The sequence below is a fragment of the Heteronotia binoei genome, chromosome 1, assembly GCF_032191835.1.
Source record: "Heteronotia binoei isolate CCM8104 ecotype False Entrance Well chromosome 1, APGP_CSIRO_Hbin_v1, whole genome shotgun sequence".
In the NCBI taxonomy this organism is placed as follows: Eukaryota; Metazoa; Chordata; class Lepidosauria; order Squamata; family Gekkonidae; genus Heteronotia; species Heteronotia binoei.
The window spans coordinates 268681525-268824770 of NC_083223.1; the positions used below are offsets into that span (position 1 = coordinate 268681525).

General features: G+C 49.4%; 1 protein-coding gene across 1 annotated transcript; it reads left to right on the forward strand.

Moving 5' to 3' along the window:
- Positions 1–5241: 5241 nt before the first annotated feature.
- On the forward strand, positions 5242–101703 carry DENND4B (DENN domain containing 4B). Its single transcript, XM_060255759.1, has 27 exons — positions 5242–5558; positions 11626–11878; positions 15481–15550; positions 17073–17242; positions 21034–21275; positions 30349–30415; positions 31632–31690; positions 31844–31988; positions 33409–33584; positions 37392–37492; positions 40062–40277; positions 42758–42903; positions 43505–43644; positions 46243–46366; positions 47390–47596; positions 50037–50165; positions 53143–53296; positions 53794–53973; positions 55219–55646; positions 56643–56747; positions 83246–83421; positions 88025–88214; positions 88850–89095; positions 92419–92524; positions 94463–94628; positions 98008–98072; positions 100329–101703. The coding sequence occupies exons 1-27, from the start codon at positions 5260–5262 to the stop codon at positions 100472–100474; spliced, it is 4506 nt and encodes a 1501-aa protein (XP_060111742.1). The 5' UTR covers positions 5242–5259; the 3' UTR covers positions 100475–101703.
- The last annotated feature ends 41543 nt before the right edge of the window (positions 101704–143246 follow it).

Consider the following 143246-nt stretch of genomic DNA (forward strand, 5'->3'; position numbering starts at 1 on the left):
AGAAGAAGGGAGGAGGAGAAAGAAGAGGAGGAGGAGAGAGGAGGAAGAAGAAGATCGTAGATTTATACCCCATCATTCACTCTGAGTCTCAGAGTGGCTCACAATTTCCTTAATCTTCCTCCCCCACAACAGACACCCTGTGAGACAGGTGGGGCTACCCTTTGAGGTAGGTGAGGAAGGGAAGGTGATTGTTTGTTGCTCCAAGACTCCTTCAGGTAGTGAAGGGTGACGTATAAAACCAACTCTCCTCCTCCTCCTATCTCTTCTCTTGCCATGGCTCAAGTCCACTGTGGATCTCTCACACAGTGGAGAATTCTGTCCACACATCTCTAACCTATCTGAAATCAGAACTCCCCAACGCTTCAACTGCTGAAACGCTGGATTTTCAGGGCAAAAGAAGGAAGAAGAAGACTGTAGATTTATACCCCGCCCTTCTCTCTGAATCAAAGTCTCAGAGGAACTTAAAATCTCCTTTATCTTCTTCCCACAACAGACACCCTGTGAGGTGGGTGGGGCTGAGAGAGCTCTCGCAGAAGCTGCCCTTTCAAGGACAGAGTCTCAGAATGGCCTACAATCTCCTTTCACTTCCTCCCCCACAACAGACACCCTGTGAGGTGGGTGGGGCTGGAGAGGGCTCTCACAGCAGCTGCCCTTTCAAGGACAGAGTCTCAGAGCGGCTCACAATCTCCTTTACCTTCCTCCCCCACAACAGACACCCTGTGAGGTGGGTGGGGCTGGAGAGGGCTCTCACAGCAGCTGCCCTTTCAAGGACAGAGTCTCAGAGTGGCTCACAATCTCCTTTCCCTTCCTCCCCCACAACAGACACCCTGTGAGGTGGATGGTGCTGGAGAGGGCTCTCACAGCAGCTGCCCTTTCAAGGACAACTCTGCCAGAGCTATGGCTGACCCAAGACCATTCCAGCAGCTGCAAGCAGAGGAGTGGGAAATCAAACCCGGTTCTTCCAGATAAAGAGTCTGTGCACTTAATCACCACACCGAACTGGCTCTCTGAGAATCTAACAAACTTAAGCCTTTCCTTCTGAGGAAGGGTTGAAGTTTGTTAGGCACTGGGATGCTTTTTGGAACAAGCTTTTTTGAACAAGAGACGATCTCCGCTTGTCCCCAGGAGGAACGAGACTCCGGTGCTTAAAATAAAGAAAGTGTCAGAGCAGTTTTTCAACAAGATCTTGGGGGGGGAGCCAACAGGAGATGAAATATCTCTGGTTCAGAATGGCTCACCTCTCCTAGATGAAGGGGAAACTGTTATTGTGCTAGAGGGAAATGGATCGGGACTGGCCACTTAGAGGGTGACAAGCAATTTTGACCGCCTGACAAGGTCTAGAGGCCACGGGAGGAAAATTGCGGCCCTCGTGTGTCGTAATTCGGAAGCATCTGGTGCTTGGCGTCTTTGGCTAAACTTAACTTGACCTCCTGGAAGTGTGTGACTTTTCGCTTGCTGTTTGCATGCGAATGCTAGAAGGGTCTGAGATAAAATGAGGGAGCTGGAATACTTTGTGTCGGATAGGGTTGCCAATCCCCAGGTGGGGGCAGGGGATTCCTCAGTTTGGAGACTCTCCCCCTGTTTCAGGGTCATCACAAAGCGGAGGGAGGGGAGGGAAACGTCTGCTGGGCACTCTGTTATTCCCTGTGGAGACAGATTCCTATAGGGTATAATGGAGAATTGATCCGCGGGTATCTGGGGCTCTGAGGGGGCCATTTTTTGAGGTAGTTGCACCACATTTGCAGCATAGCATCCGGTGCCTCTCCTCAAAACACCCTTGAAGTTTCAAAAAGATTGGACCAGGGGTCCAATTCTGTGAGCCCCCAAAGAAGGTGCCCCTATCCTTCATTATTTCCAATGGAGGGAAGGAATTGAAAAGGTGTGCTGTCCCTTGAAATGTGATGGCCAGAACTCCCTTTGGAGTTATATTATGCTTGTCACAGCCTGGCTCCACCCCCAGTGTCTCCTGGCTCCACCCCCAAAGTCTCTTGGCTCCACCCCCCGAAGTCCCCAGGTATTTCTTGAATTGGACTTGGCAACCCTAGTGACGGAGAAGAACATGGACATTGTAGGGAAATTTCTGGAACTCGGATGAGGCTATAGTGATTCCTGGATATAAATTATAGCAGAAGGATAGGGAGGGGTCAGAGATGGAGGTATGTCAGAGAAGTTCTACGGTCCAGTAAAACTGAGAATATAAGGTTAGAGTATGATTTAAAAACAGCAAAAGAATTCAGGAAAGCGGCTAGATGAGATAACGTTGCCATAATTAGGTGATTTTAACGTTGATTGGGTCAATGTGTGTTCATGTTAGGAGGCAGAGGTACTCTCAGCGACTGTTACAGAACCTACCGCGGGGTGGGCAGGGAGGCAATACTAGATTTGGTCCTAAATAGGGCTTTTTTTGTAGCAGGGACTCCTTCGCATGTTGGACTGCACACCCCTGATGTAGCCAATCCTCCAAGAGCTTGCAGAGCTCTTTGTACAGGGCCTACTGTAAGCTCCAGGAGGATTGGCTGCATCAGGGGGGCGTGGCTTAATATGCAAAGGAGCTCCTGCTAGAATTCCATCCCTGGGCCACCCCCCCCCCCCGATGTAGCCAATCCTCCGAGAGCTTGCAGGGCTCTTCGTACAGGGCCTACTGTAAGCTCCAGGAGGTTTGGCTACATCAGGGAGGCGTGGCCTAATATGCAAAGGAGCTCCTGCTAGAATTCCATCCCTGGGCCACACACCCCCGATGTAGCCAATCCTCCAAGAGCTTACAGGGCTCTTCGTACAGGGCCTACTGAGGGGTGACATGGTAGAGGTTTACAAAATTATGCCTGGGGCATGAGGAAAAAAGGGGTGCTCCCTGAGTTTAAGCAAGACTATAATAGAAAAATCGTCAGGGTAAGACTATACTATCAAAACATATATATGTAATAGGGAAAACTCTTTTGGCCTCTACTTCTGAGTAGACTCTGCTCCTGAATAATCTAAGATGAACAATATAAATGTGCACAAAAGGCACTTTAATATGTCAAAGCTTCCACCTTAAGCAGACTGCGATACGAAACGCAAAAGTGCACGCAGGCACTTAGACACAGCCTCTATTCGCAAACAGTCTGCATCAAAATGAATTCAAAGAGTCTGCAGAAAAAATAAGTCAAAGGGCACGCAGGCCCTTTTAGAAGGTTAAGAGTCTGCTATTGACTCATAAACCAAAATCGTGAGAAAACAGGCTGCGATGAATTCTTTCATCCAGATTGCACACAGAAACTTAAAGAAACAAATCATCCCACTTCACAGTCTTGCACGTTCAGTCCACTGTTTTATTCCAGCGAGGTGTAGGACAAAGAATAAATTCACCCATATAAGAACATAAGAGAAGCCATGTTAGATCAGGCCAATGGCCCATCCAGTCCAACACTCTGTGTCACACAGTGGCCATAAGAACATAAGAGAAGCCATGTTGGATCAGGCCAATGGCCCATCCAGTCCAACACTCTGTGTCACACAGTGGCCATAAGAACTTATGAGAAGCCATGTTGGATCAGGCCAATGGCCTATCCAGTCCAACACTCTGTGTCACACAGCGGCCATAAGAACATAAGAGAAGACATGTTGGATCAGGCCAATGGCCTATCCAGTCCAACACTCTGTGTCACACAGCGGCCATAAGAACATAAGAGAAGCCATGTTGGATCAGGCCAGTGGCCCATCCAGTCCAATGCTCTGTGTCACACAGCGGCCATAAGAACATAAGAGAAGACATGTTGGATCAGGCCAATGGCCTATCCAGTCCAACACTCTGTGTCACACAGCGGCCATAAGAACATAAGAGAAGCCATGTTGGATCAGGCCAATGGCCCATCCAGTCCAACACTCTGTGTCACACAGTGGCCATAAGAACATAAGAGAAGCCATGTTGGATCAGGCCAGTGGCCCATCCAGTCCAACGCTCTGTGTCACACAGTGGCCATAAGAATATAAGAGAAGCCATGTTGGATCAGGCCAATGGCCCCTCCAGTCCAATGCTCTGTGTCACACAGTGGCCATAAGAACATAAGAGAAGCCATGTTGGATCAGGCCAGTGGCCCATCCAGTCCAACATTCTGTGTCACACAGCAGCCAAATATACACACACACACACACACTGTGGCTAATAGCCACTGATGGACCTCTGCTCCATATTTTTATCTAACCCCCTCTTGAAGGTGGCTATGCTTGTGGCCGCTGCCACCTCCAGTCCACGTTAGCCGGTGTCAAACGTTTTGTTGCCTTTTTCAAGACCGATGGCTTTTCAGTGGAACTGTGGCAAAAAGGCGCAGCATTCAATCAATTTTTGGCCACTGTGTGATACAGTGTTGGATTGGATGGGCCATTGGCCTGATCCAACATGGCTTCTCTTATGTTCTTGAATGCAATAAAAGTTACACACTTTTAATAAAGGTTGCATATTATTACTCCTTACCCCAAAAATCCTGTGACTTCCTCACAAGGCTCTAGCTTGTAAAGACGGAGTGGGACAGAGAAGGCAGAGAAAGAAGGGCTTTTCTCCCTTTCTTGCAATACAAGAACTTGTGGGCACTCCATGAAATTGCTGAGCAGGAGGCTTAGAACAGGTGAAAAGGAAGTAACACTCTGTCTGGGGCAGTGATGCTCTGTCTTCTTGGTGCTTGGGAGGGCAACAGCGGGAGGGCTTCTGGAGTTCCGGCCCCGCTGGTGGACCTCCTGATGGCACCTGGGTTTTGGCCACCTGGGTGTGACAGAGTGTTGGACGGGATGGGTCATTGGCCTGATATCCAACATGGCTTCTCTCATGTTCTTATGATGGAACCTGGAACCTTTTGCATGCCAAGCAGAGGCTCTTCCACTGAGCCCCACAGATCCTGCTGGGCCAGCATTGGCTCTCCAGGATCTCAGGTAGAGGCCTTTCCCATCACCTACTGCCTGGTCCTTTTGAGTAGAGATGCTGGGGATTGAACCTGGGACCTCCTGCATGCCAAGCAGATGCTCTGCCACAGCCCCTACTCAGACTGGCAGCTGCTCTCCAGGGTCTCAGGCTGAGGTCTTTCCCCCGTCTCCATGACGACATGCTGTCCTCACCACCGTGAACATTCCATGTGGATTTCCCGCGCCTGTCATTGGCTGAGGACCCTGAAGTTGCGATAGGAGGAAGGAGCGCCGTCTCCATAGTGCCTGCCTGGTGCATCCATGTCCCTTGTGACCCCCTCGTTTCCTCCCTTCCTTTTCCCCCAGATGCCGTGAACTGCTGCCATGACGGAGGAGCGGGTGCCGCAGCTGGTGGACTATTTTGTGGTGGCCGGCTTGGCGGATACCTCCAAGCCGCTCGAAGATGAAAACCAGCCGCCCCGGCCGTCCCGACCCAGCGAACCCATCAGTGATGTGGCGGTCATCATCCGCTCTCAGGGCGAGGAGGTGCCCCATGGCTTCACGTGCATCGAGCGCACGACGTCGGGGAACCCCGTGGAGCTCAACGCCGGCCTGCTCAACAACCCCCAGATGTACATCTGCTACAAACGGGGGCGGGACAAGCCACCCATTGTCGAGTTGGGGTAAGTGGCCGAGCGGAGGGGGCGGCGTTCGTTCTGGTAGGCGCTTTCCAAACCGCCTGCTGGTACTGGGGAGTCAGTTTCGTGTAGTGGTTAAGAGCGGGGGACTCTGATCTGGAGAAACAGGGTTTGATTCCCCACTCTTCCCCAGGCAGCTGCTGGTGTGGCCTTGGGTCAGTCACAAGTTCTCTGAGAACTCCTCTCTAGAGTAGTTCTTTTAGAGCTCTCTCAGCCCCACCTGCCTCACAAGGCGTCTGTTGTGGGGAGAGGAAGGGAAAAGGTGATTGCAAGCCGCTCTGAGACTCCAAGTGAAGGGTGGGGCATAAATCCAATTCACTGAATTCACCGCCGCAGGAGGTGGTGGCGGCTACAAGCATAGCCAGCTTTAAGAGAGGATTGGATAAAAATATGGAGCAGAGGTCCATCAGTGGCTATTAGCCACAGTATATATATATGTGTGTGTGTGTGTGTGTGTGTGTGTGTGTGTGTATACACACACACATATATTGGCCACTGTGTGACACAGAGTGTTGGACTGGATGGGCCATTGACCTGATCCAACATGGCTTCTCTTATGTTCTTATTCAACTCGGCTTCTTCTTCCTTCTCCCTTCTTCTTTCTTCTTCTTTCTCCTCCTCTTCCTCTTTGTTTCTTCTTCTTCCTTCTTCTCTTCCTCCTCCTCTTCCAAGGGTCCCCACCTTTCTGAACCTTCAGGCACCTCTGGAATCTGGAAATCAGGTGGTGAGCGCAGCCCCAAAATGACTTCCTCGGGAGATGCAGCCAAACAGAATACCTCCTTTCTTGTTTTGCAAAAGAGAGAGAGTGAAAGATTGGGGAATAAAAAGAAGGAAGATCGGAAGTAGTGGTGAAACCAAAAGCCCAGTTCCCTTACCAGTGTTCCCTCTAAGCTAAGTTTGTGTGAACTAGCTCACAGTTTTTGAGCCTACAGCTCACACATTTTTGTCTTATCTCAGGAAAAATGGGCCCAGAGCAGACTTAAGTTATGCAGGAGCTCACAACTTGAATGCCAGTAGCTCACAAAGTAGAATTTTTCCTCATAAGACTGCAGCTTAGAGGGAGTACTGCTGTTGATCCATCTATTTTGTCGAAAAGATGCATTGCGAATCATTTTGTGCAGTGGGTGTTTTCCGAACCTGAGCCAAACTGTTGATCCATCCATCCCAGAGCATTGTCTACTCTGATAGATAATCCAAAATGCAGGAGATAGTTGGGGAGGGATGGTGGCTCAGTAGTAGAGCATCTGCTTGGAAAGCAGAAGGTCCCAGGTTCAGTCCCCGGCATCTCCAACTAAAAAGGGTCCAGGCAAATAGGCATGAAAAACCTCAGCTTGAGACCCTGGAGAGTCGCTGCCAGTCTGAATAGACAATACTTTGATGGACCAAGGGGCTGATTCAGTATAAGGCAGCTTCATATGTGCATATGTTCAGGAGAACATAGTACTATCAAATCCACAACTCTATATAATGAAATACACTATACCAATATCAATGATGAATTGTGAACGATTTCATTAAAGATAATCATAGCAATCCAGCGTAAGTACTTTAGAAAAGTCTCATAGAAATATGAAAGCCTCATAGAAATACAAAGAAGTCCGTTTTCTTAAACCAGAATGTCGAAGAAGGTGAGGAAGAATTCCAGGATTATAGTTGAAAAAGTCTTTCAGTTTGCCTGATCCTTCTCCTTAAGTCAAGAACTCCTACAAAGAGAAAAAGAAGAGATTGGATTTATATCCCGCCCTTTGCTAACCAAAAGAGTCTCAGAGTGGCCTACAAATCTCCTTTCCCTCCCCCTCCCCACAACAGACACCCTGTGAGCAGTGTTCCCTCTAAGCTGAGTTAGTGTGTGCTAGCTCACAGATTTTTGGCCTCTAGCTCACACATTTTTATCTTCGCTCAGGAAAAATAGCCCCAGAGCAAACTAATTGATGCAGTAGCTCACAACTTTAATGCCAGTAGCTCACAAAGTAGAATTTTTGCTCACAAGACCCCATGTCTTTGAAGGAATACTGCCTGTGGCGTAGGTGGGGCTGAGAGAGCTCTCCCAGAACTGCTCTTGAACAGAACAGCCTTGAGAGAACTTGTGGCTGACCCAAGGTCACATCAACAGGTGTATGCAGAGGAGTGGAGAATCAAACCCGGTTCTCCCAGATAAGAGTCCGTGCACTTTACCACTACACTAAAACTGGCACTACAAATGTAGTGTCCCGTTTTTGGAAGGCTTGAGAGACTTAAAGCCCCATCTAACAAGCTCATTGCTCGCTTCCTTCACTTGGAACTTCATCAGAGCCAGGACCTAACAAGAAAAATCTGTTCATGTAGCAATACTTCTCAACAGTACTAGCTGAGTTGCAGCTAGTGCAGAATACGGCGGCCAGGCTGCTACTGGGACTACCTTGGTGGGAACATGTGCGGCCTGGGCTGAAGAATCTGCACTGGCTTCCAATTATATTCTGAGTTCGCTACAAGGTGCTGGTCATTACCTTTAAAGCCCTATATGGCCGAGGACCTGCCTACCTTAGGGACCGCCTCTCCCCACATGTTCCCCAGAGAGCACTAAGATCTAGCTCCCAAAGCCTTTTAAGGATCCCTGGACCAAAGGAGGCCAAATTGAAAGTAACGAGGGAGCAGGCCTTCTCCATAATGGCCCCCCACTGGTGGAATCAACTACCGGAGGAAGTGCGAGCCCTGCGGGACATTAATCAGTTCCGCAGGGCTTGCAAAAGCACCCTCTTTCTGCAAGCTTATAAGGAACCCTGAAAACGACATCCAGCCATCGGAACACACCTATCGAATATAGCACCTTAATTTACTGTAGTTTTAAAATTTTTATGTAACTGTTTTTAAATGTATTTATTAATTGTATTTTAAAATTGTTTTATGTAAAATCATGGTGCATACCATGTCCTGTTAGCCGCCCTGAGCCTGCTTCGGCGGAGAGGGCGGGATACAAATAAAATTTATTATTAATATTATTATTATTATTACATTCAGGACAGACGGCATTCATTCATTGCGGTCAATTTTGGTGAAGCTGGCAAAGTCCATTTCAATGTATTTGAAGAAGTGTACATGCATACCAAAGCTTATGTCCAGAATTCAACTTCGTTGGTCTTAAAGTCGTTCCATTGTTTTCCGTTCTTGATTTTTAAGTCGTTTCCTTTGTGAGCTTCCAAGTGTTATCGGTGCATTGCGTGCCATGAAGCTGCTTCCGGCTTACGGTGATCCTATGAATTGAAAGATTTGAGCCCCAGCAGGACCTTATAGACCTAGAATGATTAAAGGGATGGCACACTTTCCTTATGAAGAAAGGTTGAAACGCTTGGGGCTCTTTAGCTTGGAGAAACGTCGACTGAGGAATGACGAGATAGAGGTTTACAAAATTATGCATGGGATAGAGACGGTAGAGAAAAAACTACTTTTCTCCCTTTCTCACAATATGAGAACTCATGGGCATTTGATGAAATTGCTGAGCAGTCGGGTTAGAACGGATAAAAGGAAGTCCTTCTTCACCCAAAGGGTGATTAACACATGGAATTCACTGCCACAGGAGGTGGTGGCGGCTGCAAGCATAGGCAGCTTCAAGAGGGGATTGGATAAGTATATGGAGCAGAGGTCCATCAGTGGCTGTTAGCCACAGCATATTGTTGGAGCTCCCTGTCTGGGGCTAATGATGCTCTGTATTCTTGATGCTTGTGGGGGGGGGGGGGGGCAGCGGGAGGGCTTCTAGCCCCACTGGTGGACCTCCTGATGGCACTTGGTTTTTATGGCCACTGTGTGACACAGAGTGTTGGACTGCATGGGCCATTGGCCTGATCCAATGTGGCTTCTCTTACATTCTTATGTACAAGTCTTTTTCGGGTGCAAGTCCCTTTATCAGATACTCTGCTCTGGTAAGACCTCACCTGGAATATTGTGTTCAGTTTTGGGCACCGCATTTTAAGAAGGATACAGATAAGCTGGAATGGGTCCAGAGGAAGGCAATAAAGATGGTGAGGGGTCTGAAGATCAAGTCCTATGAAGAAAGGCTGAAGAAGCTGAGCCTGTTTAGCCTGGAGACGAGGTGGCTGTGAGGTGATGCGATCACCATCAAGTACTTGAAGGGCGGTCATCTAGAGGATGATGCGGAATTGTTTTCTGTGGCCCCGGAAGGCAGGACCAGAACCAACGGGTTGAAATTAAATCAAAAGAGTTTCCGGCTCAACATTAGGAAGAACTTCCTGACCGTTCGAGCGGTTCCTCAGTGGAACAGGCTTCCTCGGGAGGTGGTGGGCTCTCCTTCCTTGGAGGTTTCTCAACAGAGGCTAGATGGCCATCTGACAGCAATGCTGATCCCGTGGTTTTAGGGGGAAGTATTCGTGAATTCAAGAGCCCCGTGGCGCAGAGTGGTAAAGCTGCAGTACTGCAGTCTGTTCTCTTTGCTCACAACCTGAGTTCGATCCCGGGTTCAGGTAGCCGTCTCGAGGTTGACTCAGCCTTCCAAGATTGGTAAAATGAGTCCCCAGTTTGCTGGGGGGAAAGTGTAGCTGACTGAGGAAGGCGATGGCAAACCACCCCGTTAAAAAGTCTGCCATGAAAACATGGTGATGCGACGTCACCCCAGAGCCAGAAACGACTGGTGCTTGCCCAGGGGATTACCTTTACTCGTTAAAAAAAATCTGAATTGTGCAGGGGGTTGGGCTAGATAATCCCGGGGGGTGCCTTTCAACTCCATGATTCTATGATCCAGAACCTTTGACTCTGGATAGCTTACACCCCCCCAAAAAATCTTGTTGCTGTCTAAGGCCCCACTGAACCGAAATCTTAAAAGAGTTTGACTGGAGACAAACATGGCTACCTGTAAATTTATGACCTCTGTGGCATCCTTCCGTTAACAGCCTGGCTCAGGTCTTGCCGACTGAGAACTTCCAATGCAGCGAATGAAAAAATTGTGATTTATTTTTTTTTTTAAAAAAAAAAAACCCAACCAAATGCAAATGAGGAAGTGATGCAAAATGAAAGTTAAAATGACTGCAGGCTGAAAGCAGCGGGGCAGAAATAACATCCGCAGCAGAGAGCAGACCTGAAACGGAGAGGTTTTCGTTTGCTTTTGGGAAATCTCTAGGCAAGGATCTGTCATCGCTCAAAGGGTCCTACTTGTGGGCAATACTCCCTCTAAGCCAGGAGTGGCCAAACTGTGGCTCAGGAGCCATGTGTGTCTCTTTCGCACATATTGTGCTGCTCTCAAATCCCCCACAGCTCTGTTGGCTGACTTGGAGAAGGCATTTCTCTCTTTAAATCACTTCTCCAAGCCAAGCCAGCTGGCAGCTTGGAGAATGCATTTAAAGTTCAAGTTGCTTTCTTTCCATCTCTCCCTCCCTCCCTCCTCATCTATTTTTTCCTTCCTTCCTTCCTTCCTTCCTTCCTTCCTTCCTTCCTTCCTTCCTTCCTTCCTTCCTTCCTTCCTTCCTTCCTTCCTTCCTTCCTTCCTTCCTTCCTTCCTTCGTCTTGCGGCTCTCAGTCATCTGACGTTCCTGTCTTGTGTCTCTCAAACATCTGACATGCATTCCAGGCGACTCTTATATTAAGCAAGGTTGGCCATCCCTGCTCTAAGCTGTGGAGCCTTGTGAGCAAAAACTCTTCTTTATGAGCTCCTGATAATGTTGTGAGCTACTGCATAAGTTAGTTTGCTCTGGGGCCATTTTTCCTGAGCTAAAATGGGTGAGCTGGATGCTAAAGACAGTGAGCTAGCCCACGCTAACGCAGCTTAGACAGAGCACTACCTGTGGGTTTCCTTACTGCAAATAGCCCAAATCTGAAGACAATGAGTATAAATGAAGAGAGTATAAATAAAGTGAGTAAAGTATCTCAACTTGCACTTATTTTTATTTTAAAAACCAAGTTTCTAGTCCCTGAGACCATGAGGCTGTGCTTTGCTCTGTGCGACTGTATTCTCAACCCCTCTTGTACGGAACCCGAAACTTTTAGTTCCCCAATCGAGAAAGGGGATTCCCACCCCCTTCCCTGCAGCCCCCGTTCTGATGTCTTTCCTCCGGTTACCGTTCTTCAGGGTCCACTATGATGGGAAGGACCGCCCCAAGACGGGCCACAAAATCATCGACACGACTCCCTACAGCCGCTCGGCCAACCTGACCTCTGGAGGCCCCGGCCACCAGCGCACCTTCCTGACCTACAGGCGAGCCAGCGAGGGCCAAGGCTACAGCACGCTGGGCGTCACCGACATCTGTCTCATCATGCCAAGCAAAGGGGAGAGCACGCCCCACACGTTCTGCCGTGTGGACCGGAACCTCAACGCCGGCATGGTGGGTCCCGGAAGAGAGGGAGGGGGCTAGGGAGAGCACCATCCGGGCAGCTTTGGCCTGTGTGTTTCTGTCTCATCGTGTGTGTTAAATGTTGTCAGGTGGCTTCCGACACATGGAGACCCTATGAATGAATGACCTCCGCAACGTCCTCTCGTTCACAGCTTTGCTCGGGTCTTGTAAACTGCGGGGCCAGTTTGGTGTTGTGGTTAAGAGCAGCAGTCTTTAATCGGGGACGGCTGGGTTTGATTCCCCACTCCTCCACGTGAAGCCAGCTGTGTGACCTTGGGTTAGAAGAAGAAGAATTGCAGATTTATACCCCGCCCTTCTCTCTGAATCAGAGACTCAGAGCGGCTTACAATCTCCTATATCCTCCCCCCACAACAGATACCCTGTGAGGTGGGTGGGGCTGAGAGGGCTCTCACAGCAGCTGCCCTTTCAAGGACAACTCTTGCGGGAGCTATGGCTGACCCAAGGCCATTCCAGCAGGTGCAAGTGGAGGAGTGGGGCATCAATCCCAGTTCTCCCAGATAAGAGTCTGTACATTTAACCACTACACCAAACTGGCTCTCTCTCTCTCTCTCTCTCTCTAGAATGTTCTCTCAGAGCTCTCTCAGCCCCACCTGCCTCACAGGGTGTCTGTTGTCAGGAGAGGAAGGAAAGGAGATTGTAAGCCACTCTGAGTGAAAGGTGGGGTATAAATCTAATCTCTTCTTCCCTGAAAAAGAAGACTGCAGATTTATACCCCGCCCTTCTCTCTGAATCAGAGACTCAGAGTGGCTTACAATCTCCTATATTCTCCCCCCACAACAGACACCCTGTGAGGTGGGTGGGGCTGAGAGAGCTCTCACAGCAGCTGCTCTTTCAAGGACAACAAGGACAAGGATTGATTAAGTCAATCCATCTCATGTTGGGCCTTTTTCTTGTCTTTTACCAGTGGTTCTTGTCTTCTCATAATGTGACCAGACTACTATAGCAGGGGTGGCCAGACTGTGGCTCGAGAGTCACACGTGGCTCTTTCACACATATTTGGCATTCCAAACCTCCCACCCACCACCCCATCAGCCAGGTTGGAGAAGGCATTTGTCTCTTTAAATCACTTCTCCAGGCCAAGCCAACCGACAGCTTGGAAAATGCATTTGAAGTTAAAGTTGCTTTCTTTCCACCTCTCCCATCCCCCATTCCTCCCTCCCTCCCTCCCTCCCTCCAGACATCTGACATTCATGTCTCACGGCCCTCAGACATCTGACGTTTGTTCCGTGTGGCTCTTACATTAAGCAAGTTGGGCCACCCCTGTACTATAGCCTTTGTTTAGGTATTTTAGCTTCCAGGGAGTGTTCAGACTTGATTTGCTCTAGAACCCACTGATTTGTCTTCCTGGCGGCCCATGGTAGCCATAAAACTCTCCTCCAACCCTCCGTTTCAAATGAATCCACTTTCTGCCTGGTGGTTTTCTTCATTCTCCAACTTTTCAGTGGGTTGAAATGAAATCAAAAGAGTTCCCAGCTAAGTGTTAGGAATAACTAGGGGTGGAATTCTAGCAGGAGCTCCTTTGCATATTAGGCCACACACCCCTGATGTAGCCAATCCCCCAAGGACTTTCAAAAAAGAGCCTTGTAAGCTCTTGGAGGACTGGCTACATCAGGCGTGTGTGGCCTAATATTCAAAGGAATTCCTGCTACAAAAAAAAAAAGCCTTGGAAATAAGGTACAAAAGAAGCCCGGATTCCCCTCTGTGGTTCTGCTTAAAGTTGGTGCCCCCAGTGGAAGGCACAGTTTGCTGTAGTGGTTAAGTGTGCGGACTCTTATCTGGGAGAACCGGGTTTGATTCCCCACTCCTCCACTTGCACCTAGCGGAAGCTGCTTTGCATATTAGGCCACACACCCCTGATGTAGCCTATCCTTCAAGAGCTTACAAAAAAAGAGCCTTGTGGAATTCTAGCAGGAGCTCCTTTGCATATTAGACCCCCCCCCCCGATGTAGCCAATCCTCCGAAGAGCTTACAAAAAAGAGCCTTGTAAGCTCTTGGAGGACTGGCTACATCAGGGGTGTGTGGCCTAATATGCAAAGGAACTCCTGCTAGAATTCCACGCCTGGGAATAACTTTCTGACAGGTAGGCCGGAAATAGGTGGCCATCTCAGGGCACCATCAAGCCACCCCGGAAGAAAACTGGCCAGAAAAGGAGAAGCCGGGAGCCTCCAGATAGCGCACGGCCGGCCTCTGGAACACGAACGGGCTGTGTGCGCCCTGGAGGAGCTTCCAGAGCACTCATGCGCCTGTCAGCTGCTCCCCAGACACTTCCTGGCCATCTAGACTGCCGGGGAAGCGCCTTGAAGACACCTCAGAATGTAGGTACCACTTTGACAGTGGGGCCTTTCTGAGGTGGCTTGGATCCGGCCCCGGATTGGCTGTACGCGGGACAGGGATGGCAGGCAGATGGGCACGTGTGTGTGCGCTTTTTTTGATCTGCCTGTCTCCCATCCCCAGGGCGACTCAAACCTCCTGTCTGTTATCAGCGTTAGAGCGGTTCCTCAGTGGAACAGGCTTCCTCGGGAGGTGGTGGGCTCTCCTTCTTTGGAGGTTTTGAAACAGAGGCTAGATGGCCATCTGACAGCAGTGTGGATCCTGTGAATTGGGCAGATCATGAGGAGGAGGGCAGAAAGGGTGTGTGTGGAGGAGGTATTTGTGACGTTCCTGCGTCATGCAGGGGGTTGGACTAGATGATCTGAAGGTCCTTTCCAACCAGTGCTTTTTTTTGTAGCGGGAACTCCTTTGCATATTAGGCCACACACCCCTTCTGTAGCCAGTCCTTCTGGAGCTTACAGTAGGCCCTGTATGAAGAGCCCTGCAAGCTCTTGGAGGATTGGCTACATCAGGGGTGTGTGGCCCAGGGATGGAATTCTAGCAGGAGCTCCTTTGCATATTAGGCCATGCCTCCCTGATGTAGCCAGTCCTCCTGGAGCTTACAGTAGGCCCTGTACAAAGAGCCCTGTCAGCTCTTGGAGGATTGGTTACATCAAGGGTGTGTGGCCCAGGATTGGAATTCTAGCAGGAGCTCCTTTGCATATTAGGCCACGCCTCCCTGATGTAGCCAATCCTCCTGGAGCTTACAGTAGGCCCTGTACGAAGAGCCCTGTAAGCTCTTGGAGGATTGGCTACATCAGGGGTGTGTGGCCCAGGGATGGAATTCTAGCAGGAGCTCCTTTGCATATTAGGCCATGCCTCCCTGATGTAGCCAGTCCTCCTGGAGCTTACAGTAGGCCCTGTACAAAGAGCCCTGTCAGCTCTTGGAGGATTGGTTACATCAAGGGTGTGTGGCCCAGGATTGGAATTCTAGCAGGAGCTCCTTTGCATATTAGGCCACGCCTCCCTGATGTAGCCAATCCTCCTGGAGCTTACAGTAGGCCCTGTACGAAGAGCCCTGTAAGCTCTTGGAGGATTGGCTACATAAGGGGTGGTGGTTGTAACTTAATATGCAAAGGACTTCCTGCTACAAAAAAAGCCCTAATTACACTTTCTGGCTCTCTATGGCTGCCATCCCCAATCCCCATCTCCTGATTTCTTGGTTGGTGTCTCACCTTACTGTGCTCTTTTCTTCCCCACAGTGGGGCCCGGCTCTCTTTCTTTGCTACAAGAAGGCTCTGGCCAAAGGGAACACCCTGGTGTATGAAGCAGGTAAGTGGCAGCGCACGTAGGATGAGCGGACGGTTCATGGAGATCTTGACTACTACAGTGGGCGCTGTTGTTTCTTAGGGCTGCGATAATTGCTTGAATCGCTTGTGGAGACCAGAAATCATTTAGGCAGATTGAAAGGTGTCGCTGGTTTGTCCACCAGTGTATTTTTAGCGGTTTTGAAAATATTTCTAAATATTCAAATCCAGGACATACGAACATAAGAGAAGCCATGTTGGATCAGGCCAATGGCCCATTCTGTCCAACACGCTGTCACACAGTGGCCAAAAAAACCAGGTGCCGTCAGGAGGTCCACCAGTGGGGCCAGGACACTAGAAGTCCTCTGTTTTGCGCCCCCCCCCCCAGCACCAAGAATACAGAGCATCACTGCCCCAGACAGAGAGTTCTACCTATACCCTGTGGCTAACAGCCACTGATGGGCCTCTGCTCCAGTTGTTTATCCAATCCCCTCTTGAAACTGTCTCTGCTTGCAGCTGCCACCACCTCCTGTGGCAGTGAGTCCCATGTGTTGATCACCCTTTGGGTGAAGAAGTACGTCCTTTTATCCGTTCAAACCTGAGTGCTCAGCAATTCTATGGAGTCCCCACGCGTTCTTGTACTGTGAGAAAGGGAGAAAAAGACTTCTTCCTCTGCCTTCTCCATCCCAGGCATACTTTATTTATTTATTACTTTAGGTTTCTATCCCGCCCTCTCTGCAAGTGGACTCAGGGCGGCTAACAACCAGTTCAAACATCTACAAATACAGTTGAAAAACAATAAAAATACAGCTAAAAACATTTTGTGATGCTTATACACCTCGATCATGTCACCCCTCAGTTGACGTTTCTCCAAACTAAAGAGCCCCAAGAGCGTTAACCTTTCTTTGTAGGGAAAGTGTTTCAACTCTTTAATCATTCTAGTTCCCCTTTTCTACAATTTCCCCAGTGCTTTAATAGCATCTTATAGTAGCACCTTAGTGGAAGGGGAAAGCATCCTTTGTTGGGGAGAAGCGCACCATGAGCAGAGAGAGGCTTGTGAGATCCGATCCGAGGATTCATGAGAATGAAACGGAAGACGGGAAAAGCCATCCTGGGCCCCATAAAAGTGGGGTTTCCAGTGTGGTACCTGTGGGCTCATGGTGCCTGCCTACACCTTTCCTGGCATCTGCCAAGTGTTTCTAGAAAGTGGGCATAGCCGCGGGGCTTCTGCCTTGGTGGGATCCTGATTACCCATAGAGGTTGGATTGGCTGTGCAGATTTTTTTTTAAAAAAAATTAGAACAGCTGCCCTCACAGCACAAGAACCTTCACTGTTTGACTGAAGCGAAACTGCGGCGGCCATTTTGTGGCAGGCTTCGCCTTCTGCGGCAGCCATTTTGTGGCTGTGCCCACCATGCTGTGTAAGAATTCCAAACCTGCCCACAGGCTCAAAAAGGTTGGGAACCCCGACTGTAGAAGAAGGGTGGGACAAAAGTTATAGATAGATATGGAGCCCATCTTGAAGCTGTTTTTCTCCTCCCTCACCAGGTCTCCTCAGCCGCTATCCTGAAGAGGACGTAGAGAGCTTTCCCCTGCCTGAATCCGTGCCTGTCTTTTGCTTGCCCATGGGGGCCACCATCGAGAGCTGGCCAGCCGACACCAAGTACCAGCTTCCTGTCTTCTCCACCTTTGTGCTGACCGGGGCCTCGGGGGACAAGGTAGCGCAAAACGGCGGGTGGCGACTCTGGTGTGAAGAGGCTATGTAGGGCAGTGGTTAGATTGCTGGACAAGGTTCTGGGGAAACCCTATTCGAAAGCCTGCTCTGTCATGGAGGCTTGTTGAGTGACCTTGGGCTAGTCACGGACTCTCAGCCTAATTTCCCTCACAAGGTTTTTGTGAAGATAAAACAGAGAAGAGGAGAATGGTGTAAGATACTTTGGTTCCCAGTCGGTGGGGGGGGGGGGGGGGAAATGAGGAGGAGGAGGAAGGAAAAAAAAGAGGAGATGATGATGATGATATTGAATTTATATCTCGCCCTCTACTCTGAGTCTCAGAACAGCTCACAATCTCCTTTATCTTTCTCCACCACAACAGACACCCTGTGAGGTGGGTGGGGCTGAGAGAGCTCTCCAAGAAGCTGCCCTTTCAAGGACTGCTCTGCGAGAGCTATGGCTGACCCAGGGCCATTCCATTGGCTGCAAGTGAAGAAGTGGGGAATCAAACCCAGTTCTCCCAGATAAGAGTCTGCATACTTAACCACTACACCCAAAGTGGGATATAAAATAAATGATGGAGGAGGAGGAAGAAAAGTTGGATTTACACCCTGCCCTTCGCTCAGAGTCTCAGAGCGGCTTACGATCTCCTTTCCCTTCCCCTCCTCTGTGAGGGAGGTGGGACTGAGAGAGCTCTGAGAGAACTGCTCTTGAGAGAACAGCTGTGAGAGGACTGTGGCTGGCCCAAGGTCACCCAGCTGGCTGCATGCGGAAGAGGAGTGGGGAATCGAACCCGGTCCTCCAGATTAGAGAATAAAATGACTGTCTCAGCTAGAATGGCAAGCTGGCAATGAAGTAAACAAAACACGCTTGGGTGCCAGCAGCGTTGCACCTTGTAGTGGAATGAAGGGCATGGGTGTGGTCCCGTCCTGGCAGGATGTTTATCTGGCAATCGGGGTGGGGATGGCAGACAGACAGGCAACCAGACATTCATAATAACAAAGTGCTTCATTATTGTAATACTTGGAAGCCAGCAGCTTTGTGGCAGAGCATCTGTTTGGCATGTAGAAGGCCCCAGGCTCCGTTCCGGAATCTCCAGCTAAAAGGACCAAACAGCAGATCGTGAGAAAGACCTCTGAGAGCCCGTTTGATGTAGTGGTTTAAGAGCAGCAGACTCTAATCTGGAGAACCGGGTTTGATTCCCCACTCCTTCTCCTCCACATGCCGTCGCTGGTGTGACCTTGAGTCAGTCCCAGTTCTCTCAGAGCTGTTCTGTGAAGAGCAGTTTTCTCGGAGCTCTCTCAGCCCTACCTGCCTCACAAGGTATCTGTTGTGGGGAGGGGAAGGGAAAGGAGATTGGAAGAAGAAGAAAATGATGATGATAATGATGATGATTTTGGATTTATATCCCGCCCTATACTCTGAATCTAACAATTTCCTTTACCTCACCCCCCAACAGACACCCTGTGAGGTAGGTGGGGCTGAGAGAGCCCTTAGAGCAGCTGCCCTTTTAAGTACAGCTCCTACAAGAGCTATGGCTGACTCAAAGTCACATTGGTAGCTGCCAAGTGAAGGAGTGGGGAATCAAACCCAGTTCTCCCAGATAAGAGTCTGTGTACTTAACCACTACACCAAACTGGCTCTCGAGACTCTTTCAGGTAGTGAAGGGAAGGGTATAAATCCAGTTCCCCCCCTCCCTTCTTCCTGAGCTCCCAGAGAGCTGTTGCCAGTCAGAGCAGAAAAAGAAGAAGAGATTGGATTTATACCCCGCCCTTCACTACCTATAAAGTAGTTTCAGAGCATTTTACAATCTGCTTTCCCTTCCCGTTTTCACAACAGACGCCCTGTGAGGTAGGTGGGTCTGAGAGAGCTCTGACAGAAACTGCTCTTGAGCGGAACAGCTTTGAGGGAACTTGTGGCTGACCCAAGGTCATTCCAGCAGGTGCAGGTGAAGGAGTGGGGAATCAAACCTGGTTCTCCCAGATAAGAGTCCACGCACTTAACCACTTCACACAAACTGGTGTAGACAATACTGTCTTTGGCAGACCGATTGTCTGATTCAGTACATGGCTGCTTCATGCGTTCTAGAGCCTTCTCTATAAAGTTAAGGCTATCATATAATGTCAGCTGGCAAGTGAGAGTTGAGGCTGAGTCGACTTGCTTATGGTCACCTATTTAGAATGTGTATACATTTATTTGTTATATTTCTATCTTACCTAGATAGAAGGAAGAGGGGAGGTTTCAGTTGTGGACGTTCTGAATTTTACCTCAGTCCCCTAAGCCCCTTTGTTTATTTTCTGAGAGATTTCTCTGCCTCTTCTGTAGAGGCCCACTCCAGACAGCTTACAACTGAAATAAGAAACCATCTGCATAAAAACAAGCCATTAAAACAAGCTGTGGGAGATAAATGACATAAAATTACCCAAAAAATGTACCTCAGACCAGAAGGAGATTTGTCAAAACTTGAAAGATAAACCCCTAATTAAAAGGGCGGGTAAAAAAGAGGCGTTCTGGCTTGGAACCTCAAGAGACGGGTGTTACAAAGAGGGTGCCACCAGACACATCTAAGTCATATGATGCTGCCTTATACTGAATCAGACCCTGGGTCCATCAGTCAGTATTGTCTACTCAGACTGGCAGCAGCTCTCCAGGGTCTCAAGCTGAGGTTTTTCACGCCCACTTGCCTGGACCCTTTTTAGTTGGAGATGCCGGGGATTGAACCTGGGACATCCTGCTTACCAAACAGATGCTCTACCACTGAGCCACCGTCCCTCCCCATTTTTACCATATCGACACCTTGAAATGTGGGGAGAGGATCTACTTAGCGTCTGTTTTCTTAGTTATCTTAGTTCTGTTTTCCTAGTTATCTTTTTTTGGCCACTGTGTGACACAGAGTGTTGGACTGAATGGGCCATTGGCCTGATCCAACATGGCTTCTCTTATGTTCTGATTTCCCAAGGTTCTCTGCCTTGGTCCCCTGGAGGCACTATGGGAGAGGCTCAGTGGTAGAGCATCTGCTTAGCATGCAGAAGGTCCCAGGTTCAGTCCCTGGCATTTCCAGTTAAAAAGCTCAGGCAGTAGGTGATGGGAAAGACCTCTACATAACACCCTGGAAAGCAGCTGCCAGTCTGAGCAGACAATCCTGTCTTTGATGGACCAAGATTCAGAATAAGGCAGCATCATGTGTACCATAGGCAAGTGTCAAGTTCTGTGCAATTCTCATTAACTCAGCCTCTTGGATGTAATTCAGATAAGGCTTTATTTAAATGAGCATCATGTTCACAGTCAAGTCGTTCTTTGTTAGTACTGACCTAACAGGGTCGAGCAATACATTTGTACCTTACTCCAGCCGTTAAATCACATACGCAACTAGATGCGAACAGAGCATGGAAAGAAAATTTTAAAAGTATTCTTAGACAGTTAACACCTCCCCCCCAGTACCAAAAGTTACTGTCTCTGGCCATGCAGATAACAGATGACCTTCACAGCTGCACTGAGGAATGTATCTTAGGTCACAGAGAGGCCTTTCTGTAGCCAGGGTAGAGAGAGTATTTATGATATCGTTTCAAAGACATATTACACAGACTTTGTGCAGCAAGCATGGCTACACAGAAGTATTTGATTGAACTGATCTCAGACCTACACAGGAACATTAGCTCTGGGGGATGCATACAACATCGGTAAGAACCGGTTCTTGGCAGCAAGTATGTATGTGCCAAGCCTGGTGTTATCTGCCAACCCCTACCTGCTTGTCCATAGATGTCCAATGCACTGACCCCCTACCTTCTCATCTCCAGGTGTACGGCGCTGCTATCCAGTTCTACGAGTCCTTCCCCCGGGAGCTCCTCTCCGAACGGCAGTGCCTGTGGCTGAACCTCCTCACTGTGGTCGACCGACGCCCCATCACCAGCAAGTCGGTGCAGACCCGCAAGAGCATCTGCGTCTTGTCGCACTGGCCCTTCTTCGACGTCTTCCGCAAGTTCCTCACTTTCCTCTACCGGTACAGCATCTCGGGCCCCCACGTCCTCCCGCTTGAGGCGTAAGTTGCTGGGTTGTGAGAAGGGGACTCACCTGTCGTTTCCTGAGCCTCCCTTTCACTGAATCTACCTACAGCTGATGGCCACAGCAATAAACAGCTTTAAGAGGGGATTAGATACTTTCATGGAGGAGAAGTCACAGTGACTGAGGAGAAACCTACACGTTCAGAGGCACTAACTAATGAATCCCAGAGCCAGGAGGCAACATCAGGGGAAGGCCTCAACCTCTGTACTCTGTTGCTGGCCCTTCGGTGGAACTGGTTAGCCATTGTGTGAGACAGGATGCTGGACTGGATGGACCCTCACTGGTCTGATCCAGCAGGGGTCTTCTGATGTTCTTATGAGGGGAAGGCCTCGGCCTCTGTGCCCTGTTGTTGGCCTTCCAGAGGAGCTGGTTGAGGCCACTGTGTGAGGCAGGATGCTGGACTAGATGGCCCCTCACTGGTCTGATCCAGCAGGGCTCTTCTGATGTTCTTATGAAGGGAAGGCCTCGGCCTCTCTTCCCTGTTGTTGGCCCTCCACAGAAACTGGTTGAGGCCACTGTGTGGGACAGGGTGCTGGACTAGATGGACCCTCACTGGTCTGATCCAGCAGGGCTCTTCTGATGTTCTTATGAAAGGAAGGCCTCAGCCTCTCTGCCCTGTTGTTGGCCCTCCGGAGGAACTGGTTGAGGCCACTGTGTGAGACAGGATGCTGTACTGGATGGACCCTCACTGGTCTGATCCAGCAGGGGTCTTCTGATGTTCTTATGAGGGAAAGGCCTCGGCCTCTGTGCCCTGTTGTTGGCCCTCCAGAGGAGCTGGTTGAGGCCACTGTGTGAGGCAGGATGCTGGACTAGATGGACCCTCACTGGTCTGATCCAGCAGGGCACTTCTGATGTTCTTATGAGGGGAAGGCCTCGGCCTCTGTGCCCTGTTGTTGGCCCTCCAGAGGAGCTGGTTGAGGCCACTGTGTGAGGCAGGATGCTGGACTAGATGGACCCTCACTGGTCTGATCCAGCAGGGCTCTTCTGATGTTCTTATGAGAAGAAGGCCTCAGCCTCTCTGCCCTGTTGTTGGCCCTCCGGAGGAACTGGTTGACGGCACTGTGTGAGACAGGAGGCTGGACTAGACAGACCCTCACTGGTCTGACCAGCAGAGCTCTTCTGATGTTCTTCTGAGGAGAAGGCCTTGGCCTCTCTGCCCTATTGTTGGCCCTCCAGAGGAACTGGTTGAGGCCACTGAGTGAGGCAGGATGCTGGACTAGTTGGACCCTCACTGGTCTGATCCAGCAGGGCTCTTTTGATATTCTTATGAGGAGAAGGCCTCAGCTTCTCTGCCCTGTTGCTGCTCGTCCTGGAACGTAAGAACATAAGAGAAGCCATGTTGGATCAGGCCAGTTGCCCATCCAGTCCAACACTCTGTGTCACACAGTGGCCAATATACATGAGTGTGTATATACATACACACACACACACACACACATATATATATATACGCACACAACCACACACACACACACACACTGTGGCTAATAGCCAATGATGGACCTCTGCTCCATATTTTTATCCAATCCCCTCTTAAAGCTGGCTATGCTTGTAGCTGCCACCACCTCCTGTGGCAGTGAATTCCATGTGTTAATCACCGTTTGGGTGAAGAAGTACTTCCTTTATCCGTTTTAACCTGACTGCTTAGCAATTTCATTGAATGCCCACGAGTTCTTGTATTGTGAGAAAGGGAGAAAAGTACTTCTTTCTCTACTTTCTCCATCCCATGCATTATCTTGTAAACCTCTATCATGTCACCCCTCAGTCGACGTTTCTCCAAGCTAAAGAACCCTAAGCGTTTCAACCTTTCTTCATAGGGAAGGTGTTCCAGCCCTTTAATCATTCTAGTTGCCCTTTTTTGAACTTTCTTCAATGCTATAATATCCTTTTTGAGGTGCGGCGACCAGAACTGCACACAGTACTCCAAATGAGACCGCACCATCGATTTATACAGGGGCATTATGATACTGGCTGATTTGTTTTCAATTCCTTTCGTAATAATTCCCAGCATGGCATTGGCCTTTTTTATTGCGATTGCACATTGTCTTGACATTTTCAGTGAGTTATCTACCACGACCCCAAGATCTCTCTCTTGGTCAGTCTCAGCCAGTTCACACCCCATCAACTTGTATTTGTAGCTGGGATTCTTGGCCCCAATGTGCATCACTTTGCACTTGGCCACATTGAACCGCATCTGCCACGTTGATGCCCACTCACCCAGCCTCAACAGATTCCTTTGGAGTGCCTCACAATCCTCTCTGGTTCTCACCACCCTAAACAATTTAGTGTCATCTGCAAACTTGGCCACTTCACTGCTTACTCCCAACTCCAGATCATTGGAGAACTGGTTGGCCACTGTGTGAGACAGGATTCTGGACTGGATGGACCCTCACTGGTCTGATCCAGCAGGGCTCTTCTGATGTTCTTGTGAGGAGAAGGCCTTGATCTCTCTGCCCTGTTATTGGCCTTCCAGAGGAACTGGCTGGCCAATGAGTGAGGTGGGGTTCTGGAATAGAGGGACCACTGTTCTGATCCAGCAGGGCTCTTTTGTTGTTCTTATTGGGGGAAGGCCTCAGCCTCTCTGCCCTGTTGTTGGCCCTCCAGAGGAACTGGTTGAGGCCACTGTGTGAGACAGGAGGCTGGACTAGATGAACCACTGATCAGATCTAGCAAGGCTTTTCTGACATTCTTATGAGGGCCCGTGGCGGAGAGTGGTAAAGCAGCAGTATTGCAGTACTGCGGTCTGAACTCTCTGCTCAAGACCTGAGTTCAATTCCGGCAGAAGCTGGATTCAGATAGCCAGCCCAAGGTTGACTCAGCCTTCCATCCTTCTGAGGTTGGTAAAATGAGTATCCAGCTTGCTGGGGGGAAAGTGTAAACGACTGGGGAAGGCAACGGCAAACCACCTCGTAAAAAGGCTGCCATAAAAACGTTGTGAAAGCAGCGTCACTCCAGAGTCGGAAACAACTGGTGCTTGCCCAGGGGACCTTCCCTTTCCTATGAGGGGAAGGCCTCAGCCTCTCTGCCCTGTTGTTGGCCCTCCAGAGGAACTGGTTGAGGTCATTGTGTGAGGCAGGATGCTGGACTAGATGGACCCTCACTGGTCTGATCCAGCAGGGCTCTTCTGACATTCTTATGAGGGGAAGGCCTCAGCCTCTCTGCCCTGTTGTTGGCCCTCCAGAGGAACTGGTTGAGGCCACTGTGTGAGGCAGGATGCTGGACTAGATGGACTCTCACTGGTCTGATCCAGCAGGGCTCTTCTGAAGCTCTTATGAAGGGAAGGCCTCAGCCTCTCTGCCCTATTGTTGGCCCTCCAGAGGAACTGGTTGAGGCCACTGTGTGAGACAGGATGCTGGGCTAGATGGACCCTCACTGGTCTGATCCAGCAGGGCTCTTCTGATGTTCTTATGAAGGGAAGGCCTCGGCCTCTCTGCCCTGTTGTTGGCCCTCCAGAGGAACTGGTTGAGGTCATTGTGTGAGGCAGGATGCTGGACTAGATGGACCCTCACTGGTCTGATCCATCAGGGCTCTTCTGACATTCTTATGAGGGGAAGGCCTCAGCCTCTCTGCCCTATTGTTGGCCCTCCAGAGAAACTGGTTGAGGCCACTGTGTGAGGCAGGAGGCTGGATTATATGGATCCTCACTGGGCTGATAACAGCAGAGCTCTTCTGATGTTCTTATGAAGGGAAGGCCTCGGCCTCTCTGCCCTGTTGTTGGCCCTCCAGAGGAACTGGTTGAGGCCACTGTGTGAGGCAGGATGCTTGACTAGATGGACCCTCATTAGTCTGATCCAGCAGCGCTCTTCTGATGTTCTTATGTTCTTACACTTTCAGTAGAACAAGGTGGGAAGATGGTGGGAGAGTGACAAGAACCAGACTCTAAATGGAGGACTATATTTCTATGCTCCACCCTAATTTCCCAGGCTGCCCCGGCCTGGATGGCCCAGGTTAGCTCGCTCTTGTCAGATCTTGGAAGCTAAGCAGCATCGGCTCTGTTCAGTGCTTGGAGGAGACCACCAAGGAAGTCCAGGGTCACTGTGCAGAGGCAGGCGACTGCAAACTGCCTCTGTTCATCTCTTGCCTTGAGAACCCTATGGGATCGCCATAAGTCAGCTACGACGTGACAGTACATTCCACCATCACCACCACTAGCCCAGCCTAGCCCAATTTCATCAGATCTTGGAAGCTGAGGAGGGCTGGTACTTGGATGGGAGACCACCAAAGCTGTGGTGCTGGAGAAGAATCTTGAGAGTCCCTTGGGCTGCAAGAAGATCATATGAACATATGAAGCTGCCTTATACTCAATCAGACCTTCGATCCGTCAAAGTCAGTATTGTCTACTCAGACTGGCAGTCGCTCTCCAAGGTCTCAAGCTGAAGATGCCTATTTGTCTGGACCCTTTTTAGTTGGAGATGTCGGGGATTTAACCTGGGACCTTCTGCTTACCAAGCACATGCTCTACCACTGAGCCATCGCCGTTCTAGCCTTGCTAGATCTGACCAGTGGTCCATCTAGTCCAGCCTCCTGTCTCACACAGTGATCAACCAGTTCCTCTGCAGGGCCAACAGTAGGGCAGAGAGGCTGAGACCTTCCCGATCAAATCAGTCAGTCCTATGGGAAATCAGCCCAGACTGTTCCCTGGAAGGTCAGATGCTGAAGCTCAAATCTTTTGGCCACCCAATGAGAAGGGAGTACTCACTGGAGAAGTTCCTGATGCTGGGAAAGGCAGAAGGCAAAAGAAGAAGGGGACGACAAAAGATGAGATGGCTGGACAGTGTTACTGAGGAAATTAACATGAATTTGAGCAGACTTCGGAGGATGGTGGAAGACAGGAGGGCGTGGCGTGACTTTGTCCATGGGGTCGCAAAGAGTCAGACTCGACTGAACAACAACAGCAGCAAACAAAGAGGAAGGCTATGGCAAACCACCTCTGCTAAGCCAGTTTGGTGTAGTGAGCCTGCTTCGGCGGGGAGGGTGGGATACAAATCAAATCAAGTAAATAAATAGTGGAGAGCCAGTTTGGTGAAGTGGTTAAGTGTGCGGACTCTTATCTGGGAGAACCGGGTTTGATTCTCCACTCCTCCACTTGCAGCTGCTGGAATGGCCTTGGGTCAGCCATCGCTCTGGCAGAGGTTGTCCTTGAAAGGGCAGCTGCTGTGAGAATCCTCTCAGACCCGCCTACCTAACAGGGTGTCTGTTGTGGGGGAAGGAGATAAAGGAGATTGTAAGCTGCTCTGAGACTCTGTCCTTGAAAGGGCAGCTTCTGGGAGAATTCTCTCAGCCCCACCCACCTCACAGGGTGTCTGTTGTGGGGGAGGAAAGTATAGGAGATTATAAGAGGAGGAAAGTACAGGGACGGTGGCTCAGTGGTAGGGCATCTGCTTGGGAAGCAGAAGGTCCCAGGTTCAATCCCTGGCATCTCCAAAAAAGGGTCCAGGCAAATAGATGTGAAAAACCTCAGCTTGAGACCCTAGAGAGCCACTGCCAGTCTGAGAAGACAATACTGACTTTGATGGACCAAAGGTCTGATTCAACAACAACAACAACAACAAATTTTTATTTGTATCCCGCCCTCCCCGCCGGAGCAGGCTCAGGGCGGCTAACAACATGGCTCAGAGCCAAATTATACAGGTGAATAAAACTACATCAAACATCAAACATTTAATTAAAATCTGGTTAGGCTTTAAAATTAAGTTAATTTTTTAAAAGTGCTAGTGCTACATTTACTTTTTCTGATGGCGGTTTCCTTCGTAATTTCCATTTCGATCAGGGAAAGCCAGTCTGAAGAGGAAGGTCTTGCAGGCCCTGCGGAACTGTTCTAGGTCCCGCAGGGCCCGCATTTCCTCTGGAAGTTGGTTCCATAGGCTCGGGGCTACAGAGGAGAAGGCCCGGTTACGGGTGCTTTGCAGCTTCACCTCTCTCGGTCCGGGGACAGTCAGCAGGTTTTTCCCGGCTGACCTCAGTGCTCTCTGGGGTTCATATGAGGAGAGACGGTCCCTAAGGTAGACAGGTCCTCGACCATATAGGGCTTTAAAGGTAATGACCAGCACTTTGTAACGAACCCGGTATGTAACTGGCAGCCAGTGCAGTTCGCGCAGCCCAGGCTGTATGTGCTCCCATTTAGGGAGTCCCAGCAACAGTCTAGCCGCTGCGTTCTGCACCAGTTGCAGCTTCCGGGTTCGGCACAGAGGCAGCCCCATGTAGAGGGCATTACAGTAATCCAGTCTCGAGGTGACCGTTGCATGAAGCACCATTGCCAGATCTTGGCGCTCTAGGAAGGGAGCCAACTGCTTTGCCCGCCTTAGATGGAAAAAGGCTGACTTGGCAGTGGCTGCAATCTGGGCCTCCATTGATAATGCAGGCTCCAGTAAAACTCCCAGGCTCTTAACTCGGTGCGCCGCTTTCAACGGCGCCCCGTCGAAGACCGGGAGAAGTATTTCCCCTCCCCGAGCGCCCCGACCCAGACAAAGGACTTCTGTCTTCGCTGGATTCAGTTTCAGCCCGCTCTTCCTCAACCAGGTTGCCAAATCCTGCAGGGCCCGGTCTAAATTCTCTGGGACGCAGTCAGGCCGGCCGTCCATTCAGTATAAGGCAGCTTCATATGTTCATGTGTAAGCCGCTCTGAATCTCTGATTCAGAGAGAAGGGTGGGGTATAAATCTGCAGTTCTTCTTCTTCTACTCTCAAGCCTTGAAAAACCCCGTGAGTTTGAACTTCATGGGGTCATCGAGTCAATTGCAACTCAGTAGCGTGAACATATGAACATATGAAGCTACCTTATACTGAATCAGACCCTGGGTCCATCAAAGTCAGTCTTGTCTACTCAGGCTGGCAGCGGCTCTCCTGGGTCTCAAGCTGAGGTTTTTCACGCCTATTTGCCTGAACCCTTTTTAGTTGGAGATGCCGGGGATTGAACCTGGGACCTTCTGCTTACCAGGCAAATGCTCTACCAGTGAGCCACCGTCCCTCCCTCTATCACTGAGCCGCCATCCCTCCATCCGTGCGTCACCTTTTACCTTTAAAACAAACAAACACACCTCCAAGCCGAAAGAAAGCAGGTCAAGAAGAGAGGTTTAGACCCAACCCTTTCTCCTGAACACGCTACTTTTCAATTGGAAGGGTTTTAAAAAAGCACACAAAGAAGCATTTGTAAATTGTATGCTCTGACCTGCAGCTTTCTTTGGTGGGTTCCAGGCTGCCACCATTGAATTCTATGGCTCCACATGCCAGCCAGCTCATAGTCTGGGAAAGCCCAGGGATCCTCCTTCAATTCAGGATACAGGGCTTTTTTTGTAGCAGGAACTCCTTAGCTTATTAGGCCACACACTCCTGATGTAGCCAATCCTTCAAGAGCTTACAGTAGGCCCTGTAAGAAGAGCCCTGTAAGCTCTCAGAAGATTGGCTACGTCAGAGGTGTGTGGCCTAATATGCAAAGAAGCTCCTGGTACAAAAAAAGTCCTGGATTAGACAAAGCCATGGTGGAAGGAATAAGCTATCAAGAGCTGGGCTTTTGAGATATCTGTATTGACTTTGGTTCTGGGCTCCGCGCAAAGTGCCATTCTTGATCTCTGGGTCCAAATATTTTCCGAGTGTGTTCTATCTTGGAAGAAGAGTTGGTTTGCGGGGGAATCATCTGCTCCCCATTTCCCCCGTATGAATCCCTCTGAAGCTGAAACCTTGCTAATGAGGCCTTGAAAATACCATCTTAAAAAGTGAAGGTCAGGGGGGTTTGCATGTGGTGCAGGGCCTTTTTGGTGGTAGCCTCAATGTTGGATTTACCCTCCTCTGGGAAGCTTGCAAAGCGGCTTTTCTTCCCTTCTTCTGACGAAAGTTGAAGGCCTTCCACCCTCTAAAGTGGGGCCTCCCATCATGTCTTTCTGCCGCCGTTTGATCCAAGAGCATTTGGGGCGGGGGAAAGTTTCTTTTTACATGTGGAGCAAAGTTCCCTTGAAGGAGGAGGAGGAAGAAGAAAATACTGGATTTATATCCCGCCCTCCACTCCAAATCTCAGACTCTCAGAGTGGCTCACAATCTCCTTTATCTTCCTCCCCCACAACAGAAACCCTGTGAGGTGGGTGGGGCTGAGAGAGACAGCAGCTGCCCTTTCAAGGACAACCTCTGCCAGAGCTATGGCTGACCCGAGGCCATTCCAGCAGCTGCAAGTGGAGGAGTGGGGAATCAAACCCGGTTCTCCCAGATAAGAGAGCTACGGCTGACCCAAGGCCATTCCAGCAGGTGCAAGTGGAGGAGTGAGGAATCAAACCCCGTTCTCCGAGATAAGAGTCCGCACACTTAACCACTACACCAAACTGAAGAATGGTTTAGCATGATCCTACCCCATTGAAGTTTCATGGTTTTTAAAGGTACAGGATACACTGTTAGGGCGATTATGTATATTGAAAAGCAATGTGTTGAGTGTGTGTGTTTTTAAAATCCATAATAAATAGTCGTAATTATGTGTCGCTGACTGTTCAGCCAACTGCATCAGGGATCTGATCTGCTGTTTTGTAGTAATAGGACGGCTCACTGACTTCTTGCACATCAAAGCGTTTATCATGGCCTTTTTTGTAGCAGGAACTCCTTTGCATATTAGGCCGCACACCCCTGATGTAGCCAATCCTCCAAGAGCTTACAGTAGACCCTGTAACAAGAGTTTTGTAAGCTCCAGGAGGATTGGCTACATCGGGGTGTGTGGCCTAATATGCAAAGGAGTTCCTGCTACAAAAAAAAGCCCTGATGGTTATTATAAGGGCAAGATTGTAGGGGGGAGGGGTGGAATTCTAGCAGGAGCTCCTTTGCATATTAGGCCACACACCCTTGATGTAGCCAGTCCTCCAAGAGCTTACAGGGCTCTTTTTTGTAAGCTCGGAGGATTGGCTACATCAGAGGTGTGTGGCCTAATATGCAAAGAAACTCCTGCTAGAATTCCACCCCTGGTAGGGGGACTGGGTAAGTTAGTTTTTTTTTTTGTTAGGATTTTTTGTTGTTGTTCTTTGCTGCTTTGCCTTGACTTGTTTCTTCCCGGTGATTTTTACGTCGTTTGCTTTTTAGACACATCTCTCACTTCATGCATAATGTCCCCTTCCCATCTCCGCAGAGGCCCCGGATTCTGGTTCAGGTAAGGACAAAGGAGCGTCCACCGCTGTTGGCTGCTTCTTACAGGCTGCAATGGGGCTGTGTGCTTTCCTGGCGGCTACTTGTGCAGCCAACAGAAAATGTTCTTTTTCGATCTTTCTACACGCAAAACGCTTGCCCTGTAGCCTGCCGATGAACTGGAGCACAGGATATACTCATCAGGCATGTGTTGGAATGGATACTGGCCAATAGATGCCTGTGGCCAGAAACGCCTTTTGAATGGGGCCTGTGTTTTTGAACTGAGCACAGGCTGGGTAGCCTGTGATATAAACTCCACCTGTTTCAGGTGAGCCAAAAGCCTCACTGATGGACCTGGCTGATGACCCCTGGGTTTTGGCCACTCTGTGACACAGAGTGTTGGACTGGATGGGCCATTGGCCTGATCCAGCATCATGTCTCCAGCCCCTTCTTGCTTGTTGTGAATAGGAACAAGGCCCTTGGGAGGTCCTTTCTGTGTTACTCTTTCCTTGTGCCTGACAGTGAAAAGCTATGGGTGCCTAACAGGAGAAAGCCTCAGCCAAAGCCTCTCTTGCCAGGAAGGGCGTGAGACGCTAAAGAGGCCTTTGCTGATATCTCAGTTTGGGGAAATGTGGTGGAGAGGCATTGATAGCATTTCAGGGGTGGCCAAACTTGATTAACGTAAGAGCCACATAGAATAAATATCAGATGTTTCAGAGCCTCAAGACATGAACGTCAGATGTTTGAGAGCAGAAAGACAGGAAGGGAGGGAGGGGAAGAAAGAGAGGGGAAGGGAGAGAGGGAGGGAGAAAGGAAGAAAAAGGGAGGAAGGGGGAGGAAAGAAGGAAGGAAAAGATATGATTGGGAGGGAGAGACGGAAAGAAAGCAACTTTAAATACATTATCCAAGCAGTCAGCTGCCTTGGCTTGGAGAAGCGTCTAAAGAGACTTCTCCAAGCCATCTGATGGGGGGGGGAGGCTTCAAGAGCCACACAATATGCGTGAAAGAGCTTCACGTGGCTCCCGAGCTACAGTTTGGTGATTCTTGGCATCACAGTCTGCTACGGGCCAGATAGGAACCAATGAGGGCTGGATTTGCACCAGCATGGGCCTTGTACGTCCCCCAGCTTTGCCTCTCAGCTTGCACACTGAGCCATTTGCCGGCTCTGCTCCTCTCACGGAGGCTTTTGCTGGGTCTCTGAGCCACAAAGGCTGATTTGTGTTCTTTCTCTATCCTGCCAGATGTCTCCTTATGACAACTTGCTCTTATGCCAGCCTGTTTCTTCACCGCTGCCACTGAGGTACGAAAAACAATGGTGGTGGTGGGGGGGGGCGATGCATGAGGTGGGGGTTCTGACCCAGGGGTGTCAACAAAGGGATGCAGCCCTCCGGTAGCGTCCTGCTAGAATGGGGATGAAGAATCAAACTGTTCTCTGTCTGCCCTACCCCTGCAGCGGTGCCAGCTTCCTGACCCTTCTGCAGACGCTGGGCCCCGAAAACGCCGTCGCCCTCCTCGTGGCGGTCCTCACGGAGCAGAAGTTACTCATCCATTCTCTGCGGCCGGATGTCTTGACCAGCGTAGGTGAAGCCCTGGTCTCGGTGAGTTCTTTGCATTTACGAGGGGCTCTGCTCCTACTTGCTCTGCTTGCTAATCCCTCGGCTCGGGGGTGGCCAAGCTTGCTTAACGTAACAGCCACATAAAATAAACATCCGATGTTGGAGAGCTGCAAGACACGAACGTCAGATGTTTGAGAGCGGCAAGACACGAATGTCAGATGTTTGAGAGCGGCAAGACAGAAACGTCAGATGTTTGGGAGCTGCAAGACACGAACGTCAGATGTTTGAGAGCGGCAAGACACGAATGTCAGATGTTTGAGAGCGGGAAGACAGAAACGTCAGATGCTTGGGAGCTGCAAGACACGAACGTCAGATGTTTGAGAGCGGCAAGACACGAATGTCAGATGTTTGAGAGCGGCAAGACAGAAACGTCAGATGTTTGGGAGCTGCAAGACACGAACGTCAGATGTTTGAGAGCGGCAAGACACGAATGTCAGATGTTTGAGAGCGGCAAGACAGAAACGTCAGATGCTTGGGAGCTGCAAGACACGAACGTCAGATGTTTGAGAGCGGCAAGACACGAATGTCAGATGTTTGAGAGCGGCAAGACAGAAACGTCAGATGTTTGGGAGCTGCAAGACACGAACGTCAGATGTTTGAGAGCGGCAAGACACGAACGTCAGATGTTTGAGAGCGGCAAGACAGAAACGTCAGATGTTTGGGAGCTGCAAGACACGAACGTCAGATGTTTGAGAGCGGCAAGACACGAATGTCAGATGTTTGAGAGCGGCAAGACACGAATGTCAGATGTTTGAGAGCGGCAAGACACGAATGTCAGATGTTTGAGAGCGGCGAGACACGAATGTCAGATGTTTGAGAGCGGGAAGACAGAAACGTCAGATGTTTGGGAGCTGCAAGACACGAACGTCAGATGTTTGAGAGCGGCAAGACACGAATGTCAGATGTTTGAGAGCGGCAAGACAGAAACGTCAGATGTTTGGGAGCTGCAAGACACGAACGTCAGATGTTTGAGAGCGGCAAGACACGAATGTCAGATGTTTGAGAGCGGGAAGACAGAAACGTCAGATGTTTGGGAGCTGCAAGACACGAACGTCAGATGTTTGAGAGCGGCAAGACACGAACGTCAGATGTTTGAGGGAGGGGAGGAAGGAAATCTGCAATTCTCCTTATCCTTCAAGAGTGCTGTTCTGTGCAGGAAGTGTGGTTGCGTTGTACAAAATGCTTTTGCAAACTTGCTTGCAATGGTAAGGGTCTGCGGTCTCCACTACTGCTGATGGGTTATTATAAGTAGGATCCTATTAGGTAATTTCGTACCGCTTAATGTGCCATGCGAAAATTATGCAGTGCTTCGTTTCTTCCTGGCGTTCTGTATCCCGGTGTCGGATCTTCCTTCCCTGGCTGAACGCCAGCCCTGAATCCCCTTCTCTGTATGTCCTTGCAGATGATTTTCCCCCTGCGCTGGCAGTGCCCGTATATCCCCCTGTGCCCACTCACCCTGGCCGACGTACTGTGCGCCCCGGTGCCCTTCATCGTGGGCCTCCACTCCAGCTACTTTGACCTCTACGACCCGCCTCATGACGTCATCTGCGTCGACCTGGACACCAACACCATCTTCCAGTGAGTCTCCCCTGCAGGCGGGGGCTGGGGGTTCGCCTCCTGTTCCCCTCTTCCCGTTCAGGGACCCCATTCCTTGCTCACTCCTTGCCATGTTGTTGTTGTTGGCGGTGGGGGTCCTTGTATTGCAGACTTAAGAGCCAGTGTTTGTCTGTGTAGGTCAGGGGTGTCAAACATGCTGACCGGGGGCCAAATCAGGCCCCCAGAGGGCTCCTATCAGGCCCCCAAGTAACTGGCTGCCATCTGCTTCCTTCTCCCTCTCTCTTGCTTCCTTCTGCATCACAGCTTGCTTTGCAAGGCTTGCTCAATTGCATAGGAGCTACAGAGCGAAACCTCTATTTTCTCCATTGGCGGATGCTCCTCCCTTGGGGAGGAAGGGGGGGGGGAGGCAGAGTTTCCTTTGCCAGACTCTCTCAATTGCCCCGCTGCTGAGCTACTGAACCAAGCCTTTTTGCCTTCTATTGGCTGAGGCTCAGCAAGCTCGTGAGGTGGTGAAGCAGAGAGGTCCGCACAGACTACTGGTATGAAACGAGGTTTACTTTGGTACCAAAGCAGGGTCCAGTTAAGCAGCGTTGCTCCAAAATACTGAACCAACCCCCCAGATCCTCAGATTGTCTTTTTAAGCACCAAGCAAGCTTAGCTGACAGGCTCACAACTTTTATCTGATTCAACGTTCTCCACCCTCCTGAACTTCTAGTGCTTTTCCACTCCTCCTGTCTCCTTCCTTTATCAGCTCCAGCAAGAAGCTTCTCCGAGGCCCCTTTGTTATCTAATACACATCCAGAGGCCTCAATGAAGTCACTGTCTCTAATCTAATTTACAACCTCGAATTCACACCCACTTGGGGCTGCCTGTGCTTCGAACGAACGTTGCATCAGGCATCCTCTTTTGGAAGGCAGAGGCATGTTTTTATTCATAATAATAATAATAATAAAATTTTATTTATACCCTGCCCTTCCCGCCGGGGCAGGCTCAGGGCGGCTTACAGGGTGTGGCAAAAGCCATGTTGAACAATAAAACAATTATACATTTCTATACCATTTAAAATTTACCATTAAGTTTTACATAATATAAAAAGTCTAAAATCAATCTAAAATAATCTCATCTCATTGCTATCTCAGTTATATTGATGTTAGTGATGGCATGGTGTTTATTTCAGGTTCCATCTTGGAAGGCTAGCCGGAAGAGGGCGGTTTTGCACGCCCTACGGAATTGGCTAATGTCCCGTAGGGCCTGCAAAATTCATTATTATAGGGGTATTTATTCATTATTCAGGGGTCCCCCTTCAGTGGATTAGAAGATGAAGATATTGGATTTATATCCCGCCCTCCACTCCGAAGAGTCTCAGAGTGGCTCACAATCTCCTTTCCCTTCCTCCCCCACAACAGACACCCTGTGAGGTAGATGAAGATATCGGATTTATATCCCGCCCTCCACTGCGAAGAGTCTCAGAGCGACTCACAATCTCCTTTACCTTCCTCCTCCACAACAGACACCCTGTGAGGTAGATGAAGATATTGGATTTATATCCCACCCTCCACTCCTAAGTCTCAGAGCGACTCACAATCTCCTTTACCTTCCTCCTCCACAACAGACACCCTGTGAGGTAGATGAAGATATTGGATTTATATCCCGCCCTCCACTCCAAAGAGTCTCAGAGTGGCTCACAATCTCCTTTCCCTTCCTCCCCCACAACAGACACCCTGTGAGGTGGGTGGGTCTGAGAGGGCTCTCACAGCAGCTGCCCTTTCGAGGACAACCTCTGCCAGAGCTATGGCTGGCCCAAGGCCATTCCAGCAGCTGCAAGTGGAGGGGTGGGGAATCAAACCCAGTTCTCCCAGATAAGAGTCTGCACACTTAACCACTACACCAAACTGGCTCTCCAAACGGATTAGACGGAGCGTGTGTGTTTGTGTCCTTTATAAAGTTTATATCTTCCTGACCTGGCATTACATTTTATGACACACATTGCCCGGCGTGACAAGGCCAAGATCCGGCCCTCGTAGCCAATGAGTTCGCCACTCCTGCAGTGTTTTTGCTTGTTGGCCTGTGCGTGCTCAATTCCTCCTGCTCGAATCTACTTTTAAATGGCAGGCATTCTCAAACTGAAGCGGCGGGCCAGCCGCCACACTTCTGCCTTTCCCGACAGCCTGACTTTGATGTTGTTGGAAGGTCACTGCTGTAAAACTCGATCCCTCTGAAATCTCTACAGGGCAGGGCGCTTTCACAGTTCACAGAATGTCTCAGATGGCCCAGAAGAGCAGTGGCCAAACTTGCTTAACGTAAGAGCCACACAGAATAAACGTCAGATGTCTGAGATCCGCAAGACGTGAGTGTCAGATGTTTGAGAGCAGGAAGGAAGACAGGCAGAAGAAGAAGAATTGCAGATTTATACCCTGCTCTTCTCTCTGAATCAGAGATTCAGAGCGACTTAACAATCTCCTCCCTCCCCCACAACAGACACCCTGTGAGGTGGGTGGGGCTGAGAGGGCTCTCCCAGAAGCTGCCCTTTCAAGGACAGAGTCTCAGAGTGGCTGACAATCTCCCATATTGTCTCCCCCCGCAACAGACACCCTGTGAGGTGGGTGGGGCTGAGAGGGCTCTCCCAGAAGCTGCCCTTTCAAGGACCACCTCTGCCAGAGCTATGGCTGACCCAAGGCCATGCCAGCAGGTGGAAGCGGAGGAGTGGGGAATCAAACCCGGTTCTCCCAGATAAGAGTCCACTTACAATCTCCTTTATCTTCCTCCCCCACAACAGACACCCTGTGAGGTGGGTGGGGCTGGAGAGGGCTCTCACAGCAGCTGCCCTTTCAAGGACAACCTCTGCCAGAGCTATGGCTGACCCAAGGCCATTCCAGCAGGTGCAAGTGGAGGAGCGGGGAATCAAACCCTGTTCTCCCAGATAAGAGTCCACGCACTTCACCACTACACCAAACTGGTAGGCAAATAGATGGGGTAGGAGGGGAGGGAGCAGTGGAAAGAAAGCAACTTTAAATACATTCTCCAAGCTGCTGGCTGGCTTGACTTGGAGAACCGATTTAGAGAGACGAATGCCTTCTCCAAACTGGCCAACAAGATGGCGGGGGCTTGGAGAGCCACACGATATGTGTGTGAAAGAGCCACATGTGGCTGCTGAGCCACAGTTTGGCCACCCCTGGCCCAGAGTCTCTCTCCTCTCTCTCTCTCTCTCGCACACACACTCTCTCTCTTGCTGGCTCTCCTTCTCTCACTCTCTTGTGCACGCTCCCGCGCTCTCTGTCTCTTTTGTGCGCTCTTCCTCTCTTTCGCTTGCAACCCCTCTAGCACAATAGTTCTAGTACTTTTCCACTCCTCCTGTCTCCTTCCTTTATCAGCTCCAGCAAGAAGCTTCTCCGAGGCCCCTTTGTTATCTAATACACATCCAGAGGCCTCAATGAAGTCACTATCTCTAATCTAATTTACAACCTCGAATTCACACCCACTTGGGGCCGCCTGTGCTTCGAACGAACGTTGCATCCGGCACCCTCTTTTTGAAGGCAAAAGCATGTTTTCATTCATTATTGTCTCTTTAGACGCTTCTCCAAGCCAAGGCAGCTGACTGCTTGGATAATGTATTTAAAGTTGCTGTCTTTCCGCCTCTCCCTCCCAATCATATCTTTGGAAGGGGGGTTAAATAGAACGGACTGCCCACCCCCCCCCGCCGCGAGGCCCCACTGTAGCTTCTGGGACTGCCTTTGCCAATGGGAGAGGGGGCAGGTTGGGGAGGGGGGTATCGGGCGGGGGTGTTCACAGGAGGCACTAACCGTACGGGCAGCTTTCCTCTGCGCACAGGAGTGAAGAACGGAAGCTGCTGTCTCCGCGGTCCCTGCCCCGGAAACCCTGCAAGGTGCTGTTGGCATCACTGCAGTCCCAGTTCCAGCAGCTGGATGAAAGTGAGTGACAGGGGGGGAGAATTTGGAGCAGGGCGGGGACGGGCAGGACTGGGTTTTAGACACGGCTTTTTTTCGTAGCAGGAGCTCCTTTGCATATTATTTTATTTGTTTCTTTTTACTGATTTCTAGTCCGTCCTTTCCCAGTTTCGGGCTCAGGGCGGATTGCAGCATAATAAAACAGTTGAAATCACATTATAAGACAATTAAATTTAAACGGTTAAAACCATTAAAATGAAATGAAATCAGGCAGCATCAGTGTACCGATATGTAAGAACGTAAGAGAAGCCCTGTTGGATCAGGCCAGTGGCCATCCAATCCAACACTCTGTGTCACACAGTGGCCATAAGAACATAAGAGAAGCCCTGTTGGATCAGGCCAGTGGCCATCCAATCCAACACTCTGTGTCACACAGTGGCCATAAGAACATAAGAGAAGCCATGTTGGATCAGGCCAGTGGCCCATCCAGTCCAACACTCTGTGTCACACAGTGGCCATAAGAACATAAGAGAAGCCATGTTGGATCAGGCCAGTGGCCATCCAGTCCAACACTCTGTGTCACACGGTGGCCATAAGAACATAAGAGAAGCCGTGTTGGATCAGGCCAACGGCCCCTCCAGTCCAACACTCTGGCCCTTTTCACACTTACCAGTGGAAGCCGGAAGGGAGTCGGTATTGTGCCGCCTTGCAGTAATCCGAGACAGGGATGGGAGTTTTCAGACACATGTTTTTTTTCCCGGTAGGGTTCCGTGATTGAAGCAAGCCATTTCACACTGTTCCGCTTTTATCTCGCTTCCACCAGCACCAGCCGTTTTCGCCTGCCGACGCGCGATCTCCGGCTTATTTTTTTTTTTTGAACGTCCGGCAAAGATCGCTATAGCGTCATATCACAACAGCACCACCATAGAGATGAGAGATTGAGATAAGTTACCAAGTTTCAGCGGTGGGTATGGTGATGCTGTTGTGATATGTCACTATAGTGCTATAGCGATTTAAGCCGACGTTAAAAAAAAAAAAAAGCCGGAGATTGCGCGCCGGCGGGTGAAAAAGGGCGAGAAAACTGCTCCCGGGTTAGATACTGGACATTTCACACAGCGCCCCATAGCGATTTCAACCCGGAAGGAGGGGTTGAGAAGTGGAAGAAGCTGCTCTTTGTTAGTAACGACTCAGGCATGCCTCACTACGGGGACAGCCGCGGGACTGTGTGAAAAGGTGAGAGTATTCCGGTAGCAGCCAGTTACTGAATCGGGTCTGTCTGAAATGCCAACAGAAACCCGTTACTGTTCAGTAACTGACCAGCTGCCATACTGGAATACTTAGGCTGTGTGAAAAAGATCTCTGTCTCACACAGTGGCCATAAGAACATAAGAGAAGCCGTGTTGGATCAGGCCAACGGCCCCTCCAGTCCAACACTCTGTGTCACACAGTGGCCATAAGAACATAAGAGAAGCCATGTTGGATCAGGCCAGTGTCAAGTCTGCTGTATTGTTGAGTAACCTGTTTTCTAACTCTGGTTCAGAAGCAAGGGATTCTGGGCAGTTCATACTGAACACCGAATGCTGCTAGCTACCTCTCCTCACCCCCCCCCCTCCTCATAGCTATGCCTTTGTTATGTAGCCTGCTTTGAAATGCTGATATGTGAACAAGATTGTGGAGCCTTCTCAGGCCGGGTGTCTGTGGGAGTGTGAAACGCCAAGGCCTTGGCTTGGGAATGAGGGAGTAACATCCTAGCGTGAAAATATACTGCATAGAGTGCCCCGCCCGTAGGAATCCTTTGATCTATACCTTAAATGCTTGGTTAATGTCTATGTACCCCAGTCCTTCAATCTCTATCATGGTCTTCAGTTCTGCTTTCAATAAACTAGCAACTTTGTTTCAACCAAAGACTCGTTATTGAATCCAGCCGACTTGACAGCCAGTGGCCATCCAGTCCAACACTCTGTGTCACACAGTGGCCATAAGAACATAAGAGAAGCCATGTTGGAACAGGCCAATGGCCCCTCCAGTCCAACACTCTGTGTTGCACAGTGGCCAAAAGACCCAAGTGCCAGCAAGAGATCCATCAATGGGGCCAGGGCACTAGAAGCCCTCCCACTGTTGCCCCCCCTCCAAGCACCAAGAATACAGAGCATCACTGCCCCAGACAGAGAGTTCCATCTATACCTTGTGGCTATAGCCACTGATGGACCTCTGCTGGACTAGATGGACCCTCACTGGTCTGATCCAGGAAGGCTTTTCTGATGTTCTTATGAGGGGAAGGCTTTAGCCTCTCTGCCCTGTTGTTGGCCCTCCAGAGGAACTGTTTGAGGCCACTGTGTGAGACAGGATGCTGGACTAGATGAACCTCATTGGCCTGATCCAGCAGGACTTTTATGAGGGGAGGGCCTCGTCCTCCCTGCCCTGTTGTTGGCCCTCCGAAGGAACTGGCTGGCTGCTGTGTGAAACAGGATGCTGGATTAGATGGACCACTGGCATTGCCTGGCAACTCTGGTCACATGGGCTACAATAATCGGCTTTTGGAGATCTCTCTGTCTAAACGCCATCCCCTTCCCTCTCTCTGTCTCTCTTCAAGTGTACAATCGGCCAGTAGAGGAAGCGTCTCTGGAATTTCTGCTGACTGACTACGATGTCATCTACGGGCGGCGCAAGCAGCTGGAGCTGGACATCCAGGCTGCCTTCCTTCGGTTCATGGCCTGCCTCCTGAAGGGTTACCGCTCCTATCTCCGGCCCATCACCCAGGCACCCTCCGAGAAGACCCGTGACTCCAGCAACCTCTTCTACCTCCAGGGTATGGCAAGCTGTTTTTTGAGCTGCAGAGATGGTGTCAGCTTCTGGAGAGCATCACTTCTTATTTTTCTTTTCTTTTCTTTTCTTTTCTTTTCTTTTCTTTTCTTCTCCTTCTCTTTTTCTTCTCTTCTCTACCTCTTCTCTTCTTCTTTTCCTCTGCTTCTGCCTCTTCTCTTCTCCTCCTTTTCTTCTCTGCTTCTTCTCCTTTTCCTTCTTCTCTTCTTCTTTTCCTCTTCTTCTTCTCTTCTCCGCCTCTTCTCTTCTACTTTTCCTCTGCCTCATCTTTTCCTCTTCTTCTCTGCTTCTTCTCCTTTTCCTTCTTCTCTTCTTCTTTTCCTCTTCTTCTTCTCTTCTCCGCCTCTTCTCTTCTTCTTTTCCTCTGCCTCATCTTTTCCTCTTCTTCTCCTTTTCCTTCTTCTCTTCTTCTTTTCCTCTTCTTCTCTGCTTCTTCTTCTTACAAATGGGAGGATGCCCTTGTCCACCTCTGTGTATTGGAGGAGGGAAGGGCTTGAATTTCCCTGTTTTGTAATGACAATAGCAGTGCAAAGCCAGAGGGCTGTGACCATGTCTGAGTGACGGAGCCTTTGCTTGGCATGCAGAAGGTCCCAGGTTCAAACCCCGGCTTCTCCAGTGGAAAAGATTAGGTAGTATGTGATGTGGAAGACCTCTACCTGAGACCCTGGAGAACCTGTAGGGTTATCAAGGCAGATCACGAACAGAGGTGGTTTGTTGTTGCCTGTCTCCGTGTTGTGACCTTGGACTTCCTCCGTGGTCCCCCATCCAAGTACTAACCAGGACCCACCCTGCTTATTTTCTGAGATCTAATGAGATCAGGTTAACATGGGCTATCTAGGCTGTTTCTGATTTGTTACAACATCTACAGTTGCTGTCTACAGAGCATAACATAAGAAGCCATGTTGGACTAGGAGGTCCACCAGTGGGGCCAGAACTCCAGGAGGGGGAGGAGTCTCAGTCATTAGAAGGGAGAGAGGCTTGGTTCAGTAGCTCTGCTGTGTGATTGAGAGAACCTGGCAAAGCAAGCTCTGCCTCCCCAAGGGAGGAGCCTCAGCCAATGGAGAAAATAGAGGTCTTACTCTGTAGCTCCTGTGCAGTTGAGCAAGCCTGGCAAAGCAAGCTATTATGCAGAAGGAAGCAAGAGAGAGGAAAGCAGATGACAGCCAGTTGCTCGGGGGCCTGATAGGAGCCTCCCAGGGGCTTGATTGCCCCCCTCAAGCACCAAGAATTCAAAGCATCACTACCCCAGATATAGTGTTCCTTGTGGCTAATAGCCACTCATGGACCTCCGCTCTTGAGAGCATAAGAGGTGCCATGTTGGACCAGGCCACTGATCCGTGCAGTCCAATACTCTGTGTCGCGCAGCAGCCGAAACCCAGGGCCCTCCCACTGTGCCATCCCCCCACCCCCCCAAGCATCAAGAATACAGAGAATCATGTGCCCAAGACAGAGTATTCCATCTAGACCTTGTGGTTAATAGCCACTGATGAACCTCTGCTCCAGATGTTTATTCAGTCCCCTCCTGAAGCCGTCTACGCATGTAGCTGCCCCCACCTCCTGTGGCAGTGAATTCCACGTGTTAATGACTCTTTGGGTGAAAAAGGACTTCCTTTTTCTTGTTCTAAGCCTCCTGTTCAGTAATTTCGTGGAGTGCCCACTAATTCTTGTATTGTGAGAAAATTACCTCTTTCTGTGAATTGTGAGAAATTCTGTGTATTGTGAGAAAATTACCGGATCTGATATAAATGAGACTTTGTTGGGCCAGGCCGTGTGTGTACCTGTTTAAGATTAGTTAGTAGCAGAGATATAAACTTTATAAAGGACACAGATAAACACAATTAATTTTTTTAAAAAAAAACCTTAGAACATTATTTAAAATATTAGCAGTTGTTGGTCTCAAAGGTGCTTTCTTTGTATCTCTCCCATGGGATCCAGGGAACTGGGCAAAGGAAGCTCTGCCTCTTTCCTTTCTTCCCCAGGGGACCAGGAGGGGGAGGAGTCTCAGTCATTAGAAGGGAGAGAGGCTTGGCTCAGTAGCTCTGCTGTGCGATTGAGAGAACCTGGCAAAGCAAGCTCTGCCTCCCCAAGGGAGGAGCCTCAGCCAATGGAGAAAATAGAGGTCTTACTCTGTAGCTCCTGTGCAGTTGAGCAAGCCCGGCAAAGCAAGCTGTTATGCAGAAGGAAGCAAGAGAGAGGAAAGCAGATGACAGCCAGTTACTCAGGGCCTGATAGGAGCCTCCCAGGGGCTTGATTCGGCTCCCAGGCCACATGTTTGACACCCCTGCTCTGGTGGGAGTCTTTCACATCACCTCCAACCTGGTCCCCTTTTTAAATGGCCAGGAGTGGCCACACCTCCAGATGGAATTCCACATTGTCAGGGAAGGGGCTTCTAAGTCAGAGAGCTCTCAAGTCTAGAATTCCTTGATCTAAGACCCCTTGAATGGCTCCTCCCTGTGTCCCGTACAGGCTTCCTGAAATCGAGAGACCGGGCCTACCACAAATTCTACGGACAGCTCTTGCGCACCCAGCTTTTCACGCAGTTCATTGAGGAATGCTCATTTGTCAGCGACCGACACACCTTTCTGGAGTTTTTCGACTCATGCGTTGAGAAGGTAACTGGAGAGTTGAACTAGAGTGGAATGTAACTCAAACTAGGTTCAAGGTTTTGGTTTTGGCTTTTAAAGCCCTAGAACATTACCTCAGCACCCCTGATTCTTCCCTTCCCATCCTCTGGGCCTCATGAGAAGGTAATTTCCACATTTTCAGCTCCGGCCCTGAGGAGGATAAGGGCTGTGTAGGCAGAGAGATCAGTTAGCAACGCCTGCAGGATAGAACCATTCTATTCGCATTCACATTAATCTGGGGGGTTGGGGTGCCTTGCCTCACACCTACCTCACAGGGGTGTTGCAAGGATAAAATGGAGGAGAGGAGAAGTTCACAAGCCGCTTTTGGTCCTCGATGGGGAGAAAGGCGGGATATAAATAAGAAAATACCCAGAATCCTCAGCTGCTGATTCAGTCCCCCTCCCCCCCCCCCAGAACCAATCTTTGCCAGGGAATTTGCATTTACTTCTTCCAGCCAGGCTAAATATCTGGTAGGCAACGCCATTTTGCCCCACCTACCTCACTCAGGGTGTCTGTTGTGGGGAGGGGAAGGGAAAGCGGTCCTTCCCCCTCAGCCTTTGTCTGGCATCTTCGTATTCTCTCCCCTCAGGTGCAGGTGGATCTCGAGAAGCCGGAAGAATCTCCCCTGATGGAACTGGATGACTCCCACGGCAGCGAGCACACCGTGTTCATCATGCCCCCGGAGGAGCCGACGGCACCCGACGGGTCTGAGCTGCCCCCACGGTACAAGTGAGTTGTGCTGCTGTCGCGCTCAAGCTGTTACCTCTCGGCGGCTCTCTTCTCCCCAGGCCAGGGGCTTTCCAACGGCAGTTTTTGAGTTCCTGTAAAAAAGCGCTGAATCTCCACTAGAGAATCTGTAACAGGAGGCGGGCTCTGCCTTCCATCGGCCAGGCCAGCCCAATCTTGTCGTATGACACATGGTTTGAAAATTATATAAAACAGGGCCTTTTTTTGCAGGAAAAGCCCAGCAGGGAATCATTTGCATGTTAGGCCACACCCTCTGACGTTACCATTGGTTCACACAGGGGCTTTTTTGCAGAAAGAGGCCAGCAGGAACTCATTTGCATGTTAGGCCACACCCCCTGATGTCACCATTGGTTCACACAGGGGGGGGTTGCAGAAAGAGCCCAGCAAGAAGTCATTTGCATGTTAGGCCACACCCCCTGATGTCACCATTGGTTCACACAGGGGGTTTTTTTTGCAGAAAGAGCCCAGCGGGAACTCATTTGCATGTTAGGCCACACCCCCTGATGTCACCATTGGTTCAAACAGGGGGTTTTTTGCAGAAAGAGCCCAGCAAGAACTCATTTGCATGTTAGGCCACACCCCCTGATGTCACCATTGGTTCACACAGGGGTTTTTTTGCAGAAAGAGCCCAGCAAGAACTCATTTGCATGTTAGGCCACACCCCCTGATGTCACCATTGGTTCACACAGGGGGGTTTTTTTTGCAGAAAGAGCCCAGCGGGAACTCATTTGCATGTTAGGCCACACCCCCTGATGTCACCATTGGTTCACACAGGAGCTTTTTTTACAGAAAAAGCCCAGCAGGAGCTCGTTTGCATATTAGACCACACCCCCTGACGTCACCATTGGTTCACACAGGGGCTTTTTTACAGAAAAAGCCCAGCAGGAACTCATTTGCCTATTAGACCACACCTCCTGACGTTACCATTGGTTCACACAGGCTTTTTTACAGAGAAAGCCCAGCAGGAAATCATTTGCATATTAGGCCACACCCTCTGACATCACCATTGGTTCACACAGGGGCTTTTTTTCCCCAGAAAGAGCCCAGCAGGAGGAACTCATTTGCATGTTAGGCCACACCCCTGATGTCACCATTGGTTCACACAGGGGCTTTTTTTGTCGAAAGAGCCCAGCAGAAGTTATTTGCATATTAAGCCGCACCCCCCTGGCACCAAGCCAGCCGGAACTGCGTTCCTGGGCATTCCTGCTCAAAAAAAGCCCTGTATGACAGTATCCTACATGCCATAAGCATTGATGCGATGATTAGGTGTTAGCATGGAATTAAGTCGGGTGCTGTAATTCCAGTACATTGTAAAGCCAACCGAGTTGCCATTTGGAGGGAAAGCAAGGGAGAACTGTTTCATATAAATGCAGTGAACACACACGAAACTGCTTCATACCGAAGCAGACCCTCAGTCCATTAAAGTCAGTATTGTCTCCTCTGACTGGTAGCAGCTCTCCTATGGGTCCCACAGCTTTGTCAGCTGCCCACCAAGGTTCCTGTGCAATGGGAATACAGAATTACGGGTGGGATAGAGAAGGCAGAGAAAGAAGTACTTTTCTCCCTTTCCCACAATACAAGCACTCTTGGAAACTCCGCGAAATTAATGAGCAGTCGGGCTTAGAACAGATCAAAGGAAGGAAGTCCTCCTTCACCCAAAGAGGAATTAACACATGGAATTCACTGCTGCAGGACACGATATTAGCTATGAGCATAGCTTCAAGAGGGGAGTAGATAAACATATGGAGTGGCTGTTAGCCACAAGGTATAGAGCAGGGGTGGCCAAACTTGCTTAACGTAAGAGCCCCCTAGAATAAGTGTCAGATGCTTGAGAGCCGGGAGGGAGGGAGGGGAGGTGGAAAGAAAGCAACGTTAAGTGCATTCTCTAAGCCACTGGCTGGCTGCACTTGGAAAAGTGATTGAAAGAGAGAAACGCCTTCTCCAAGCTGACTGATGGGGGCTTCGAGAGTCACACAATATGTGTGAAAGAGCCACATGTGGCTCCTGAGCCACAGTTTGACTACCCCTGGTATAGAAGGAACGCACTGTCTGGAGCAGTGATGCTCTGTATTCTTGGTGCTTGGAAGGGCAAGAGTGGGAGGGCTTCTGGAATTGTGGCCTCTGTTGGCCCCTGAGTTTTGGCCACTGGGACACCTGGATTTTGGTCGCTCCTGATGGCCCCTGGGTTTTGGCCCCTGTGTGACACAGAGCGTTCGACTGGATGGGCCACTGGCCTGATCCAACATGGCTTCTCTTATGTTCTTATGGCCACTGTGTGACACAGAGTGTTGGACTGGATGGGCCATTGGCCTGATCCAACATGGCTTCTCTTATGTTCTTATGGCCAGTGTGTGACCCAGAGTGTTGAACTGGAAGGGCCACTGGCCTGATCCAACATGGCTTCTCTTATGTTCTTATGGCCAGTGTGTGACACAGAGTGTTGAACTGGATGGGCCATTGGCCTGATCCAACATGGCTTCTCTTATGTTCTTATGGCCACTGTGTGACACAGAGCGTTGGACTGGATGGGCCGTTGGCCTGATCCAACATGGCTTCTCTGATGCTCCTCTTCTCCCCCAGGTACGACGGTTTCCCCGTGCTGCAGGCCAAGCTCTTTGAGCGCCCCCAGGACCAGCTGATGCCCTCGCTCTGCCAGGCTCGGAGCAGCGCCCCCAGCAGCCCGGCACCACGCAGGACCAAACAGGTAAAAGAAGAAGATGATGATGATGATATTGGATTTATATCCCACCCTATGCTCTGAATCTCAGAGTCTCAGAGTGGACACAATCTCCTTTATCTTCCCCGCCCCTTCCCCACAACAGACACCCTGTGAGGTGGGTGGAGCTGAGAGGGCTCTCACAGCAGCTGCCCTTTCAAGGACAACCTCTGCCAGAGCTATGGCTGACAATAAGATCATCCATAAGAACATAAGGGAAGCCAGAAGGTAGGACCAGAACCAATGGGTTGAAATTAAATCAAAAGAGGTTCCGGCTCAACCTTAGGAAGAACTTCCTGACCGTTAGAGCGGTTCCTCAGTGGAACAGGCTTCCTCGGAAGGTGGTAGGCTCTCCTTCCTTGGAGGTTTTTAAACAAGAGGTTAGATGGCCATTTGACAGCAATGAGGATCCTGTGAATTTAGGGGGAGGTGTTTGTGAGTTTCCTGCATTGTGCAGGGGGTGGGACCAGATGACCCTGGAGGTCCTTTCCAACTTTATGATTCTATGAAAAAATACCCGCCTCCCCCCCCCCCAAAAAAAAAAGAATTAGTACAGATGATACATCCTAAGAACATAAGAGAAGCCATGTTGGATCAGGCCAATGGCCCATCCAGTCCAACACTCTGTGTCACACAGTGGCCCAAAAAATTATACACACACACACACACATACACACACTGTGGCTAATAGCCACTGATGGACCTCTGCTCCATATTTTCATCTAACCCCCTCTTGAAGCTGTCTATGCTTGTAGCCGCCACCACCTCCTGTGGCAGTAAATTCCACATGTTAATCACCCTTTGGGTGAAGAAGTACTTCCTTTTATCCGTTTTAACCTGTCTGCTCAGCAATTTCATCAGATGCCCTCGAGTTCTTGTATTGTGAGAAAGGGAGAAAAGTACTTCTTTCTCTACTTTCTCCATCCCATGCATAATCTTGTAGACCTCTATCATGTTACCCTGTTGACGTTTCTCCAAGCTAAAGAGGCCTATTGATCTCTTCCTCTCCAGGAAATGAAGGTAGCCCAGCGTGTGGCGCAGAAGTACTCGTCGGTGCCGGACATGTGGGCCAAATGCCTTCTGGGGCACTGCTACGGCCTGTGGTTCATTGCTCTGCCAACCTATGTGCGTGCAGCAGCCTCCAAGGTGCGGGCCCTGCAGACGGCGTACGAGGTGCTCAAGCAGATGGAGACCAAGAAGGTGGTGCTGCCGGACGAGGTAACGGGCTCGCGATGCAACATGATTTCTCCACGCCGCCTTTACTCCTCCCCATCCGCGTCGGTGTGGCGCAGCAAACGGAGCGGCAGGCTGTGGCTCTCGGGTTTGAATCCCCATTTCTGTGGAAGTTTGCTGGTTGACCTTGCGCTTGTTGCAAACTCTCCGTCTGGCCTACCTCACAGGGTCGTTTGTGAGAAAACGGAGGAGGGGAGAACCATGTTCCAGGCTGCTTTTTGGTCCCGACTGTGAGGAGAAAAGTGAGATATAAATGAAGGAACGTATGCAAAAAGTAAAAGCAAACGCTTCTTTCCTCTATAGCAGGGAGGGCTGCTGTTCTTCCTAAAGAGAGAGCCAGTTTGGTGTAGTGGTTAAGCGTGCGGACTCTTATCTGGGAGAACCGGGTTTGATTCCCCACTCCTCCACTTGCACCTGCTGGAATGGCCTTGGGTCAGCCGTAGCTCTTGCAGGAGTTGTCCTTGAAAGGGCAGTTTCTGTTAGAGCTCTCTCAGCCCCACCTACCTCACAGAAGAAGAAGAAGAAATTGGACTTATATCCTACCATCCACTCCAAATTTCAGAGTTTCAGAGTGGCTCACAATCTCCTTTAACTTCCTCCCCTACAACAGACACCCTGTGAAGTGAGTGGGGCTGAGAGGGCTCTCACAGCAGCTGCCCTTTCAAGGACAACCTCTGCCAGAGCTAATGGCTAACCCAAGGCCATTCCAGCAAGTGCAAGTGGAGGAGTGGGGGACTCAAACCTAGTTCTCCCAAATAATAATAATAATAATAAAAAATTTATTTTTATATCCCGCCCTCCCCCGCCAAAGGCAGGCTCAGGGCGGGACACGTATGTGCCTACTTAAGATTAGGTAGGTTTACAACGGACACAGACAAACACAAAGATTCTTTTTTTAAAAAAAAAACACACTTTAAAACATGCTTAAAAAATTGCTCCGTAGCTCCTGTGTGATTGTGCAAAGCGAGCTGTGATGGAGAAGGAAGCAGACGACAGCCAGTTGCTTGGAGAGCCAGTTTGGTGCAGTGGTTAAGTGTGTGGACTCTTATCTGGGAGAACCGGGTTTGATTCCCCACTCCTCCACTTGCACCTGCTAGCATGGCCTTGGGCCAGCCATAGCTCTGGCAGAGGTTGTCCTTGAAAGGGCAGCTGCTGTGAGAGCCCTCTCCAGCCCCACCCACCTCACAGGGTGTCTGTTGTGGGGGAGGAAGGTAAAGGAGATTGTGAGCCGCTCTGAGACTCTTCGGAGTGGAGGGCGGGATATAAATCCAATATCTTCATCTACCTCACAGGGTGTCTGTTGTGGGGGAGGAAGGGAAAGGAGATTGTGAGCCGCTCTGAGACTCTTCGGAGCGGAGGGCGGGATATAAATCCAATATCTTCATCTACCTCACAGGGTGTCTGTTGTGGGGGAGGAAGGGAAAGGAGATTGTGAGCCGCTCTGAGACTCTTCGGAGCGGAGGGCGGGATATAAATCCAATATCTTCATCTACCTCACAGGGTGTCTGTTGTGGGGGAGGAAGGTAAAGGAGATTGTGAGCAGGTCTGAGACTCTTCAGAGTGGAGGGCGGGATATAAATCCAATATCTTCATCTACCTCACAGGGTGTCTGTTGTGGGGGAGGAAGGGAAAGGAGATTGTGAGCCGCTCTGAGACTCTTCGGAGCGGAGGGCGGGATATAAATCCAATATCTTCATCTACCTCACAGGGTGTCTGTTGTGGGGGAGGAAGGGAAAGGAGATTGTGAGCCGCTCTGAGACTCTTCGGAGCGGAGGGCGGGATATAAATCCAATATCTTCATCTACCTCACAGGGTGTCTGTTGTGGGGGAGGAAGGGAAAGGAGATTGTGAGCAGGTCTGAGACTCTTCAGAGTGGAGGGCGGGATATAAATCCAATATCTTCATCTACCTCACAGGGTGTCTGTTGTGGGGGAGGAAGGTAAAGGAGATTGTGAGCAGGTCTGAGACTCTTCAGAGTGGAGGGCGGGATATAAATCCAATATCTTCATCTACCTCACAGGGTGTCTGTTGTGGGGGAGGAAGGTAAAGGAGATTGTGAGCAGGTCTGAGACTCTTCAGAGTGGAGGGCGGGATATAAATCCAATATCTTCATCTACCTCACAGGGTGTCTGTTGTGGGGGAGGAAGGTAAAGGAGATTGTGAGCAGGTCTGAGACTCTTCAGAGTGGAGGGCGGGATATAAATCCAATATCTTCATCTACCTCACAGGGTGTCTGTTATGGGGGAGGAAGGGAAAGGAGATTGTGAGCCGCTCTGAGACTCTTCGGAGTGGAGGGCGGGATATAAATCCAATGATAGGAGCCCTCTAGGGGCCTCATTCAGCCCCTGGGTCACATGTTTGACACCCCTGGACTAGACTTTCACCGACCCCTTCATCCCCCCTTCCCCTCCTTCCTCTCCTCCAGGTTTGCTACCGGATCCTGATGCAGCTGTGCGGGCAGTACGGAGAGCCTGTCCTCTCAGTGCGGGTCCTGCTGGAGATGAAACGAGCCGGCATTGTGCCCAACACCATCACCTACGGTTACTACAACAAGGTACATCAGCGCTCAATGTTTGCTCGGAAAGGAGCGAGCCGGATTCCTGCAGAACGCCCTTGCTGCATCCTTGTCCCCGTTGCAAGTATCTTCCTTGATATAGAGGGCTCCTGAATCGGAGAATGGTGTCCTCTGCCACAGGAAGGCGCTGCTGCTAGTGGAACGGATTGGCGATATCTAACCGAATCTCTTCAGCTTTCTCTTCTTTCCTGCAATGGCATAGCAGGAAATGGTAGTGGTTACGTGCGCAGACTCTTACCTAGGAGAACCGGCTTTGATTCCCCACTCCTCCACTTGCAGCTGCTGGAATGGCCTTGGGTCAGCCATAGCTCTGGCAGAGCTGTCCTTAATTAAAAATTATTATTATTATTATTAAAAGGGCAGCTACTGTGAGAGCTCTCTCAACTCCAACTACCTCACAACAAGGTAAATCAGTGCTTGGCATTCACTTGGAAAGGATTGGCTGCAAGTGGGGGAGGACTGGGGAATCCAACCCCTGCCGTTTCCCCATCCCGGTCTCAAAAGCCTCTCTGGACAAAAGGAGCTCTTGAATCAGAGGAAGGTGCCCTCCACCACAGGAAGGTGCTGATGCTGGTGGAACGGATCAGCAGGATCTGACCAGATCTCTTCAGGGTTCTCACCCCTGCCAGGGTTCTCACCGTGGGTCCATTGGGTCCATTGCTGAGTTCATTGGCTCAAGGGCAAGCTAAAACTGTACTGGATAGCTAAGAGCCTGCAGCCCCATGTGGCTCTCGTCTGCCAGGGAGAGCTTGCAGCTTTTTGGCAAAGAAAATCCTTCCCTGTTTTCTCCCCCTTTCTTAAATATGACGGAATTCTAGCAGGAGCTCTTTTGCATATGAGGCCACACCCTCCTGATGCAGCCAGTCCTTTAAGAGCTCACAAGGCTCTTTTTTGTAAGCTCTTGGAGGATTGGCTACATCAGGGGTGTGTGGTCTAATATGCAAAGGAGCTCCTGCTAGAATTCCACCCCTGCAGCCAATCCTCCAAGAGCTTTCAGGGCTCTTAGCACAGGGCCTCCTGTAAGCTCCAGGAAGATTGGCTACATCAGGGGTGTGTGGCCTAATATGCAAAGGAGCTCCTGCTAGAATTCCACCCCTGTAGCCAATCCTCCAAGAGTTTACAGGGCTCTTAGCACAGGGCCTACTGTAAGCTCCAGGAGGATTGGCTATATCAGGAGTGTGTGGCCTAATAGGCAAAGGAGTTCCTGCTACACAAAAAGCCTTGGGCCACACGCCCCTGATGTAGCCAATCCTCCAAGAGTTTACAGGGCTCTTAGCACAGGGCCTACTGTAAGTTCCAGGAGGATTGGCTACACCAGGGGGTGTGGCCTAATATGCAAAGGAATTCCTTCTAGAATTCCACCCCTGTAGCCAATCCTACAGGAGCTTACAGGGCTCTTAGCACAGGGCCTACTGTAAGCTCTAGAAGGATTGGCTACACCAGGGGGTGTGGCCTAATATGCAAAGGCATTCCTTCTAGAATTCCGCCCCTGCAGCCAATCCTCCAAGAGCTTACAGGGCTCTTAGCACAGGGCCTACTGTAAGCTCCAGGAGGATTGGCTACACCAGGGGTGTGTGGCCTATTATGCAGAGGAGGTCCTGCTAGAAAAAGAGCCCATACCCGCCCCCCCAGCCATAATGGTTATTGGCCCTCCTCCCTGGTTCTGGTGTTGTTTGTTTATTGATTTTAATTGGATTATTTTATAATTGTCAATGTTGTTCAAAAGTTTTAGTCTTTGCTGCCTTGTGGGACCTGATCGTGCGAAAAGGCGGCTTTAAAATATTTTCAGTAAGCCAGTCTGGCTAGCCCAGACTAGCCTGATCTCATGAGATCTTGGAAGCTCAGCAGGGTGGACTCTGGCAAGTACTTAGATGGGAGACCTCCTTGGAATACCAGCAGTCGGGAGGTGGGGGGCAGGCTCTATTCAGCCAGCTCCATAAATATCCTCCAGGCCCCCAGTAGGGGTCAGTCACCAGAGGTCCCCCTGACTTCCACATTCACACATAAAATACAAAACTACCAAATTAAAAATATTTTTTTAAAAAAATTGTGACAGGGTATGAGCCCTCGTGAGTCACTGAACGAGAGCCATTTTGGTGTAGTGGTTAAGTGTGCGGACTCTTATCTGGGAGAACCGGGTTTGATTCCCCACTCCTCCACTTGCACCTGCTGGAATGGCCTTGGGTCAGCCATAGCTCTGGCAGAGGTTGTCCTTGAAAGGGCAGCTGCTGTGAGAGCCCTCTCAGCCCCACCCACCTCACAGGGTGTCTGTTGTGGGGGGAGAAGATATGGGAGATTGTAAGCTGCTCTGAGTCTCTGATTCAGACAGAAGGGCGGGATATAAATCTGCAATTCTTCTTCTTCTTCTGGACGAGTGAGCAGTGACTCATGAAGGGGGTTGCTACTGGACTCCTGCTCTTTTTTGCCCCTACAGACTAACACAGCTTTGCATCTTGAATAAAATAAGTAAATAATAATAAATAATTTTGCGTGGGCATGCTCAGAGCTTGTGCTTTATCTGTACGCTCCAAAACAAAAGCTAGAGATCCGGCCGTGATGATCTGTCATTAAAAAATGAACTTGCCCCCTCAAACCCAAAGGAAATCTCCTCAGCACTTATTGTCATTCCCCACTCCTCCACTTGCAGCTGCTGGAACGGCCTTGGGCCAGCCATGGCTCTCGCAGAGTTTCCTTGAAAGGGCAGTTTCTGGGAGAGCTTTCTCAGCCCGTTATTATTATTCCACAACACAACATGGCACAACAATCTGCTTTTTTACTCCTCGCACACAAACAGATACACGTTTCGCTTGGGAGGTCTCCCAATTGTATAAACTGAGCCTAATAGATAACAGTATTTAATTTTTTTGGTAATAACGTTGTTGTGTGTGTGTATAAAAGTTGTATTCTCACCATTTTATTTCTCTCTACTGCCATCTCCCCCCCCCCCAAATTTCAGGCCATTTTGGAGAGCAAGTGGCCCTCGAGTACTCAGGGGGGCCGTCTCCGCTGGGCCAAATTACGCAACGTCGTGCTGGGGGCGGCCCAGTTCCGGCAGCCATTGCGCCTACGCCAGCAAGATGTGGAAGTGCAGAGCATCAGTGCCCAGTCGGGTATGTGGGAAGGGCTTGGACAGGGCCTACTGCTAATGTGTTAGAAGAACTGCGTTAGAATTCACACATCCAGACTGGGTGAATTGTTCTGGTGTGATGAAGCAGCAACTAGGAAATGGGTCAGTGATGTTCAAGGCTTTTTTGTAAAAACTTCTAAGAAGTGTGACCCACATTATGAAGGACCCCTTCAGCTCATGTTGGAAGGATGCCACTGAGAGGTCACTGGTTGTTGACAAAATGGCGGAATGAGGCTACTGTGGTGGCTGACAAAATGGGGGAATGAGGTCACTGTGGTGGCTGACAGAATGGCAGGTTACTGTGGTGGCTGACAAAATGGTGGAATGAGGTCTCTGGTGGTTGACAAAATGGCAGAATGAGGACACCGTGGTTCTTGACAAAATGGCAGCAGGTTACCACGTTGGCTGACAGTCCACAATAACATGGCCCCTCAGAGTTGGGGAGGGGCTAAAATGGTGTGTTTATGTTTATGTTGGCAGAGGGTGGCAGAAGCGCAAAGGCACCAGCCCCCCGGTCCAGATCCAGCCTGCAGCGGCAAACAACATGGTCTGGGTGCAGCTTACGTGAGAGTTTGCCATCGACGTCTCTGGTGAAGAGTGGCAGCCTGAGCTTCCCTCAACATGAGGAGGCCTCAATAGTGGAAGCTGGCATGGCCCATGGTGAGTTTTGGGAGGTGGGTGTAGAAGAGCCTCTTTTGAAGGACCCGTAGATAGCAGCTGGAACTTTCATTTTGGGAGAAGATAGCATAAGAAGATCTGTGCTGGATCAGACCAGTAAGGGTTCATCTAGTCCAGCATCCTGCCTCACACAGTGGCCCCAACCAGTTCCTCTGGAGGGCCAACAACAGGGCTGAGAGGCTGAGGCCTTCCCCTCATAAGAACATCAGAAAAGCCCTGCTGGATCAGACCAGTGAGGGTCCATCTAGTCCAGCCTCCTGCCTCACACAGTGGCCCCAACCACTTCCTCTGGAGGGCCAACAACAGGGCTGAGAGGCTGAGGCCTTCCCCTCATAAGAGCTTAAGAAGAGCCCTGCTGGATCAGACCAGTGAGGGTTCATCTAGTCCAGCATCCTGCCTCACACAGTGGCCCCAACCAATTCCTCTGGAGGGCCAACAACAGGACAGAGAGGCTGAGGCCTTCCCCTCATAAGGACATCAGAAGGGCCCTGCTGGATCAGACCAGTGAGGGTCCATCTAGTCCAGCCTCCTGCCTCACACAGTGGCCTCAGGCAGTTCCTCTGGAGGGCCAACAACAGGGCAGAGAGGCTGAGGCCTTTTCCTCAGAATAACATCATAAGAGCCCTGCTGGATCAGACCAGTGAGGGTCCATCTAGTCCAGCCTCCTGCCTCACACAGTGGCCTCAGGCAGTTCCTCTGGAGGGCCAACAACAGGGCAGAGAGGCTGAGGCCTTTTCCTCAGAATAACATCATAAAAGCCCTGCTGGATCAGACCAGTGAGGGTCCATCTAGTCCAGCCTCCTGCCTCACACAGTGGCCTCAGGCAGTTCCTCTGGAGGGCCAACAACAGGGCAGAGAGGCTGAGGCCTTTTCCTCAGAATAACATCATAAGAGCCCTGCTGGATCAGACCAGTGGTCCATCTAGTCCAGCTTCCTGTCTTACTCAGTGGCCAACCAGTTCCTCTGCAGGACCAAAAAAAGGCATAGAAGCAGAGGCCTTCATAAGAATATAAGAAGAGCCCTCCTGGATCAGACCAGTAGTCCATCTAGTCCATCATTCTATCTCACACAGTGGCCAGCCAGTTCCTCTGGGCAGCTAACAACAGGCATAGAGGCTGAGGCCTTCGCTTGATGTTGCCTCCTGGCTCTGGGATTCAGAGACTTAGTGCCTCAGAAAGTGGAAGTTCCCCTGTGCCCTCAATATCTGCTGTCCTCTCTACCTCACAGCAACCAAGGCACTGAGCGGCCTGGATCCTAGCAGTGACACGCTCCCAGCTGTGCCCTCCTGGTTACGGGGCCTGAGGGACGGGCCTGGAAGCTCTGAGGATGGGAGCCTGTCGGACGTCAGCAGCTTCCTGACAGACGAGAGCGACCGCTTGACCCTGAGTAGCGTGGATACCCAGTCGGAAGCCGCCAAGTCGGGGCTGAGCCAGGCGTCTGAGAACCATGGGGGTGGCACGCCCCGCAGGAGTCTGGCTGCCAAACTGCAGCAGCTGCTCTCCCCCATGAAGCGGCCCTCCCTCAGGCACACCACCAGCGTGGAGCGCTCCCACACACGCCGTGGGTCAGAGCCGCGTGAGCCCCCACCTCGCCGCAGCCCCCTGGAGAGTCATTTGTTGCTTCCCCGTGAACGGCCAGGCTCCACGGCCTCTGAGGTAGGCATGTGGTAAGCGTGGGGGCGCTGTGAAGATCTTTCCCCCCCCCCCAATTTAACAATGTATCGAGTTTTCGCAAAATGTGCAATTTAAGCCAAAGCAGTACGGTACGTGGCGATAAAATCGTAAGAACGATCCACTGATAAAGAAGATATCATTCGAAGTTACAAAGCGATGTTTTAAATCTTAGATAATCAACATCCGTTATTTAAGGCATAACTGTCCCAATCTTTGTTTCTGAAATTTGATCCTAAGACAGAGGAAATCAAAAATTGTTGAGGCTACTAGAGATTGAGGGTATTTCTTGATTGTATCAGGAAGATTGTTGTATTTTGATAAAATGTTCCATTATGGGAAAACCAAATTGCCTCAAAATTAGATGAGGATGTTTGAGAGGTAAGATAAATTGTTGTCAGTGAGTTTGGCCATAATGTAAAGGGTCCCACAACTTTTTTGTGCCATAGCGATTAATATGGGGTTGTTTTCTCTTTCTAGTGGCCCCGTGGCGCAGAGTGGTAAAACAGCAGTACTGCAGTACTGCGATCTGAACTCTCTGCTCACGACCTGAGTTCGATTCCGGCGGAAGCTGGATTCAGGTAGCCGGCCCAAGGTTGACTCAGCCTTCCATCCTTCCGAGGTTGGTAAAATGAGTACCCAGCTTGCTGGGGGGAAAGTGTAAAAGACTGGGGAAGGCAATGGCAAACCACCCCATAAAAAGTCTGCCATGAAAACGTTGTGAAAGCAACATCACCCCAGAGTCGGAAACGACTGGTGCTTGCACAGGGGACCTTTCCTTTTTCCTTTCTCTTTCTAGCTACAAATCTATAGTTGATTGTGCTGCAAATAGAATTGAAATGCCCCTAAATGAGGGGCAAGAATCAGTTTTCCAAGCACTGAGAAAAAGAAGGTCTGGATTTGGTAGCATTTCTGTGAGGATCTTTTGTCCCATTCCCAGTGGGGGACAGCTCACTTCTCGTGGTATTTCTTCCCTGACAGAGCTCCGTATCCTTGGGCAGTGAATACGATCTCTCGGACACTTCTGTGTGCAGTTTCAACCTCCGCAAATCCAGTGACCGGCTTTCAGAATCCCCAGCTGTTGAGGTACGTCCTGTTTTGCCTTCCTGTTTTGCCTCTCTTCCCTTTAGAGCTGTTGTTTGTGCAGCCAGGAAAGCAGCAACATAGAAAAAAGAAAGTCTCCGTCCCGAACAATGTACAGTCTAAACCAGGGGTCCCCAAATCTCTTTGAGCTTGTGAATGCCTTTGGAATTTTGATACAGGGTAGTGGGCACAGCCACAAAATGGCCGCCACAGGAAATGGAACCACAAACACACAGGAAACCCAAGTGCTGGGGAGAAGAGGGGTGATTTTCAAAATACCAATGAGTAAGAGAAGTGAGAGAATAAAATCAGCACTATGGTATCAGCTGCCACCAAAACAACATTATTTTAATAAGAACATAAAAGAAGCCATTCTGGATCAGGCCAATGGCCCATCCAGTCCAACACTCTGTGTCACACAGTGGCCAAAACCCAGGTGCCATCAGGAGGTCCATCAGTAGGGCCAGGAAACTAGAAGCCCTCCCACTGTGCCCCCCCCCCCAGCACCAAGAATTCAGAGCATCACTACCCCAGGCAGAGTATTCCACCTATACTTCGTGGCTAAGAGAAAATAAGAATGTAAGAGAAGCCATGTTGGATTAGGCCAATGGCCCATCCAGTCCACCACTCTGGCTCACACAGTGGCCCAAAAAAACCCAGGTGCCATCAGGAGGTCCACCAGTGGGCCGGAACTCCAGAAATCCTCCCACTGTTGCCCCCCAAGTGCCAAGAAGACAGAGCATCACTACCCCAGACAGAGTCTTCCATCTATACCTTGTAGCTAATAGCCAATGATGGACTTCTGCTCTGTATGTTTATCCAATCCCCTCTTGAAGCCATCTATACCTTGTAGCCGGCACCACTTCCTGCGGCATTGAATTCCATGTTAATTCCTCTTTGGGTGAAGGAGGACTTTGCTTGATCTGTTTCAAGACTACTGCTCATCTATTTCATGAAGTGTCCACAAGTTCTTGTATTGTGAGAAAAGGGAAAAAAGTCCTCCTTTCTCTTCCTTCTCTATCCCGGGCATAATTCTGTAAACCTCGATCATGTCTACCCACCCTTCACTACCCGAAGGAGTAGTTTGACATACTCAAATGGGCGATATTGGCTGTTTGTCTTATTGCATATACCAACCCATCCTCCACTGTATTTTAATGTCTTCCTTTTTTTTCTAATGGTAAACTATAACGGATGTTATAATCTCTTGAGAAACCATTCCCTCTTTTTAAACTAACAAAGCCGGAATGTTACCTAGATTTATGGCACTTCGTACCTACAACAGCAGTCTGCTTTTTATCACCCTCCAGTGTTGTTTCAGCCCTGCTTTGTCCTAACGCTAACAAACACAGGTCCCTATTTGTGATTCTTTTAATCTGCTAAAAACATTCCCATGATTCTACACTGCCCGCTTACATTAAGAATTGCTGCTTCCATTCCCATTTTGTCTGATGAAGTCTGCTTAAGAGCATCCGAAAGCTTACATTCTGAATAAAACTTAGTTGGTCTTAGAGGTGCACTTGTCTACTGCTTTGTTCTACCCAAAGGAGTCTCAGAGCAGCTTACAATCTACTTTCCCTGTGAGGTAGATGGGGCTGAGAGAGCTCTGACAGAAACTGCTCCGTCCAGAACAGCCTCTGAACAGCAGCTGCATCTGGAGGAGGTGTGGGGAATCAAACCCAGCTCTCCCAGATAAGAGTCCATGCACTTAACACGCTATCAAACTGTCTCTCTGCAAGCTTCCATGAGGCCCGAGGTCACCCATGGCGGAGTGGGGATTCAAACCTGGATCTCCCAGGATTGTACTCTGACATTGCCCACTGTGCCAGGCTGCTTCATGTGGAATACTTTACTGTTTTATTCCACAGACGCGGGCAGTTTGTAATAAATAATTATCTGAATCCTGCTTCTCCTCCATACCGACAGCCGCTCTCCTCACAAGCCAATCCTGTCAGGGCAAGTTTGGGGTTTTTTAAAAAAAATTATTTACGTTATTTACAGAGCTCTTTCTCACTAAGACTCAAGTCAGATTACATATCATAAAACAAAGCAATCAAATTTTAGGAGAGGTTGAACGAGATAAAAATCAGGCCTCTTGGCCCTTTCTTAAAATGCAAATGGAAGCCTCAGTTTGCCTCAGGGCTGTGCAGGAAAGGGAGGGGGTGGTTTAACCCTTCAGCCTCCGCTCAGTTTTGCTGTTTATGAGAACGTAAGAACATGAGAGAAGATAAGAGAAGCCATCTTGGATCAGGCCAGTGGCCCATCCAGTCCAACACTCTGTCTCACGCAGTGGCCATAAGAACATAAGAGAAGCCATCTTGGATCAGGCCAGTGGCCCATCCAGTCCAACACTCTGTCTCACACAGTGGCCATAAGAACATAAGAGAAGCCATGTTGGGTCAGGCCAGTGGCCCATCCAGTCCAACACTCTGTCTCACACAGTGGCCATAAGAACATAAGAGAAGCCATGTTGGGTGAGGCCAGTGGCCCATCCAGTCCAACACTCTGTCTCACACAGTGGCCATAAGAACATAAGAGAAGCCATCTTGGATCAGGCCAGTGGCCCATCCAGTCCAACACACTGTGCCACACAGTGGCCAAAACCCAGAGTCCCTCAGGAGGTCCACCAGCAGGGCCAGAAGCCCTCCCACTGCTGCCCGCAGACAGATTGTTCCCTCTAGTCCTTGTGGCTAATAGCTGATGGTTCTCTGCTCCCGGTATTTATCCAGTTCCCTCCAGAAGCTTTCCAAGCTTGCAGCCTAGGGTTGCCAAGTCCAACTCAAGAAATATCTGGGGACTTTGGGGGTGGAGCAAGGGTGTGGCAAGCACAATTGAACTCCAAAAGGGAGTTCTGGCCATCACATTTAAAGGGACCACACACCTTTTAAATGCCTTCCCTCCATTCAGAATAATGAAGGATAGCGGCACCTTCCTTTGGGGCTCATAGTATTGGAACCCCTGGTCCAATCTTTTTGAAACTTGGAGGGTGTTTTGAGGAGAGTCACCAGATGCCATGCTGAAAATTTGGTACCTCTATCTCAAAAAACAGCTCCCCCCAGAGCCCCAGATACCCACGGATCAATTTTCTATTATACCCTATGGGAATCGGACTCCATAGGGAATAATGGAGTGCCCAGCAGACATTTCCCTCCCCCCCCCACTTTCTGATGACCCTGAAGTGGGGGGAGGGCCTCCAAACAGGGGGATCCCCCGCCCCCACATGGGGATTGGCAGCCCTACTGCAGCCGCCCCCACTTCCACATGCTTAATGACTCTTTGAGTGAAGAAGAACTTCCCTTGATCTGTTCTAAGCCTACTGCTCACGAATTTCATGGAACGCCCATGATTTCTTGTATTGTGAGAAAGGGAGAAAAGTTTGATTCCCCACTCCTCCACTTGCAGCTAGCAGCTGCTGGAATGGCCTCGAGTCAGCCGTAGCTCTCACAGAGCTGTCCTTGAAAGGGCAGCTTCTGGCAGAGCTCTCTCAGCCCCACGTACCTACAAAAGGATATTATAGCATTGGAGAAAGTCCAAAGAAGGGCAACTAGAGTGATTAAAGGGCTGGAACACTTCCCCTATGAAGAAAGGTTGAAACGCTTAGGGCTCTTTAGCTTGGAGAAACGTCGACTGCGGGGTGACATGATAGAGGTTTACAAGATAATGCATGGGATGGAGAAAGCAGAGAAAGAAGTACTTTCCTCCCTTTCTCACAATACAAGAACTCGTGGGCATTCGATGAAATTGCTGAGCAGCCAGGTTAAAACGGATAAAAGGAAGTCCTTCTTCACCCAAAGGGTGATTAACATGTGGAATTCACTGCCACAGGAGGTGGTGGCGGCCGCAAGCATAGCCACCTTCAAGAGGGGTTTGGATAAAAATATGGAGCAGAGGTCCATCAGTGGCTATTAGCCGCAGTGTGTGTGTACGTATAAAATTTTTTGCCACTGTGTGACACAGAGCGTTGGACTGGATGGGCCATTGGCCTGATCCAACATGGCTTCTCTTATGTTCTTATGTGGTGGGGGAGGAAGGGAAAGGAGATTGTGAGGCGCTCTGAGATTCGGAGTGGAGGGTGGGATATAAAATCCAATATCTTCTACTACTACTTCTTTCTCTACCTTCATGCCTAATTTTGTAAACCTCTGTCATGTCACCCCTCAGTCCTTATTTCTCCAAGCTAAAGACCCCTAACCTCTTTAACCTTTCTTCACAGGGAAAGTGGTCCATCTCCTTCATCATTTTAGTTGCCCTTTTCTGCACCTTCTCCAATGCTATAATATCTTTTCTTGAGGCGCGGTGACCAGAACTGTACACTGTAAATTTGCTGTATATTAAGGCTGTCCCGGGTTCGAATCTCCACTGTGTCATGGCATCTTGTTGGGTGACCTTGGGCCAGTCACATGCTCTAACCTATCCCGCAGAGTTGTTGTGAGGATAAAATTGAGGTGAGGGGAATGGTGTAAACTGCTTTAGGATTCCCTTGGCCAGAAAGGTGGGTTATAGATAAACGAAGGAGCTGGGCATATTTAGCCTGGAGAGGAGACGGCTGAGAGGTGATAGGATCACCATCTTCAAGTCCTTGAAGGGCTGTCGTATAGAGGATTGTGTGGAACTGTTTTCTGTGGCCCCAGAAGGTAAGACCGCAACCAATGGGTTGAAATTAAATCAAAAGAATTTCTGGCTCAACATTAGGAAGAACTTCCTGACTGTTAGAGTGATTCCTCAGTGGAACAGGCTTCCTCAGGAGGTGGTGGGCTCTCCTTGGAGGTTTTGAAACAGAGGCTAGATGGCCATCTGACGGGGATGGTATTTGTGAATTTCCTGCATTGTGCAGCAGGTTGGACTAGATGATCCTGGAGGTCCCTTCCAACTCTATGATTCTATGAAATAAGTAAAGATTTGAAACCTGGGTTACGCGCTTTGCTCGTAATATGCTGAAAAGACATCTCCTCTTTAAAAAACCTTCCTTCTTTTTCTTTACTGAAGAGGCAACCCCTATATTGAATTGCAAACCTATCTCCTTTCCGTCCTGGAGCCGGCAGTTTGCATTTTATGGTTCAAATGGAAATTGCAAAAGGGTACTAGATCTAAGGAAAACTCATTTGCATAGCTAGCGATGAATCACTTGTTATGGTTCTGATTTATTGTTGTTTCTTGGAAAGAGACAGCCTGTTGTAACTAGTTGAGAAACTTTTGGAGCGGGTGGGATGTGTCAGAAGTTTGACCCAAGGGAACTGTGGATGGGCTAGGCCCACTGGTTCTTGGAGTTTTTGAAGCAGGATTGCTTCTAACACCAAGGAAATGACTCACAAAAGCTTCGCCTCTGCCACAAATTAAGAACATAAGAGAAGCCATGTTGGATCAGGCCAATGGCCCATCCTGTCCAAAGGAGTCCCCTGTGCAAAAACCAGTCGCTTCCGACTCTGGGGTGACGTCGCATCACGACGTTTTCACGGCAGACTTTTAATGGGGTGGCTTGCCCCTGCCTTCTCCAGTGGCCCGGTACTGGTCCGTGGCCTGTTAGCAACTGGGCCATGAGTTGTATAATTATTTCATTATCTATTACAATGTAGTAGAAGTAACGAGCCCTGTAGCGCAGAGTGGTAAAGCTGCAGTACTGTAGTCAGAGCCCTCTGCTCAGGACTTGAGTTCGATCCCAGCAGAAGCTGGTTCAGGTAGCCGGCTCCAGGTTGACTCAGCCTTCCATCCTTCCGAGGTCGGTAAAATGAGTCCCCAGCTTGCTGGGGGGGGGAGTGTAGATGACTGGGGAAGGCAATGGCAAATCACCCCGTTTAAAAGTCTGCTGTGAAAACGTTGTGAAAGCAACGTCACTCCAGGGTCGAAAATGACTGGTGCTTGCACAGGGGACTACCTTGACCTTTTAGTAATAGAAGTAGCAGCAGCAGCAGGAGGAAGAGGAAGAAGAAGACGATGACATTGGATTTATATTCTGCCATCTACTCCGAATCTCAGAGTGGCTCACAATCTCCTTTATCCTCTTCCCCCAAACAGACACCCTGTGAGGTGGGTAGGGCTGAGAGAGCTCTCACAGCAGCTGCCCTTTCAATGACAACTGTGGCAAAAGCTATGGCTGTCCCAAGAACATTCCAGCAGCTGCAAGTGAAGGAGTGGGAAATCAAACCCTGTTCTCCCAGATAAAAGTCTGCACACTTAACCACCACACCATAAGAACATAAGAGAAGCCATGTTGGATCAGGCCAATGGCCCATCCAGTCCAACACTCTGTGTCACATAGTGGCCAAAAATTTATATATATATACACACACACACTGTGGCTAATAGCCACTGATGGACCTCTGCTCCATATTTTTATCTAACCCCCTCTTGAAGCTGGCTATGCTTGCAGTCGCCACCACCTCCTGTGGCAGTGAATTCCACATGTTAATCACCCTTTGGGTGAAGAAGGACTTCCTTTTATCCATTCTAACCCTACTGCTCAGCAATTTCATTGAATGCCCACGAGTTCTTGTATTGTGAGAAAGGGAGAAAAGTCCTTCTTTCTCAACCTTCTCCATCCCATGCATAATAAAATACAGAGCATCATAACCAAAATAAAGTGCACAGTTGTATCATCCCAAAACCATTGCCCGGTCCATGGAAAAATTGTCTTCCACAAAACCGGTTCCTGGTGCCAAAAAGGTTGGGGACCACTGATCTACACTTTCCCCCCAGCAAGCTGGGTCCTTATTTTACCAACCTTGGAAGGATGGAAGGCTGAGTCAACTTCGAGCCGGCTAGCTGAATCCAGCTTCCGCCAGGATCGAACTCAGGTTGGGAGCAGAGAACTCAGGCTGCAGGACTGCAGCTTTACCACTCTACCCCACGGGGCTCCTTTGCTTCATTTACCTCCCACCTTTTCTCCGGGGGTGAGACCCGAAGCAAATTGGATCCTTCTCCTTCCCTCCATTTTATCCTCACAACAACCCTGTGGGGCAGTTTGCATTTTATGGGTTGGAGGCAAATTGCAAAAAGGTACAAGTTCTAAGGAAAATGTGCGTGTGTAGCTAAAGATTGATCACTTGTTATGCTTATGATTTATCGTTGTTCCTAGGAAAGAGACAGCCTGTTGTAACGAGTTGAGGAACTTTTGGAAGGGGTGGAATGTGATGGAAGTTTGGCCCTGGGGAACTGTGGGTGGGCTTGGCCCACTGGTTCACAGAGTTTTTGAAGCAGGACCGCTTCTAACACCGAGGAAGTGGATAGAGAAGGTCGAGGAGGAAGTACCGGTACTTTTCTCCCTTTCTCACAGTATGAGAACTCGTGGACATTAAGTGAAATTGCTGAGCAGTCGGGTCAGAACGGATAAAAAGAAGTCCTTCTTCACCCAAAGGGTGATTAACGCATGGAATTCACTGCCACTGGAGATGGTGGCAGCTACAAGCATAGCCAGCTTCGAGAGGACTGGATCAACATCTGGAGCAGAGGTCCATCAGTAGCTCTTAGACACAGCATATTGTTGGAACTCTCTGTCTGGGGCAGTGATGCTCTGTATTCTTGGTGCTTGGGAGGCGCAACAGTGGGAGGGCTTCTTGTGTCCTGGCCCCACTGGTGGACCTCCTGATGGGTTTTTTGGCCATCATGTGACACAGAGTTGGCCTGATCCTACATGGCTTCTCTTAATGTTCTCAGGAAGGGTGAAGGGAGCAGTGACACACGACAGCTCGTTCCCTGCCACAAATTGTGTGAGTCTTGACGGTGCTGCTGGACTCTGGCTCTCTTCTGCTGCTACAAACACTGCTGCCCGTCTTGATCTCACTTCTTACGCTCTTACCTTTTTTGAAAAAAACAAACAAAAACCAACCCCTGCTTGGGCAATACCTGGAGATTTGGGGGCGGAGCCTTTGGAGGGCAAGGTTTGGAGACAGGAGGGACCTCCACAGAGTACCATGCCATAGAGTCCACCTTCCGGAGCGGCCTTTTTTCCCCAGGGCAACTGATCTCTGTTGTCTGGAGATCAGTTGTAGTCGCAGAAGACCTCCACCGCACCCCACCCCGCAGAGACTGGCAACCCTACAAGAGACTGTGTCCAGCAGTCATCAGAACCTGAAGGAGGTGACCACAGTCCCAGTGGTTGCAGGGGCAGGAAACAGAATCATAGAGTTGGAAGGGACCTCCAAGGTCATCTAGTCCAACCCCCTGCACAATGCAGGAAACTCACAAACACCTTTCCCTAAATTCACAGAATCGGCATTGCTGTCAGGTGGCCATCTAGCCTCTGTTTAAAAACCTCCAAGGAAGGAGAGCCCACCACCTCCCAAGGAAGCCTGTGGAAACAGAATCATAGAGTTGGAAGGGACCTCCAGGGTCATCTAGTCCAACCCCCTGCACAATGCAGGAAACTCACAAACACCTCCCTCTACATTCACAGGATCTTCATTGCTGTCCGATGGCCATCTAGCCTCTGTTTAAAAACCTCCAAGAAAGAAAAGCCCACCACCTCCCGAGGAAGCCTCTTCCACTGAGGAACCGCTCTAACAGTCAGGAAGTTCATCCTAATGTAGAACCGAAAACTCTTCTGATTTTATTTCAGCCCATTAGTTCTGGTCCAGCCTTCTGGGGCAACTGAAAGCGATTCTGCACCATCTTCTACAGGACAGCCCTGTGATCTTTTGCCTCATTTCAGTCCTAGGTCTTCTGGGCATCCTGCTCTGGACGCTCAAGGTGCAAGAGGGCAAATGTTAAGACTCCACTAGGTGGTGGTGAGTCTAGGGCTTTTTTTTTTGTAGCAGGAGCTCCTTTGCATATCAGGCCACACACCCCTGATGTAGCCAATCCTCCGGGAGCTTACAGGGCTCTTGGTGAAGGGACTACTGTAAGCTCTTGAGGGACTGGCTACATCAAGAGGTGTGGCCTAATATGCAAAGGAGTTCCTGCGACAAGAAAAGCCCTGGTGGCGGTGCTGATTTATGCTGTCTGTTTAGGAAATGTATCTGCCATCTCTCCAGAGGGAGCTTACAGATGAAAACGAGACCAAAAGATCATAGATCTTTCTTTATTGACTTGATTTACATCCACCGTTGTTGTGCTCTCCTCCATTTTACCCTCAAAACAATCCTGTGAGGTAGTTCAGGCTGAGACCGTACAACTGGCCCACACTCACCCAGCAGGCTTCCGTGGTAGAGCAGGGATTCGAGCCTGAGTCGCCTACCTTCTAGTCTAGGGGTGTCAAACATGCAGTCCGGGGGCCAAATTAGGCCCCCAGAGGGCTGCTGTCAGGCCCCCGAGCAACTGGCTGTCATCTGCTTCCTTCTCCTTCTTTCTTGCTTCCTTCTGCATCACAGCTTGCTTAGCAAGGCTTGCTCAACTACACAGGAGCTACAGAGCAAAGCCTCTATTTTCTCGATTGGCTGAGGCTCCTCCCTTGGGGAGGAAAGGGGGAAGGCTCTCTCAATCACACAGCAGAGCTACTGAGCGAAGTCTCTCTTCCTTCCCCCTCCTGGTCCCCTGGGGGAGGGAAGGAAAGAGCCAGAGCTTGCTTTGCCCAGTTCCCTGGATCCCATGGGAGAAATACAAAGAAAGCACCTTTAAGACCGAGTGCTAACGTTTGTGTTTGTCTGTGCCCTTTAAAAAGTTTGTATCTCTGCTACCTAATCTTAAATAGGTATACACCTGGCCTGGCCCAACCTGACGTGGCCTGGCCCCACAAGGTCTCATCTATATCAGATCCAGCCCTCATAACAAATGAATTTGACATCCCTGATCTAACCACTACACAGAGACCCAGTGTGGTGTTCGGACTAGTAGTATAAGAACATAAGAGAAGCCATGTTGGATCAGGCCAATGGCCCATCCAGTCCAACACTCTGTGTCACATAAGAACATAAGAGAAGCCATGTTGGATCAGGCCAATGGCCCATTCAGTCCAACACTCTGTGTCACACAGTGCCCCCCCCCCATATATATATATACACACACACACACACACACTCACACACACTGTGGCTAATAGCCACTGATGGACCTCTGCTCCATATTTTTATCTAACCCCCTCTTGAAGCTAGCTATGCTTGTAGCTGCTACCACCTCCTGTGGCAGTGAATTCCACATGATCTTCTTCGTGGTCTCTGTGCATTCACACATATGGGTAATCCGCAGGATTGGCCCCGACCTCGGAGAGTTCAAAGCAATCTTGATCGTAGATCTGGCGCGCCTCCCGCTTGTCCTGGGAGGAGTCAGCTACTGCGCATGCCTGGAGAAGGGGGAGGTGCTTAGCCACTCAGTTTCTTCCTTACCGCCGACCGGATCGCACCTTCCTCGTTGATCTCCAACTTCTTCATTGCAATCTCTACAACTACCTTCTCTTCAACCTCAACTCTTCATCTTCTACTTCTACCTGGTATCGTATAAAAAAAAAAAAAAAAAAAAAAAAAGGCCTTTTCTTACTATCTCTTCGGGACTTTTCCCCTCCCCCCCCCCCTCCCCGGGCGGATGGAAGGAAGGGACAAGATAATCTTTAAACGCTGCACCAGCTGCTCATCCAAAATCCCCTCATCCGACGGTCACTCTCTGTGCTTGTTCTGCCTTGGAGAGGCCCACCGTCCAGACTCCTGCGTGCACTGCAGCCAATTTGGCAAACAGGCCCGCAAGAACCGCGCCGCGAGACTCAGGAGCCACCTCATGGAAACCACACTCCGACCGGCCATGCCGCATGGCGGACAAAAACAACCCGCGCCATCTTCCCCACACCTCGTGGGAGAGACGCAGTCGGCAGCTTCCGTGGCACAGAGTCCCAGTAAGCCTAAGACCGGCAAGCACTCCAAGAAGTCGGACGACCCCAAGAAGCGCCGCCGTTCCGATTCCGCCCACTCGGACCCGACGGGTAGCGTGAGCTCCAAGAAGCACAAGACCCGACCTCTCGACTCGGTCTCGAACCCGACCACCAAGCCGAAGACCCCGAACCCGAGCGCCACTGCCTCCGGATCGCTGCCGAAGACTCCGACATCGAAGTCGACAGCAACACCATCAATCACTCCATTGGAAATCATCCGCATTTCATCCAAGTCACCGTCCATTCCGAATTCCCCACCAGACCAACTGCTGGATACGCACTCTACCGCATCCGTTGGGATCCTCGACCCATCTAAATTCATAGATCTCTCGCACCCTGTAGACGCCCACGCGCTCACCAGAGAACCCTCGACCCCGAGAGTCCTCCCGACCAGACCGCGGTCTCGCAGTCGCAGACGCACCAGATCCCGCAGTCGCCGGCACACCAGGTCGCGCAGTCGCCGTCACACCAGGTCTCGCAGCCGCCGCCGCACCAGGTCCCGCAGTCGCCGCCGCACCAGGTCCCGCAGCCGCCGTCGCTCCCGCAGCCACCGCAGGGGGAGACACTACTACTACTCTCCATCGAGATCCAGGTCTCCATCCCCACGGAACCGAAGACGGCACCGACGATCACCATCCTACGATCGACATTACCACAGCTACCAAGAGTCTCCTCGCGACCGAGATCGCTCACACAGACTCCATTCCGCATCGGTCGAACCGCTTCACCATGACGACCTTACGAATCTCGGCGCCGAACCGAAACTCCCGCCGCCACTCGAGTCCTTACACACGGCTCCCAAGACAACGCCCCAGCCCGACCTGCACCAGGGAACCGACGACGGATCCGAGGAGGAACTCTCCGACTCCGACCACTCTTCGGGTTCGGACCTACAATCCCCAGAATCCGACATAGCCAAGCCAGCAGACCTATCGCCGTCCGAGGGCCCGAAATCCTACCTCGACCTCGTGGCAAACATGGCAAGTTCGCTGAACCTGAAGCTCAATACGGACGCCCCCAGAGTCTCGGACGTCGTATTCGATCTGGTGCATGCGGATCTTCCATCCAGCTCATCTCTTCCCATGCTCCCCGTCCTCCTAGAAACACTCAGAGAAGCATGGGACAAACCGGCATCAGTACCGCCGACATCCAAGAAGGTCGAAGCCCTCTACAAGATACATGCACCTGAATCCAAGTTCCTATTCACTCACCCGGCTCCGAACTCGATCATCGTGCATTCGTCTTCGAAATCGAAGCAGACTAGGCACCCGGTACCACCAGAACGAGAGGGCAAGAAACTCGACACGATCGGGAGAAAGATCTACGCCCTCACTACAGCCACAACCAAAATCCTCAACTACATGGCATGCTTTTCCGCATACACCCACAACCTGACCACTTCCCTCGGCGCACTGGTACCATCCCTACCCGAGGCGTCCCAGAAGTCAGCCGCCACTACCCTGCAAGAGATCGCCAGAGTGAGCAAACAGCAAATCAACACTGCACGGCACGCTGCACAGTGTTCTTCCAAAACCTTGGCCTCAGCCATAGCACTCCGTAGACACGCGTGGCTCAGATCCTCCTCCCTCCAACCAGACATCAAATACAAGGTGGAAGACCTGCCCTTTGATGGCCTCGGCCTGTTCAGCTCATCTACAGATGACATCCTCACGTCAGTAGACGATGGCAGGAAGAGGGCGAAACGTCTGGGAGTTTCCCAACCTCTGACACAATCCAACCGACAAAGGAACTGGAGGTCCAGCCAATACAAAGGGGCCAGATCCCCACGACAACAGGATTCATGGAAGCGCAAACCACCACAGTCCAAGCCTTCCTTTCAGCACAGACGCCAAACAACCAAGAAACCTCCAACCACATCCAAACCATCTCTCTGACCTCCCTGCCCCGAGCCGTCCAGTCCCCCTTCATCAGCCAAACCCATCAACACGACTACAACCGTTCTACACTGCCTGGAGGACCATAACATCAGACGCCTGGGTCCTCACCATCATTCAAAGAGGCTACCTGATAGAGTTTACATCCACTCCAAGGCACCACCGATTCCTCACCACACCCCCGTCCGCACCCCTGCAGACAGAAATTGCGTCTCTGCTGGACAAGGGCGCGATAGAACCAGTCCCACCCCAATACCATCGCACCGGCTTCTACTCCCGGTACTTCCTGGTACCAAAAAGGGACGGAGGACTCCGACCCATCCTCGACCTCCGCAAACTCAACCTACACATAATCTACAAGAAATTCCGTATGGTCACGCTTCAGGCAATCCTTCCGCTCATCCCAGAACGAGCATGGATGGCGTCCATAGACCTCCAGGATGCCTACTTCCACATAACAATCAATCATCATCACAGAAGATTCCTAAGGTTCGCCGTAGGGAGGCAGCACTTCCAGTTCTGCTCCCTCCCCTTCGGCCTCTCCACAGCACCAAGGGTCTTCACCAAGTGCATGGCAGTAGTAGCAGCCACATTACGCCAGCAACAGATATCAATCTTCCCGTACATAGACGACTGGCTGATCGTCGCCCATTCCAGGGAGCAACTACAACTGGACGTCTCGACCACCCTCTCCACCCTGGCCACCCTAGGCCTCCGAGTCAACCTCTCAAAATCCAAACTAATCCCTACCCAGAGGATTCAGTTCATAGGGGCGGACATCTCCACGCTCTCGCAAACGGCTTCCCTACCTCAGGACAGAGCACTCGCCATACTGTCAATGGCCAACACTATCATCGCCCAGCGCTCCCAAACAGCGCTCACCTTCCAAAGAATGCTAGGCCTCATGGCAGCAACCACAGCAGTTCTGCGGTTTGCGAAGCTGCACATGCGCCCCCTTCAAATGTGGTTCGTAAGGACTTTTCGCCCCCACACACAACATCAATCCACACTACTCACCCTCCCACCGCACATTGTGCCATCCCTCAAATGGTGGACCAAGCAACATCACCTCTTCAAGGGCATGCCATTCAAACAGACACCGCCCTCGGTGATCGTAACCACAGATGCATCCAAGTGGGGATGGGGAGCCCACTTAGAGGACCTCACGGTGCAGGGCCAATGGACAGACTACGAACGCTCTCTCCACATAAATTGCCTGGAGCTCATCGCAGTGCACAAGGCCCTGCGGTCTTTCCTCCCGTCGCTAAAGAACCAGCACGTCCAGGTCACCTCCGACAACATCGCCACAGTCTTTTACATCAACAGGCAGGGCGGCACCGCCTCCGTCAGACTCTGCAGGAGAGCCCTCGCACTGTGGCATTGGAGCATAAGCCAGGGCATCTTCCTCACGGCCGTGCACCTACCAGGGACCGACAACACCCAGGCAGACGCCCTGAGTCGCCACTCGACCAACAACCACGAGTGGTCCATCAACAGTCGATACATCCGACAGATCTTCAACGTCTTCGGACAACCGAAGATAGATGTATTTGCTTCACCATCAAATGCCCAATGCACCCGCTTCTACATGAGAGGTCCCCCATCCCACCTCTCCAGGGGGGATGCCTTCCTACAAACTTGGAACGGAACACTGCACTACCTCTTTCCCCCCATCCCACTTATCACCAGAGTTCTACAGAAGATTCAGGTAGACCACACAAACTGCATCCTCATAACTCCATGGTGGCCGCGCCAACCCTGGTTTACGACCGTGCTGCTCCTGTCCAACAATACCTTCGTCCAGCTCCCTCAAACACGGGATCTCCTCTCCCAACAGGACGGCAGGGTCCTTCACCACAACCCGGCGTCACTCAAGCTAACAGCCTGGAGAATCAATTTCTAGATTTCCCCCCAGAGGTCCGTCACGTCCTAGTGAATTCCAGAAAACCATCTACTAGGAAATCCTATCTACTTAAGTGGAAACGCTTCTCACACTATGCCTCACAACACAACTTCGACCCCAACTATGCCACCATACCTCAGGTACTAACTTACACCTTAACGCTCTCTAGAGCGGGTCTGTCGTATTCCTCCCTGAAGGTACATCTGGCAGCCATCTCTGCTTTCCACCCCCGCATCGATGGCACAACGGTTTTTTCTCACCATGCGACTAGAGCCTTCCTCAAGGGCATCATTCGCCTTCACCCACCAATCAAACAAGTTCTACCCACCTGGAGCCTATCTCTAGTCCTGAGCCAACTCATGAAACCGCCCTTCGAACCCATGGCTTCCATTCCACTGCACCTGCTGTCATGGAAGACGGCATTACTTACGGCCCTCACCACAGGTAAGAGGGCCAGTGACATCTGCGCATTCAGAGCAGACCCACCGTATACGACATTTCATAACAGTACGGTGGTCCTCCGACCTGACCCGACCTTTCTTCCCAAGGTCGTCTCTCCCTTCCATCTGGGAAGACAGTCCATTATACCAGCCTTCTTCCAGCACCCCGCGGACGCGGGACAAAGGGCACTCCACAACTTGGATGCACGGAGAGCCCTAGCCTTCTACATAGATAGAACCCGCCAAATCCGTAAAGACCCCAGACTCTTTATCACTTACGCTACCCATAATCAGGGCAGCAGAATATCTACCCAGAGACTCTCCAAATGGATTGTTGCTGCCATCGAACTCTGCTACCAGCTGGCAAAACAACCAATCCCTCAACATATACGAGCCCACTCAACCAGAGCCGTGGCCACCTCGTCCGCCTTCATGAAAGGCATACCTATAGAGGACATCTGCGCCGCAGCCGTCTGGTCCTCTACATCTACCTTCGCCTCGCACTACGCCCTCGACGTTCGTGCCCGGCGAGACGCCTCCTTCGGACAAGCGGTGCTACGATCGATCTTCGACTAACCACCGTGAGTAACACTATCATTATGTTACACTCTAATCCTACATTTTCTTACAGATCCAGCACCCACCTCCGAAGAAATGGCTCGCTAATCACCCATATGTGTGAATGCACAGAGACCACGAAGAAGATGGACAGGTTTCTTACCTGTAACTGGTGATCTTCGAGTGGTCATCTGTGCAATCACACAGACCCACCCAGCCTTCCCCGCTGCTGGAAGTTAGTTAGCACAGTTATTTCCACCTACCCGGCGGCGGGAAGAAACTGAGTGGCTAAGCACCTCCCCCTTCTCCAGGCATGCGCAGTAGCTGACTCCTCCCAGGACAAGCGGGAGGCGCGCCAGATCTACGATCAAGATTGCTTTGAACTCTCCGAGGTCGGGGCCAATCCTGCGGATTACCCATATGTGTGATTGCACAGATGACCACTCGAAGATCACCAGTTACAGGTAAGAAACCTGTCCTTAATCACCCTTTGGGTGAAGAAGTACTTCCTTATATCCGTTAGTATCTGAAAGTCCTAGGTTCGAATCCCCACTCTTGCCCTGGGGCCAGTCATACTCGCTCAGCCTGACCTACTTCGCAGGGCAGCTGTGAGGATAAAACAGAGGAAAGGGGAATGATGGAAGGTGCCTTGGGGAGAAATAAAAAAGCCACCACCTCCATGAGGAGGAGAAGAAGAAGAAGAGGATGATGATGATGATGATGATGATGATGATGATGATGATGATGATGATGATGATGATGATGATGATATTGGTATTGGATTTATATCCCGCCCTCCACTCCAAAGAGTCTCAGAGCGGCTCACAATCTCCTTTCCCTTCCTCCCCCACAACAGACACCCTGTGAGGTAGATGAAGATACTGGATTTATATCTCGCCCTCCACTCCGAAGAGTCTCAGAGCGGCTCACAATCTCCTTTCCCTTCCTCCCCCACAACAGACACCCTGTGAGGTAGATGAAGATATTGGATTTATATCCCGCCCTCCACCCCGAAGAGTCTCAGAGCGGCTCACAATCTCCTTTACCTTCCTCCCCCACAACAGACACCCTGTGAGGTGGGTAGGGCTGAGAGGGCTCTCACAGCACTGCCCTTTCAAGGATAACCTCTGCCAGAGCTATGGCTGACCCAAGACCATCCAAGCAGCTGCAAGTGGAGGAGTGGGGAATCAAACCCAGTTCTCCCAGATAAGAGTCTGCACACTTAACCACTACACCAAACTGGCTTAACAAAGCCTTGACTCCAAATTAAATTATCATATTCTACAAATTATTTTACAGTGTTAAAGATCAATCAATCAATCAATCAATCAGTCAGGTTTATTACAGTCAAAAGAGCAGCAGTGTTAAAGATCAAAATCAAAAGTAACACCTTTCTATTACAATTACGCCGGAAGGGACTCAAAGAAGTTCAAATGAGACCAGAGCAGAGAATCCAATAAGGTGCATTCAGTCCATGTTAGATGAAGTCAGTATGGCTTTCTCGATGAATTATAGTCCTCTGTTCTAGAAATGCAGCAAAAAGTTCCGGTTCAGTATATGTCCATCATGCTTGGTTTCTAAACAACTCGGTTCCAGCAACGGGTAGACCGGTGATATTCGACACCGCGTTTCACTAGCTAGTAGCTTTATCCAAGCTAAATCCAGATATGAAATTCTGCAACTTGAAACCATGTAAACATACCATGCACCACAATACAGTTTTTACATTCCCTCACCTAGTAGTTGGCAACTCATACGTCCTTTTAAATCAGAAGAGTTTCTGGCTCAACATTAGGAAGAACATCCTGACCGTTAGAGCGGTTCCTCAGTGGAACAGGCTTCCTTGGGAGGCGGTGGGCTCTCCTTCCTTGAAGGTTTTTCAACAGAGGCTAGATGGCCATCGGACAGCAATGAAGATCCTGTGAATGTAGGGGGAGGTTTTTGTGAGTTTCCTGCATTGTACAGGAGGGGAGTACCTTCCAACTCTATGAATATTCTATTATTCTACCTTTACGATAATCAGGAACCAGTGGCTTTTCTTTTCTTTTTTTCTTTTCATAAGCAAGGCCTTTAATATTCTAATTTAGAAGAAGAAGACGACTGCAGATTTATACCCCACCCTTCTCTCTGAGTCAGAGTCCCAGAACAGCTCACAAGGACAACTCTGCAAGAGTGATGGCTGACCCAAGGCCATTCCAGCAGGTGCAAGTGGAGGAGTGGGGAATCAAACCCGGTTCTCCTAGATAAGAGTCCGCGCACTACACCAAACTGGCTCTCATATGATAATTAACATTTTATTGGAGTTTTCCAATACAAAAAACAAACAAGAGAGCCAATTTCGTGTAGTAGTTAAATGCGTGGACTCTTATCTGGGAGAACCAGGTTTGATTCCCCACTCCTCCACCTGCAGCTGCTAGGAATGCCCTTGGGTCCGGCATAGCTCTTGTAGGAGTTGTCCTTGAAAGGGCAGCTGCTGTGAGAGTCCTCTCAGCCCCACCCACCTCACAGGGTGCCTGTTTTTGGGGAGGAAGGTAAAGGAGATTGTGAACCGCTCTGAGCCCGCTTCGGTGGGGTAGGGCAGGATATAAATCGAATGAAATAAGGGACTTCCGGGGAGGAAAATGGCGAGCTGAGTTGTCTCTCGTAACGGGAGCAAGCTGAAGGTCTTGTTCGGGGTAGTGGAGGGCAAACCAAAGCCCACTACCTACCTTTCTCAGTGAGAGAAAGGTCCAAGACTTGCACTAAAAACTTTAGAAGAGATTTACCTTGGCTGAAAAGGAGCTTTGGAGAAGGGTCCTTTGAGGCTTTGAGGAGTCTCAGAAGTTTGCAAAATTATCGTCTGCAAGATCTCTCAGAGCCATTGATTTGGCATAAGCTCGTCACGATCCTAACCTTCTGGGACATTTTTAAACAACTAAAGTCTTGGAAGACCAGTGGAACTTGGATAAACAGAGGAAAAAAGGTACAGAAACTCTTCTTTCACTCCGGAGCTATTTACAGACTAAAGAGACGTTTTAAAGGTGGAAATAAGGGGAAAATATAAAACTTGCAAGTAGAAGAAGGGAAGGGTGAAGTTTGGACTATTTTGACATAAAAGACAGTGTTAAAAACTGCTAAAAATTGAAGAGAAATCATTGTTGTGTCTACTTACGATTTGTGGAATGTAAACAACCATACTGCGCAGGAATATACTGGAACAGTCCTCTAACTCTACTGAGCAAGACAGGAAGTGCGTCAAGCAATCTATAAGGTTGAAGGTGACAGAGACAGGAAGCAGTAAAGAAAAAAGCCTACTCTACATCATAGAGAAACATCGGCAGCCATTGCTGGGAGGTCCAATTTAAAACATCGTTTTAAAAAGATTTGGGACTTTAAAAAGTGACAGAAACGACAGGGAAAAGGGTAAGAAGATAAGAACTATTGACTACATTATTGGTGGGCTCCTGGGGTGATTTTAAAAGGGGAAAAAAATCTTTAAAAGGAGAAAAAATCGCGGCCGCCATTTTGGATTTTTTAAAGACTTTTTTGTTAAATATCTTTGCTTTGGGGGCTCAGAAACCAGCGAAATTGGGCTTGCTGGAAAGGGCAAGCCCTGCTCTATTGAACCTGACTGTCAGATTTTAAATTGGTGAGGTCAAAAATTTCGTCATTTTTTTAAAGGGGAAAAATTCTTCAAAAATTTATATCTGGGCCTGGGAAGCTCAGAAGAAAACAGAACAAAGTTTAATTGAGAGAGAAAATTTAGACCTTCTGAACTTGGTAGTTAAACTTGCAAATTGTGCGACGGAAATTTTTGGTATTTTAATTGCATCCCCCTTGCTCTTTGCTTAAATGTCAGAGCCCAGGCAGCCCCGAACAAGAGCCCTTTCATTAGATAAAATGCAAGACCAAATGGAGGCTATGGAAGCCAGGATTATGAAAGGAGTTAAGAAAATGATGGAAGAGTTGAAGGAAGAACTTACTACAGTGATTAAAAAAGAAGTGGATGACCTCAAAAACCAAATTGGGAAAATAGACAAGAAAGTACAGGAGGTGGAGGAGAAAGTTAAAATACATGATACCACCTTGCTGAAAGTACAAGAAAAAGTGACGATTCACGACTGCAAATTAATGGAAAATCAGCTACGTTTGAGAGGAGTACCTGAGGAAGAGAATGATGATTTGAAAGGATATATAACAAACATAATCGCAGAATTCTTAGAAGAAGACCCTGATAAGACTAAAAGCATGTATGATCACATGTATAGAGTCAACTCGCTATATGCCAAAAAAAATAACTTACCAAGAGATGTGGTTGTAAGATTCATGACAAAGGAAATGGTGGGAAGGATTATGAAGAGAAACTTTGAACAATCATTGATAGTAAGAGGTAGCAGAGTGAGAATTATGAAGGAGCTACCGAAAGAAGTGATAAATGACAGGAGAACATATAAAAAGTTGACAGAAAAATTGAAAGACAATGGCACAAGGTATAGATGGATAATCCCCGAGGGTGTGAGCTTTGAACTTCAGGGGAAGAGAGTCACGATCACAAATGCCCGAGAACTGAGGAGATTTTTTGAAGAAAATAAAGAATTTGCACCATGATGGATTACAAACTATTGTCTTGGAATGTTAATGGACTAAATTCACCACAAAAAAGAAGGGCAACTTTTCATTGGATTAAAAAGCAAAATTGTAATATAATTTGTTTGCAAGAAGTCCACATTAAACAAAAGGATTATAAATTTTTATGGAACAAACAATTGGGAAGGGAATTTTTTTCGTTAGCTGACCAGAAAAAAAGGGGAGTAGTTTTTTATATTAAACAAGACCTGGAGCCAAAATTGGTATTTAAAGATAAGGATGGAAGATTTGTAGCAGTGGAAATAACATCAAATGGGAAAAAAATGCTGTTATTGGGACTATATGCACCTAATGGTGCAAAAGATGTTTTTTTTAAAGACATTACACAACAACTAGATGAGTTGACCTACGATCAAATACTCTTAATGGGAGATTTTAATGGAACAGTTGAGAACTCATTGGATAGATCCGGAGGGAAAAAAAATAGTGGAAAAGAAGGAAAATTGCCAAAGTCTTTTTTTGAATTAGTAAAACAGGAAAATTTGGAGGACATATGGAGAAAGTTTAACCCTGAAGTGCGGGACTATACTTTTTTTTCTGCAAGACATAAGACATTTTCTAGAATTGACATGCTATGGGGAACCAGAGATTTAGGCCTCATAACAAGAAAGATAGAGATTTTGCCTAAAATTGGCACTGACCATAACCCAATAATGTGGATTACAAAACTGTCCAAAAGATTGAGAAGATGGAGATTGAATGAAGACTTGCTACAGAACAAAGAAACAGTGACTTTCCTAGGAAAAGAAACTAAAGAATTTTTCCAAGTGAATGATAAAGAAGATATCGATTTTCAGACGGTCTGGGATGCTTATAAAGCAGTAATGAGAGGGTTGCTGATTACTTTGAACAATAAAGATAAAAGGGAAAAAGAAAAACAACTACTGGATATTCAAAATGAAATAAAGAAAAAAGAAGGAGAGCTGAGGAAAAGACCAGGGAAAAAGAAAATTCTAAGGGAAATTTCAATATTGCAAACTCAACTAAGACATTTATTAAACAAAGAAGTAGAATGGAATTTGAAAAGGCTCCAGCAAAAATCGTTTGAAGGAGCAAATAAGACGGGGAAATACTTGGCGTGGCAGCTGAAAAAAAAGAGGGAAAATAAAATAATTAATAGAATTGTGATAGATGAAAGAGACGTAGTTACTCAAGAGGGAATAAAAAGAGAATTTTTTAAGTATTATGCCAAGCTGTTTAAAGGTGCTGAAGTAAAGAGAAAAAAGATAGATGAATATCTACAGAAAATAAAAATTGAGCCATTAACTGAGAATATGAGAAAAATTTTGAATGACCCAATTGAAAAAATAGAAATTGAGGCAGCAATCAACGTGATGAAAAATGATAAAGCTCCCGGGCCAGACGGTTATACAGCCAAGTATTTTAAAATGTTTAAAGATGAATTAATACCAAAATTACAGAAGCTGATGAATGCAATAAGAGTCAAAGGGAAGGTACCAAATACATGGAAAGAAGCTGTTATTTCTTTGATACCTAAAGAAGAAAGAGATGTTACAAATGTGAAAAATTACAGACCAATTTCACTTTTGAACAATGATTATAAAATATTTACAAGAATTCTGGCAGAACGTCTTAAGCAATATTTGATAAATTTTATAAAAGAGGACCAAGCCGGTTTTCTTCCCAAAAGACAAATAAGAGACAATATTAGAACTGTTGTAAATATTGTAGAATATTATGAAAGACATCCAGAAAAGGAAGTAGCGCTATTCTTTGCGGATGCAGAAAAAGCATTTGACAATTTAAATTGGGACTTTATGTTTGCAGTGATGGAAAAAATGGAGCTTGGAGAAAGTTTTATAAGAATGATAAAGGCAATATATTCTGAACAAAGTGCAAGGCTGTGCATCAACGCAGATCTTACAGATGAAATGAAAATTAGTAAAGGTACCAGACAAGGCTGCCCGCTTTCGCCATTGCTGTTTATAATGACTCTTGAAATTTTACTAATGCAGATTCAAGAAGAAAAAGATTTAGAAGGACTACAAATAAAAGGATTTACCTATAAATACAGAGCATTTGCAGATGATATAATGTTTATAAATGAAAATCCTTTACAAGTTACACCTTTGTTGTTAATGAGAATACAAGAGTTTGGGGAGTTGGCGGGACTTTATATAAACAAAGAAAAATCAAAAATCTTATGTAAGAATATGCAGAAAAATAGACAACAAGAACTACAAAGACTAACGGGTTGTGAAGTTACCTCTAAGGTAAAATACCTAGGGGTAGAGATAACAATGAAAAATATTGATTTGTTTAAGAACAATTATGAAAAGCTATGGCGTAAAATAGAAGAAGATATGCTAAAGTGGAACAAGCTCAATTTGTCACTGTTGGGTAGAATAGCTGCAGTAAAAATGAATATTTTACCAAGGATTATGTATCTGTTTCAAACCATCCCCATTGTGAAAGATGCTAAGCAATTTGATAAATGGCGAAGAAAAATTTCGGAATTCGTGTGGGCCGGAAGGAAACCTAGAATTAAAATGAAAGTCCTGATAGATGCGAAAGAGAGAGGTGGATTCCAATTACCAGATTTGAAACTGTATCATGAAGCAATTTGTTTAGTATGGTTAAAAGAATGGATAACGTTATTAAATAAAAAACTTCTAATGTTAGAAGGCCATGGAAAAAAATTCGGCTGGCATGCATATTTGTACTATGGAAAAAAGAAGATGGACGGTCTTTTCTCTCACCATTATATAAGGAGTAGCTTATTAAATGTGTGGATAAAGTACAAGAAATATGGTGATGAGAGGAGACCTTTATGGATAGTGCCGGCTGAAGTGATAAAGTTAACGGCCAAAACAGTCAAGGAAAAACAACTATCATACAACCAGTTACTAAAAATACAAAGCGGGAAAATAGAATTGAAAACTGCAGAAGAACTAAACTATAAATATGATTGGTTTCAAATGCAACAAATAAAAAGTTTGATGGAGAATGATATCAAAGCTGAAGGAATAAGGAAAGAACAAACAGAAATGGAAAGAGTTCTGCTTGGAGATAATGAGAAATTAATTTCAAAAGTGTACAAATTACTTTTACAATGGGCTACAGAAGATGAAGTAGTGAAATCTCAAATGATAAAATGGGCAATTAATGTAAATAAAGAAATAAAGATGGAATCTTGGGAATATCTGTGGAAAAATTCCATGAAACTCGCAACATGTCATAGTATTAAAGAGAACTGTTTTAAGATGATGTATAGATGGTATATGACTCCAAAAAAATTAGCAAAGATGAACAATAAGATGCCAGATAGGTGCTGGAAATGTAAAAAGCATGAAGGTTCTTTCTACCATATGTGGTGGACTTGTGAAAGAGCTAAAATGTTTTGGCAAATGATTCAACAAGAGATATCTAAGATCCTGGGATATGAATTCAACAAAGAGGCAGAGACTTTTCTGCTGGGATTACAAATGGAAAAATTTCCAAAAGAAGATAGAACTTTAATATGGTACTTGCTCTCAGCTGCTAGGACATTGTATGCGCAGTTGTGGAAGCAAGAAAAAATACCAGAAAAATGGGACTGGATTATGAAAGTTATGTCATGGAGTGAAATGGACAAATTAACAAGAAAATTAAGAGACTGTGATTTAGAACTTTTTAACCAAGAGTGGAAGAAATTCAGAAGATATGTAGAGAAAGAGTGGAAAATAAAAGGACATTGGACAATTTTTGAGGATTAAGATTTTTAAGATAACAATACAATTCTTGAAGGGGGTTCTTCTTCCCTATGTTTCTTTTTTGTTTCGTTTTTTTTCTTGATAGTTAAGGGTACCTTTAATATCTGTTTTTTAAAGAAAATAACACTGGCGGGGGTCAAGTAATTGGGGGAGGGGTGGGAGAAAGTAAGATGTGGGGTAGAATGATGGTCTTTTTCTTAATATATATTAAGCTTTTTATAAGTTGTAGTTATAGTTCTACTACCATATGTTACTAATAAAATTGTTTATTCAATAAATCGAATGAAATAAGTAAAATAAAATAAATCTGAAACTCTTGAGTGGAGAGCGGAATATAAATCCAATAAATCCAAATCCAGTGTCTTCTTAATGTCTTTGAATAGAAGTCTTCTCACAATCCTGTGGTAACAGGTGTCTTCAGGGTCAACTTACTTGAAACATCTCTGCTACCATTAATTTGGATTTGAAAGAGGCCTCCTGCGCTACAAAGTACATTCACACCATGGATTTCATCCCCTTGAAAACACCAAGTGGCTGTTGACGGTGCTAAGTTCATTGGTAGGGTTCCACACAGACACAGAGTCTACTTCAGAGTCACAGCTGATACAAGTTGGATGGGTTTTCCTTCTCTCACAAACCTAGAGAATTTGTGGTCATCCAACAAAGTCAGACATCACTAGGTTTTAAAAAAAAAACACTCAAACAATGCAGAGTTAATTTATGGACACTGCAACAGTATCCCCACTCCTCCACTTGCACCTGCTGGAATGGCCTTGGGTCAGCCATAGCTATCGCAGGAGTTGTCCTTGAAAGGGCAGCTGCTGTGAGAGCCCTTTCAGCCCCGCCCACCTCACAGGGTGTCTGTTGTGGGGGAAGACTATGAAGGGGATTGTGAGCTGTTTTGGGACTCTGATTCAGAGAGAAGGGTGGGGTATAAATCTGCAATCGTCTTCTTCTTCTAAATTAGAATATTAAAGGCCTTGCTTATGAAAAGAATAAAAGAAAAGAAAAGCCACTGGTTCCTGATTATTGTAAAGGTAGAACAATAGAATCATAAAGTTGGAAGGTACTCCCCTCCTGTACAATGCAGGAAACTCACAAACACCTCCCCCTAAATTCACAGGATCTTCATTGCCGTCGGATGACCATGTAGACTGTAAGCCGCTCTGAATCTCTGATTCAGAGAGAAGGGCAGGGTATAAATCTGCAGTCTTCTTCAGTCTTCTTCAAAGGAACAAGGATGTAAATCACATTGCAGTACAGTAAATAATATTGACTATAGCTAAGTAAGAAATTTGTGTAAACAAGACGTAAACCTTGTTGGGTAAGAACCTAACAGCCGCATTATGTATGAAAGAAAAATAAAAAAACAGGAAACGTAACAAGAAGATTAACAGCAAGTTATGTAAGATGTCATAATCAATTGCCGAATTTAAAGAGTATCGGCATAAAGAGGGATGATGTATGCTATTACCATTATAAAGTGTACCTTCTGCAATGGCAGTGTGCACCTTGTGCAAGATGTAGACCACGACTAGCACAAACAGAGGAGGAAAGAAGATATTCCAAAGGGAAAAAAAGATTAGAGATAGAGTAAGTTGAGATATCCTGAGTTGTCTGGTTGGAGATCATGAGCTGCTACATAATCAGCAAATGAAAACCGTTTTTCCATGCAATGTGAGTTTCTAGGACAAACTTCAGAGTGTTGTATGTGACCAGTGGCTTTTCGTATGAACATACTGAATACTGACCCTCAGCCCATCAAAGTTAGTATTGTCTACTCAGACTGGCAGCAGCTCTCCAGGGTCTCAAGCTGAGGTTTTTCACGCCTACTTGCCTGGGACCCTTTTTAGTTGGAGATGCCGGGGATTGAACCTGGGACCTCCTGCTTCCCAAGCAGATGCTCTACCACTGAGCCACTGTCCCTCCCCTAAATGACGCTGCCTTCTACTGAATCAGACCCTGGATCCATCAAAGTCAGTCTTGTCTACTCAGACTGGCAGCGGCTCTCCAGGGTCTCAAGCTGAGCTTTTTCACACCTATTTGCCTGGACTCTTTTTTGGAGATGCCAGGGATTGAACCTGGGACCTTTTGCTTACCAAGCAGATGCTCTACCACTGAGCCACCATCCCTCCCCTAAATGAAGCTGCCTTCTACTGAATCAGGATCCATCAAAGTCAGTATTGTCTACTCAGATTGACAGCAGCTCTCCAGGGTCTTCAGCTGAGGTCTTTCACGCCTACTTGCCTGGACCCTTTTTAGTTGGAGATGCCGGGGATTGAACCTGGGACCTTCTGCTTACCAAGCAGATGCTCTACCACTGAGCCACTGTCCCTCCCCTAAATGAAGCTGCCTTCTACTGAATCAGGGTCCATTAAAGTCAGTATTGTCTACTCAGACTGGCAGTGGCTCTCCAAGGTTCTCAAGCTGAGATTTTTCACACCTACTTGCTTGGGACCCTTTTTAGTTGGAGATGCCAGGGATTGAACCTGGGGCCTCCTGCTTCCCAAGCAGATGCTCTACCACTGAGCCACCGTCCCTTTTCTGATCGCCTTCTCTCCTCCTCCTCTCGCTCAGGTGCTGCTGTCCAGCTGTTCACGGTGCCAAGCCTGTAGTTTGTTGGTGTACGACGAAGAGGTGATGGCCGGCTGGAGCTCCGACGACTCCAACCTCAACACCACCTGCCCCTTCTGCGCCCGCCTCTTTGTGCCCTTCCTGAGCATCGAGATCCAGGATTTCCAAGCCCTGCCCAGGTCAGGAGCCCAAAAGTTCCGCCTTTCCAGGTGGAGCCTCGACTCTGCTGTCGGGGGGGGGGGTGGGCGGGCTGCTTTTTGTGCTGAGAAAAAGCTATAAAAGGGGAGTGTTGCTATTACTCTCTGCAGTCACCATCGCCCTGTGCATTCTCTTTGACCGCCAGCATCGATCAGGGGTTGGTATTTGTCATGGCGAGGCTGCGTGTGGAATGACAAAAAGATCCGGCAGTTCTTTAGTTTTACTTACTCCGCCTTTCTCACTTGGACTTAAGGTGGATCGCAGAGTGAGTCAATGCAGTCAACAGGATGGGACATTTAGGAAACGATGGCATGGGATTCAGGTTTGTGGGACCAATCAGAAATCCAGGGCTTTTTTTTGTAGCAGGAACTCCTTTGCACATTAGCCCACACATCCTGTTGAGGGATCTGTTGAGGCTGGGTGAGTGGGCGTCAACGTGGCAGATGAGGTTCAATGCGGCCAAGTGCAAAGTGATGCACATCGGGGCCAAGAATCCCAGCTACAAATACAAGTTGACGGGGTGTGAACTGGCAGAGACTGACCAAGAGAGAGATCTTGGGGTTGTTGTAGATAACTCACTGAAAATGTCAAGACAGTGTGCGATTGATTGGGGAGGGACGGTGGCTCAGTGGTAGAGCATCTGCTTGGGAAGCAGAAGGTCCCAGGTTCAATCCCCGGCATCTCCAAAAAAGGGTCCAGGCAAATGGGTGTGAAAAACCTCAGCTTGAAACGCTGGAGAGCCGCTGCCAGTCTGAGAAGACAGTACTGACTTTGATGGACCCAGGGTCTGATTCAGTATAAGGCAGCTTCATATGTTCAATAAAAAACGGCCAACGCCATGCTGGGAATTATTAGGAAGGGAATTGAAAACAAATCAGGCAGTATTATCATGCCCCTGTATAAATCGATGGTGCGGTCTCATTTGGAGTACTGTGTGCAATTCTCGTCACCGCACCTCAAAAAGGATATTATAGCATTGGAAAAAGCGCAGAAAAGGGCAACTAGAATGATTAAAGGTTTTGAACACTTTCCCTATGAAGAAAGGTCGAAACGCTTGGGGCTCTTTAGCTTGGAGAAACGTCGACTGCAGGGTGACTTGATAAAGGTTTACAAGATTATGCATGGGATGGAGAGAGTACAGAAAGAAGTACTTTTCTCCCTTTCTCACAATACAAGAACTCGTGGGCATTTGATGAAATTGCTGAGCAGTCGTGTTAGAACGGATAAAAGGGGGTACTTCTTCACCCAAGGGTGATTAACATGTGGAATTCACTGCCACAGGAGGTGATGGCGGCTACAAGCATAGCCAGCTTCAAGAGGGGATTGGATAACAATATGGAGCAGAGGTCCATCAGTGGCTATTAGCCACAGTGTATGTGTGTGTGTATATATATATATATTGGCCACTGTGTGACACAGAGTGCCGATCCAACATGGCTTCTCTTATGTTCTTATCCCTGATGTAGCCAATCCTCCAAGAGCTTGCAGGGCTCGTAGTATAGGGCGTTCGGTAAGTTCTTGGAGGATTGGCTACATCAGGGTGTGTGTGGCCTGATATGCAAAGGCAGGGGTCATTTTGTAGAAAGATAGGTGGTGGAGCTTATTAGCATAGCTCATTAGCATATGCTTCCCTCACCACAAGCCAAAAGCAACCTGATGCAAGAAAGGAGAGCCCCAGGCGAGCGAGGCTTGCTTGGGCTGGCTAGAGATGCAGCCAACCCAAGCAGGCCTCGCTCACCTGGGGCTCTCCTTGGCCACCCCCTTCCCTCCACACACAGAGTCAAAAGGCCGGCCAGCCACCCGCTGCACAAAATCACATAAGAAGTGGAGAAAGGGTGACGTGGTCTTCTCCAGGGGTTAACGAGGGCTGCTGGGGGCATGGCAAAGCCCCTGGTGGCTGGCTGGCTGCCCGCTCTCCTAATCCGGGGATTGTTATGCAGCTGCACCTCCTATTCAATGGACAAGGTAGACGGGGAAGAGGAGGGGGAATCCTCAGGTTCCTGTGAGCTCCCGCTGAATCTGAGGCCTGTAAAGGAGTTCCTACTACAAAAAAAGCCATGCGGAAATCTAAACGCAGAACTGAAGCAGAACATGCCATATTAAACGATGCAAAAATTTCATATTTTTCGCAAGCTGAACACTGGAAAAGACAGTGATGCCAGGGAAAGTTGAAGGCAGCAGGAAGAAAGGAAGTCTCAACGTGAGATGGGTTGACTCGATCAAAGAAGCCACGGCCCTTGGTTTGCAAGGCCTGAGCAAGACTGTTAAGGACAGGATGTTTTAGAGTCATTAATTCATAGGTCACCGTAAGTTGGAAGCCGCTTGATGGCACTTAGCACTAGGGATGGGCACGAACTGCATTTTTCTGGTTCGTTGTGGTTCGTGGCCGAACCGCAAACTGAACCACGAACTGACACAAACAGGGAGGTTGGTTCGCAACGGGGGTGCATAGTATCCACCGTCCCACAGCATTAATTTAAATTACTTGAACCAGACAGAACGCCACCTGAAATCGTACTTAAAATTGTATTTAAAATTGTTTTTTTTTTATGAAGAATTTTGTTTTTATTAAGAAAGATAAACATACATAGAAAAGAGAGCAAAAGATATAACATACAAAACAGACAAAACAAAAAGATCATACATTCCTAACAAATCACAACTGAACATCTACATACAAACAACTAACATAACACCTAACCCCAGCCATACCACTGGGAGGTGGAGAGGTTTAAGTGTCAGAAACAACAAAAAAGCATAATTACTCCAATGTAAAGCCTCTACTTTTAACCCATTTATAAACAGGATCCCAAACCTCTTGAGATTTTTGTACATTACCATTTCTTAATCTTGCGGACATTAAATCACATTCAGCAGTGCCCAGTAACTTGTTAATAAATTCATCCCTAATGGGGGTTTTATCACTTTTCCAGTATTTGGCATATGCTATTCTGGCAGTAGTAACTATATACAGCAACAGCTTCAATTTAGACAGAGGTAAGTTTTGCCTACAAATATTTAACAAATACAATTCCGGTACATGATTAATTTGTATTTCCAAAATTTTTTGAGCCCAAATATTAACTTGTGACCAATATTTTTTAGCCTCTTTGCATTGCCACCATATGTGAAACAGAGACCCTTTAGCTTCATGACATTTCCAGCATTTATCGGAATACGTGGGATAGATAGAAAATTATTGACTATTGAAGGGGCCGGCCTAGGTGAAGGCTGGCACAGTTACATGTGGTATCGTGCACCGGTTAAAACTGGTCGTTTCTTTAGACACGAAATAAGAAGATCTCTATATAAGGTTTGGGACGAAATCAAAGATCGATATACCTATACTCCTAAGTGGCTTTCTCCGATAGAAGCTCTGAGCCATCCAAATCTGTACAATTGGGATAATTTACAAGACTATACTTATTTGTTGAACGACCAGAATGAGTTGATTGAGGAGGAGCTTCCTAAGCTAAGTTGGTGGCTTCAATGTCAAATTAAATCAAGATTTCGTAAGGACAAGGAAAAAGGCTTTACGAATGCACCGTTGGAACTAGATCTCATTTTAGATTCTAAACAGAAGATAATTTCTAAAGTTTATGATTGGCTGCTACAAAATAAGATGCAGGATGAGGTGGTGAAAGAAGCATGGATACGTTGGTTGAAGGACTTTGGTTATAGTATAGATTTGGAAGAATGGGAAAAATTATGGAAGCAGAATTTAAAGTTGATTAAGCCAGCAGAATTGAAAGAAAATTTGTACAAAATGGTATATAGATGGTATCTTACTCCGGATAGATTGGCAAGAATCTATCCCACGTATTTAAAATTGTTTTAATGTTTTAATAATGTTTTATTGTAATGATTTAAATCTGTTATCGAATTGTTAACGGTTGTTTGCTGCCCTGAGCCCAATGGGGAGGGTGGGATATAAATATAATAAAATAAATAACTGAACCCGTTCGTATCGACCAGTGGCCCCTGCTCTTTCTGCTCCCCGCAGCTTTTCGTGGGGAGCGGAAAGCAGGGGTTTAAATGGCTCCAAGCCATTTAACTTTGCTTTCTACTCCCTGCTGAAAGCGGCAAGGAGCAGAACACAGAGGTTCCAAACCATTTAAACCCCTGATTTCTGCTCCCTGCTTCTCAGCTGTTTTTTGTAAAGAGTTGAAAACAGGGATTTAAATGGTTCCAAGCCATTTAAACCCCTGCTTTCTATTCTTCACAAAGTGCCTTAAAATTAATGGAGATTAGTGGATGCTCTTCCATTTCTGAACTTTGGTTTACAATAGCATGTGCGCACGCATACTCGCATACACACACAGGATTCATCGAGGTAAATACAGTAGGGCACAGACAACAGTTCCTAACAATTATCCAAGTTAACTTTGCGACTCGCATTTAGTACAGTGCAACACTAGCGCAGGCATAGAAAAGACAGTTAATGCAGAGCCCTGGAGGAATCGTTCTCTCTGTGCAGTTTTAAAACTTTAAGCAAGTTTCTAGCCCTCATGTTGCCAAAAAAATCCATTTGGCAAGCTTAGGCCGGGGGCAAATAGTAACACATTTTCCCTTCTGTTCACCTAGCATCACAGACAGCTCTGATACCAGCTCCGTCTCCTCCGACTGGCCACGAGACAGCGAAGCGCCAGCCCCAGGGGGGCAGGGCCCTGTGCTCAGCGACCGATATCACTGCCTGTCCCTGGATGAAGCCGAACCAGAACCTGAGAAGGAATCCAGGGCTGGCTCACTATGCAACGGCTTTGCTGAGCCCCTGGTATGTTGCCCTCTTTTACTGTCTCACACGGGAGAATGGAGACTGCTAGGGAAAGGGTAAAGGAAAAGGGGAACTTGGAGTGCCACCTAGGCAGAGTTTGAGTGTGACCATTCTGTGACACCAAATCTGACATCCAAAATCTCAGCACTGAAAAATCAGCGTGGGAGCATCCAGCTCACAGAAGGTGAGCCATTCAGTGAGCCCCACCTCCTGCAACAGCTAGAAAACCAGTGGGAGACACTCCGTTGCTGACTTAGCAGTGGTGGTCCTCAGAGAAGCCTCAAGGGGAGGCTGCAATGTGAAATCACTGAGCTTGACTTCATTCCCAAGTTCAGAACAGCGGACTCCCCAGGACTGAGTCGGGACACAGGATTTTTATCTCAGTCAAGTTGCTAATATTTCTGTCCCTAAGCATTTCCTCCCCTTCTCCCACCAAGCATTTTTTGTATTATAGATGTGGGTCCATGTGTCCTTATAACTGGAGAGCAGAGTGATTTCAGTTGCCTAAGATCTAAGAGGAGAGCCCACCACCTCCTGAGGAAGCCTTTCCCACTGCAGAGCCGCCCTAACTGTCAGGAAGTTCTTCCCAACGTTGACCTGGAAACTCTTCTGATCTAATTTCCTGTCTCCTCCAGGCCCCTCGAGGCCCCGCCCCTCACGTGGAGCACATGACCTTCGCCTACCTGAGCCCCTTGGTGCTGCGCAAGGAACTGGAGACCCTGCTGGAGAACGAAGGAGGCGACTTCCTCTCCCAGCCGGAGCTGGTGGACAACCATCCCATCATCTACTGGAACCTGGTGTGGTACTTCCAGCGCCTCGGCCTCCCCAGCAGCCTGCCCCAGCTGCTCCTGGCTTCCAAGCACGTCCAGGTCACCACCCAGGTACGGCAGCGTCTCCCTCCCCCTCCTGCCCCGCCAAAGGAAGCGATATAAGCAGGACTTCTTTTGTAGCAGGAACTCCTTTGCATATTAGGCCACACCCCTGATGTAGCCAGTCCTCCAAGAGCTTGGAATTCTAGCAGGGGCTCCTTTGCATATTAGGCCACACCCCTGATGTAGCCAGTCCTCCAAGAGCTTGGAATTCTAGCAGGGGCTCCTTTGCATATTAGGCCACACCCCTGATGTAGCCAGTCCTCCAAGAGCTTGGAATTCTAGCAGGGGCTCCTTTGCATATTAGGCCACACCCCTGATGTAGCCAGTCCTCCAAGAGCTTGGAATTCTAGCAGGGGCTCCTTTGCATATTAGGCCACACCCCTGATGTAGCCAGTCCTCCAAGAGCTTACAGTAGGGCCTGTAAAGAAGAACCCTGTAAGGTTGTGGAGGATTGGCTACATCAGGGGGGTGCGGCCTCACAGAGCCTGTTTTGTATCGAGCTCCTTTGCATATTAGGCTGCACCCCCCTGATGCAGCCAATCCTCCAAGAGCTTACAGGGCTCTTAGAACAGGGTCTACTGAAAGCTCCAGGAGGATTGGCTGCATCAGGGGGGGTGCGGCCTAACTGTTTTTAATAGCAGGAGCTCCTTTGCATATTAGGTCACACCTCCCTGATGTAGCCATTCCTCCAAGAGCATACAGGGCTCTTACAGGGCCTATTTTAAGCTCCAGGAAGATTAGCTTCATCAGGGGGTGTGGCCTAACAGCTTTTTTTGTAGCAGGAGCTCTTTTGCATATTAGGCCACACACACACCCCCCCCAATGTAGCCAATCCTTCAAGAGCTTGCAGGGCTCTTCTTACAGGGCCTACTGTAAACTCCAGGAGGATTAACTACATTGGGGTGGGTGTGGCCTAACAGGGCTTTTTTTTAGCAGGAGCTCTTTTGCATATTAGGCCACACCTTCCCGATGTAGCCAATCCTCCAAGAGCATACAGGGCTCTTAGTACAGAGCCTACTGGAAGCTCCAGGAGGATTGGCTACATCAGGGGGGTGTAGCCTAATATGCAAAGGAATTCCTACAACAAAAAATAGCCCTGGAAATAAGGTACAGAAGAAGCTCGGATTCCCCTCTGTGATTCTGCTTAAAGTTGACGCCCCCAGTGGCACAGTTTGGTGTAGTGGTTAAGTGTGCAGACTCTTATCTGGGAGAACCGGGTTTGATTCCCAACTCCTCCACTTGCAGCTGCTGGAATGGCCTTGGGTTAGCCATAGTTCTCGCAGGAGTTGTCCTTGAAAGGGCAGCTGCTGTGAGAGTCCTCTCAGCCCCACCCACCTCATAGGGTGTCTGTTGTGGGGGGAGAAGATATAGGAGATTGTAAGCCACTCTGAGTCTCTGATTCAGAGAGAAGGGTGGGGTTTAAGTCTTCAAGAAGAAGAAGAAGCCAGTTTGGTGTAGTGGTGAAGTGTGCGGACTCTTATCTGGGAGAACCGGGTTTGATTCCCCACTCCTCCACTTGCACCTGCTAGCATGGCCTTGGGTCAGCCATAACTCTGGCAGAGGTTGTCCTTGAAAGAGCAGCTGCTGTGAGAGCCCTCTCCAGCCCCACCCACCTCACAGGGTGTCTGTTGTGGGGGAGGAAGGTAAAGGAGATTGTGAGCCGCTCTGAGACTCTTTGGAGTGGAGGGCGGGATATAAATCCAATATCTTCATCTACCTCACAGGGTGTCTGTTGTGGGGGAGGGAGATAAAGGAGATTGTGACTGCTCTGAGACTCTTCGGAGTGGAGGGCGGGATATAAATCCAATATCTTCATCTACCTCACAGGGTGTCTGTTGTGGGGGGAAGGAAGGTAAAGGAGATTGTGAGCCGCTCTGAGTCTCTTCGGAGTGGAGGGAGGGATATAAATCCAATATCTTCATCTACCTCACAGGGTGTCTGTTGTGGGGGAGGAAGGGAAAGGAGATTGTGAGCCACTCTGAGACTCTTCGGAGTGGAGGGCGGAATATAAATCCAATATCTTCTTCTTCAAAGCCTCATAGCAGGACTGAGGAGACCTTGGTTCAAGCTTTGGGCACCAAGCTTTGCTGGGCGGCTTTGGCCCCAGCCTTGCCCTCTGGGCCTCACCTACCTCACAGGGTTGTTGTGAAGAACCTCTTCTGAGGCTTAAGCTCCTGTCACTTTTGATGACCTTTGACATCTTCATGTAGGATTCTACGCATTTTCCCCTGGATCTTTTAAAATATCCGAGGGAATGGCTCCAGCAAAAGTCTTTCCTGTCACCTCCTGCCTGACCTTTTAAACTGGAGATGCCGGGGATTGAACCAGGGACCTTCTGCATGCCAAACAGATGCTCTGCTAGGGTCACCAGCTCCAAGCTCAGAAACTCCTGGAGACAAGGGGGTGGAGCTGGGGAGGACAGGGACCTCAGTGGGGCACAATGCCGTAGAGCCCACCCCCCAAAGCACCTATTTTCTCCAGGGCAGGGGTGGCCAAACTTGCTTAATGCGTAAGAGCCACGTAGAATAAACGTCAGACGTTGGAGAGCTGCAAGACACGAACGTCAGATGTTTGAGAGCTGGGAGGAAGGAAGGAAAATAGACGGAGGGAGAGGTGGGAAGAAAGCAACTTTAACTTTAAATGCATTCTTAAACCATTGGCTGGCTTGGCAAAGGGGTTCAAAGAGAGAAATGCCAAGCTGGTCAGTGGGGCAGTGTGGACTTCAAAGGCCACGCAGTGTGTGTGAAAGAGCCACGTGTGGCTCCCGAGTCCCAGTTTGGCCACCCCTGCTCCAGAGAACTGATCCCTGTAGTTTGGAGATGAGTTGTCATTCTGGGAGATCCCCAGGCCCCACCTGGAGCCTGGCGTCCCTAGGCGCAGCACTTTCTTAGACTCAGCAAGGTGTCTGGCAAAGACCATCCGCTTGACATCACCTACTGTCCGATCTGGGTGTGCAGGGCCTTGAACTGGGGGCCTTTTGTGTGTCAAGCGGATGGTCTGCCACTGAGCCACAGTCCCTCGCCTTCTGGTTGCACATATGAAGCCTTACACTAAATCAGAGCCTGGGTCCGTCCAAGTCAGTCTTGTCTACTCAGACTGGCAGTGGCTCTCCAGGGTCTCAAGCTGAGGTTTTTCACGCCTACTTGCCTGGACCCTTTTTAGTTGGAGATGCCGGGGATTGAACCTGGGACCTCCTGCTTACCAAGCAGATGCTCTACCACGGAGCCACCTCCAAGCCAAGCGGATTTGGTGGGATCAACTCCCATAAAGCTCTGTCTCTATGCCCTGGACATGCAACCATCCCCTCTCCATCCTTCCTTTCCCCTTGACAGGGCTTGAGCCAAGAGGGACCTTTGGTAAACGTGCGTTTGCTGTGGGACGTCCTGATGCCAGATCCTGACAGCTTTCCCCCACTCTACGTCCTCTGGAGGTTCCATAGTAAGTGTGCAGATGTGCTTTAGAATTTTGCCAAGTCTGGTTGGGATGGGGTGGGGTAAAGGTGGGGCAAGGCATCTGAGAAGAACATACGAGAAGCCATATTGGATCAGGCCGGTGGCCCATCCAGCCCAACACCATTGTTTTGCACAGGGCTTTTTTTGGGTAGAAAAAGCCCAGCAGGAACTCATCTGCCTATTAGGCCACACCCCCTTATGCCAAGTCAGCCAGAATTGCATTCCAGTGCGTTCCTGCTCAAAAAAAGCCCTGCCTAACATATAATACAATATCCATTCGGTGGAACAAGATCACCTCTCTCTCCCTCTCTGTCTTTCTCTCTCTCCCTCTGTCTCTCTCTCTCTGTCTGTCTCTGTCTTTCTCTCTCTCTCTCTTTGTCTCTTTCTCTCTCTCTTTCTGTCTTTGTCTCTCTCTTTGTCTCTCTCTCTCTTTTTGTTTTACTAATTCTTTAGAAGTTCTATTCCAAAAAGTCATGAACGGAGACCAGACCTGTAGAGACTTATCTAGTGTATATTTATCTCCATCCCAGAACTTCTGATACGCAGATGTTTTCCCCGTACTTTTCTCAGCTGTTCCTGAGTGTCTGGTGCTTTTCTCCAGTCTCCCTGCAGCAGCTGTTATCATTCTGGCTGTGGAGTATAAATTTCCTATTAAACACATTTAACCAATTTTTAACCCATCTTCTTATCCCACGACTGCCGATCTCTTCTGCTTCCCTGTCTGAGTCTGTGGGCCAGCTCGGGTCCTCACGGCCGACCCATTTGGCAGTCTCCTCCATCTCCTGGCTATAAGCATAAACAGCTTCAAGAGGGGATTGGATAAACATCTGGAGCAGAGGTCCATCAGTGGCTATTAGTCACAGCTTATCGTTGGAACTCTCTGTCTGGGGCAGTGATGCTCTGTATTCTTGGTGCTTGGGAGGGGCTACAACAGTGGGAGGGCTTCTACTGTCCTGGCCCCGCTAATGGACCTCCTGATGGCACCTGGGTTTTTTGGCCACTGTGTGACACAGAGTGTTGGACTGGATGGGCCACTGACCTGACTCAACATGGCTTCTCTTATGTTCTTATGTCGGGGCAGTGATGCTCTGTATTCTTGGTGCTTGGGAGGGGCTACAACAGTGGGAGGGCTTCTACTGTCCTGGCCCCACTAATGGACCTCCTGATGGCACCTGGGTTTTTTGGCCACTGTGTGACACAGAGTGTTGGACTGGATGGGCCACTGACCTGACTCAACATGGCTTCTCTTATGTTCTTATGTCTGGGCAGTGATACTCTGTATTCTTGGTGCTTGGGAGGGGCAACAGTGGGAGGGCTTCTAGTGTCCTGGTCTGACTGATGGACTTCCTGATGGAGCCTGGGTTGTTTTGGTCACTGTGTGACACAGAGTGTTGGACTGGATGGGCCACTGTCCTGATCCAGCATGGCTTCTCTTCTGTTCTTATGGCCACTGTGTGACACAGAGCGTTGGACTGGATGGGCCACTGACCTGACCAACATGGCTTCTCTTCTGTTCTTATGGCCACTGTGTGACACAGAGTGTTGGACTGGATAGGCCATTGGCCTGATCCAACATGGCTTCTCTTATGTTCTTATGGCCACTGTGTGACACAGAGTGTTGGACTGGATAGGCCATTGGCCTGATCCAACATGGCTTCTCTTATGTTCTTATGGCCACTGTGTGACTCAGAGTGTTGGACTGGATGGGCCACTGCCCTGATCCAGCATGGCTTCTCTTCTGTTCTTCTACCATGTGCTTGGAGCTTGGTGACCGCAGTGGTCCAGGGTTGAGAGAGTCTAAGCCGCCATGGCCAAGCCACTGCCAGCCCGGGGGCGAGGTGGTGGTGGCACCAAGGTGAGGCGACACCTGGAATCTATACAGCCAATGAGTCACCTGCATCTGACCACATGATCCTCTTTTCAGGCAACATCCCGACACGATTGCAGTCCTGGCGGCGACATAACCACCCCTTCTCGCTGTCCTTTCTGGAGGCCGTGCTGACCTCCGTCGGGGTGGGCGAGATGCACAAGGCGATCGCCCTCTTCTTGGAGACGGTGGCTGGGCAGCCCAACCCGGCCTACGTGCAGAGGTAGGGCTTCTCCAGTCCCCAGCTTCTGGGGAAGACAGCAACCGGAGAGCCACTTTGGTGTAGCGGTTAAGTGTTCCATCCTCAGAGGTGTGACCCAGAAAACTGGAATTCTCTCTGCGTCAAATTGAGAAGAAGATGGTAGGCAGGACTCTTATCTGGGAGAACCGGATTTGATTCCCCGCTCCTCCACTTGCAGCTGCTGGAATGGCCTTTGGTCAGCCATAGCTCTTGTAGGGTTGTCCTTGAAAGGGCAGCTTCTGGAAGAGCTCTCTCAGCCCCACCCATCTCACAGGGTGTCTGTTGTGGGGCGGGGGGGGGGATAAAGGAGATTGTGAGCCACTCTGAGATTCAGAGTGAAGGGCAGGATTCTTCTTCTTCTTCAATGTGACAAATGAAGTTCAATGTTGGTAAGTGAGAAAGCCAGTTTGATGTAGTGGTTAAGTGTGCAGACTTCTATCTGGGAGAACCAGGTTCAATCCCCCACTTCTCCACTTGCAGCTGCTGGAATGGCTTTGGGTCAGCCGTAGCTCTTGCAGAGATGTCCTTGAAAGGGCAGCTTCTGGGAGAACTCTTTCAGCCCCACCCACCTCACAGGGTGTCTGTTGTGTGGGGGAGGGGAGGTAAAGGAGATTGTGACTTCTCTGAGCCTGAGATTAGAGTATAGGGAGCGATATAAATCCAATATCTTCTATCTTCTTATGCCCCCTCCCCCCTGTGCAAACGGATGATGAGTGTCTGCTTTTGGTGTGCGCAGAATTTCATCTTTGTCTGAAAGTGGTTTTTCCTCTGAACGTATATGACCATACGAAGCTGCCTTACACTGGATCAGACCCTGGGTCCATCAAAGTCAGTCTTGTCTACTCAGACTGGCAGCGGCTCTCTAGGTTCTCGAGCTGAGGTTTTTCACACCTACTTGCCTGGACCCCTTTTTAGTTGGAGATGTTGGGGACTGAACCTGGGACCTTCTGCTTACCAAGCAGATGCTCAACCATTGAGCCACTGTTCCTCTCCTAGAACATATATGAGCATATGAAGCTGCCTTCTACTGAATCAGGGTCCATCAAAGTCAGTATTGTCTACTCAGACTGGCAGCGGTTCTCCAGGGTCTCAAGCTGAGGGTTTTCACACCTATTTGCCTGGACCCTTTTTAGTTGGGGATGCCAGGGATTGAACCTGGGACCTTCTGCTCTACCAATGAGCCACCGTCCCTCCCTCCCCGGATCCAACTCTGCAGAGGATTGCAGCCGGCGGAGCTGGCAAGGGTGGGGGATCACCTCCACACACAGATGGCCACAACGGGTTTAGTCTCCAGGTTCATCCCTGGAATCAGGGCTGGGAAGCGACCCAGGGAGATCAGTCAGAGATGGGCAGCACGGGACTTGACCAAGCGAGGGCTTGTTGGTGAATAAGGCATCTTAAGTCAGTTGGGTCATCCGCTGTAGAATTGAGAAGGAAACTACAAAGGAAAACTGCTGAACTGCCATGAATGGTCCCTAGTCATTAAAATCAGATACATATAATAAAACAATATAACGATCTAAAAACAATATGTTGTCGAAGGCTTTCATGGCCGGAGTCCATTGGTTGTGGTAGATTTTTCCGGGCTGTGTGGTCTTGGCATTGTGAGACCCAACGTTTCACCAGCAACTGTGACTGGCATCCTCAGAGGTGAGACCCAGAAAACTGGAGTTCTCTCTGCATCAAATTGAGAAGAAGATGGTAGGCAGGTAATTTATATCTACTCAGACAGGTGAGGTAGGGCTGAGTCATTATCTTGTGGGAGCTTCCTGAGCTGTGACATGCTAATGGAGGAGCTTCCCTGAGGGGGTTCTTTTGTATATGGATTGGCTATTGAAATTCTAATCTTTATCTGTAGTGCTGTTGTAAGCTGCAGGGCATTTTGTGTTTTTCAGGACCGGAAGCCATGCCCTATTCCTTTTTAAACTTTCTTCCTTCCTGTTGAAATTGTGTTTATGTTTCTGGATTTCAGTGCCTTCCCTGTGTGATCTGACATGGTAACTGGATGTGTTGTCCAGCATTACAGTGTCTTGGAATAAGATACTGTGTCCTGTTTGAGTTAGGCTATTGTCATGACTCAGGGGGGTCTTACCAATTGCTGCCACCACTCTGGGTTAAGGGTTCCCCTTGAGAAGGCTCAGAGTTCCCTCCCAAGCCCTTCAGGCCTCCTTTAGGAGAGCCAGTTTGGTGTAGTGGTTAAGTGTGCGGACTCTTATCTGGGAGAACCGGGTTTGATTCCCCACTCCTCCACTTGAAGCTGCTGGAATGGCCTTGGGTCAGCCATAGCTCTGGCAGAGGTTGTCCTTGAAAGGGCAGCTGCTGTGAGAGCCCTCTCAACCCCACCCACCTCACAGGTTGTCTGTTGTGGAGGAAGGAGATAAAGAAGATTGTACGCTACTCTGAGTCTCTGATTAAGAGAGAAGGGTGGGATATAAATCTGCGATTCTTCTTCTCTCTAGCGTAGGCCAAATAATAGGCTTGAGGACCAGGCAGAGGGAACAACAACAAGAGAGGTTTATTTAAAAGATCAGTTCACTGCAATCTAAACTAACAAGGTGCATTAAACAGTAAAAGGGGTGAAGGGAAAATAAACAAATGCCCTAACGCGTCTGGACTTACTGTCCCTAGACAGTCTCAGTCAGACCTGGGCCTACTCACCCTTCCTCTTAAGGCCAAGGGTCTCTTCCTTGCAGCAGCTTTCCTCAGCTCTGCCTCCTAAGAAAAGAACACCCCCTGCCTGGGCTTGGCCTTTTTATGTTCTCTTCCCAGGCCCCACCCCTCTCTGGGCCAGTTTCTCTCCAAAACCTTGCCACCCAATCAGAGGGACAGAAGGGATCCTGGGAAATGTAGGCTTTTCAGTATAACTCTGAGGCAGGCTTCTCTGGAGCCTGTGGGCCTCACTGGGCCCAGGATCATGACAGCTATGTTCAGCCACTGCTGATTTTTCAGGTTGGCCAAGTCTGCAGTGTCTTTCACATTCTTGTCCGGATGCTACGTTGCGTGGTCCCGATGTAAACTTGTCCACGACCGCAGGGTATGCGGTATACTCCTGCAGAAGCGAGGGGGGGTCTCTGAAAACAAAATATATCTAAAAAAGAATATAACAGTCTTAAGAACCAAAGGTGGAATTCTAGCAGGAGCTCCTTTGCATATTAGACCACACACCCCATGATGTAGCCAATCCCCCAAGAGCTTACAAAAAAGAACCTTGTAAGCTCTTAGAGGATTGGCTACATTAGGGGGTTGTGGCCTAATATGCAAAGGAGCTCCTGCTAGAATTCCACCCCTGCTAAGAGCCAACTCCAGTTCTTCTTGTATGAGTCTTAATATGAGCCCCGCTCCCTCTTCTGTGTCCATCCAGGAGCGTATACCGGGAGATCCTCTTCCTGAAGCTGGTGGCGCTGGGCAGAGACCACGTGGACATTGGTAAGGGGAGGAAGTGGGAAAAGAATCTCTCTCCCCCAAGGGTGGGAGGGCTCAATTGGGGCTGCCTTTGGTTCTTTTCATTCTGGAGGCGCCCAAATACAATGGTGGTTTGTGAGCAGGGCTGTTGAACCGCACAGCTTGTCTGTTTCCTTTTCTGGCCTGGGACATGGGGGAGGAGGGTGTGGGGGGAGCCAGCATGCTGTAGCACAGGGGTGGCCAAACTGCAACTCGGGAGCCACGCATGGCTCTTTCGCACACATTATGTGGCTCTCAAAGCCCCCGCCACCCTGTCGGCCGGCTTGGAGAAGGCATTTCTCTCTTTAAATCACTTCTCCAAGTCAAGCCAGCTGGCAGCTGGGGGAATGAATTTAAAATTAAAGTTGCTTTATTATTTACACCTCCCTCCTCTATCTGTTTTCCTTTCCTTCCTGCATTGTGCAGGCGGTTGGACTAGATAGGGTTGCCATGTCCAATTTAAGAAATATCTGGGGACTTTGGGGGTGGAGCCAGGAGACTTTGGGGGTGGAGCCAGGATATATTAGGGGTGGAGCCAAGATCAAGGCTGTGACAAGCATAATTGAACTTCAAAGGGAGTTCTGGCCATCACATTAAAAGGGACGGGACACCTTTTTAATGGCTTCCTCCATAGGAAATAATGAAGGATAGGGGCACCTTCTTTTGGGGCTCATAGAATTGGACCCCCTGGTCCAATCGTTTTGAAACTTGGGGGCTACTTTGGGGAGAGGCACTAGATGCTGTACTGAAAATTTGGTGCCTCTACCTCAAAAAACAGCCCCCCCAGAGCCCCAGATACCCATGGATCAATTCTCCATGATTTTCTATGGGAATAAATCTCCATAGGGAATAACAGAGTTCCCAGCACACATTTCCCTCCCCTTCCCCCGCTTTCTGACGATCCTGAAGCGGGGGGAGGGCCTCCAAACCGGGGGATCCCCTGCCCCCACCTGGGGATTGGCAACCCTAGGACTAGATAACCCTAGAGGTCCCTTCCAACTCTATGATTCCTTCCTTCCTCCCTTCCTCTCTCCCTTCCTCCCTCCCTCTCTCCCATCCTCCCTCCCTCCCTCCCTCCCTCCCTCCCTCCCTCCCTTCCTTCCTTCCTTCCTTCCTTCCTTCCTTCCTTCCTTCCTTCCTTCCTTCCTTCCTTCCTTCCTTCCTTCCTTCCTTCCTTCCTTCCTTCCTTCCTTCCTTCCTCCCTCCCTCCCTCCCTCCCTCCCTCCCTCCCCCCCCCTTCCTTCCCTTCCTTCCCTTGGGTTTTGGCCACTGTGTGAAACAGATTGTGGGACAAGATGGGCCATTGGCCTGAGCCAACATGGCTTCTCTTACATTCTTATGTTCTCTTAGCCACAAAGTATAGATGGAACCTTCTGTCTGGGCAGTGGTGCTCTGTATACTTAGTGCTTGTGGGAGAGGGCAACAGTGGGAGGGCTTCGAGAGTTCTGGCCCTCCTGGTGGACCTCCTGGTGGCCCCTGGTTTTGGCCACAGTGTGACACAGAGTGTTGGACTATTTATTTATTTCGATTTTTTTTTTTTAGCCTGCCCTTCCCGTAGAACAGGCTCAGGGCAAGTTACATCGTAAAAACAATCAACAGTTAAAAAAAACCCAATTTAAAATATATAAAAACTAAAATTACAGAGTGACAATAGGTATACACACACACACACACACACACACACATATATTGGCCACTGTGTGACACAGAGTGTTGGACTCTATGGGCCTGATCCAACTTGGCTTCTCTGACGTTCTTATGTACTAAAATGGCAAATTCTGCCTCACAGACATGGCCTATTGTCCAGGTCCAGCAGATCTTATAGCACTGGGACGCCCACTGCCTCAGCTCAAAGCCTGGTGAAAGAGCTCTGTTTTACAGGCCCTGCGGAAAGGAAGCAGATCCCGCAGGGCCTGACTCTCCAGGGGGAGCTCATTCCACCAGGCAGGGACCAGGGATGACTAAACAGGCCGCTGGCTTGATATCCAACATGGCTTCTCTTACATTTGTATGTTCTCTTAGCCGCAAGGTATAGATGGAACCCTCTGTCTGAGGCAATGATGCTCTGTGTTCTTAGGGCTTGGGGGGGCACCGGTTGGAGGACTTGTGGAGTTCTGGCCCTGCTGGCAGTCCTCCTGATGGCCCCTGGGCTCTGGCCGCTGTGTGACACGGAGCGTTGGACTAAACGGGCTACTGGTCTGCTATCCAACATGGCTTCTCTTCTGTTCTTCCGCTCCACAGTGGACTTCGATAAGAAGTACAAGTCGGCCTACTCCAAGCTCGCCAGCAGCCTGGGCAAGGAGAGCCTGAAGCAGCAGCGGGCGCAGCCGCTCACCTCCAAAGCCATCGACTGCCGCAAGAGCTTCGGAGCCAACCTGGAGTGCTAGCGGAGGACTGCCGTTGTCTCTGCACGATGCCTGCCCACCCCGGCCCGGCATGATTCCCACCGCCCAGGAATAACCCAGGACAGAACTGGAAATGATACCAAATTGGGGGGGAGGGGGGGCGGAGGGGGACAATGGCACCAGCAGTGCCCTCTTGTGACCGGTGGCATGTAGGGAAGCCATCCGCTCTAGGCGGGGATGTCCGGAGCCTCCACCCCCCTAGGGGGTAGGGAACAGGGCCAAGCAGGTCCCTCTAGGGCAAGGGTTTCTTCCTGGACCTCCTTTTGGCGCTAACCTTCCTGTATTAATGGCGGGGGTGGGGAGTCAGGTCTTTTTGGTAGAGCGGCTATCTGCGGTCAATGACCGTGGCAGAATAGGTGGGCGGGTCTCGGGGACCACGTGTATATTCAGGGTCGGAGTGGGTATGGCTTCTAGCCCCGCCCTCCCCAGCACTGCACTCTGCACGTGCATGCCACGCCCAGGCCCCGCCCCTACCCGCACCACCGCCACCCCCCCTACCTCCAACCCGGGTCACTCTCCTAGAATTGTCTATTTTCGTGCAGTGTTATTCCCGGAAGGTGGTCGGCCAGCCCTCTGTCGATTACAGCCCTCCCCTCCGGTCCCAACCCCCCCACTCCCCCCGATCACGGCCAAGTTAATTTGGGAGCGGGCCGCCTTCCCCGCTCCCCCACCGAAGTTGGTTTATTTTTTTACCAGTCAGTGTTTAACAAAAGGAAAAGAAAAAAAGCTATTTTATAATTTATTTATTACCGAGCCCGTTTTTTTTTTTTCCTCCCCCTTCGGCGTCTGTTCTCACTTGTGTTGCTTGTGCTGAAACCCTAAAGACGGCCAGCCCTGGAAGTGGTAATGAGGCGGGGGTGGAGGGGGGAGAGACACTGCCCTCTTCACTTCGCTCTTTCCTCCGGTTCCTACTCGGTTCCAACCGCGGGCAGGGGGGCAGCCTGTTGTAGAGACATTTTCTTCCTGGTGCTCCGGGCTGCTCGGTAGGAGGGAGCGAAGTAGGGAAGTGAACTGGAGGGGGGGGGGTGCCACAAGGTTGCCCAGGGCTCTCCTCCGCCTCCATTTTTTTTTTTTGCCAGGGCTCAGATTGTGCAATATGGAGTCGCGTCTCCGTCCAACACACCCCCTCCCTGCCGTGGTTGCGTTCCTTTGTTCGTTTTGTTTCAGTGTTTCTTGGTTCTGTAAATAAAGATGCTTCTGTATTTTCTCTGCCCGACTGCCATCTGCGTTCCCTTTTGCGCTGGGGGGGGGGGGGGGAGCCTGGACTGAAAGGCGGACAGCCTTCTTGGTGGTTCGTACTCAGATACCAGATATCTGTTCTAATCCCAGGGCTTTTTTTTTTAGCAGGAACTCTTTTGCATATTAGCCTACACATCCCTGATGTAGCCAATCCCCCAAGAGTTTACAGGGCTCTTAGGCCAGAGCCTGCTATAAGCTCCAGGAGGGTTGGCTACATCAGGAGGGTGTGGCCTAATGGCTTTTTTTTTGGTAGCAGGAACTCCTTTGCATGTTAGGCCACACACCCCTGATGCAGCCAATCAGAGGTGCAATTCTAGCAGACGCTCCTTTGCATATTAGGCCACACACCCCTGATGTAGCCAATCCTCCAAGAGCTGCCTTGTAAGCTGTTGGAGGATTGGCTTTATCAGGGGTGTGGGGCCTAATATGCAAAGGAGCTTCTGTTAGAATTCCACCCCTGATTGGCTGCATCAGGGGTGCGTGGCCTAATATGCAAAGGAGCTCCTGTTAGAATTCCACCCCTGTAGCCAATCCTCCGAGAGCTTTCAGGGCTTTTAGTACAGGGCCTACTGTAATCTCCAGGAGGATTGGCTACATCAAAGGGGTGCAGCCTAACAGGGCTTTCTTGTAGCAGGAACTCTTTTGCATATTAGGCCACCCCCCCCCCCAATGTAGCTAATCCTTGTGAAGCTTACGGCAGGCCCTGTGCTAAGAGCTCTGTAAGCTTCAGGAGGATTGGCTACATCAGGGGTGTGTGGCCTAACATGCAAAGGAGCTCCTTCTACAATTCCACCCCCGTAGCCAATCCTCAGAGAGCTTACAGGGCTCTTAGCACAGGGTTTACTGTAAGCTCCAGGAGGACTGGCTACATCAGGGGTGTGTGGCCTTATATGCAAAGGAGCTCCTTCTAGAATTCCACCCCTGTAGCCAATCCTCAAAGAGCTTACAGGGCTCTTAGCACAGGGCCTACTGTAAGCTCCAGGAGGATTGGCTACATCAGGGGTGTGTGGCCTAACATGCAAAGGAGCTCCTTCTACAATTCCACCCCCGTAGCCAATCCTCAGAGAGCTTACAGGGCTCTTAGCACAGGGTCTACTGTAAGCTCCAGGAGGACTGGCTACATCAGGGGTGTGTGGCCTAATATGCAAAGGAGCTCTTGCTGCAAAAAAAGTCCTGTCTAATCCAATCCACGAGCAGATCCTCCTGCCCCATTGAAAGGTAGTTGAGATCAGCGTTCCCTCGAAGCTAAGTTAGTGTGAGCCAGCTCACAGGTTTTTTGGCCACACCCTCCTGAGGCAGCCAATCTTTCAAGAGCACACAAGGCTCTTTTTTGTAAGCTCTTGGAAGATTGGCTGCATCAGGGGTGTGTGGCCTAATATGCAAAGGAGCTCCTGCTAGAATTCCACCCCTGATGGTGAAGGTTGATTGACAACCAGCCTCAGTGGCTGCTTTATGCTACCAGATTCAGCCTTGTCCGCTCTGACCAGCAGCTGCTCACTGGGCTCTCGAATCAAAATCTTGCCCCATCCCTCAAGACTTTTCACCTTTTTATTTTTAAATTGAATGTTCTGAGGATTGAACCTGGGATCATCCCACACGCCAGGCAGGTGCTCTGAGCTATGCTGATCCTGTGAACTTTGGCAGATCATAGGAAAGAGGGCAGGAAGGGTTGCATGCAACGTTCCCTCTAAGCTGCAGAGCAAAAAATTATACTTTGTGAGCTACTAGCGTTGAAGCTGTGAGCTACCAGCATTAAAGTTGGAAACAAATAGGCAGAGAGCTGGAAACAAATCGGCAGAGGAGAAAAGAGAAAGGAAACAGGAAGGATAAGGGCGGGAAGGAGTGAAAGAAAGGAGGGACAAAGTTATCGTGGTAGATAACTCAATGAAAATGTCAGGACAGTGTGCAATTGCAATAAAAAAGGCCAACGCCATGCTGGGAATTATTAGGAAGGGAATTGAAAACAAATCAGGCAGTATTATCATGCCCCTATATAAATCGATGGTGCGGTCTCATTTGGGAGTACTGTGTGCAATTCTGGTCACCGCACCTCAAAAAGGATATTATAGCATTGGAAAAAGCACAGAAAAGGGCAACTAGAATGATTAAAGGTTTTGAACACTTCCCCTATGAAGAAAGGTTAAAACACTTGGGGCTCTTTAGCTTGGAGAAACGACGACTGCGGGGTGACATGATAGAGGTTTACAAGATAATGCATGGGATGGAGAAAGTAGAGAAGTACTTTTCTCCCTTTCTCACAATACAAGAACGCGTGGGCATTGGATGAAATTGCTGAACAGTCGGGTTAAAACGGATAAAAGGAAGTTCTTCACCCAAAAGGTGATTAACATGTGGAATTCACTGCCACAGGAGGTGGTGGCGGCTACAAGCATAGCCAGCTTCAAGAGGGGATTGGATAACAATATGGAGCTATTAGCCACAGTGTGTGTGTGTGTGTGTCTATGTATATATTGGCCACTGTGTGATACAGAGTGTTGGACTGGATGGGCCATTGGCCTGATCAATATAAGAGAAGCCATGTTGAATCAGGCCAGCAGCCCACCCAGTGGCCAAAAACCCAGGTGCCATCAGGAGGTCCACTAGTGGGGCCAGGACTAGAAGCCCTTCCACTGTGCGCCCCCCCCCCCTTCAAGCACCCAGAATGCAGAGCCTCACTGCCCCAGACAGAGAGTTCCAACAATATGCTGTGGCTAAGAGCCACTGATGGACCTTGCTCCAGATGTTTCTCCAATCCCCTCTTGAAGCTGGCTATGCTTGCAGCCCCGCCACCTCCTGTGGCAGTGAATTCCATGTGTTAATCACAGGAAGGGAGGGAGGAAGGAAGGAAGGAGAATTGCAGATTTATACCCCGCCCTTCTCCCTGAATCCGAGACTCGGAGCAGCTTACAATCTCCTATATCTTCTCCCCCCACAACAGACAGTGAGGTGGGTGGGGCTGAGAGAGCTCTCACAGCAGCTGCCCTTTCAAGGACAACCTCTGCCAGAGCTATGGCTGGCCATTCCAGCAGCTGCAAGTGGAGGAGTGGGGAATCAAACCTGATTCTCCCAGATAAGAGTCCACGCACTTAACCACTACACCAAACTGGAAGGAAGGAAGGAAGGAAGGAAAGACAGAAAATAGATGGGGAAGGAGAGGAAGGTGGAAAGAAATAATCCTCTGTTCCATATGTTGATTCAATTCCCTCTTGAAGCCATCTATGCTTGTAGCTGCCGCCACCTCCTGTGGCAGTGAATTCCATGTATTAATCACAGGAAGGAAGGGAGGGAGAGGGAGGTGGAAAGAAAGAAACTTTAAATGCATTCCCCAGTCCTGGCTTGGCTTGCAGAATGCATCTAGAGAGATTGGCTTGCAGAATGCATTTAGAGAGAGAAATGCTTTCTCTAAGCCAACTGACAGGGCGCTGGGGGCTTTGAGAGCCACACGATCCATGCGAAAGAGCCCCGTGTGACTCCTGAACCACAGTTTGGCCACCCCATTCTCAATAGATGGAGGCCGCCGTCCTTCTTCTCCTGAGAAGCAATCTCGCCTGCTGCTCTCGGGTGAGGCTGATAGGCCAGGAAAATAACGTAATCCACATGCAGGGTTTTGTTTTTCCACCCCAGTGGTCCTGCACTGAATCACTGGTCTCCTGGAATGACCCTGCCAGGCATCTTACACTGAAGCACACCAGAAATAGCCTCTGGAGGAAATCAATACATCCTTTCGCTTTCCCCCCCCCCACCCTTTGGTCTTCGGTCCCACCTGCTTATTGGCTGCCCCGCTCGGTCATCTCACCGTCCTGGGAGGGATCTGGCCTATCGGAGCGGAGGGGGTTCTGCCAGCAACCCTGTCCGTCACCCGCTGGCAGCCAATACAGGCTGGAGAAGAGATGAACCAGAGAGCTAGGCCCGAGTCCAAACTGGCCGCCGTCCAAACTTCCTTTTGTACAACTGGCAGCCATCTCCAGCCAGGCCAGGAACGGATTTCGGGAACTGCTCTGCGGTCCGTTCTCCCCCACCCCCCACACACACACCTCTTTCCAAGACGCTTTGCTTTTAGCTTTTAAGAAAGGCCCTTCCTGTGGAGTGGAGAGTCCCCAGAGCCCTGACTGAGCCACAGGATTAAAGTACTGGCTTTGGACAGGAACAAACTGGGGTCCACATTACAAGAATGTAAGAAGAGCCCTGCTGGATTAGATCAGCAATCCCTCTTGTCCAGCATCCCATCTTACACAGTGGCTCTGGAGGGCCAACCACAGGGCAGAGGGCCTGAGGCCTGAGGCCCTTAAGAACGTAAGAAGAGCCCTGCTGGATCAGACCAGTGAGGGTCCATCTAGTCCAGCATCTGGTCTCACACAGTGACCTCAACCAGTTCCTCTGGAGGGCCAACAACAGGGCAGAGAGGCCAAAGCCTTCCCCTCATAAGAACATCAGAAGAGCCCTGCTGGATCAGACCAGTGAGGGTCCATCTAGTCCAGCATCCTGCCTCACAAAGAGGCCTCAACCAGCTCCTCTGGAGGGCCAACAACAGGGCAGAGAGGCTGAGGCCTTCCCCTCATAAGAACATCAGAAGAGCCCTGCTGGATCAGACCAGTGAGGGTCTATCAAGTCCAGCATCCTGTCTCACTCAGTGGCCTCAACCAGTTCCTCTGGAGGGCCAGCAACAGGGCAGAGAGGCCAAGGCCTTTCCCTCATAAGAACATCAGAAGAGCCCTGCTGGATCAGACCAGTGAGGGTCTATCAAGTCCAGCATCCTGTCTCACACAGTGGCCTCAACCAGTTCCTCTGGAGGGTCAACAACAGGGCAGAGAGGCTGAGGCCTTCCCCTCATAAGAACATCAGAAGAGCCCTGCTGGATCAGACCAGTGAGGGTCTATCAAGTCCAGCATCCTGTCTCACTCAGTGGCCTCAACCAGTTCCTCTGGAGGGCCAGCAACAGGGCAGAGAGGCCGAGGCCTTCCCCTCATAAAAACATCAGAAGAGCCCTGCTGGATCAGACCAGTGGTTGATCTAGTCCAGCATCCTGCCTCACACAGTGGCCTCAACCAGTTCCTCTGGAGGGCCAACAACAGGGCAGAGAGGCCAAGGCCTTCCCCTCAAAAGAGCATCAGAAGAGCCCTGCTGGATCAGACCAGTGGTTGATCTAGTCCAGCATCCTGCCTCACACAGTGGCCTCAACCAGTTCCTCTGGAGGGCCAACAGCAGGGCAGAGAGACTGAGGCCTTCCCCTCATAAGAACATCAGAAGAGCCCTGCTGGATCAGACCAGTGAGGGTCCATCTGGTCCAGCATCCTGTCTCACACAGTGGCCTCAACCAGTTCCTCTGGAGGGCCAACAACAGGGCAGAGAGGCTGAGGCCTTCCCCTCATAAGAACATCAGAAGAGCCCTGCTGGATCAGACCAGTGAGGGTCCATCTGGTCCAGCATCCTGTCTCACACAGTGGCCTCAACCAGTTCCTCTGGAGGGCCAACAACAGGGCAGAGAGGCCGAGGCCTTCCCCTCAGAAGAACATCAGAAGAGCCCTGCTAGATCAGACCAGTGAGAGTCTTCTAGTCCAGCATCCTGTCTCACACAATGGCCTCAACCAGTTCCTCTGGAGGGCCAATAACAGGGCAGAGAGGCTGAGGCCTTCCCCTCATAAGAACATCAGAAAAGTTCTGCTGGCTCAGACCACTGTCCAGCCTCCTGTCTCACGCAGTAGCCAATCATTTCCTCTGGAGGGCCATCAAGAGGGCAGAAAGGCTGAGGCCTTCCCGTCATATAACAACATTAGAACATCCCTGCTAGATCAGACTGGTGGTCCATCTAGTCCAGCCTCCTGTCTCACACACTGGCCTGGCTTTTAGTTCCTCCCTGCATTTCAGAAGTGCGGTGGAAGGACACCCAGTATAGTTCTCGGCTGTAGCTCGGAACATTCTTGGAAATTTAGGGGCAGTACCTGGAGAAGGACTTCCATAGAATCATGAATAAGAATCATAGAGTTGGAAGGGGCCGTAGAGGCCACTTAATCCAACCCCCTGTTCAATGCAGGATCAACCTAGAGCAGGGGTGGCCAAACTAGCTTAATGTAAGAGCCACCTAGAATAAACATCAGATGTTTGAGAGCCACAAGACAAGTCCTTTGCCCAAAGATCTGTGGTTAGCCCAGGGCTTTTTTTTGGTAGCAGGAACTCCTTTCCCTATTAGGCCACACACCCCTGATGTAGCTAATCCTCCTGGAGCTTACAGTAGGCCCTGTACGAAGAGCCCTGTAAGCTCTTGGAGGATTGGCTGCATCAGGGGGGCGTGGCCCAGGAATGGAATTCTAGCAGGAGCTCCTTTGCATATTAGGCCACACCCCCTGATGTAGCTAATCCTCCTGGAGCTTACAGTAGGCCCTGTACTAAGAGGCCTGCAAGCTCTTGGAGGATTGGCTACAGGGGTGGAATTCTAGAAGGAGCTCCTTTGCATATTAGGCCACACATCCCTGATGTAGCTAATCCTCCTGGAGCTTACAGTAGGCCCTGTACTAAGAGCCCTGAAAGCTCCAGGAGGATTGGCTACATCAGGGGGGAAGTCACCGAATATGCAAAGGAGTTCTGGCTACAAAGAAAAGCCCTGGTTAGCCCCACACTGGTAAAAAGTGGCTGTTTCTTTGTTGCTGTTTTCCTTCTCTGTTGACTTCCTGGCTTTTAAGTAATATTTCATTTTCGGTGGTTTTATGCTCGCAAGCCACTTGAGCGTTTTAAACAGGAAAGCAGTATTTTCTTTTCCTGATTGCTACATAAATACGGCACTTACAAATGCAAAGATGGCCATACTGATGGTTTCCCTCATTCTAATGTCTGTTAGGTACTTTTTTCCCTCCAAATTAAAACTGGAGAAATGCTCTTGCTCATCCTTCCGCAAAAGATTTGCTCGTAGCGTGGGAAAGAGGAAGACTAGCTCACCCTTGCGGCATTCTGTTCCTTGCGTTTAGGGCATGAGTCATTCTTCCAGCCAGTCCTTTCTGAGCTGGAAGGAGGCAAGCTCAGAGCAGCGACTCATCCAGAGACGCAGCAGATACCCTCCCCTGAGAGGAGGCAAGTTTTCTGTGCTAGTGCTTGGAAAATCCATACAAAATGCACATCTCATATGATGGGAGTGAACCCTCCCCTCCCCATTCTGTATGAAAAGATGAAGGCTAGAACACTGAATCACATCCTTAAACTTCTTAAGGCAGGGATGTCAAACTTTCGGCCCGGGGGCTGAATCAGGCCTCCAGAGGGCTACTCTCAGACCCTCGAGCAAATCTGTTTCCTTCTCCCTCTCTCTCACTTCCTTCTGCATTACAGCTTGCTTTGCTAGGCTTGCTCAATCACAGCTACAGAACAAAGTCTCCATTTTCTCCATTGGCTGAGGCTCCTCCCTTGGGGAGGAACAGGGGGGAGGGAAGGCTTGCTTTGCCAGGCTCTCTCAATCCCACAGCAGAGCCTCTCTTCCTTCTATTGGCTGAGGCTCCTCCCCCTCCTGGCCCCCTGGGGAAGGAAGGAAAGAGCCAGCGCTTTTCTCGCCCAGTCCTCTTGATCCTATGAGAGAAATACAAAGAAATCACCTTTTGGAAGGAAGGAAGGGGGAAAGGGAGGGGGAAAGGGAGGGGGAAAGGAAGAAGGAAAGGGAAGGGAAGGAAAGGACCTTCATGTCCTTTATATAGTTTGTATCTCTGCTTCCTGCCACTACATTTTATGACACATGGCCGGGCCCTAAAAGGTCTCATTTATGTCAGATCCGGCTCTCGTCACAGAGTTTGACGTCCCTGCAGGAGATGCGCTTTAATAATTTAATTGATTTCTTTCGTGCGACCCATCGCTGACTGAGGGATTTCTGCTCGGCAAGGTTTCTGTTCTATTAAGGGCTGGGTTTGTCTTCCTCTTTCAGCGCACCCCCCTCCGCGCCCTTTACCAGCACTAAGCCTTGGCAGCGCCAATGATATTTCTGTCAATCTCGTGATCTTGTCTGTTCCTCAAACCTCCCACCGCCTGTAGCCGCCCGCCTGAGAGATTTGCAGCTTTTCATCAGATTATCTCCAGGTTGTGACAAAAAGCGCCAAGGTGCGAATTGAAATCCAGATGGCTGCGGTAATGAGTCTGTTTGCTATCTGAACCAGAAAAAAGAATCTGTTGATTTTCTTCCCAGTTCCACACACACACACACACACACACACACACACCCCTTCCCCGAATTCCAGGAGGGGAGCCCTTTTTGTTTCATGGCTTGCCTTGCATCTTAAGAGTTATCGTTTGCAAATGTGGGGAAAAGCCCAACAGGGAGTGAGTGAGCTGCATATTTTGAAAGGACGATTTCCCTCCCCCCCCCTTCCTTGGCTTGGAATTTATGTCTGGGTTCTTCTCTGGCCTGTGGTTGATTGCTCGAAGGTAAAATGCAACAAAATCTTCTATCACGCCTTTGCATCTGCTAAATCCCTGTGTGTGTGTTTGGGGGAGGCTTATAGTAGGGCTCAAGGAGCCATTCCCGGTGTGCATTTTTTTTTTTTTTGGTCTGGAGCTGCAACGGTTGCCAACTTCAGATTGGAAGATTTGGGGGTGGAGCCCAGGGAAGGGTGGGATTTGAGGGAGGGGATAATGCCACACAGTCCGCCCTCCAAAGCCGCCATTTTCTCCAGGGGAACTGATCTCAGTCTGGAGATAAGCTGTAATTCTGGGGGAATCCCCAGGTCCCACTAGGGTTGCCAAATCCAATTCAAGACATATCTGGGGACTTTGGGGGTGGAGCCAGGAGCAAGGTTGTGACAAGCAGAATTCAACTCCAAAGGGTGTAAAGAGCACACCTTTTAAATGCTTTCCCTCCATTGGAAATAACGGATAGGGGCACCTTCTTTGGGGGCTCATAGAATTGGACTCCCTGGTTCAAATCTTTTTGAAACTTGGAGGGTATTTTGAGGAGAGGCACTGGATGCTATGCTGAAGGTTTGGTACCTCTACCTTAAAAAAACAGCCCCCCCCCCAGCGCCCCAGATACCCATGGATCAATTCTCCATTATACCCTATGGGAATCGGTCTCCATAGGGAATAATAGAGTGCCCAGCAGACATTTCCTCCCCCTGCCCCAAGGTTTCTGATGACCCTGAAGCGGTGGGAGGGCCTCCACACTGGGGGATCCCCTGCCCCCACCTGGGGATTGGCAGCACTAGTGAGTGGCCAAATACGCAAAAGAGTTCCTGCTATAAAAAAAACCTGGATGTGACAGACCTGGGTTCAAATCCTCACTCGCCCTGAAGCTTGCTGGGTGATTGTCAAATTCTGACTCTTGTGGCCTGGAGTGCAGAGTTGGCGCACTCTCCAGCATCTTTTCTTCATCACGGCCAAGGGTTGGGCCTCGATTTAAGGAAAGCAAAAGGACTCAGCTGCGCACTCTAAGCTAGCTAGGGTGACCACATTTTGAAAAGCGAAAAAGTGGACTTATTTCCTGACTGACTCCTTCAAACGATTTCAAACAAGTGATCTAGGGTTGCCAAGTCCCCAGTGTTGCCCGGCTGGGGACTATGGTACCTATCATACCATAGAGTTTTCACTCCCAAATGGCTAGAGCGTCTGGGGAAACCATAGAGTTTTCCCAGAAATGTCTAGAGCGGCTGCTGTGTGACGTCACCGGTGTGATGACGTCACTTCCGGGTGACATCATCATGCTGACAACGTTGGAGATCCCCCCCCCCACCAGCCCAACGCCGGGGGAGATTCCCCTCGCTGGAACCTCCCAGGTGGGGGAACCCCTGCCCCAACCGGGGGCCTGGCAGCCCTAAAGTGATCACTATGGCAAATCTCATTTTAAACCCTCTTCCTATTTTAAGCTGCGATAGTTGCTCCCAGGGCTTCCCCCCCAGAAAAGGCCCAGCAGGAACTTATTTGCATATTAGGCCACACCCCCTGGCATCACCATTGTTCCGCACAGGGGGGGGTTGGTTGTCAAAGCCCAGCAGGAACTCATTTGCATATTGGGCCACACCCTCTGGCATCACCATTGTTTCACGCAGGGCTTTTTTAAATAGAAAAAGCCCAGCAGGAACTCATTTGCATATTAGGCCACACCGCCGACACCAAACCATCCGGAACTGCGTTCCTGCTTAAAAAAAAAAACTTGATTGCTACTGACGGGGCATATTCCTTCAGGCAGGAAGCCCTGTCGGTCTGCAACAGCAGAACCGAGTTCTGATCCCAGCGACACTTTTAAGAACAACAAAGCTTCATTCTGGTTATAAGCTTCCGTGTGCACCCACACTTTTGGGTCGCCAAGTTCCCCGCAGCCTCCGGCGGGGGAGTGTTTTCACAAGTGATGTCATCATGCCAGCGACATTGCATGCCAGCTGCTCTAGGAGCTTCCGGGGAAATTTATGGTTTCCCCAGACGCTCTAGCAATTTGAGAGGTAAAACTCTATGGTACGATAGAGTGTCATCCCCCAAATAGCTAGAGTGTCTGGGAAAACGACAGAGTTTTTCCAGAAGCTCCTAGAGTGGCCGGCGTGCAACGTCACCAGCGCAATGACATTACTGTGAGTGACATCGTTGCATTGGCAATGTCGGGGAGGATTCCCCCGCCCCCGCCCCCCCCACTGGTCCAATGCGGGCTGGCAAGTTGGGAACTTGGCAGCCCTACCACACTTCTTCAGATACATTGGTAGTTTTTTAATGTATCTGCAGGAGCATGCATGCACACGAAAGCTTAAACTTGCTGGTCTTAAAGATGCCACCAGAATCAGACTTTGTTCTAGGTCCTAACCTTCCAACCCCAAAAGAGGACATTTTCATCAGTTTTTTTCTTTTAAGAGCCCAACTAGGGTTACCAGGTCCAACTCAGGAAATATCTGGGGACTTTGGGGGTGACGATGACGATGACATTGGATTTATATCCCGCCCTCCACTCCGAATTTCAGAGTCTCAAAGCGGCTCACAATCTCTTTTATCTTCCTCCCCCACAACAGACACCCTGTGAGGTGGGTGGGGCTGAGAGGGCTCTCACAGCAGCTGCCCTTTCAAGGACAACCTCTGCCAGAGCTATGGCTGACCCAAGGCCATTCCAGCAGGTGCAAGTGGAGGAGTGGAGAATCAAACCCGGTTCTCCCAGATAAGAGTCCGAACACTTAACCACTACACCAAGCTGGTTCTCCTGGCTGGAGCCAGGAGACACTGGGGGTGGAGCCAGGAGACACTGGGGGTGGAGCCAGGAGCAAGGGTGGGAAAAACACGAAGGAACCCCGAAGGGAGTTCTGGCCATCACATTCAAAGGGACGACACTCCTTTTAAATACCTTTCTTCTATTGGAAATAATGGAGGATGGAGCGCCTTCTTTTGGGGCTCATACAACTGGACCCTTGGTCCAGTCTTTTTGAAACTTGGGGGAGGGGGCGGTTTAGGAGAGGCCCCAGGTACTATGCTAAAAATATAATGCCTTTACCTCAAAAAACAGCCCAGCATCCATTGTACCCTAAGGCAGGGGTGTCAAACATACGGCCCAGGGGCCGAATCTGCAGCTGGCTCTTGTCTGCTTTCTTCTACCTCTCTCTTGTTTCCTTCTGCATCACAGCTTGCTTTGCCAGGCTTGCTCAATTGCTCAGGAGCTACATAGCAAAACCTCTGTTTTCTCCATTGGTTGAGGCTCCTCCCCCTCCTGGTCCCCTGGGGAGGGAAGGAAAGAGGCGGAGCTTCCTGTGCCCAGTTCCCTGGATCCCGTGGGAGAGATACAAAGAAAGCGCCTTTAAGACCAATGAGTGCTAATGTTTTAAGCATGTTTCATTTTAAGTTTTTGTTTTTAAAATCTTTAATTGCGTTTGTCTGTGTCCATTATAAAGTTTATATCTCCGCTACCTAATCTTGAATAGGTACACACATGGTCCAGTCCAGCCTGACATGGCCTGGCAAGGTCTCATTGGAGAGCCAGTTGGGTGTAGTGGTTAATTGCATGGACTCTTATCTGGGAAAACCGGGTTCAATTCCCCACTCCTCCACTTGCACCTGCTGGAATGGCCTTGGGTCAGCCATAGCTCTGGCAGAGTTGCCCTTGGAAGGGCATAAGAACATAAGAGAAGCCATGTTAGATCAGGCCAGTGGCCCATCCAGTCCAACACTCTGTGTCACACAGTGGCCATAAGAACATAAGAGAAGCCATGTTAGATCAGGCCAATGGCCCATCCAGTCCAACACTCTGTGTCACACAGTGGAAAAAAAATGTATATATACACACACACACTGTGGCTAATAGCCACTGATGGACCTCTGCTGCATATTTTTATCTAAACCCCTCTTGAAGGTAGCTATGCTTGTGGCCACCCCCACCTCCTGTGGCAGTGAATTCCACATGTTAATCACCCTTTGGGTGAAGAAGTACTTCCTTTTATCCGTTTTAACCTGTCTGCTCAGCAATTTCATCGAATGCCCACGAGTTCTTGTACTGTGAGAAAGGGAGAAAAGTACTTCTTTCTCTACTTTCTCCATCCCATGAATTATCTTGTAAACCTCTATCATGTCACCCCGCAGTCAACGTTTCTCCAAGCTAAAGAGTCCCAAGCGTTTCAACCTTTCTTCATAGGGAAAGTGTTCCAGCCCTTTAATCATTCTAGTTGCCCTTCTCTGGACTTTCTCCAATGCTATAATATCCTTTTTGAGGTGCGGCGACCAGAACTGCACACAGTACTCCCAATGAGACAGCACCATCGATTTATACAGGGGCATTATGATACAGGCTGATTTGTTTTCAATTCCCTTCCTAATAATTCCCAGCATGGCGTTGGCCTTTTTTATTGCAAACGCACACTGTCTTGACATTTTCAGTGAGTTATCTACCACGACCCCAAGATCTCTCTCTTGGTCAGTCTCTGCCAGTTCACACCCCATCAATTTGTATTTGTAGCTGGGATTCTTGGCCCCGATGTGCATTACTTTGCACTTGGCCACATTGAACCGCATCTGCCATGTTGACTCCCACTCACCCAGCCTCAACAGATCCCTTTGGAGTTCCTCACAATCCTCTCTGGTTCTCACCACCCTAAACAATTTAGTGTCATCCACAAACTTGGCTACTTCACTGTTCACTCCCAACTCTAAATCATTTAAAAACAAGTTAAAGAGCATGGGACCCAGTACCGAGCCCTGCGGCACCCCACTGCTTACCGTCCTCCACTGCAAAGACTGCCCATTTATACTCACTCTCTGCTTCCTATTACTCAGCCAGTTTTTGATCCACAAGAGGACCTGTCCTTTTACTCCATGACTCTCAAGCTTTCTAAGGAGCCTTTGATGAGGAACTTTATCAAAAGCTTTCTGGAAGTCAAGGTAAACAGCATCTATCGGGTCTCCTTTGTCCACATGTTTGTTCACCCCCTCAAAGAAATGTAACAGGTTAGTGAGGCAAGATCTTCCCTTACAGAACCCATGCTGAGTCTTCCTCAATAAGCCGTATCCATCAATGTGCCTACTCATTCTGTCCTTGATAATGCTTTCTACCAACTTTCCTGGTATTGAAGTCAGACTGACAGGCCTGTAATTTCCCGGATCTCCTCTGGAACCCTTTTTAAAGATGGGGGTGACATTTGCTACCTTCCAGTCCTCAGGAACGGAGGCAGATTTCAATGAAAGATTACAGATTTTTGTTAGAAGATCCACAAGTTCAACTTTGACTTCTTTCAGAACTCTTGGATGTATGCCATCCGGACCCGGTGACTTATTAGTTTTTAATTTGTCTATCAGTTGTAGGACCTCCTCTTTTGTCACCTCAATCTGACTCAAGTCTTTCAACACCCCTTCCAAAATTAGTGGTTCTGGGGCGGGCAATATGTTCTCATCTTCCACAGTGCGGACGGAAGCAAAAAATTAATTCAGATTCTCAGCCATTTCCCTATCCTCCTTCAGTAATCCTTTTACCCCATGGTCATCCAAGGGCCCCACTGCCTCCCTGGCTGGTTTCCTACTTCTAATATATTTGAAGAAGTTTTTATTGTTGGCCTTTATGTTTTTTGCAATATGCTCCTCATAGTCCCTTTTTGCCTGCCTGATCACAGTCTTGCATTTGATTTGCCACAGCCTGTGTTTCCCTTTTACTAATCTCACTTGGACTGATTTTCCACCACTTAAAGGAGTCCTTACCTTTTACAGCTTCCATTACTTTGTTTGTTACTTTGGCAGCTGCTGTGAGAGCCCTCTCCAGCCCCACCCCCCTCACAGGGTGTCTGTTGTGGCGGAGGAAGGTAAAGGAGATTGTGAGCTGCTCTGAGACTCTTCGGAGTGGAGGGCGGGATATAAATCCAGTATCATCATCTTCTTCTTCATTTATGTCAGATTCAGCCCTCATGAGTTCGACACCCCTGCCCTAAGAAAGAAGATGATGATGATGATATTGGATTTATATCCCGCCCTCCACTCTAAAGAGTCTCAGAGCGGCTCACAATCTCCTTTACCTTCCTCCCCCACAAAAGACACCCTGTGAGGTAGGTGTGGTTGAGAGGGCTCTCACGGCAGCTGCCCTTTCAAGGACAACCTCTGCCAGAGCTATGGCTGACCCAAGACCATCCCAGCAGCTGCAAGTGGAGGAGTGGGGAATCAAACCCGGTTCTCCCAGATAAGAGTTCGCACGCTTAACCACTGCACCTAAGCTTACCTTCACTGACATACAGTGATACTGGTGGGGAGGAGTTAGGTTTGATATTGGGGGGTGGGAACAGCCTCCTCCATTTTTTCTTGTTGTTTCTCACTGCAAATCTTTCTCCTGCTTCAGTTAGGACAAAGGAATGAATGAATGCATTTTCTGAACACGTCTCAGTAACATGGGACGAAGGGAAAAGGTGGGGGCAGGTTGAGTCAGAACAATCCCCCACATACTTGTTTTCGTGCAGCCTAGTTCCTTTAATGGAATCAACCCAGTGTGGCAAATGTATCCCCTGGGCCTATAAGCAGACAGACATTTTAGGGGGGAGGAGACATCAGCAAAAGAGGGGAGGGCGAAGGCCCCCAGCTCCCCCCATCATCATCATGGTGTTGAGAATCATTGGGTGGAGCCTTGTGATGTCACAGGTGGGGGGGCTCCAGTGATGTCATTGGGTGGGGCCCTGGTGATGTCACAATGATGACTTGCATCAACGGCAGTCCTTTCGCATGGCTGTGCGTAGCCTTCAGGTGCTTTGGAAGAGATGGGCTGTTTACCAGACGAAGGGCTTAAAAAATAACGTGGAAATTAAGTAGGTGCTAAATGTAAAAATGCAGATGAGCTTTTTAAGTGCCGTTTAATGCCTCCTTTCTCCAGTTTCCATTAACTGTGTTGGGAAAGCTGGAGTGGGGAGCGGAGTGATAGAGCTGGCAGTCGGCTCCTTCATTGCGAAAACCGGAGATTCCTAGCTGAACAGCGGCCTGCAGATAACTTTCTCCAACCTAGAAACTGCTGGGAAGGGTACCGGTTCTGGTAGATCCAGATCCTTCTTTCATTAGCAGTGGATTGCATTGAGTCTCAACGGGCCATGTGGTTGCAAAGTGACAGAGAGCCACTGGTTTCTAGTTAGGGTTGCCAAGTCCAATTCAAGAAATATCTGGGGGCTTTGGAGGTGGAGCCAGGAGACTTTGGGGATGGAGCCAGGAGACGTTAGGGGTGGAGCCAAGATCAAGGCTGTGACAAGCATAATTGAACTCCAAAGGGAGTCCTGGCCATCACATTTAAAGGGACGGCACACCTTTTCAATTCCTTCTTTCCATAGGAAATAATGAAGGATAGGGGCACCTTCTTTTGGGCCTCATAGAATTGGACCCCCTGGTCCAATCTTTTTGAAACTTGGGGGGTATTTTGGGGAGAGGTACTAGATGATATACTGAAAATTTGGTGCCCCTACCCCAAAAAACAGCCCCTCCAGAGCCCCAGATACCCGCGGATCAATTTTCCATGATTTTCTATGGGAATAAATCCCCATAGGGAATAACAGAGTTCCCAGCAGACATTTCCCTCCCCTCCCCCCGCTTTCTGATGACTTTGAAGCGGGGGGAGGGTCTCCAAACCGGGGGATCCCCTGCCCCCACCTGGGGATTGGCAGCCCTATTTCTAGTTGAAATGAAACAATATCTACTTGATTACAGATGCCTGATAGCGTAGATTAAGAGAAAGACACAGATCCTTAGCTATCTGGCGAATGGTGATAGATGCAGAGAAGAGCATCTTGCACCCCATCTTGTGTTCAGTGAGAGAGAGAGAGAGAGAGAGAGAGAGAGAGAGAGAGAGTACAGGGCCAGTGCTGGGGCTTTTGTCACCTCTGGCCAGGCTCCGACCCCGCCTCTCCAGTGGGGGAGGGCCCCCAGTGCCCAGATGTGGGCCCGTTTGAGCAGCAGGCTCCTCTTGAGGAGTCCGCCATGCAACCCCCTCCCCTCAACTTTTCCACAGTGCAAGAAAGTCTCGGGTGTGGGGCCTCCATGGTGGGCAGGCTGGCCCAGGGGCCACGGAGCAAGGCGGAGACCTTTGCCCACTCCTCATTGAAAGACACCCATGGGGCGCAGGGATGGGGTGTGGGCATGGCGGCAGTCTGGGGTAGCAAAAACCCCAGCACCCCTACCGGCCTGTAGAAAAATTGTTTTCCATAAAACCGGTCCCTGTTGCCAAAAAAGGTTGGGGGGCCCACTGGGCTATGCATCGGCCCCCAGAGTGTTTGCTTGTCAGGATAAGCAAAAGTAAATACTCCTTTACCCAGAGAGTGATTAAAATTAAAAGTTCAGCTCCTCTGGAGAAAATGGCTGCTTTGAAGGGTGGACTCCAGGTTTGTTTTTTTTAGCAGGAATGCACAGGAATGCAGTTCCAGCTGGCTTGGTGGCACTGGCAGAAGGTGTGTGGTCTAATATGGAAATGAGTTCCTGCTGGGCTTTTTCTACAAAAAGGCCCTGTGTGAAACAATGGTGACATCAGGGAGTGTGGCCTAATATGCAAGTGAATTCCTTCTGGGCTTTTTCTACAAAAAAAGTCCTGCGCGAAACAATGGTGACATCAGGGGGTGTGGCCAATTATGCAAATGAGTTCATGCTTGGCTTTTTCTACAAAAGAAGCCCTGGTGGACTTTATGGCATTGGGCCGTGCTGAGGCTCCTCCCCTCCTGAAACCCCACCCTGTCAGGAAGTTCTTCCTAATGTTGGCTGGAAACTATTTTGATTTAATTTCAACCCGTCGGTTCTAGTCCGACCTTCTGGGGCCACAGAAAACAATTCCACACCATCTTCTCTATGACAGCCCTTCAAGTACTTGAAGATGATAGCCAGAGCGGCTCTCCCTGGGAACGCCCATGTGCCCTGTGACCCCTGTAGTTGGCTGGACCAGCTGGGACAGGGGTGACCAAACTCGTTTAACGTACGAGCCACATAGAATAAACGTCAGATATTTGAGAACTTCAAAGAAGGAAGGAAGGGAAATAGATGGGGGAAGGATGAGGTAGAAAGAAAGCAACTTTAACTTTAAAGGCATCCTCCAGGCCGCTGGCTGGCTCAGCTTGGAGAAGTGATTTAAAGAGAGAAATGCCTTCTCCAAGCTGGCAGATGGGGTGGTGGGGGCTTCAAGAGCCACACAATAACATCACCATCTTCAAGTCCTTGAAGGGCTGTCCTATAGGGGATGGTGTGGAATTGTTTTCTGTGGCCCCAGAAGGCAGGATCAGAACCAATGGGTTGAAATTAAATCAAAAGAGTTTCCGGCTCAACCTTAGGAAGAACTTCCTGACTGTTAGAGCGGTTCTTCAGTGGAACAGACTTCCTCAGGAGGTGGTGGGCTCTCCTTCCTTGTAGGTTTTTCAACAGAGGCTAGATGGCCATCTGACAGCAATGCATATCCTGTGAATTTAGGGGGAGGCAGGCCTTTTTTTGAGCAGGAACACACAGGAACGCAGTTCCGGCTGGCTTGGCTAGGGTTCCCGCTGGCTTGACCAGGGTTCAAAGAGTGTGATGTCTATCACATTTGCATTCCTGTTTGGCTTGAGGGCATTGGCATGGCACAGTGTCTGTCCCAAAGGGCCCTCAGACACTATTCTTTTTATGATAAAAAATTCAAAAACTTCAACTCAGGAGGGGAGAGGAAAATTTAATAAAAATCCTTGTTTCTGGGGCTTTTTCAGAGCAGGAACGCACAGGAACGTAGTTCCGGCTGGCTTGGTGTGAGGGGTGTGTAGCCTAACATACAAATAAGTTCCTGCTGGGGGGAGGTATCTGTGAGTTTCCTGCATTGTGCAGGGGGTTGGACTAGATGACCCTGGGTCTCTTACAACTCTATGATTCTATGAATATGTATGAATGAGCCACATGTGTCACAAAGTCACTCTCAAGCCGCAGTTTGGCCACCCCTGAGCTCGGGGCTTGGGCGAACTACCACATTTTGCTACCGGGCAGGGAAGAAAGATTAGCCAAGCATTTGCGGCTATGGGAGTACACCGTCTCCAATGTTTCACGGAGACAGAGCAGGATTCGTTGCCGTTGACCTCACAGGATATATGGGGGCAGGAGAACGGTGTATTGTGCCCTGGGTGCTTTGAAGGAACAATGGAACAAAAATGCAACAGATACATAAATAGCACAAACACACACGCCGCCGACACACACGCTTTCCATTATTCCACAGTGCTGCAAGTTCTGCTTTGGTTTCTGTAGGCTGTATTTTACGTGAGCTTCTCCGCCACTGGTTTAAAAGCCAGGAGGGGTTTATTCTTTGAGTCTAAAGATGTGCTAGTAAAACATACAGTGTCTTATCAGCCATTCAAAATATAACTCTGCCGCTACTATGTATGACTTGGCGCTGCAAGTTGTTCGAGCCCTGGCGCGGATGGGCAAGGATGTGAGCTAGCCTAGCAGGGCTGGCCTTGCCACTAAACAAACTAGGTGATTGCCTAGGGTGCTGGGGCACCAATTGGGAGCTCCCCATGTGACTTTGTGACATTATCCGTGCGGGGGGGGGGGGGGGCAGCACCAGAAGTTAGTTTTGCCTAAGGCCCGCCCTGGAGCCAGCAAAGCATGAAACAGCCATCCAGCCAAAATTGGGGGCGGGGGGCAAGCTGAGCCCTGAAAAATGACTAGATTCCCATGCCCCAGTTATATAAAGTATGCCTGCAAAGCACTTTTACTTATTTAAATAATTGGTAGCTTACTTTTCCCAACAACCGCAGAGGTTATGGTTTATATACAGCAGGGGTGGCCAAACTGTGGCTCTTTCAAACATATTGTGTGGCTCTCAAAGCCTCAAATACCTTGTTGGCATTTAAAGATGCTTTCTTTCCACCTCTCCTTCCCTCTCCCCTCCCAATCTATTTTCCTTCCTCCCTCAAACATCTGATGTTCATGTCTTATAGCTCTCAAACATCTGACATATATTCTATGTGGCTCTTATGTTAAGCAAGTTTGGCCACCCCAGATATACAGTCTGTAATTTCTAAGGGACTAGTAAATCAAGACTGTCACTTAGGGCTTTTTCTGTAGAAAAAGCCCAGCAGGAACTCATTTGCGTATTGGGCCATACCACCTGACATCACCATTGTTTTGCGCATGGCTTTTTCAGCAGGCACTCATTTGCATATTAGCCCACACCCATATTAGACATCAAGACTCTGGAACTCCATTCCTGGGTGTTCCTGCTCAAAAAAAGCTCTGCTGTTACTGGTAAAAACTGGGACAGCTGGAGTATTTGTGGGTTAGTGGAACTGGAACTCTGTGTCACACAGTGGCAACAAAAATTATATATATATATATATATATATATACACACACACACACACTGTGGCTAATAGCTGCTGATGGACCTCTGCTCCATATTTTTATCTAAACCCCTCTTGAAGGTGGCTATGCTTGCAGCCGCCACCACCTCCCGTGGCAGTGAATTCCATATGTTAATCACCCTTTGGGTGAAGAAGGACTTCCTTTTATCCGTTTTAACCTGTCTGCTCAGCAATTTCATCGAATGCCCACGAGTTCTTGTATTGTGAGAAAGGGAGAAAAGTACTTCTTTCTCTACCTTCTCCATCCCATGCATTATCTTGTAAACCTCTATCATGTCACCCCGCAGTCAACGTTTCTCCAAGCTAAAGAGTCCCAAGCGTTTCAATCTTTCTTCATGGGGAAAGTGTTCCAGCCCTTTAATCATTCTAGTTGCCCTTTTCCGGACTTTCTCCAATGCTATAATATCCCTTTTGAGGTGCGGCGACCAGAACTGCACACAGTACTCCAAATGAAACCGCACTATCGGTTTATACAGGGGCATTATGATACTGGCTGATTTGTTTTCAATTCCCTTCCTAATAATTCCCAGTATGGTGTTGGCCTTTTTTATTGCAAACGCGCACTGTCTTGACATTTTCAGTGAGTTATCTGCCACGACCCCAAGATCTCTCTCTTGGTCAGTCGTTTCCAGTTCACACCCCATCAACTTGTATTTGTAGCTGGGATTCTTGGCCCCAATGTGCATTACTTTGCACTTGGCCACATTGAACCGCATCTGCCGCGTTGACGCCCACTCACCCAGCGTCAACAAATCCCTTTGGAGTGCCTCACAATCCTCTCTGGTTCTCACCACCCTGAACAATTTAGTGTCATCCGCAAACTTGGCCACTTCACCGCTCACTCCCAACTCTAAATCATTTATGAACAAGTTAAAGAGCATGGGACCCAGTACCGAGCCCTGCGGCACCCCACTGCTTACCGTCCTCCACTGCGAAGACTGCCCATTTATACTCACTCTCTGCTTCCTATTACTCAGACAGTTTTTGATCCACAAGAGGTCCTGTCCTTTTACCCCATGACTCTCAAGCTTTCTAAGGAGCCTTTGATGAGGAACTTTATCAAAAGCTTTCTGGAAGTCAAGGTAAACAACATCTATCGGGTCTCCTTTGTCCACATGTTTGTTCACCCCCTCAAAGAAATGTAACAGGTTAGTGAGGCAAGATCTTCCCTTGCAGAACCCATGCTGAGTCTTCCTCAGTAACCCGTGTTCATCAATGTGCCTACTCATTCTGTCCTTGATAATGGTTTCTACCAACTTTCCCGGTATTGAAGTCAGACTGACTGGCCTGTAATTTCCCAGATCTCCTCTGGAACCCTTTTCAAAGATGGGGGTGACATTGCTACCTTCCAGTCCTCAGGAACGGAGGCAGATTTCAATGAAAGATTACAGATTTTTGTTAGAAGATTCACAAATTCAACTTTGAGTTCTTTCAGAACTCTCGGATGTATGCCATCCGGACCCGGTGACTTATTAGTTTTTAGTTTGTCTATCAGTTGTAGGACCTCCTCTTTTGTCACCTCAATCTGACTCAGGTCTTTCAAAACCCCTTCCAAAATTAGTGGTTCTGGGGCGGGCAAAAAGTTTTCATCTTCCACAGTGAAGACGGAGGCAAAACATTCATTCAGCTTCTCAGCCATTTCCCTATTCTCCTTCAGTAATCCTTTTACCCCATGGTCATCCAAGGGCCCCACTGCCTCCCTGGCTGGTTTCCTACTTCTAATATATTTTAAGAAATTGTTATTGTTGGTCTTTATGTTTTTTGCAATATGTTCCTCATAGTCCCTTTTTGCCTGCCTGATCACAGTCTTGCATTTTATTTATTTATTTCATTCGATTTATATCCCGCCCTACCCCACCGAAGCGGGCTCAGAGACATTTGATTTGCCACAGCTTGTGTTCCCTTTTACTAATCTCACTTGGACTGGTTTTCCACCACTTAAAGGAGTCCTTCTTACCTTTTACAGCTTCCATTACTTTGTTTGTTAACCATGCAGGCCTTTTCTTATGCCTGTTTGTGCCTTTCCTAACTTGTGGTATGTATTTTATCTGAGCTTCTAGGATTATAGTTTTAAATAGTCTCCAAGCTTCTCCAAGGGTTTTGACCGTATTTACCTTTCCTTTCAGTTTCCTCCTCACATGCCTCCTCATCTCAGTGAATTTACCCCTTTTAAAGTTAAACGTGGTTGTGGCGGTCTTTTTGGGCAACTCCCTATTTATACAAACGGTGAAATCAATAACATTATGTTCAATGCTCCCAAGCGGCGCAATCACTTTTACATCTCTCACCAAGTCTTGGGCATTACTTATGACCAAATCCAGGATCGCCCCACCCCTGGTAGGTTCTGAGACCATCTGCTCCATAGCACAGTCATTGAGAGCATCAAGAAACTCAATCTCTTTCTCTCGACCAGAACACATATTGACCCAATCAATCTGCAGGTAGTTAAAATCACCTATGATGACACAGTTGTTACGTTTAGCCGCTATCTTTAAGCCTTCCATCATATTATAATCGTCCTCTCTCTTTTGATTTGGTGGGCGATAACAAACTCCCATAGTTAAATTTCCTTTTGGGCCCTCTGTTTCAACCCAAAGCATTTCTAAAAGTGAATCTAATTCTCTGACCTCAGTCTTACTGGACCATATATCCTCTCTGACATACATAGCCACCCCACCGCCAACCCTTCCCTCCCTATCCTTCCGATATAACTTATATCCAGGAATCACCGTGTCCCACTGATTTTCCTCATTCCACCAAGTTTCTGAAATTCCCACAATGTCTATGTTTTCTCCCAACACTAAACATTCCAATTCACCAATTTTACTTCGAACACTTCTAGCATTTGCATACAAACATCTATAATTTCCCAGGCAAGCTAGGCCCGCCACCTTCCTCCTGCCGCCTCGAGACTCTGGCAGACAGTCCATACTGTTTGTCACCATCACAGTGGACAACTCTGGTCTGTTACAGCTCATCTTGACTATAGACACCAGTTCCATCAGGGGAAGAAGGATGCTTTCAAGGGTAGAAAAATAGCAGTCAACCCTTCATCTCTTTGAGACGAGTCCACCCGAACCAGAGACATTTCATCTCCTTTCGGCTTTCCCCCAAGATTTAGTTTAAAAACTGCTCTGCCACCTTTTTGATTTTAAGTGCCAGCAGCCTGGTTCCATCCGGGGACAAGTGGAGACCGTCTCTTTTGCACAGCTCCTGCTTGTTCCAGAAAGTATCCCAGTGCCTAACAAACTTAAACCCTTCCTCCTTACACCATTGTCTCATCCACACATTGAGACTTTTAATTTGTGCCTGTCTCTCCTGCCCTGCACGTGGAACAGGTAGCACTCCTGAGAAGGCTACCTTGGAGGTCCTGGCCTTAAGTCTTTGGAGTTCAATCATGCTTGTCACAGCCTTTCTCCTGGCTCCACCCCCAATGTCTCCTGGCTCCACTCCCAAAGTCTCCAGATATTTCTTGAACTGGACTTGGCAACTCTAACTCTCATGTACACTTTAATGTGCCAGAGGCCCCCCCCCCCCCCGGTGGGACCTGGGGATCCCCCAGAATTACAGCTCATCTTGACTATAGACACCAGTTCCATCAGGGGAAGAAGGATGCTTTCAAGGGTAGACTCCATGATAGCATTCTACCCAGTGAGGTTCTTGCTCTCCCCAGTCTCCACCTCCAAATCTCCAGGAATTTTCCTGCCTGGATCTGACCGCTCTACCCGCCCCCCCCCCCCCATTCCTGTTGGTTGCTGCCTGGAGGGGACCTAGCAACCCTAGGGCATGAAACCAAACACAGAGGGAAATTCAAACTTAAGAAAAGCACAGTGACCATTTAGTGGTTATGCTGTGCTAGTTGAGAGATAAGCGGAGGGACCCTGGCAGCGCCCGCTGCACTCTGCCCAATGAATGTGCATATGTGTACCAGATCCAGAGGAGTTAGCCATATTAGTCTGTTGCTGCAAAACCAGCGAAGAGCCCAGTAGCACCTTTAAGCCTAACACGTTTTACTGTAGCACAAGCTTTCGAGAAACACAGCTCTCTTCCTCGGATGGATCTGACGAAGAGAGCTGTGTTTCTCAAAAGCTTATGCTGCGATACATTTTGTTAGTCTTAAGGATGCTACTGGACTCTTTACATATATGTACTATTCACACTTAATTTTTTCCACTTCATTCTTGAAGTTCCTCAGCTAGGCCGAAGCCTAATTGGCATGATGAGTCAGGTCGACGGGAGTGTCTTTGGCTCCTGCCAGCTTGACTCAGGCCAATGGGGCATGGGCCTAGTTCAGGCAGACGACCAGGCCAGAGGCCCAATAATTACTCTGCTTTTTGACACTTTTATGAGGGGAAAAGAGATCAATCTTTCTTTCTTTCTTTTGAATGGCACATATTATGAGGGGGGCAACCAGGGCTACTACGGTAGCCCGTAAGGGCAAAAGGGAACCGAGGGGGTAATTTTACTGCCCCCTCCCCCCACTTTTCTTTTTCCCCGCCGACACATCCATGAGGCCACCGGTTACCCGGATGTGGCGGCTAAAAGGGACCCATTAAAAAGGCGCCCCGCGGGGAACTCCGCCGCCGCTCGTTGGCCTCCCCCGACGTCACTCAAAGCCCGATGTTGCCCAATAGGAGCTGCGAGGCGGCACCCTACGAGCCTTCTCCCGTAGCCTATTGGTGATCACGCCTGTCGCTTTTTCCGACAGTCCAATGGGCTTCGTAAACGGGCGTCGGGAGGCGGAGCATGCCCGGCGGGCCCGCTGCCCAATCAGGATCATTGTTTGTGGTGGGTGCCGGCTCCGGCGGCGGCTGCTGGTGTCGGTGGCGCCGCGTCTGCTGTCCGCCGCACCCCCCCCCCCCGCCCGGCCCGAGGGAACCTCGACCGAACCCCCCCCGCCAGGTGAGAAGGGTGTGGGGCAGAGAAGGGGGCGGGGCCGAGGCTGTGATTGATGGGGGCGTGCCCAATGGGGGGTCCCTCGGGGGGCAGGATGAGAACGGGGTGGGTGGGGCCTGAGGGGGGCGGGATGTGTGGGTCAGGCGTGGGGGGGTCGCCTTGGATATGGGGGTGCAGAAGGGGGTGCCCGTGGGGCATGCCTGTTTGGGGTGGGGGGCTTTCTAGTGGAACTTTATTGGGCCGGGAGGGGACAGTGGATTGGAGGGGGGTGCTCTCAATGTTGGGGTTGTGTATGCAACTTATGGGGCCGGTTTATTGCATGGGGCGATCAGTGGGGTTTGGGGAGGGAGGGGTCTGCTGTGCATGTGACAATTTCTCAAAGGGAGGGGCTGCCCCAATTTGGGGCGGTTTCTCTTGATTTTGGGGGTTCAGGGATGGGCATCTTTGGGGCATTTCCCTCCAACTGTGTTATTGCATGGGGGTAGCCCAAAGGGGGTTTTTTTTGGGGGGGAATGGATCTTAAGAGAGGGTCAGTCCGAGGGGGTCACCTAAATCGGGGTGGGGGGGGCTCTCCTAAATACAGGGTTCACCAAGAGTGGGGGTGGCTATGGAACATTGCATTGCTATGGGGGGGCATGCTACTGTTTGGGCTTTGATGTTTGGGGTTAGGTGTGGGGCGGAGGCGTTTTTTTTTTAAAGGGTGTGCCAGATGTTGGGGTGCAGAAGTGGGGAGTCTGAGGCATGGCGTGCTCCGTGAGGATGCCATTTTAAAGGACATTGGGAGTGGCTTGTGTGCAGGACGGAGGGGATCAAATTTTGGGGGGGAGGATGTAGGTCTTTGGGTCGCGAGGTTAAGAGTTTGAAAGCCTTTCGTTCTTTTTTGGTTTCCATCTCTAGGGCACGTTTATAGTGCTGGGAGTTTAGGGATCAGGGTCAAACGAGGGATGCGTCTGGTTTGTTATGGGGGGGGGGGTTACGATTCCTGAACATCTTGGTAGGGTGCGAACCGATAGGATGCATCTGTTGCAAGTTGTGGGGATGCTCTTCAGGCAGCTGTGAAGCTGTAGGGCATGTGTTTTTTTGGTGGGGGGGGGGACTGCAAAAACTCTTGGGTCCCGTCTACAACGAGAGATAGGGGGGCTTCGTCATATTTTAAATTTAAATCGAATCGTGGGTGTTGGCAGGGTTGATCCTGGGTTCAGGCGTAGGCGGGGGGGGGGGGGGGTGGGATTTAATCTGCCTGAAAGAAAAGCTTAGGGGAGTTCTGGTAGATGTTGCGTGGAGATATATGTGAGTCGAAAGAGGGAAGGAGCTCTGATATATATATATATATATATTTTGGGGGGGGGGGGTTGTTTCTGCATCATTGAAGAGTTGGAGGGAGAATATTTCCTGAATGCAAAGTTGTTAAAGCCTGAGGAAGATAACTTTGAGAGGGGATCACAGGTTACGATGGCTGTGTCTGAAATTGGAGTTTGTGTGATTGACTGGGTTGATGAACCTATATGGGTTTTACTGTGCCCCCTGTGTTGACGAGGGTGTTTAATAATCATAAGAAGAACCCAGTGGGGCAGGTGCGTATTTGGGGGTGGGTGTTTCAGTTGGGGAACAGAATAGCAGAAAGGCACTTGGGAGGGTGTTCTCTGTTGAATCGTGTGTGTGTGGGGTGGGTAGCTGGCCTGGCTAATGCCAGGAAAGTGAGGGCATGGGAGTAGCGGCTTGCCCCCTTGCCATGGGGTGAGCCAGCCTCTTTGGCAGTTTCTCAGTCGGAGCACATAGAGATGCTGGAGCAGGTTTGGGGGTGCGTGTGTTTGAAAATAGAAATTGTGGAGGGAGGGGAGGCAAAGAAATGGGGCTATATGGGTTTGCCTGGCTAGGATTGAAAGGGGGGGGAGGCCAGTAATCCTGGGGAAAATGCATCCATCGAGATGTGGGAATCATAGAATACCGCCTTTAAAAGGACGGGGAACTGTCTCTTGGCTCCCCCCCTCTTATAGGGAAACTGGGTTTTGACCCTAAACGGTATTGGGTGCAGTAGGGTGGGGGATAGACCCTGGAATCCCCCCCAGTTTTTCCATGCTCAGCGCTGTTTCCTTTTCTAGGCAGGGGCACGTGGGAAAAGGCAAGTCTTGCCCACAGGCTGGGGTGGGGGGGGCACAGCTTCCCCTGGCATCCACTTCACCCTGTGGGAGATGTGTGAGGGGGTGGGATGTGGATTCCATGGGGGGCAGAGGGAACCTCTCTTTCTTCAGGGGTGACAGCATTTCACCCCGGCTTCTGCTCGAATCCTTCCCCCCCCTTCCCAATCAGCCGCTTCTTCGCCTTTCAGCCGGCACCGAGTCATTTCTGTTCGCTCCAGAAATCGGAAAGGGGGTGGGGGAAGGCAAGGGGTCTTGGCAGGCGTGGGCGCCCCTCTTCCCGTCCCTGGCTCCGCAGCTGCCGCCTGGAGTGAACTGCCTCCCGACCGTGCTCCCTCCACCCGCCCCACCGCCACCTCGGCACCACCGCCACCTCCCCGTGTGGGTGGCAAGAATAGGCTTGTTACTGCTTTCTGGGTTTTTTTGGGGCTGGGGGATGGGGTGGGGTGGGAGGATGACACACCGTTCTCTCGCCCTGGGCACATCCTCCCTAACCCGTGGGGAGGGGGGGAGCCGAGCCTCCAAGAAGGCGGCTAATCCCAGGCACATGCCGGCAGTCAGCCTCCTCCGAAGTGGCGAGGAGGAGGGGGGGAAGGGTGGTAAGTCGAACGCCTTGTCCCCTCCTCCTCCTACTCCTCCTCCTCCGAGAGGACATTTTATTTGGAAGCGTGGCTTTCCGTCTGTTCCTCTGCTGGAGCGGAGGGTGAACGCTTTCGGAAGGCTTTGACCAGAGATGGTGGAAATCGACGTGGTGGGGCGGAGAGGCGGTGCGGAGATGCTGGCGTTATCGATCGCCTCCACCTGACTGTCACCGCAGCACCCTCCTCCAGAGAGCTCTGCCCTGATCTGAGAACACTGGGCAAGGCCGGGTGGGCTTGGCGTTTGACTCTCCTCTGGCATTGTTGGTGGGAGGGGAGGGGAAGGGGGGCATGGTTATTACAAGCAACCATTTAGGGAACGCAGTTGCTGGCGAGGGGGGGGGGTGGGAGGAACAGAAGGAAACAGTCATTTTGGCAGGGGGAGTAGCTTCTCACTTTCTGGATGCCGGGAGGCGTGTGTGGAGCCGCCTTCCTCCCCTTGGAAGCATCCTCTATCCGAACAGAACCGTCTCCCTCGGATCCGGGGGCGGATGGGGAATTCGACTGGCCAGACCAGAAGCTTGGCTTTTGGTGAACGTTGGCGGCTTTTTGCCGGCGCACCAGAGCCCCCGCCCTAGCCCCCGGGGAGAACAAGGGAGTCTGTGCAAGTTGCCCAATTGCTTCGCTGCTGCCCTGTCGGGCACAGAGGTGGGTCGCGGAGGCGCTGGGCTTTTGGCACTCCTTGGCCCCCGGCCCTTGTGGGAAGGTGCCAAACGGAGGCGATGGGAGGGGAGGGAGGAAGGGAAGTTCACCACCGTAGGTGTAAACTGGGGGGAAAAAAAACCCATAAAAAGTTTACCCTCGCTTCTCACACAGTCCAGGCCATTGTGCAAAGCAAGGTTGCTCTGCTGAGAAACTTGTTTCCATAAAATTGCTGGGAGCTGTTGGCCGACACTTTCCATGTGGGTGGTGATGCCCCCGCCCCAGCGGTCAGCTGCCTTTGGTATCCTGTGTCTGGCTGAAGGGGGACCTGTAAGTTCCGAATCCTCCTCCTTCCTGCACGGGCCATTTAGACTTATGGTTTAGGGCAGGGGTGGCCAAACTGTGGCTTGGGAGCCGGATGTGGCTCTTTCTCACATATTGTGTGGCTCTTGAAGCCCCCGCCACCCTATCGGCCGGCTTGGAGAAGGCGTTTGTCTCTTTAAATCGCTTCCTGAAGCCCAGCCAGCCGCTGGCTTGGAGAACGCCTTCATACTTAAAGCTGCTTTCTTTCCACCCCTCCGTCCTGCCTGCCTGCTCTTAAACATCTGATGCTCGTGTCTGACAGCTGTCAAACATCTGATGTTTATTCTATATGGCTTTTACATTTAGCAAGTTTGGCTCCCCCTGGTTTAGGGAAATGCCTGCTGCATGGGCTCATGGCAGTCTCACGCTGTGTGAAGCAAGAGGGATGTTGGTCTGTGTGTACACATGGTGCAGAGTTTGTCTCCCCCCCCCCCCCCGCCTACTCCTCCTCCCAGGCAGAAAATGGGATAGTTTACAAATCCAGCTTGGTTCTGTCAGTGGATGCTGCGCTGTCATCCTCACCCCATTTGGCGAACTCGGTGTAGAAAGATGCTTCTTATTCTGAATTCAAACTGGAGGTGCTTGAAGGCACCTCAAGACATCTGGAGCAGAGGTCCATCAGCGGCTGTTAGCCACAGGGTATTGATGGAACTCTCTGTCGGGGGCAAGCGATGCTCTGTGTAGTGGTTAAGTGTGTGGTGTAGTGGTTAAGTGTGTGGACTCTTATCTGGGAGAACCGGGTTTGATTCCCCCACTCCTCCACTTGCACCTGCTAGCATGGCCTTGGGTCAGCCATAGCCCTGGCAGAGGTTGTCCTTGAAAGGGCAGCTGCTGTGAGAGCCCTCTTCAGCCCCACCCACCTCACAGGGTGTCTGTTGTGGGGGGAGGAAGGTAAAGGAGATTGTGAACCGCTCTGAGACTCTTTGGGGTGGAGGGCGGGATATCTTCCAATATCTTCTTCATCATCTTCTTCTTCTTCTGTATTCTGGGTGCTTGGGGGGCAACATCGGGAGGGCTTCTAGTGTCCTGCTGCACTGGTGGAAGTGCAGAAAAGGGCAACTAGAATGATTAAAGGGTTGGAACACTTTCCCTGTGAAGAAAAGTTAAAACGCTTGGGGCTCTTTAGCTTGGAGAAACATCGACTGCGGGGTGACGTGATAGAGGTTTACAAGATTATGCATGGGTTAGAGAAGGTAGGGAAAGAGGTACTTTTCTCCCTTTCTCACGAGAACTCGTAGACATTCAATGAAATTGCTGAGCAGTCGGGTTAGAACGGATAAAAAGAAGTCCTTCTTCACCCGAAGAATGATTAACACATGGAATTCACTGCCGCAGGAGGTGGTGCCGCAGGAGGTGGTGGCGGCTACAAGCATAGCCAGCTTCGAGAGGGGGTTGGATAACCATATGGAGCAGAGGTCCATCAGTGGCTATTAGCCACAGCTTATCATTGGAACTCTCTGTCTGAGGCACATGATGCTCTGTGTTCTTGGTGCTTGGGGGGGCACAGTGGGAGGGCTTCTAGTGTCCTGGCCCCACTGATGGACCTCCTGACGGCACCGGGTCTTTTTGGCCACTGTGCGACACAGAGTGTTGGACTGGATGGGCCATTGGCCTGATCCAGTATGGGTTCTCTCGTGTTCTTATGCTAAGATGTTTTCAAGGCAAGTGAATTTCAGAGCTAGTTTGCCCCTGCCTACCTCTGCATAGCGACCTTGGGCTCCTATCCAGGGACTAACCAGGGTCTACCGATTTAGCTTGCAAGATCTGGCAAGACTGGGCTAGCCTGGGCCATTCGGGTCAAGCTGAGTTCAGACTGCAGGTCCCTGTAACCCACCGTCATCTGGAAACTGCAGCTGCTTTATCCTCCTGTGCACAGTTTTAGGAGCAGGAAACACACATGTTAAAGCTGCCTTATACCGAAGCATGCTGTTGGCCTACAGCAGGGATGGCCAAACTTGCTTTAACGGAAGAGCCGCGTAGAATAAATGTCTTGAGAGCCGCAAGACGTGAACATCAGCTGTTTGAGAGTCAGAAGAAAGGAAGGAAGGCAAGTAGATGGAGGAAGAGAGAGGTGGAAAGAAAGCAACTTTAACTTTAAATGCATTCTCCAAGCTACGGGCTGGCTCGGAGAAGTGATTTAAAGAGACAAATGCCTTCTCCAAGCCGGCCGATGGAGCGGTGGGGGCTTTGAGAGCCACACAACATGTGTTAAAAGAGCCACGTGTAGATCCTGAGCCGCAGTTTGGCCACCCCTGGTCTGCGGTATCGTCTGCTGTGACGGGCGGCTGCCTTCCAAGGTCTCCTTCACATCGTCTGGTTACCTGATCCTTTTTAGCTGGAGACGCGGGGGGCGGGGCGACAAACCAGCGGGGACCACCTCCCGTGCGCCCAGCAGATGCTCCACCACGGTGTCGCAGCCCACGCAGCTTAGCGCTCCCATCCGCAGACTGGTCTCCCGGCGAGCGAAGCTTTTTATTTGAGGCGTTGGGAAAACTCGTGCGCATCCTGGGAGGGTCGCCGCGGAGATTTGGCTTTGAGTGGGAGGACCCAGGAGGTGAAAGAAGTTGAGCAGCCCTCCTTCCTGAGCTGAAAAACTGGGATGGAGATTTTTGGAATATTTCTGCGGGAGTTCTTGAGTGACTTTGTTTGTGGCAGGGTGGGTGGGTTTGGCTGTGGGCCCCTTCAAATCCCATTTGGATTAGCAAGTATCTTTTGCCTGATTCTCCTCATCCCTTCCCCCCCTTCCCTTCCTCCGCTGAGGAAGAAGGTTCTTGAGAGCCTGTTTAGTGAAGCAGTTAGGAGTGCAGACTCTAATCTGGAAGAACTGGGGTTGATTCCCCACTCCTCCTCCATATGCAGCCCGCTGGTGTGACCTTGGGTCAATCAGAGTTCTCTCATCTCCACCTACCTCACAGGGTTCTGTCGTGGGGAGGGGAAGAGAAAGGGTATTGTAAGTCTTCTTCAACTTCCTCCTCCTCATTTCCCCTTGCCTTTCTCCCCAGCGGGGACCCCGGAGCAGCTTACATAATTCTGCCATCTTCCGTTTTATCCTCATAATGACCCTGTGAGGGAGGCCTGGCCAGGGGTCTGGGACTGGCTCTGCAAACATTTGTGGCAGCCTGGGGATTTGAGGGTCTGCCAGGTCCTCAGTGGAACAGACTCTCCTTCCTTGGAGCTTTTTAAACAGAGGCTAGGTGGCCACCTGACAGCAATGAAGATCCTGTGAATTTAGGGGGAGGTGTTTGTGAGTTTCCTGCATTGTGCAAGGGGTTGGACTAGACGACCCTGGAGGTCCCTTCCAACTCTTATGATTCTATGAGATACCTGGTGATTTGAGGGTGGAGCCTGGGAGAGTGGGGTTTTTGGGGGGGGAGGGACCTCAGTAGGGTGTAATGTCGTGCAGTCCACCTTCTAAAGCAGGGGTGGCCAAACTGTGGCTCGGGAGCCACCTGTGTCTCTTTCACACATATTGTGTGGCTCTTGAAGCCCCCCCCCACACCCCTTTGGCCATGATGGAGAAGGCATTTCTCTCTTTTAATAACTTCTCCAAGCTTGGAGAATGCATTTAAAGTTGCTTTCTTTCACCTCCCTCACCCCATCTATTTGCTTTCCTTCCTTCTGGCTCTCAAGCGTCTGATGTTCATGTCTTGTGGCTCTCTAACGTCTGACGTTTATTCTCTGTGGCTCTTATGTTTAGCAAGTTTGGCCACCCCTGTTCTGAAGCAACTGTATTCTCTGGGGGAAGTAGAACAAATGTTTTAAATGAATAAAAAATGCTCAACTTATGTAGCCTGGAGGCCAGTTGTCGTTCTGGGAACTCTCCAGCCTCCACCTGGAGGTTGGCAGCCTTATGAAGAATAGACCGTAGAGGTTTCAAAAGATGAGGCACAGTAGCTCATGACTTTCATGCCAGTAGCTCACAAAGTAGAATTTTTGCTCAAGGACTCTACAGATTAGCGGGAACAGTGGTTGTCTGTGGCAGGACAAATAAATAAAGGCCTTGCAAGCCCTTGAAAGACGTGGTTTTATTTCTACCAGCAGCTTTTTTGTACTTTTCCTCCCCCCCCACCCCCCACTTTCTGGGAATGTGGCAGGCAGAGGTGTGGAGCAAGAGCCCGTTGCCTCAGTTTCCCTGCCCGCTTGTCTCCAGTCACAACCGCAAACTCCTACTCTGGCTTAAGCTGTTGCCTCACCGGGAAGGTGCCTTGAACTGGTTTGCTCGGCCCCGGGAGGGTGTTGGCCGCCTCCGTGAGGAATCGCTCGGGGCGGAAAAGCGCGGAGTGTTGGAGATACGGCCGGGAGGCCCAAATGTTCCGCAGCTGGCCTTTCAGGTTCCCATCGGATGTGACGCAACAGGGAGCTGTTCCAAAATTTGGAGAATTCTGGCCACAGTTGGGGGCGGGCAGACATCCAGGAGGATTGCCCAGCAGGTACAGTCAGGATACCCCAACTGAACATCTTCCCCCAACCTCCATCCCTCTCTCTCTCTCTCTCTCCCTCCCCCCTTCCCCTTCAGAACATAAGAGAAGCCATGTTGGATCAGGCCAGTGGCCCATCCAGTCCAACACTCTGTCACACAGTGGCCAAAAACTAGAAGGCCTCCCACTGCTTTCCTTGCCCCACAAAGCATCACTTGCCCCATCTGTACATTGTACAGTGTTCCATCTGTACATTGTGGCTAATAGCCACTAATAGACCTCTGCTCCATATGTTTATCCAATCCCCTCTTGAAGCTGTCTATGCTTGTAGCTGCTGCTCCCTCCTGTGGCAGTGAGTTCCTTGTATTAAAAGTACTGGTTTGGTGAGAGCTGGTTTGGTGTAATGGTTAAGTGTGCGGACTCTTATCTGGGAGAACCGGGTTTGATTCCCCACTCCTCCACTTGCACCTGCTGGAATGGCCTTGGGTCAGCCATAGCTCTGGCAGAGTTCTCCTTGAAAGGGCAGCTTCTGGGATAGCTCTCTCAGCCCCACCCACCTCACAGGGTGTCTGTTGTGAGGGAGGAAGGTAAAGGAGATTGTGAGCCGCTCTGAGACTCTTCGGAGTGGAGGGCGGGATATAAATCCAATATCTTCTTCTTCATCTTCTTCTACTTCCTTTGATCAGTTCTAACCCGACTGCTCAGCAATTTCATCGAATGCCCGCGAGTTCTTGTATTGTGAGAAAGGGAGAAGAGCCCTTCTTTCTCTACTTTCTCCATCCCATGCATAATCTTGTAAACCTCTATGATGTCACCCGGCAGTCCACGTTTCTCCAAGCTAAAGAGCCCCAGGTGCTTTACTCTTCCCTTCCCTTCCTGCAAATACCCACTGTGACCTACAGTTGATTGGCAGCTTTCCTTGTTCAGCACAGTGACAATGGGTGTTTCAGTCCGTTGCTCTGTGAGACAGAATGTATGAGGTTCTGCTCTCTGGGGTGGCGGCAGTGGCAGCTGCTGTCAGGTCTCAGCTGGCTTTACGGGGACCCCGTAGTGTTCAAGGAAAGAGCGGTCAGAGCTAGTTTGCTGTTGCCTCCTCCTGTTTAGCAGTCCTGGACTTTGTTGGTGGTCTCCCATCCAAGTCCTAACCAAGACCGATTCTGTTTAGCTTCTGAGATCTGGTGAGATCAGTCTACCTGGGGGCAATTCAGGTCAGGGCATGCCCTGCATCCTGTTTATTTATATAATCTCAGAGTTGGAAGCGAACGCCAGGGTCATCTAGTCCAATCCCCTGCCAAGTTGGGTTAGAACGGATCAAAGGAAGTCCTTCTTCACCCAAAGGGTGATCAACACCTGGAATTCACTGCCCCAGGAGGTGGTGGCGGCTACAAGCATAGCCAGCTTCAAGTGGGGATTGGATAAACATATGGAGCAGAGGTCCATCAGTAGGATATTATAGCCTTGGAAAAAGTGCAGAAAAGGGCAACTAGCATGATTAAAGGGTTGGAACACTTTCCCCATGAAGAAAGGTTAAAACGCTTGGGGCTCTTTAGCTTGTAGAGACGTCGACTGCGGGGTGACGTGATAGAGGTTTACAAGATTATGCATGGAATGGAGAAAGTAGAGAAGTACTTTTCTCCCTTTCTTACAATACAAGAACTCGTGGGCATTCGATGAAATTGCTGAGCAGTCAGGTTAAAACGGATAAAAGGAAGTACTTCTTCACCCAAAGGGTGATTAACATGTGGCATTCACTGCCACAGGAGGTGGTGGCGGCTACAAGCATACCCAGCTTTAAGAGGGGACTGGATAAAAATATGGAGCAGAGGTCCATCAGTGGCTATTAGCCACAGTATATATATGTGTGTGTGTGTGTGTGTGTACACATACTCTCTCTCTCTCTCTCGGCTTGGCTTCGCAAACGAAGATTCAAGAAGGGTGCAATAGTCCACGTCCGCTGCAGGCTCGCATATATATATGTGTGTGTGTGTACACATACACATACACACACACACAAATATATTGGCCACTGTGTGACACAGAGTGTTGGACTGGATGGGCCATTGGCCTGATCCAACATGGCTTCTCTTATGTTCTTAGTTCTTAGCCACAGGATATAGATCTGGGGTGTCAAACTCATTTGTTATAAGGGCCATATTTGACATAAATGAGACCTTGTTGGGCGGGGTCATGTCGGGTTGAGCCGAGCCATGTGTGTAACTATATAAGATTAGGTAGCAGAGATATAAATTTTATAAAGAACACAGACAAACACACACACACACACACACACACACACACACACACACACACACATATATATATATATATATATATATATATATATATATATATATATATATATATATATATATATATATATATATATATAAACTTAAAACATGCTTAAAACGTTAGCGCCCATTGGTCTTAAAGATGCTTTCTTTGTATTTCTCCCATGGGATCCAGGGAACTGGGCAACTAATTTATGCAAATAGCCAAAATCACTCGCTCATAACTTCAATGCCAGTAGCTCACAAAGCAGAATTTTTGCTCACAAGGCACTCTGCAGCTTAGAGGGAGCATTGAACTGGGCAAAGGAAGGCAACTTCAGGGGAAGGCCTCGACCTCCATTTTTGTTCGTTTGGCCCTCCAGGACGACTAGCTGGCTGCTGTGTGAAACACAGTGTTGGACTAGTTGGAAGATTGGCCCGATCCTGTAGCACTCTGCTTATGTTCTTGTCGGTGTGTTAATACGGTAAAAGCAAACCAAAAAGACATTTCCAGCTGAAGGTGAAATGAGCCCTGTCTCTGCCAGTTTGGTGTAGTACAGGGGTATAAAACATGCAGTTTAGGGGCTGAATCAGGTCCCCGGAGGGCTCCTGTTAGGCCCCCGAGCAGCTGGCTGCCATCTTCCTTTTCTGTCTCTCTTGCTTCCTTCTGCATCACAGCTTGCTTTGCAAGGCTTGCTCAATTGCACAGGAGCTACAGAGCAAAAATATTTTCTCCATTGGCTGAGGCTCCTCCCTTGGGGAGGAAGGGTGGAAGAATAGCTTGCTTTGCCAGCGTCTCTCAGTTGCATAGCAGAGCTACTGAGCCAAGCTTGTCTTCCGTCTATTGGCTGAGGCTCCCCCCTCAAGTCCCCTGGAGAAGAAAAGAGCCAGAGCTTCCTTCGCCCAGTTCCCTGGATCCCATGGGAGAAATAAAAAGAAAGCATCTTTAAGACCAATGAGTGCTAACGTTTTAAGCATGTTTTTAAGTTTTAAAAAATATATTTGTGTTTGTGCTCTTTATAAAATGTATATCTCTTCTACCTAATGTTAAATAGGTACACACATGGCCCGTCCCAACCTGAGATGGTCTGGCCCAACAACGTCTCATTTATGTCAGATCCGGCCCTCATAACACATGAGTTCAACACCCTAGTAGTTAAGTGCGTGGACTCTTGTCTGGGAGAACTGGGTTTGATTTTCCACTCCTCCACTTGCAGCTGCTGGAATGGCCTTGGGTTAGCCTTAGCCATCGCAGAGCTATCCTTGAAAGGGCAGCTACTCTCTCAGCCCCACCCACCTCACAGGGTGTCTGTTGTGGGGGGGAAGGTAAAGGGTTGCCATGCTCTGTGTTTCTCCCAATGTAAAACACTATTGATACGTTTCTTAATAAATAATCCAAGGACAAGCTTTAAAATTAAACTTTGAAATGAACTCTGCCTCCAGTTTTCATTAAAGAGGTCTGTCTCCGCCAGATGTGCAGCAAGCTGTGGGGTAAAGCATTGCCCCTGAGCCCTGGAGGCTTTAGTTTGAATCCCGCAGGAGGGTTTCTAAGTCTTAATGACCGTGGAGTGTAGCGTGAGAATGCATTTGGTAAAAACTCAGGTTAGGCAGGCCCTGTGTGTGCCTCGCATAGCTGCTCTTTTCTCATAAATTTTCTGCCCCCTACTGCTGATCCTGGACCTTGCTTTTGAACCTCAGCTGTCTCTAAATTCTGTATCCTTTCCCCCCTCTTTAAGTCAAGGTTTCAAGAAGGCCCACCGACCGAAAGTGCAAGAGAAGCCATGATGGATCAGGCCAATGGCCCATCCAGTCCAGCACTCTGTGTCACACAGTGGCCATAAGAACATAAGAGAAGCCATGATGGATCAGGCCAATGGCCCATCCAGTCCAACACTCTGTATCACACAGTAGCCATAAGAATGTAAGAGAAGCCATGTTGGATCAGGCCAATGGCCCACCCAGTCCAACACTCTGTGTCACACAGTGGCCATAAGAACATAAGAGAAGCCATGATGGATCAGGCCAATGGCCCCTCCAGTCCAACACTCTGTGTCACACAGAGGCCATAAGAACATAAGAGAAGCCATGTTGGATCAGGCCAATGGCCCATTTAGTCCAACACTCTGTTTCACACAGTGGCCATAAGAACATAAGAGAAGCCATGTTGGATCAGGCCAGTGGCCCATCCCGTCCAACATTCTGTGTCACACAGTGGCCATAAAAACATAAGAGAAGCCATGTTGGATCAGGCCAATGGCCCACCCAGTCCAACACTGTGTCACACAGTGGCCATAAGAACATAAGAGAAGCCATGTTGGATCAGGCCAATGGCCCATCCAGTCCAACACTCTGTGTCACACAGTGGCCATAAGAACATAAGAGAAGCCATGTTGGATCAGGCTAATGGCCCATCCAGTCCAACACTCTGTGTCACACAGTGGCCATAAGAACATAAGAGAAGCCATGATGGATCAGACCAATGGCCCATCCAGTCCAACACTCTGTATCACACAGTAGCCATAAGAATGTAAGAGAAGCCATGTTGGATCAGGCCAATGGCCCATCCAGTCCAACACTCTGTGTCACACAGTGGCCATAAGAACATAAGAGAAGCCATGATGGATCAGGCCAATGGCCCCTCCAGTCCAACACTCTGTGTCACACAGTGGCCATAAGAACATAAGAGAAGCCATGTTGGATCAGGCCAATGGCCCATCCAGTCCAACACTCTGTGTCACAGAAGAACATAAGAGAAGCCATGTTGGATCAGGCCAATGGCCCATCCAGTCCAACACTCTGTTTCACACAGTGGCCATAAGAACATAAGAGAAGCCATGATGGATCAGGCCAATGGCCCATCCAGTCCAACGCTCTGTGTCACAGAAGAACATAAGAGAAGCCATGTTGGATCAGGCCAGTGGCCCATCCAGTCCAACACTCTGTGTCACACAGTGGCCATAAGAACATAAGAGAAGCCATGATGGATCAGGCCAATGGCCCATTTAGTCCAACACTCTGTTTCACACAGTGGCCATAAGAACATAAGAGAAGCCATGATGGATCAGGCCAATGGCCCATCCCGTCCAACATTCTGTGTCACACAGTGGCCATAAGAACATAAGAGAAGCCATGTTGGATCAGGCCAGTGGCCCACCCAGTCCAACACTGTGTCACACAGTGGCCATTAGAACATAAAAGAAGCCATGTTGGATCAGGCCAATGGCCCATCCAGTCCAACACTCTGTGTCACACAGTGGCCATAAGAACATAAGAGAAGCCATGTTGGATCAGGCTAATGGCCCATCCAGTCCAACACTCTGTGTCACACAGTGACTAAAAAACCAGGTGCCATCAGGAGGTCCATCAGTGGGGCCAGGACACTAGAAACCCTCCAACTGTGCCCCCCACAAGCACCAAGAATACAGGACATCACTGCCCCAGACAGATAGTTCCAACAATACACTGTGGCTAATAGCCACTGATGGACCTCTGCTCCATATTTTTATCCAGTCCCCTCTTGAAGCCATCTATTCTTGTAGCCGCCATCACCTCCTGTGGCAGTGAATTCCACGTGTTAATCACCCTTTGGGTGGAGAAGTACTTCCTTTGATCAGTTTTAATCCGACTGCTCAGCAATTTCATTGAATGTCCACGAGTTCTCGTATTGTGAGAAAGTGAGAAAAGTCCTTCTTTCTCTACCTTCTCTATCCTGTGCATAATCTTGTAAACCTCTATCATGTCACCCTGCAGTCGACGTTTCTCCAGGTTAAAGAGCCCCAAGCGTTTTAACCTTTCTTCGTAGGAAAAGTTTTCCTTGAATCATTCTAGTTGCCCTTTTCTGCACTTTTCTGGAGGCTCAAAGTTCTGTTCCAGTTCTGCTCAGGGCTGGCTCCTAAAAAGTTTGTGCTGTTGGAGTCAAACTTTGGAGAACCTTTTCCAGGCTGGCTCGTCCTGCTTGCCAGAAGAATTCCGGCTCTTCTGAAAATCCAGGCTCCTGGTAACAAAGTATGTTATGCAGAGTCAGCAGATTTCCTTAATTTGCAAAACATTCTGGGTGCTTAGTTGGGCAGAGTCTGTCTCTGTGTGTGTGTTTAGCCTGGGATGCCCTGAGTCATGCCTACAAGTCATCCTTCCTGTTGATTTAAAGGTACAGACCAGCATTCTAATAGCTATATTTCTCCTGGACCCTCTCAGCATTAAATCTGGAGGTACACATTACTCTTACAACCAGGACAGTTTTCTTTTCAGTTTGGTGTATGTGGTTAAGTGTGTGGGCTCTTATCTGGGAGAACAGGGTTTGATTCCCCACTCCTCCACTTACAGCCGCTGGAATGGCCTTGGGTCAGCCATAGCTATTGCAGGAGTTGTCCTTGAAAGGGCAGCTGCTTGTAAGAGCTCTCTCAGCCCCACCCGCCTCACAGGGTGTCTGTTGTGGGGGGAGAAGATATAGGAGATTGTCGGCTGCTCTGAGACTCTGTCCTTGAAAGGGCAGCTGCTTCTACATAAGAACATAAGAGAAGCCATGTTGGATGAGGCCAACGGCCCATCAAGTCCAACACTCTGTGTCACACAGTGGCAAAAAATTTTATATACACACATACACTGTGGCTAATAGCCACCGATGGACCTGTGCTCCATATTTTTATCTAAACCCTTCTTGAAGGTGGCTATACTTGTGGCCGCCACCACCTCCTGTGGCAGTGAATTCCACATGTTAATCACCCTTTGGGTGAAGAAGTACTTCCTTTTATCCGTTTTAACTTGTCTGCTCAGCAATTTCATCGAATGCCCACGAGTTCTTGTATTGTGAGAAAGGGAGAAAAGTACTTCTTTCTCTACTTTCTCCATCCCATGCATTATCTTGTAAACCTCTATCATGTCACCCCGCAGTCGACGTTTCTCCAAGCTAAAGAGTCTCAAGCGTTTCAACCTTTCTTCATAGGGAAAGTGCTCCAGCCCTTTAATCATTCTAGTTGCCCTTCTCTGGACTTTCTCCAATGCTATAATATCCTTTTTGAGGTGCGGCGACCAGAACTGCACACAGTACTCCAAATGAGACCGCACCATCGATTTATACAGGGGCATTATGATACTGGCTGATTTGTTTTCAATTCCCTTCCTAATAATTCCCAGCATGGCGTTGGTTTTTTTATTGCAAACGCACACTGTCTTGACATTTTCAGTGAGTTATCTACCACGACCCCAAGATCTCTCTCTTGGTCAGTCTCTGCCAGTTCACACCCCATCAATTTGTATTTGTAGCTGGGATTCTTGGCCCCAATGTGCATTGTAAGAGCTCTCTCAGTCCCACCCACCTCACAGGGTGTCTGTTGTGGGGGGAGAAGATATAGGAGATTGTCGGCCGCTCTGAGACTCTGTCCTTGAAAGGGCAGCTGCTGTGAGAGCCCTCTCAGCCCCACCCACCTCCCAGAGTGTCTGTTGTGGGGGAGAAGATATAGGAGATTGTCGGCTGCTCTGAGACTCTGTCCGTGAAAGGGCAGCTGCTTGTAAGAGCTCTCTCAGCCCCACCCACCTCACAGGGTGTCTGTTGTGGGGGGAAAAGATATAGGAGATTGTCGGCCGCTCTGAGACTCTGTCCTTGAAAGGGCAGCTGCTGTGAGAGCCCTCTCAGCCCCACCCACCTCCCAGGGTGTCTGTTGTGGGGGTGAAGATATAGGAGATTGTCGGCTGCTCTGAGACTCTGTCCTTGAAAGGGCAGCTGCTGTGAGAGCCCTCTCAGCCGCACCCACCTCTCAGGGTGTCTGTTGTCAGGGGAGAAGATAGAGGAGACTGTAAGCCGCTCTGAGTCTCTGATTCAGAGAGAAGGGCGGGGTATAAATCTGCAGTCGTCGTCGTCGTCTTTTAGAGCAGGGGTGTCAAACTCATTTGTTATGAGGGCTGGATCTGACATAAATGAGACCTTGTCTGGCTGGGCCGTGTGTGTCATAAAATGTAACGCCAGGTAGCAGAGATACAAGATGCAGATTAACACAAAGTTTTTTTCTTTTTTTAAAGAAATACCTAAAACATTACCACTCGTTGGTCTTACAGGTGCTTTCTTTGTATCTGTCCCACGTGATCCAGGGGACCGGGCAAAAGAAGCTCTGACTCTTTCCTCCCTCCCCCAGGGGACCAGAAAGGGGACCAGCCAACAGAAGGAAGAGAGGCTTGGTGTAGTAGCTCTGCTGTGCGATTGAGAGAGCCTGGCAAAGCAAACTATCCCTCCATCACTTCCTTCCCTAGTGAATGGAGAAAATAGAGGCTTTGTTCTGTAGCTCCTGTGCGATTGAGAGAGCCTGGCAAATTAAGCTGTGATGCAGAAGAGGAAGCAAGAGAGAGGGAGAAGGAAGCAGATGCCATCCCGTTGCTCAGGGCCCTGATAGGGAGCCCTCTGGGGGCCTGATTCGGCCC

Coding starts and splice junctions, on each gene's coding strand:
- DENND4B (XM_060255759.1), top strand. CDS start 5,260: ATGACGGAGGAGCGGGTGCCGCAGCTGGTGGACTATTTTGTGGTGGCC. Junction 15,551..17,072: donor CACCCTGGTGTATGAAGCAG/GTAAGTGGCAGC, acceptor CTCCCTCACCAG/GTCTCCTCAGCCGCTATCCT. Junction 88,215..88,849: donor ACGGCTTTGCTGAGCCCCTG/GTATGTTGCCCT, acceptor TGTCTCCTCCAG/GCCCCTCGAGGCCCCGCCCC.